The following is a 120,912-nucleotide window of genomic DNA, read 5'->3' on the forward strand; positions in this document are numbered from 1 at the left end:
CCAGCTGATCAGAAGGAGAAACAAAATATTACTTCACCAATTAAATTAATGGGGGATTTTGAGTAGGCCGAATTGTACAAATCTGCAATGAATTTTAGTTAGGATTTCAAGGTTAATACCCTTTTTCATCCAAACAGTACCGTAGGGACATATTTAGTAAACATATTTACTAGCCAAGAAGACACAACCTCGGTTTTAGGACAGCACCTCCTAAATCTGAGGTCATATCTGCTTGGCTAGTAAATATGTTTACCCTATGTTTGGAAATTCTGGTCCAGAGGGAAGACTGCCACCTACTGATCACAAACTCCACTTAAAGAACATCCAAGAACATCCTAACAACCTGGTTTACTCTGAAGGCGTCCTATCCTTGTATTGAACTGGTCAATTCTAGTGACATCATCTATATAACGATAAGTATCAGAATGGAGTAGGAGAAAATACCTTTCATTTTTTTTCTTATAAAATGTATGTGAAATTAAACCAGGATAAATCCAAACACTTTAAAAGGTTTAAGCAATGATCAACTGGTACATAAGTGGAAAGGACTATAGAGTAACAGGTCTATGGCGAAGAAACAGACTATAGAGTATATGCCCTGAAATCTAATATTAGGCTAATACTATTTAAGACAGTTATCTTGATACACACATCATCCCATAAATCTATTAATTTTCCATTTCATGATATAAACAGGTGCTTTCTTCATTTCTGTATGCTGTATGCACTGCGCCCTATGCTATCATTAACTGTGGCTGAAAAGCTGATCAACACATTTGTATTCTCTCGAATTGACTACTGTAATGCTCTACTCGCTGGGGTATCTAAATCTACTCTGAACAAAATGCAGTATGTCCAAAATTCAGCAGCCAGAATCCTGACCAGGTCTAGTGCAAGTGTTCACATTACTCCTATCCTGGAGTCCTTGCACTGGCTTCGGGTCAAATTCCGTGTGGACTTTAAAATCCTCATGCTCACCTATAAGGCTCTGCATGGCTTGGCACCTCAATACCTGTCTGAACTATTATCGCCCTACTCCCCACCTCGCAACCTCCGCTCTTCAAATTCTGCCCTCCTTACTGTCCCCCAAGCCCGTCTACATTGTATGGGTGACAGGGCCTTCTCCTGTTATGCCCCCAAGCTCTGGAACTCTTTGACCAAGGATATCAGAGAGTCACCTTCTCTAAATTCCTTGAAATCCAGACTCAAAACCCTCTTCTTCAGAAAAGCCTTTACCTAACTGGTTCCATTCTTCACCCCACTGCTCTTCTTAGTACCACCATCCACGGTCTCCTCTGTATATTGTAATTGTGTCTTATCTTGTGTATTCTTCTTATTTATTGTTGTATTCTTTTTATTTATTGTTATTGTCATCCTGTAAAGCACTTTGAGAAGCCACCTTTAAAGGCGCTATATAAAATAAAGTTTATTATATTATTTCTGTTTACATAAAACATTAAACAATCTTTATTTTATTCTCTTATTTTTGGTTCACTATTGGCTTTGCTTCACATTTCTAAGTTTGGGTATTTTTAAATCCATAAGATACAGAGGATACAGAGGTTCAAACAGAACTTGTAAAAAGGCAGCTCTACACAGGGATTAAACGCATAATCCTGCAGAAAGCAGTGTGTCATGCTTTTTGCCTCCTCTGGAATTGAATCTAAAATTGCTCATAAAGAGGCCTTGTCCTTCACAAACTGACAATGGCTTTAATATTATAAGAAGTGAGCTTATGAGCTTCAATACAATAGTAGTAACAAGGACATATTTATGCAACCTTTTCAAGTCTGACAGAAAAGTCCTTATTTAGGATTATTACAGAACCTTTTATGCATTGCTGTATGCACCTTTAATATTTTATAAAGTGTGAAAACATGTAACAGTACAAAGAAAATATCTAAAAATACCTAAACAATCTTATTATTGTTAACATTAATTGATTGAACACAAAGAGAAGGGCTCTATGATGTTGGTGTATTTTTTCATACCCAATTAAAATAGAGCGGAACTGTTTTCTTCGGGGGTTTTTTTCATTTCTGTGAGAAATGAAGAATATAAATGAAATATTATCCCATTAAAAAGAAAATAATTTCTTTACGTCATGGTTTTGTTGCTACACTACACTACCAATATGTTGAACCTTAAATTGAGGATACTGAGAACTGCAAATCAAAATGTAGACAATTACCTGTGGAATGTGCTGAAAATAGTTTATGTAAATGTGAAATCATATGGCAAATCACATATTATTTTTATTGGTACATTTTCAAATTGGCTTTGAAGCCTTAAAACAACGGTGAAATACAAGTCTTTCAAACCACATGCAATCAACGGCAAGAAGTTCAAGTTCAAGTTTATTGTTATACAGTATGTACCTGCATACTGTACAATGGAATGCTTACTTGTGTGTCTTTCTCACAAACAGATTATATAAAGATGACATAACATTGATATAGAAAATGACATCACATTTCTTGGAGACAGGAACATGGTAGCAGCTATAATTTAACCAGCATTTACTGTAGATAGCAGCTGTGCAAGATTCAGCAGTGAATTTTCTGTTCAGTGCAGATGAGAAGGGTGTAAGGTGGGGGTATTAAAGAGGTGTTAGATACAACACAGGTTTTCATGTTGTATCTAGCAATGGATGACATCTTATGATACAATATACTGGATACCATTACAAATGTTCTTAGAAAGCTTCAACATGTGAAATATTTTGCAATGTCCTGTATAGGCAGGATTATGACAGCATATTAATGTTTAATGGCCAGCAGTGACAGGGCAGCAATGTGGAGTAGTGGTTTGATGTTCTGGATTCCTTATTAGAAGGACAGGGATGTGGGTTGAAATAACAGCTGGAGACCACTCCTGCTGTACTTTACCTGCATTGCTCCAGTGAAACCAGGCTGCGTAAATTAATACAGAAATTGAGTAATTACTGTACATTGCTTTGCCTTAACAATTTAAGAATAAACACTGCATACAATGTAAGGACGACGCATATTTAATTGCTTCATTGTGTCTATACCCATTCCAAATCACATGACCATACAGTCTAATGTAATGTAGGCCAAGGCGTGGGAGGACTTAAAGCCATTAAAAGAATGCAACTATAAGGACCAAACATACCCCCCTTTATTGTCAGTAGTGTGATGCAATTGTTGCCCTTTGGGGACTGGTGACATTGTCAACATTTCTTTAACAGATTGTTAACAGCTGCCAGGGGAAGAAAAGTACAGTTAATGTGCACAAGAGACATAGGAAGAGGCTGCTTCACTGCTACGTTCTGACCAACGATATTAATTTAACCAAAGAAGTGGTTGTGTTTTGAGTGTTTTGCCAAGTGTCTGTCTGTCTGTCCCAGTTTACAGTTACCAAAACTTGCAAACACCCTGGAAATGCCTCTTGCCACCAAGGGAAAGGTTATTTGAACTAAAATTATATTTCACAATACAGAAAAAAAAGGTTAAATTTGATTTACGTCTCTTAGAAGAAGAGCCCCCATAAAAGAGGATGAGATCAGGAAGCTTAACAGTGACACTAAACTGCTGAAACAAGCTAGGATTCTTAAGATAAAAAGAGCACTGACAAACACTTAAAATATCTGTGCATGTGTTTAAAATGTCTGTATGATTAAATAACATTGGATTATGATGAAATAACTATTAAAGTAACATTTAGTGCTTAAAAATGAAAATTAGCTGTTGCTAATTCTTTAAACAGTCTAAACTTTGACTGATTTTAAGCTGTACATTTAACACATCCACATGCTTTAAATAAATAGCACCATTAAAAACACACAGTTATAATTTAAGCATAATACAAAAGAAAAAAATATAAAATATACTTATCCAACACTTTAGAGCTCCACATAGTTTTTCACTAAGAATGAAAACCATTAAGCAACCGTTACACAGCTGTGACATTAAGACCTGCAACTGCCTTCTTGTATAGCTGACTTCTAAGCAATTAAAATCAATGTAAAGGATTTAATTGGATCAATGTAAAGGCTGAAACGTGTGAAAACTTCAAAATATAAAGATACATTTCCTGATTGTATTCAAACTTACCATAGTAACCAGTTGGATTCTTAATTGAAGTAAAACATACAGTATACTTCAAACTTTAAAGCAAAGCGATTGCAAAATTGAAATATTTAGCACTTTTTATTTCAGTTTCTAATATGTAACTTCACATGTCAGGATTAATCTTCATTTCCCATTAGCCTTTGAGTACAGACCACATGCAATCTTCTGAGTAACCTGAATACAAAACTTTTGCCTGACTAATGTTTTGCTGTCCAAACAGTAGGAATGGAGCACATCAAAAGTAGGTCTGAGCAAAACCATGCTGAATAACTCCAAAGCTTTCTACTAGTGAGAATTTGAGACTTTAGGCTTTAGAAATTGTGATTTTAGAAAGCAGGTGAGGACCACACCCCTATTCATATCAATGGGGTGGCTGTAGAGATTGTTAGCAGCTTCAAGTTCCTGGATACCTTCATTACTAGTGATTTAATGTGGTCCAGCCCAGCATGTAACTGGAGCTACAAAGAAGGTGTAACAGTGCATTTTTCCTCAGACAGTTGAAAAAATGCGGTCTATTTTCAACTATTCTTCCTACATTTTACAAGTGCGATATCAAGAGTGGAATTACAGGGTGGTTTGGCAGCAACTCCTTGTCCAACTGAAAGGCATTACAGGTAAGCGTTATAGGAGAATAAAGGCACATACAGTAGCTCTACATTTAGAGACTGTTTCTTCCGTGAGCTGTCATTTTGGCTCTATCACTGACTCACACTGATGTTTTTTTCACATTGCCTGCGATGACTTGTATTTAAGTTTTACTGTATGTTACTTAATTTAGTTGTTGCTGCTGTTCTGTGTTTAAGTTTTGGTGTTTCCTTTGTATTGGAGCATACATGCAAATAAGCATTTCACTGTAATGCAATTACACTATTTTATTGTAATTGTGCATTTGACAAATAAACTGAACTGTAGTTGTTGTACATTAACTTTTGATTAGAGCATTTCTATCCCATTTACTGCATGGTGGTCAAGGAATCAAATAATGAGAAATAGTTTACCACATGACTGCAAAAAAACTTAAATGAAGATGACACGTCTAATGAAGCTCAGTGGACCTCTAGTATGTTTTTTGTGCGTTGTTCTAATTTTCTTTTTCCTTGCCACTCAATAGTAGTATGGATGTATAAAGAAGGGAGCAGTACCAAATATTTTCCAAAAGGTAAATAATAATTCTGTGCAAACCATATTTCACCCAACACGTATCTCAAGTATTTTGTATCTCAAGTAGTGCTGTAGGTCTGTTGTAGCACAAAGCTACAATTTAGGAAAAATAAAATTTCAAAAGCCCAATGACTGAGAATCTTTGAAGCCAGTGAATTTTAGGTTTTTAACATTTGGATGAAAAAATCTAAACTGATTATACTACTGTACATAAGAGAAATGATGCCAAAGGAGCGACTTCTAACAAAGGATATCTTAATATATTCAAATAATATGTGATATTCAGTTTTAACAATATTTCATATTAGGGATTTCTTACAAATCATGTTGATCAGAAAATTGTTTTTTCCTTTTTTTAAAAAAAATAACTAAATAAAATCATAAAGGCAAGGTTTAAGCCTTAATACAGTATTAATATTTCTTATTTGTCTGTGTGTGACATAATTCTAGGAAAAGTGTGTCAACAATTCTATAATACATATACCGTACTTGCCCTCCAGATGTATTCATACCCCCAGTGGAAAAGGAAGAAAAAAATCATAGTGAAGTTACAGGTTGGATAACATGTGTTGCTTAAAATAATTTTAAAAATGATATGCTGTAAACGGAATAGTGTCTCACTGAGCGAATTCATATCTAGGGTTTATAATTTCTGAATTCTAGAAAACATTAGGTACACATTTAATCACACCACATCTCTAACTATTCTTTAAATAACATCTAACAAAAACACATTGCTCTTGGGAAGTGCACTTCAGGCTTCTGGTACTGCATACAGTAGATTCCCCTGAAATTCTCCTGTGTACCTGGAGTGCTAAAGAAAGTGACACATCTAAGACATGCATCATTATGCTTAAGATCAGAGAGCTCTCCGAAGACAAATGATCATTAACCTCCCCTACTGGGGTGGCTGTGGAAGAATCCACTAACAACTGACCTGCCACTTTACAGTCTAGTCTGTTATTCAGAATAAACTGGTATATTAGAAACCCAGCAAGGAAGAGCAAGGAAGAGGACACATGTACTGTGCATCTATAATTTGAAGTATTAGCACCAATTACTGTATATGATTAGCATTTCATAAAACCTTGATAATACTCAGATTGTGAGAATTTATCTTCTAAAGCTGCTGAATTATATCGCAAAGGTAGTGCTAAGAAAAAAAAATATTTCTCTCACAGTGTTTGATCTATTATTTATGTAGCGTGTATCGCGTCTCTGATGTAATAAAACTGATATTTGTTTGCAACCCCCAACCCTCATCATTTACCTTCCCTCTGCCTCAAGACCAAAGCTCAGATCATAACCATCCGGAAAACTGAATCTAACATCTTGTTGACTTCTTTCAGAAAGCACTACTTAGAAAAAAGTTTGCATTTGGTGAAGCCCTTTCATTTTTTTTTAACTTGCGTTAGTATGTAGCAATACCAGTTGAGGTGTAGATTTCAAGGTTTAAACATTCATTGCATACTGTGACATTGTTAGCTAACGAAATCTGATCTACCTGGAATTGTGAGGTCAAAAGAATACTATTTTGTGTTTGAGGAAAGCTACAGTATGTGGATAATGTGGATATAGTCCCTTCCATTACTGCTATTGGATATTCTTACAGTAAGAAAACATAAATGACTTTCAGGCTACAAAACCCATTACTAGTAATGACTTTCTATAGATATATTATAGGAAATCTTTTTTTATTTGCTATTAAGCGTGTATAATCGCAGAAGCAATTCCAATCTGATTTCACAGTGCTACATCTTTCCATCTGCAATAATGATAACGTTTATATTTGCCTGGAGATAAGTACTGTATATCTGGCCTTGCATTTTCAAAAGCGGAAATGTTGTCAAAAATTCGCATCTCATATTGTGAGAAATTCTTTAAATGCCCCCGAGTAACCCCTTGTTAATGGGATTAGCTTTTCTGGCAAGGGACTCATAATTAGTAGATTTCTGAACTTGGTGTTTTGTCATGCTCTTCCTAACTGAATAATTAATTTTCAAAACAGCTTTATGTGTCTCTTCACTTGTTATCTAAAAATTAATTTTTCACAATTATGTTGCTTAATGTCAGAGAGTATGCCTGTGATTTTTGTATTCTCTGAAGACTGCTTTTTATCTGTGAGGATGGATAAGTAATTTTTTATCTTAAATATCCACAGCAGCATACAATAAACCAATATAAAGAACATATTTTGTTTTTACTTTTTGATATAATGAGAATTTTAAATGTAGAAAAACATGTACATTATCAACAGCTATGGTTTTAAAGTAGTAAATGAAATGAATACAAGGCTTAAATATATAATATATAATATATATTTAATTCATACTATTCTGTTCATTCACTGAAATTACAAAGTAGTCTGATAATGGGCAACCATAATAGGTTGACATTTATTAAGGGTTTTAGCACTACTGCATGATAAATGTTTTCATACTTATTCAGAATTATAATTGCAACATACTGCATTAATAAGAATTCAATCTGTACAGTTACAGTATTTCAGTGAAAGAAACTAATGGTACCTTAAAACAACATGACAGAAGCATACCAGCCATCAAAACTCCCTTCTTCAGATCAAATAAAGAAATATTTATTGTATATTTCCTTAAGACGTACAGTAACTGTAAAAAATAATTACTATCCACAGGGATGCTGCACAGCACAACTACTTTTTCTGTTCTAAAATAATGAGCTGAGAAACTAGTTTGAGTGTCATAGCACACAGGAGAGAAAAATATTGATAACAAGACAGTTGGAGACATCAAGTTTAATTTTTAAAGAGACTTGGCATTTTCCACAGGCCTCTGTGTTAATCCTTTTCAAAATTCAAACCTTACATTTAGGAATTCTGCCAGAAGATCCCCTGAGTTTGCAAGAAACTAAGCCCTCTTAGTCTTTTTCTGGATTATGTCAGTATGAATAATAAATTTTGTAAAGAAAAAAATGAACAGCTAAAAACGATAAAACGAATTCCTAGTTTGTAAATAAAAATGGATTATTTCATTATTTTGAAAAAGCAGTTTTATCACAGACACATATACAACTTAATGAATTATTATCACGGATGACACAGTGGTAGCCTCAGCGTTGGTGCCCTGAGTTCAGTTCCTAGGGTACTATCTGTAGTGAGTTTGTACTGTATGTTCTCCCAGTGCTTCTGTGGGTCTCCACTGAGTACTCCAGTTTTCACACTCATTTCAAAGACATTAGGGTAGACTAATTAGGTTCTGGGAGAACTGGTCCTGATGTGAATGTCTTTGTGTGCTTTGTGTGTCTTTGGGTGTATGCTGCCTTGTATCCGTTGCTTGCTGGGATAGGCTCCAGCTCTCCCATGACCCGTATAAGTGGTTAGAAAATGAATACATGTAAATATTTCAGGTGGGTAGCTGCGTCAGCATGCGTAGGCTGCAAAGGAACAAGTAATAGGTTTATTCCATGCTGAAAAAAAGAAGAAAGAGAACACAACGTTTCGGCCGTGGAGCCAGGCTCCACGGCCGAAACGTTGTGTTCTCTTTCTTCTTTTTTTCAGCATGGAATAAACCTATTACTTGTTCCTTTACATGTAAATATTATCACTTTAGAAAAAAAAGAGACATATCTCATCTTAAAAAATACTGAAAATTGAAGCAGAATTAAAAATGTGTCCAATTATTTTAAGCACTCTGTTCAGTTCCAGGGTTTAGAATAAATAAGATTAGGGGAATTACAATTTCTTATCATGATACTCTTGTTTAATTAAAACCAGACTATATACCAATTCAATGTTTTTTAAGACTGAATGGTATTGTAACGCTTACGGCCGACAGGTACTGTGTAAGAGCTGGCGTACCAGAGCAGGTGACGTCACCGCCCTTCCCTGTGATAGCAGGACTACAGCTACTGGGCTGCGAAGAGATCTCTCTTTAGCTCACGGGGCTAGGTCGCTGCAGAGAGACGCGGAAGTCCCGGGTTCGAGCCACCTATACTTTGGGCCGACCAGATGCGGCAAGGGCGCCCGCCTGAGCCCCCGTTGCGTTACATTGGTGTCAGAAGCGGGGTGGGATAGCCCTTCGCCGGGGACGGCGATTTAAGCGGGGGAGAGTGTAACGCTTACGGCCGACAGGTACTGTGTAAGAGCCGGCGTACCAGAGCAGGTGACGTCACCGCCCTTCCCTGTGATAGCAGGACTACAGCTACTGGGCTGCGAAGAGATCTCTCTTTAGCTCACGGGGCTAGGTCGCTGCAGAGAGACGCGGAAGTCCCGGGTTCGAGCCACCTATACTTTGGGCCGACCAGATGCGGCAAGGGCGCCCGCCTGAGCCCCCGTTGCGTTACAGTATACTGAAGTAAAAAATGGAATAACCGAGAATTAGTGAAATAATAAGTTAACCCTTAGTCCAATTAAGGGGGTAGTTAGAATCAGGTGGCTAAATATAGGGTAACAAAGTAAACACTGATTGAGTTTGGGCAGTTCTATCCTTTAAATAAAATGGCTTATAAATAAAAAGGATTTATGAATAAAATACTATAAAGTGGTCAGAAACTTTAGGAATTTGATCGTCATCAAACAGGTTAGTGATGTTGAATCAGAGACTCAAATCAGGTTTCATCAGAGAAAAAGAGTCTTTATGTATGCATATAGCAGCAACACCAGCAGAACTGCACAGTGAAACTCAAAGTAACAAACGCAGTTTCCCAGCTTATATACAGTGCAGTAAGCAAGATAGGAAATCATTAAAGTCAGTGTTGCCAAATGAAAAAGCTTAGTAAGCGGGAGTTCAAAAGACAGGAAAGTAGTAATAAAGGGGGTGGTGTTGTGTACCAAGGAGCCTGGGTGTATGTCCAGAACACAGAGCCCGCTTGGTAGTTAGTTACTTTTCTAATCTCCTAAGATTCTTGAATAAAAAATTAACCTCTGATCCCTTATTCTTGACCAAAAACTAACCCTTTGGACTAAAAATTAACCCTCTGATACTTCAGTGGAAATGGATATTTGCCATAATCAAATTTCAGAGGACCTAATAAAAAAGACGAGTCAATGCTCATCATTCTGGAGAAGATTACAAAACTATTTTACAAATACAAAAGTATTTGGGACTCCATTTAGACACTGTCAGCAAAATGGCTGAAGAAGAAATTGTGCATTTTGATTTGGCCGAGTCAAAATATGGATCTAAACCCCAGTGAAATGTTAGGATAGAGCCTGAAGAAAGCATGGCAACCACTGTGCCATAAATATCCCTACATATCATAAATAACCTGAAGCAGTTCTATAAGGAAGGCCAAAATGAGACATGAGACATGAGAAACACGAGGAAACGTCTAGCTGAAGTCATTCCTGCTCAAGGAGGTACTACCAGCTGCTGAATCGAAGATTTCATTTACTGTACATTGTAAGATCAGAGACCATGTTATAGAGGGTGTGTACTTTTTCAATAACGCCTTACGAGTCCTAGATTTCAGGCAAAAACTCTATCAAGATGGCCGACAGGATACGTAAGGAGACGCACCGTTCTCCAATTAACGAGGCACAGGAAGTGCGTAACCCTCCAGCCCCTTTAAATTCGACCCGGAAGGAAGCAATGGAGTGGAAGTTAGTAAGGTAAGTGCAGGAGAGAACTAAGGGGCTGAGTGAGAACTGTAAAAGAGAAAATGCTTAATCGTGGAGAAAGAGAAAGGAGGAAACGGAGGTACAACGACTTTCGGATTGCGTAAGGATTTGCAAACCGTGTATTATGGATTTTGAATTTTGTGCACGAACGAGCGGTTGGAAACAGTCGGGTAGCTGCGTCTTCTGAGTGGGAACGTCCGAGGGAGAACTTTGTGACCGAATCCCCCAAACAGAGAGAGAAGAGACATGCATCCAGTTCAGCACGAAGGTAATGCCGTTTTGTTGGGCTGATCAAAAAAGATCATTTTTACCGAGAAAGGGAGACTGTCGGTGTTCCATAAAAACTGTTACAACTAAAATACACGCTATTCCCCTGGGGACGTTACAACATTCACACCAGGATATTCTGTTTTAGGGAACTTGGGTTTCCCAGATAAAAGATGCCTTTCCTGATTGTGGATGCATTTTTAGAATATGGAGATGGGCTCCCATTTATTTTGTGGCATCCAGGTTTGCACAGGGGAAGACTGAACTGCAGTTGTATTACATTTTATCTCTTATTGTGGCCTATGGGAGTATTATATAAAAAGTTCAATACTTGTTAGCAGTCTGAGGTTTTCTAGGTGATTAGGACTTTAGGCCTCTGAAATGCCTTGTTTGTACTTACTGTAAAATAGTAACTTGTTTGTCTTGTCCTTGTTAATAAACATTTGTTCAACCAAGTATGCCTGGATTATTACTTTTTTCCCCACCAAAGCTATGCAGGAATAAAGAATTAATGTGCCTGTAATTATACCTACTGCATGTGTATATTCTAGAGAAATCACTTACATGTTGGTGGGGGGTTATAAGTTTTACTTCTTGGAAAAACTGCTTGGTCCTGATTTAACCTTTTTTGTAACCCCACCCCCCCATTTGTATCTAAAAGTGGCAAAACTGTTAATAGCAGTTTACACACATTTAAACCATTCCACAGATGAGTCAGATGGTGATGACTGATTTCCATGATATGGCCTGACACTCTGAGCCATCATCGTGCTTTCTGTGATGTAGTGTACCGATTTACAGAAGATGAACATTCTTGGTTCTTCTGGAACCGTGGAATATGACACGGTTTAAGTTCTGTGTGGTTCGAGTGTGGAAGTAAAACTGAGATTAACTCTCTACTTGGTAACCTCTGCGCACAGTTTGTTAATCTGTTATGCAAGATGTTTTAATAATGCTCTGTGCACAGTCAGACCATGCAAATGTCTTTCTGAATTTAGCCTAACCCCAGTGTTTAATGGACAGAAATATTAACAGTCATGACCATTGAAATATAAAAGTTAAACCAGCATGTTAATGTACAGTATTATTGATGGTGGAATATTCCCTGCTTCCAATAGTGTGATTCTGGGAAAAATTACACATACAGTATAACAAACTCTCAAATGGTTGTTCTTTTTAAACGTCCATGGCGTTGCCTGGTTCTTACCCTAGAATCAAAAGTTTTCAACAAAAGCGGGAATAAACTGCTTTATACTTAGTGGCTTCCACCACCCCTGCATAGATATTAACATTTAAACTTGACTATATTATATAATAGTGATTGAAACGCATAAGAGAACCTTATTTAACAGTTCAAGGGTGTATTTGCCTACCTCTAGTGGCGATCATGTAGTATTGACAGTGGGACTCCTGCCACAATATGTATACAAGAGGGAGAAATAAATGTGAATTATTCAAGGTAAGGAAATATTATGAGAATTTGTATTAATTGAAAGAACAATAGGGGGGAAAAACTATTGTAACAACCTCTTGATAAATAGTTGCATGCCTCATTATGTTCTAGTATGAAGTTGTTGGAGATATTTCCTCTCTGCTTATTGATTCTAGAGATGTCTCAGCTTCCTGCATTCCTTTATATTTACAGTATTATGAGGTGAATTTGAATTGAAAATTCTAATTGTTACTTCCTCATTTTAATCTTCACCACACTTAGTTTTTTTTATGCAGATTCATAATGAAATGCAATTGGTTTAGTGTACAGTACTTTTCCTATACCATGGTTTGAAAAGTTAAGATTATGACCAAGCAATTCATTTTATTGGTTAATGAACTGATCAATTAATGGAGCATTCTGGTTCTCCTGACAAGTAGTACTGCTTTAGCTGAGATTGATGCTGAAATTATTAATGAAAGGGGACATACTAATGGAAGTGAAGAGGATATTGCTAGCAAGTTCACCCCATGGAAGATGGTTGGCCCAGTCATCCTGAAAGGAGGAGACATGACACTGCAGGTACCCGGGCTTGGTTTGCACTTTCAGTTTGGCCATTTTGTCTCTGGGTGATATTCGCCAGCCACGTCATTCTGAATGCCCAGTTGACTGCAAAAAGCTCTCCAGAACCAGGAAATACTTGGGAGACCCCAAGTAGTGACAAGGGAATCGGGGAAACCCATGGAGGCTAAACTAGGGATGCACTGATATGGAATTTCTGGGCCGATAACGATAACTGATAAACAGCTTGTTGTGGCCGATATGGATATCAATAGCCAATAAGTTTAATTTTTTTAAACAAGTTCACACTATAGTCCACAGTTGTCATGAAATGAGGGTAAGAAAGTTAAAACTCGCCATACTCATCAAACTAACGTCAGAAGTTCATATGTCTGTTACGAAGCTGACGTCTCTGACTCAGTAATTCTATTGCAAAGCTGAGTCGGTCGGGGCAAAAGGGGGAACAAAACTCTGACAAATCTCAGCTTTTCTCAGTGGCTTTGATAGTTTCTCACTCGCCCGATTTGGTTTGGGGAACTTGTCAAAATCCAATAACTGGAGGGATTCGTAGATGGATTGCGAAACTGCTTAGTTAAAGCTCCAGCTAGGGTTAGGATTAGCGTTCACATGCTATTTAGACCATTTTTGAGGTCAGGGCTGGATTTTGGGGCCCCAAGTCAGGTTTAGGATGAGTGTTTTTTTTTTGCTTTTATCTGAATTTTTTTTCGGAAACTCTCTGGGGCCTGGATGGTGCGGTGCACCACGCAGTCATTGTTTCACAAAAATGTCAGTCGCATAAAAATTTGTTACCAAGCATTATTAATTCCCATTCACTTGCATGAGCTTTGATCAATGGTCTTGATTGTTTCCCACTCCTGCTTTTTGGTTTGGGGAACATGTCAAAATCCGATGCCCAGAGACATTTGGATATAGATTGCGGAAATGCTCAGTTCATACCCCAGGTAGGGTTAGGGGCCCCAATTTGGGTTTAGAACGAGTGGTTTATTGCTCCTATCTGAATCTTTTTTTGGAAATTTCTAGCTGTCTGGCTGGGACAGTGTACTGTTTGCAAATTGTATAGCAAAGCTGATTCTGTCAGATCAAAAGTGTAACAAGACATGGAATCTTCTAAATTTCTACCAGCTTTTCTCATTGGCTTCTATTGTTTCTCACTAATACAATTTGGTTTGGGGAACATGTCAAAATCCGATGACTGGAGATTGCAAAACTGCTCAGTTGAAGCCCCAACTTGGGTTAAGGTTAGCATTCACACTTTATAGACAATTGTTACGCTCAGTGCTGGATATTGGGGCCTAAGAGTCAAATGCTTGTTATAAATGCTTGTTTTAGAAATTTATTAAAAAATAAGATTCCCTTCAGAATTATAAGGGAACAGTACAAACTAGAACCAAAACAAAACCAAAAAAAACAGCTGAGCATTATCCACTGCCTTTCTAAAGACTAGGCTCTTTTTTCTGTTATGTGGTTATTAACAGCTTTATTTCTGCTTGTCAATATGAAAGTAAGATTTTAGAAATTTCATTCTTAACTTTGTGCTCCACCTGCTGTTAAAGAAATTAATAAAGATACACGGCGCATGTGGCAGGGTATCCAGGCCATTACTGCCTACAGGACTACTCCATGCGCCAGTGACAGAGATGCCTCCCTTCCGGAATCGCTGAATAATTTCTATGCGCGATTGGAAACACTAAATACAGTGCCTGCGATAAAGACCATACCTCCTCTCTTTGATCAGGTGCTTTGCCTGTCCTCAGCTGATGTGAGGAAGACACTAGCAAAAGTTAACCCACGTAAGGCTGCTGGACCTGACAATATGCCTGGTTGCGTGCTCAAGGAATGTGCAGCACAGTTAGCTGATTTTTTTTACAGACATTTTAACATCTCCCTGTGCCAGGCAGTTATTCCTGTATGTTTCAAGACCACCAAGATTATATCAGTGCCGAAGAAGACTACTGTGTCCTGTCTCAATGATTATCACCCCATGGTACTCACACCATATGTTTTTCCTGTCTAGCAGTGCACAGCACTGTGTCAATTTGCAAGGAGAAAGTGAAAAAATTAATGGAGAACGGCCATTTCTTTTTACCCGTGGGTCGCTTTATCACATTCCATCTAGTTTTGAGGATGTACAAATTGTTGTTGTACTATAAATATGACTTTACCTTGTGCAGGATTTTTTTTTCCTGAGGCAGGTTTTAGGGGACTTTTATTTTGAAAGGTGCTGCCAAGCTAGCGTCGCTTAATGTAGCTGGCTTCACGCTACTACAGGGAATTTTGTCCTCCTTTCCTTACCGTCGTTAGCAAGAGCGTTTGGTTGCCAAGATACCTAACCCTGCAACAAAAAAGTTAAAAGTAGTACGCCTGGATTTAGCAAACGAAAGTCCATAAAAAGGAGCAAAAAGGTTATATAAATAATTAAAAATATGTAATTATGGTTTAATTTATTTTTGTGATTGGAGTCTTGAAACGTTTGTTCTAAACATTCTTGGTAAGTTATTAGTGTAATACCAGGTATTAAGAGTAGTTTGTCGTTCGTACCCTCTTTCTAACTGCTTTAGACAAGGAAAATTAATGTAACAATAACGTTTTCATTTATGTAAATATGTCATGAGGCTTTACGGTTAACACCAGTTTGAGTTTTTTTTATTAGATTTTCCAAAACGTTGGCACTTGTGGAAGACCATGGATTTCAGCATTCGTCAGTTATTGGCAAAAGCCGAATCTGAAAAGGGTATGCGCTCTAGCTGTCTTAAGTGTTTATTAACTATTTTTATGTGAATGCATTTTTGATTAATTCTCTCTCCTATAGACGTCGAGGCTTTGAAGAATGCGTATCATTTGATCAAAGCAGGCACGGAAGAAAGAACAGCATCGGATACGACTGGGAGCTTCAGCCCCGAATTAAATGTTCTTTGTGCAGAACAAGCGCTCCAGGTACAAAATCCAAATCCTTATTCTGTAATACCTATCTGCAGATTCATACTAACAAAACCTGGTACTGAATTCTTCCAGTTTTCTGATTTTGTGCACTAATCGAAACAGGCCACAGGAAAAGAGCAGCATCGGGTACATTGCAAAAGAAAGTTTAACAACTTTAATGGAGACTCACTTTAAGTTTGTCGTTAAGTTTTACACTTTTCACCATGGAATTAATGTGGGGAGGCCTTTTATCCAGTCTACTCCATTTGGTAGTTAGGAGCTATTTGATCCCAGAATCTCATTCAGCTGTTTGTGCTAGGCACCAGGGTATCGGCTTCAACAGCATGGCTGAATGATTTGTTCCATTCTCCTCCTACCCTTTAAAAAGTGTAAAAAAAGTATGTCCTGTCCTTAGTTTTAAATTCACTTCCAAATAGTTTCTACTTCTGTCCTCTGGTTTGTGTTTCACTTTTTTTCCAGTGTATTCCACGTTTTATTCTGGAAAGTCAACTGGGTTGAGGCAAAGTGTCCTTAAGAATTTTGAATACTTGTATTAGGTCCCCATATTGTCTTCTCTGTTCAAGACTAAAAAACTGTAGGGCAGGGATCAGTGGTCTAAAACTCAGGTCTTGGAAGGTCTGGCTTTTGTTCCAACGTAAGTAGTCAATTAAACAATTAACCTAATTATTTTCTAAATTCACACAAGGAGAAGGCTCCACAGCCGAAACATTGTGTTTTCTTTCTTCTCTTTTCAGCATAGAATAAACCTATTACTTGTTCCTTTGCAGCCTACACATGCTGGCACAGCTACCCTCCTGAAACATTTTCTAAATTATACACATACAGTATATTTCTTATGATCTTTCCCAATTGATTACAAAAAGATGGAGTTGAGTATACATCACCTTGGAGCCTGGTTAGAAGTTTTACATTTATGCAGTTAATTAAATGACTACCAGTTACTGTATGTAACTGACTGTAGGCCCTCCAGGAATTGAGTTTGAGATCCCTGGTTTAGGACATTCCCTTCAGCCTTGGAATATTTTATGGTGTTTTCCTGTTTTCAGCATACATTCACTGTGCTTTACTGCACTGACCATAGTATTAACATGGATCATTTCCCATTTTCAGGGAAGGTATACTGAAATTACAGGATAAAGCTACATAATAGCTATAGACACCACAACAAAGCTACAGTAAAATGATCTGTAAAAGCCGTTGGTAAATTAACTAACATAACATTCAGTGGTTTTTGGATAGAATCAAAAAGTCCATTGTAGAAAGCAATCAATCAGTTGAGTTAACTTGAATATTGACATTATTTAAACCAGGAAAAAGCTTTCAAGAAATCAAATTCGAGCACTTCATTTTATACTGATGCCAGTCTCAAAATCCAGCATTAATTAATCATTACAAATTGGAAAAGAGGTTACAATGTAAGGATAATAAAAACATACCACAATTATTATGTACAGTTTCAGTATTTGAATGATTTTTTTGTTTGCTGTAAGCAGTTTTGTATATTTTAGGTTATCTTGGATCAGAGGATATGCTAAGGTAGAAAAATAATAAACACTGCAAGGTCAGGAAAAAATTTATATTACGTTAATACTACCAATTAGACATTTGGAACTGAAAAGGTGACAGTGGGTCAGTGGGTTTCTAATTAGAAGAGTAACATTTTTTAGACCTTGGTCATTTCTTTCCAAGCTGTGGCTTTCATACATAGATGATACACATGATGACATACTGCATTCTCAAAATATAACATCTAATTTTTATAATGAAACAGGTGTTAGGTTAGCAGCAGGTGGTCTAGTGTAGAAATATTACTACAAATAGTAAGCAATCCTTAATGTGATAAATGCAAATGTCCAAGAAGATATATTTTGTTAAAGTGTTAGTTTTTTAAAACCAGCTCTATATATGTTAAACATTAGCTGTCTACATTGTGTCAGGCACATATCACTGTATCTATAAATGTAAATTTTATACTGTAATTGTCTTTGGGGAGTGACCTATTGGATATTTCACCTGACCAATCAGTATCACTGGATTATTATCTGTGATTATATATAACCAGGAAGTGAGGCTTCCTGACAGTCTGTTAATATGACGCCTGAAGCGTAGAGCAGATCCTATCTGAATGCATTGTACAGTACAGAAGGGGTCAGAGGGAAATGTTCCTGACAAGTGACTTAACCATTAAATGTGCTCATCCAAGTACAGATTCAGCTCTGTTATCCTGGCTCACAGGTTAGAGCCTGGGTCATGTCACTAATACCTAAGCAGCAGCAAACATCTCTGCGTTGCTGAGTGTAGGTTATAGGGAATAGTCAGGCTCTCTCAGCTCTAGGTTAACATCGTGCCTGCAGCAGCTTCCAAAGTGCTTTCAAGTTTTCAGTGTTGCCAATGTGGGCATACAGTACCTGCTGTCTCTGATGTGCTGAAAAAAGGTGAGGAGCTTGAAGGTGGACGCATTGGAAGTGTTTGCCTACACTTTGCCGTTCTCCTCTCCGATGTTACTGGGTTTGTAACTGTGTGCAAAGATATGAAAAACACAGAACTGGTAATTCCAAAATATGGTGGACATACCAAAAATATTTGGCAATTCTAAATGTAAGAAAAAAGAAAACTGCTGAATGTGATTTTCTGCATATTGTGTTTTAACCTGATATCTGAAAACAATAAGCAAATTATCAAAGGTGACATTTAAAAATGTCAGTCCCGTAACTCCCTGATTCCAACTGAACGATATCTGGCAAGGTCTAGTGCACCTTAAGAAAATTGATTGTTGGGACAATTTGTTTTTAGTTCAGGGTGAAGTGGGAAGGGTTGAGCCATAAGTGTTATTAAACATAATCTTGAATATAATCATAAATACATATTAATGTGATTAATCATTTCTCAAATTAAATGTTTTTTTTCCCCAAGTTGGGCAATAAGGAGATCAGTAAGGACTGCCTAAAGATGTACTTTAAGGGACAACCTCCAAAAAGTCAATTTCTTGGCAGAGCTTATTTGTGCCAAGGCCAGCTGTTTGCTCCAGAAACTTTTGGAAATGTGGTAGGAGTATTTTTCTTAATTTTATTAAATATTTTTCTACCTTCAGTTGAAGTTGAAGAAATTCATTTAAAAGAACTAATATGTACATTTCAGTCTTCAATTTTTCTGCTGATTAGTGTCTCTACGACATGTGTATAATATATTGTTTATGAGACAATACAAACAGTAGCACAGGGGATGCAAGCAATTTAATAATATTTTTAACTTTAAATTTTAGTCCACAAAATAAATGTACAGTACTTACATTTGCATAGTTGAATAATTAGAAACAAATATCAAAACCCCACCCTTAAACACAATATTGTACAAAGGTGACAAGGTATAAAATCCGTCATCATTATTATTTATGGTAAGCTTTTTCTATTGAGATCATTTCTCCTGTAATTTACAGTAAATGGTTCTTAGATTTTCCTTTTTTTTTGTCTGGAGCATAAGGATTTTATTACAGGGATGCAAATGATATGCAGTTTCATATTACTTTGGAATCATTGAATACCTATTTGATGTTCTCTAGTGTTTAACATTTTTCTTGTCCAATTGGATAGTTAAAAAAGCTTTGTTTCGGTTATAAAAATGCTGCTTTCGTGTTTAATTTTATCAAATTTTCTGCTGATTTTAGGAAGAACTGGAAAAGGCAGCTGTATATTTCCTTAAAGCAATTGAGATTTCAAAAGAACAGCCAAGGTATGCTATTTAAGCAGAAATCTAAGTTCTCTTTCTCTGTTATCTTTTTCTGCTTAAAAGTGAATGATGGTCAAATTGTTTTAATTTCAGAAAAAAAAAATTGTATTTACTAGTACTATTCAATCAGAATTTATACGTATGCAGTAATCTAAACATAACTATGCCAGTACGAGATTTAAACTGTTATTATTATCCAGAAATATTTAGCAGAACTAAACAATCAAAGGCAACTGCTAAAATATTTATAAAAGTGTACTGTAGCTACAGTGGTGTGAAAAAGTGTTTGCCCCCTTCCTGATTTCTTATTTTTTTGCATGTTTGTCACACTGAAATGTTTCAGATCATCAAACAAATTGAAATATTAGACAAAGATAACACAAGTAAACACAAAATGCAGTTTTTAAATGAAGGTTTTTATTATCAAGGGAAAAAAAAATCCAAACCTACATGGCCCTGTGTGAAAAAGTGATTGCCCCCTAAACCTAATAACTGGTTGGGCCACCCTTAGCAGCAACAACTGCAATCAAGCGTTTGCGATAACTGGCAATGAGTCTTTTAAGCGCTGTGGAGGAATTTTGGCCCACTCATCTTTGCAGAATTGTTGTAATTCAGCCACATTGGAGGGTTTTCGAGCCTTAACCGCTTTTTTTAAGGTCATGCCACAACATCTCAATCGGATTCAGCTCAGGACTTTGACTAGGCCACTCCAAAGTCTTCATTTTGTTTTTCTTAAGCCATTCAGAGGTGGACTTGCTGGTGTGTTTTGGATCATTGTCCTGCTGCAGAACCCAAGTAAGCTTCAGCTTGAGGTCACGAACAGATGGCCAGACATTCTCCTTCAGGATTTTTTGGTAGACAGCAGAATTCATGGTTCCATTTACCACAGCAAGTCTTCCAGGTCCTGAAGCAGCAAAACAGCCCCAGACCATCACACTACCACCACCATATTTTACTGTTGGTATGATGTTCCTTTTCTGAAATGCTGTGTTACTTTTACGCCAAATGTAATGGGACACACACCTTCCAAAAAGTTCAACTTTTGTCTCGTCAGTCCACAGAGTATTTTCCCAAAAGTCTTAGGGATCATCAAGATGTTTTCTGGCAAAACTGAGACGAGCCTTTATGTTCTTTTTGCTCAGCAGTGGTTTTCGTCTTGGAACTCTGCCATGCAGGCCATTTTTGCCCAGTCTCTTTCTTATGGTGGAGTCATGAACACTGACCTTAACTGAGGCAAGTGAAGCCTGCAGTTCTTTGGATGTTGTTGTGGGGTTTTTTGTGACCTCTTGGATGAGTCGTCGCTGCGCTCTTGGGGTAATTTTGGTCGGCCGGCCACTCCTGGGAAGGTTCACCACTGTTCCGTGTTTTCGCCATTTGTGGATAATGGCTCTCACTGTGGTTTGCTGGAGTCCCAAAGCTTTAGAAATGGCTTTATAACCTTTTCCAGACTGATAAATCTCAATTACTCTGTTTCTCATTTGTTCCTGAATTTGTTTGGATCGCAGCATGATATCTAGCTTTTGAGGAACTTTTGGTCTACTTCACTTTGTCAGGCAGGTCCTGTTTAAGTGATTTCTTGATTGAGAACAGGTGTGGCAATAATCAGGCCTGGGTGTGGCTAGAGAAATTGAACTCCGCTTTCCAAAGATGTGATAAACCACAGTTGATTTATGTTTTAACAGGGGGGGCAATCACTTTTTCACACAGGGCCATGTAGGTTTGGATTTTTTTTCCCTTAATAATAAAAACTTTCATTTAAAAACTGCATGTTGTGTTTACTTATGTTATCTTTGTCTAATATTTCAATTTGTTTGATGATCTGAAACATTTCAGTGTGACAAACATGCAAAAAAATAAGAAATCAGGAAGGGGGCAAACACTTTTTCACACCACTGTATATTGTAGGACTTCAAAGTTATGAAGTTTGCATGTCCATGGTGGACATTATTGCACAGACCTCTGAGATGTTCATTATTAACTAATGGTCAGGAGACAACACTTGAGGCCAATAGTCTTTAATGATAATGGGGAATTATTTTAGTGTTTCTTCTAAAGGAAGACATTTCCTAGAATCTAGAATCCTTATGAATAATATTCTGTAAGTTATTTATTTAATTATTCTGAGTATACTGTTGCAATTGATGTGTATTAAATTTCTGACCCAACGAGAAAAGTGGTCATTATAGACTGTTTAACTTTCTTTAACATCTGAGTTTCTGAGATGTTTATCTGAGCATAACTGTTACAAGTATCTAATGCAGGTAGTAAATTCCAGCCCTGTCCAAGTACTTTATATACTTTAGATAATTAATGAGGACTGCATTACTTTAATGCAATTGAATTAAGAGAAGGCAGTAGAACAAAGAGTTTAATATTCAATATTTAGATACTGAAAATGGCCTCTAAACCCTTTTGCTACAATAAAATGTCATAGGTAAAATGCATGAATATGACCCCATTGACTGGCAGTTTTTTTTCTACTTAAATATTTAATTAGGAAAATTTTTACAGTTGATATAGAGTCAAATAAATTAAAATGATTAGAGTAAGACCATATTATCTTTCTTAATTGCATAATATTTTATCTGTTTGATTTTTCATTTTGAAACGGTTTCTATCATGAGTGAAATTGCTTTTTGTGATTTTTGGTTTTCAAATACTGTATTTTAATATGTATATTTTTGCCTTTTTTGTTTTTTTTTAAACCCATTATTCATTGTTAACCAAAAATTTTGTTTCACTTTAAAACAAATACAGAATGTAGATTATTAATAGTAGTGGCTAAAAAAGAACTCTGATTTACATATATTACATATATTAATTTGGTTTTTATTTTGAAGTTTTTTTGTTGTTGTTGGTCATGAAAAACAAGTTTTTGATTTGCGAAAAGATACAAAACTTAATAGAATATTTTTGTAAAAATGTTCAAAATAATTTTATTTTTGTAAATTGTTATTGTATTTATTATAAAGGTCATTTTAGGATGGAGCACAAAAGCATTTTGTAAGTTTTAATTATCTAATAATATAATCAAAACCCAGTTTTGTAAAAGAGCAAATTTACTCACTTGTGACTCCTCTTAAACCATCTTCAAAATGTTTCATTGTCCCACTAAGAATAAATGTGACGTTTTGTATATATATTTCAATTTTTCCTTCACAGGTACTACTTTGTGATTTTCAATGCATCTGTGCTTTACTGGCAAATGGTCAGACCATTCCTCAGACCTGGCTTTCGTCAGTTTTTAATACCCACTTTAACTCAGGTCTGCAAATCTCTGGAGGAAATCGGAGAGTCCGATTACAGTTGGAGGGCACAGTTAATGTTGTGAGTTTTCAGTTGGTTTCACATTAACTTACCAAGGCCTGATTATTTGTAAGTTAGTTTGGTTTTGCACTTCAAAAAGGTAAACAAGTTGCAAGCTCAATTAATTAAATGTTGATTTCTTGCATCAAATATAATATGATGTGACATTTTACAAATATGAACCTGAAAAGTTTACTTTTCCAGTCTCAGTTTGTTATTGCAGTAAATAGGCTATATTCAGAATACAATCCAAAAACACCAAGAAAATACCTCTAAAAGATATACTGTGTATGTTGACATATACAGTATGTGCAAAAACTGCATAAAGATGATCAAGTTCACTAAGAGAAGTGCACAAAAAAGTTCAATCACAGGCCAAGAATGCAAAAATAAAATAAAATGCATTATACAGAAAAATAATAAATATATAATATTAATTCAGAAAATAAATATAATAAAAAATAAATTTCAACTTTAAGTGTCAGGTTACTGGAAAATAAAATTCCTGTTTTCCCATTAACAGAGAGCTAGTGGAGTCCTTCTTAGATGCAAGAAAAATTAAAGAAGCTGCCAGTTTTGCTAAAGTTACATCAGAATTCATTGAAGCGAATGCTCCAGATCTCTATCCAAAGATCTTTTCCCTTCAGGTAACTGTTTTGTGTCTGTAAAATAGTTGAATACTTCATGAATGGTGTTTGGTAAGAAGATGAATGTAGATTTTCACAGGTGATTAAAGATTTTAAATATACATTTCATGGTTTGTTTTTAAGCTATGAGACTGCTTATTAAGTAATGACTTTTTTTGAACTTTTTTATTGGTTTTAACAATTTTACTACTGCATAGCGTATTTAAAATTCTCATCCATAATTAAGCGTGATTTCTGTTTGGTGTAATGCATAATTAAGCAATAATTTATGTAAGACATCAAATTAATCATAGAATTAACTTGTCTTCCATCACTTCGATTTGAAATGAGAGATCAATGCATTTTATTTTGTAATATAGTTAGTGTAAAATCTATTGGTAAGCGGATATTATTTGCATTTTTTTCAGGTACGCCACAAACTAATGGATCTTGCCAAAGCAGCCAAGAAAGCCAAAGCTAATCTCGGTTTAGCAGTTATTTATAAAATGCAGAAAATAAAATCGTAAGTTATTTCGAAATATTACCTGTAACATTCTAACATTTCACCAGATTTTGTAAGTAATGAGAGTAAGTCTTCATTTATAGAAGGTTCTGTCAAGAAATGTTTTTTATTTGTTATTAAGTGCTTAGATATGTACACTGGTATTTTTTACTTTTATAAGAAACACATTATTATTTATTGTCAAGATACAACTTACCTCTTGCCCTCTTTCTCCACAATGTCTTATTTATGTAAATGAAATATTAACATAAGTATATAAGTATTAACATATGTATTATGCTCCATTTAGTCAACTGGAGACCAATGAATCTGTAAAAGACAGTGCAGCACAACTGAAAAACATCTACCTTCTTCTGGTGCAGTCTGAATTAGGACGCTCACTAAGTCCATTCCAAGGTTCAGCTTCTAAGCTGACAGAGAGTGTTTCTCAGATCCTGGTGTCAGAAAGGTATGTATATATTATCTGAAATGTGAACCTTATGGGGAAAAAAGCACTATACAGAATAGTGAGGTTGCTTTAATTTCTGCCCTAACAGAAAATAGGCAATCCGTAATGAAAAAGTATTTTATTTCAGAAAAATCCATATTAGAAAAATACTCTCTGACATGAGCTCCGTGAAGTTGGCCCCCCTACAGACAGCACAAATGATGAAACCCACCTCATTCGTAAGTGCTACATTTGTGCCGGTTTGTGCCGTTGAAAGCAGCGTTTGTGCTGCTTTCGTTTCCAAGATACAGCGCCTTGTTTTTTCGGGGTCGTGACGTCACTCAACCGGGCCGGTCTCATTCGTTGGTGCTACGTTTGTGCCGTTGAAAGTAACTTCCCAGCTTCATTCTTTCCCGAGATATAGCGCCTTCTTTTCTTGGGGGGGGGGGTGATGTCACTCAGCCCCCTTACAATGTCGTAGGGGAACCGGACCGGTCTCATTTGTTAGTGCTGCATTTGTACCGGTTTTTCAAAGAACCTAGATATATGTTCACTTCTGTTCTGTGAAAATAAAAATATTTTCCAATATTGCCACGGTCTGCATGTGTGAGATGATGGTAGACTCTTGTTTCTCGGATGTGTTAACTGTGTAAACTTTGTACATAGTGCCCCTTTAAAAAAAAAAAAGTCCTGAAGTCCTGGTTCCTTTTCATGTTGGCGAATGTGCTTTGCATAAAAAAGAGCAATAATGGTTCAGAAAGTTGCAAATTCAAGTCTTTTTAAATACGTGGCTCAACAGACAGGTCGAATCTTCACACGTCCCTTGATGCCTATGTTTATTTAAGAAGGAGATAGTGCGAAACTGATTACTTCTTCAGATTTTTAAAAAAGGACACTGCTACGAGGTATTAAGATGTGTTCGTTAAAGCCTCTTTGGAAGAACATACAATTGTTTGCTAATGTTCACTTTTTAAGGCTACACGCGCAACTCTTCTGATTCGGTTATGATATTGGAGACAAATTCAATTTTCCTGTTCACACAAATGCATAGAACATAATGATATTAAATGCAAAATCCACCACCGCCCCCCACCCGGGCAAACAGAGGAACAAAGTTGCAGAACTGTTACTCTCGCGCTGGTAACAGACCGCTTGACCTAGGCAGACGGGGATACTGGAGGTCAAAGTCACTGTGCATGGTCACGTGATCACTAGAAAAACAAGGTGTTATATCTCGGGAATGAAAGCAGCACAAACGCTACTTTCAACGGCACAAACGCAGCACTAATGATTGAGACCAGTCTGGTTCCCCTACGACGTTGTATGGGGGCTGAGTGACGTCACCCCCTAAAAAAGAAGACGTTATATCTAAGGAACGAAAGCAGCTGGGAAGTTACTTTCAACGGCACAAGCGCAGCACTAACGATTGAGATTTGTCCAGTTCCCCTACGACGTTGTAGGGGGGCTGAGTGACGTCACACCCCAAAAAAAGAAGGCGCTATATCTCAGAAACGAAAGCAGAACAAACACTACTTTCAACGGCACAAATGAACACAAGCGTAGCACTAACGAATGAGGTGGGTTTCATCGTTTGTGCTGTCTGTAGGGTGGCCAACTTCACGGAGCTTCTGTTATGTGCTTTTGGCCAAGAGAGAAAAATAAAAATGGTCATTCCATTATTTGATCACAGTAGTAGTATTCATTATGTTTTTTGCTCTTTAGACTTTTATTAGTATTCAAAATATTACATTTTGGTAAAATAGTTCATATGTTGTTAAAATTGACTATTTAATCTGATAATTTAGAGAATTCAGTGTACATCCTGTAAATTTGTTTACTTAAACTGTGCCACTTTGGATTTGTACAGTACGTTATTTGTTTAGGGCAGTTGTACTTCTCTTTGATGATGATATCTGTGTTCCTGCAATGGACTAAATTACATATAATATGATAGGTTTTCTATTTTTTTATTAAAAGTGCTGTATTCCAGCCCCATTTCTAAAAAAAAATAATTTGAGTTTGATATGTGATTCATTAGTGTACTGTATTTGATCCATTTGTAATATTGAGATTATAAAAAGAACATCTCCATGTGTTCTCCACTTATGGTAACGTAAAATCTTTGATTTTTGGGGGGATTTGTAGGATTTCACTGCTTAAGGAATTAACTCGCCTTTCATTAGAATTAAGATGCCCTCAAATTGCTGCTGAATGTTTAAAAGAACTGAAGCGAGTTGGAGTTTCAGTAAGTGCTCATTTCTTTTTGTTTATCATTACCCCAGTTTATGACAGAGCTATGAGTTATTTGCTTATATATCTGCTCTTTATCAACATAGTAAGTATAGTTGAACACACCATTGCTCTGATGTTTTGGTTTGTTTTCCATTGGAAAAATATCCACAATATCCTGAAGTGGTAATGCTTGAAAGTTAAAGTACCTCCTTTAGAATTCATTTAAAATAGGAGCAGGGAATTAACAAGTAATCATATTTATTGGTGTATGTTGGTCAAAATTATACTTGTTGATAAAAGTATACATGGAACTTGTTGGTGGAAAGAAGAAGGTGAGGCAGAATTTTAAGAAGATACTGATCTCAAGCTGTTTTGAGTATTACATGATTTTCATGTCAGAAGTAAAAGAACTGTAACCAACTTTCTGTTGTAAAGGAATCATTTTGTATATGTACAGAACTCATGAATAATATTCTTGAGGAGCTGTAGTATATTTTGTGATAACTGTATTTTATTAGTTTTCTACAACATAAATAAGCGCCTGTCTTGTCTCAACTACAGACATATGAGGGTATTCAATGTGGGTAAAACAAGATCTGTGAAATCAATCATAGAAAACGTTCTGAAGAAATTGGCAGGCATACAGTAGTTATTAATAGTTTGAACTATTATTTCAGTAGTATAATTGGTTACTGATGTTGAATGTTCTGCATTTTATATAAAAATGTTTTTTTCATGGATTCCTGTCACTGAATATGGTGGATTTATTTCGTACAATATTTTATCTTTGCAATTGTTGCCTTTTTTATATTTTTTTAGGATCTTGGAGTTCTTATAGAGATAGAATGCTTGAATTGTGAACTTGAACTGCAAAAACAAGGAACAAAAATTGAAGAATATTCTAGAAGTGCCGTAGAGGTATTTCCTTAACATTGTTTTTCTTCTAACTTAAATTTGAATTTGACAAACATCCAGTGAAAAAAGCATAAGGTTTTATGTTTTGTATTTTAAATCTGTGAGAATAGTGAAATATTCAGAATGTGATTTAGCAGGTTTCCATAAAAAAACATAAAAATAAGAATTATTTTTATCTAGTCATTTCTTGGGGATTTCAGGCAGATTTACTGCCCTCTGAGTGCATTTATGTAGGATCAAGATTCAGATTACTCTAGGGACTTATCTGCAATCATCATTAATTCTGCAGTCTTCCTGTGCATTTTTTTTACAGACACATTTAAAAATGATCAAGAAATTAGATCAAACTCTACAGAATGCTGTAAGAGAGGGAGACATAAATGTAATTCAAGTTGTGTGCGCGACACAGTGGAACCTATGTCTGCCTCTTCTCCAGCCCAACTTAAGAAAGAACATTAGAAACCAGCTTACTCGTGTGGCTGAGGTCTTGGAAAAGACAAATAGGTAAACAAAATTTATTTTTTTAAATAATGTGGAACATGTAAGAGCATGGTAATAACAGTTTGAGTTATTTTGGTTACACTTAAATGAGGTTGCACAAATAGTTGTAAAATATTATCTTGCCACCATTTCTCTGTTATGCAAACAGTCTAATAATAGAAATGTTTTATTGTCCTATTTAATAGAAAGAAACTTCCTAAATGTTTTTTTTAGCCTTTTGTTTCAGTTGCGATGTCAAGTCCATACAGAGTTAAGTCTCATAGAAGAAGATGAAGATCGAATAGAGACTGCTGTAGAACATATTCAAAAAGCGTTACGTTTGGATGAAAAAGGAATATATCATGATCGTCTTCACTCAGCTCTTCATCCGCTTCAGTTGCGTAAGATGTTGTATGAGACTCCTGAAAGAAAGGAAGACCAGGCAGCACTGTTCATAGAGCAGGTTTGTTACAGACACCTAAAGGTATAGGTATAAAATATTTATCTGATGGGATTGTGAAGAGAATATTTTTTTTCTCATATATGTCCCAAACCTGCTTAAAATCTGTAATCACATTAATATGTTTCATCTCTTGCCCTGTTTGAATTCCTTGTTCTTTGTGGTTAACATTGTTATTTAATAATTGAAGGATTAAAAAATATATATTCTTTCTAATACAGATAAAATACCAATATCCTGTAGATTGTTGTTTTACCAAATATATGAATAAATCTTATTGGCCTATAATGCTGATTTATTTGTAATGAAATTCTAGCACATTTTAAATAAAACTGGAACATCTGAAGACAGTCTTTCAAAGTCCATGTGTCACAACTAAAATAAAGCAATATGGACGTAACAATAATAGTTTGTAATATACAGTAAGAATGAAAGGGCAGTCTGGGTTTCTATTTGTACGCAAACCAAGTGATCATCTGTTTCGCCATACTATAATTTTCTTGCCAATACAATGTTACCTGAATTTTGCCAAAGCCATGATTACCAGGTTGTGGACTTGCAAGTCTTCCGCACATTTGAATTTTCAGGAAATAAATGTCAGTCAGGACAAATATCTGGACATTTCTTTGACATGAACTGATGAATTGTATTGTTACTAGTATGGTACCTGCTAAATTTGTAATTTATTGATTTATTAAAAGCGGTTTTTGTTCAAGAGCATTTTGCGGTACCGTTAAGCTAGTAAAATTACTGTCTGGTCACCACTGTACTGTCTGTTTGCTCATAAATTGACCTGGACCTGCTAATCAGAAGTAACTTTGGTTGTTAAATTTGATATGTTTTGACTCAAGCAGTGGAGCATTTCCAAAGACAGAGGCCATTTTATTTGCAAGAACAAGATGGCAGTCATGCATTAACCTTACTACATGCTGGAGTGATAGAGTGTCAGATGTTATGGCATGCACAGCAGAATTAGTACCACACATGCAATTAACAAACCATGTGTTTTTAGACAGCAGGAGTTGGTGTTATGTGCTGTGTATTGGCAGTGAAGGAAAAAAGAAATGTGGTCATGTTTTATGTAGGAAGAACTTTTAATGTACTGTATGTTTATCCAGTTTATTTTAGAATTATACATAGAAAAATTGGCTTTTATGTGATAAACATTTTTTGTGCAAGAACTGGTTTATACAACTGGCCTTATTTCTCAAAATGGCTAATGCTGTCTTGCATAAATTATTGTAACAAAGTTCCAGGTACTAATTTTGAATTTATTTGGTTGTTGATGAAACCTTAAATTTAGTAGGGACAAAAGTTTATAAGAATACAATTTTAAAAAGAATTATAGCCAAATATTATCTTGGGTAGCACATCACACATTTAGTGGCTTATCTGTCCCAGGATATATGTGTAGTATGAAGATGCTTGACTGCACAGGTCTTTGAAAACAAGCAGTTTCAAAAGTAAAAAAAAAAAACAACAAAATCCTTAAAATCACTATATAGTAGGCTTCTACTACTATTATTCTTTCCAATTTCTAGGCAAAGAAGGGAAACCCAAATGATGATGTGAGGAAGAAACGCCCACTTTTGGTAAATTCGGGTATAGCTCTGGCTCCTGATGCATTTCAAGTTGTTCTTGATGGAGACAACGAAACCAAAGGTAATTCTGGTAATGGCAAAAAGTGAAAGAGCTCAGTAAATGTTATCTTTAACTATTGTTTCTACAGTATTTTGTAAAACATACTCTGTGTCCTGTCACATAGCCTTATCTTGGAAGCTGAAATGCATAATAGAAGACAGCTGTTAGTGTTAGAAGGGAAATTGTTGTGATGAAACAAGACACCCTAACACATGACAAAGCCTGTTGAAATCGGCTTCCAAATCTATAAAATCTTAGTTACAACTCTGGATCATACAATAACAAAAAGAAGAGCACTATTGAACTATTGTCATTCTTGATGAAGTGCTGCACTACTTTTGTGTTGGGTCCTCCTTTCTGCTGTGGGTGTTGACATGTGAGGCTTGGTCTGCCTTACCAATTAACTTGACTAGTTTTTCCATTCATTTGTAACTGGCTAATTGAAATTAAGGAAATTTCAGTTTGTTCAGATATGTTCCTTCACTTAAAATATCCTAGAATGCAATATACTGGTAAGTTGACATTTTTAATGCTTTTGTCATTCTTTATTTCTGCAGTTCCAAAAACTAGCAACAGAAATTGTCCAATAAGCCAACTTTGTGCTAAAGCTCAGCATCATATGTGTTGTATAAAGAAGGCAGATGGTCACTTAAAAAGACTTGGAAATAAAAATGACAAAGAAAGGTTTGTGTTTCTAGTTTAATTTCTGTATTGGATTTATGCTTTTTTTAAACAAAGGTTTAAGGTTTTTATATTTTCTCAACTATGTAAATTCCTGTTATACACTACTACAGGAACATTGTGAATAAAATTAAGGATTCTTTTACAGCATGTATCCACTGACCAATGCAAGTATACACTGATATTTATTTTCATTTTGTTAAGAAGTAATTTACAGTTGTATTGTAATAATCATAAAAACTTTCAGTATTTTTTAGTACTTATTTGTGTTAATCTATAGTTCATAATGCATTAAGTTTTTGATACCACCTAATCAGTTCTAATTCATCCTCAAGTATTAAAGAAAGGATTGCTCCATATTTATATATAGTAGTGAGTTATTGGGGGCTGATGTATCAATATTTTTTTCTTCTAATGAAATTCCACATTGTATAAACATTCCATTATTAAATAAAGTAAACTCAAAAAAACTTGCCAAAAGTAACATTTCTTAGCTATGTTTGGCCAGAAGTTTAAAATTTTAAAATTTAAAATTTTAAAATTACAAATGTAACTTCTTTAGAACCTTAAACTAAATATCTTTATTTTAGGGTGAAGATATGGGCTGCTTTAGCAAAATTAGCAAGAAAACAGGAGGTTTGGGATGTTTGTCGTGCAGCTTGCAGGTTCTGTCTAATGTATGAAGATGGACGTTGGAAAGCCTCAAAAGATAACTGTAAGTATTAATAATAGTGCAATAAATCAAATTCTTAGTATCACCTATCTGATACTGTGATAACTTTGATAACTATTGTAGAATACAGTGTGTGCTCTCATACGGCTAAGGAGATGTTTTGTCAGAAGGATCTCATATTTATCTTAAGATGAATTCAGATGATTTGCCAGAAGTCATATATAAATTATTTGGTGTTTTTTCATTACTTTCCATGTAAGAAATGTACAGTGCAGTCCGTAAGTATTTGGACAGTGACACATTTTTTGTTGTTTTGGCTCTGTACTCCAGCACATTGGATATGAAATGAAACAATGACTATGAGGTTAAAGTGCAGAATTTCAGCTTTAATTTGAGAGTATTTACATCTTGGATGAAGCATATAGGGATCACTTTTTATACATAGTCCCTCTATTTCAGGGGACCAAAGGTAATTGGACACATTAACATAATCTTAAATAAAATTGTCATGTTTAGTACTTTGCAATCGATGACTGCCTGAAGTCTGCGACCCATAGACATCACCAGACGCTGGGTATCTTCACTGGTGATGCTCTGCCAGGCCTGTAATGCAGCCATTTTCGGTTCCTGCTTGTTTCGGGGGCTTTTTGCTTTCAGTCTTGTCTTCAGTAGGTGAAATGCATGCTCAGTGGGATTCAGGTCAGGTGATTGACTTAGCCAGTCAAAAACATTCCACTTCTTTGCCCTGAAAAACTCCATAGTTGCTTTAGCAGTACGTTTGGGGTCATTGTCCTGCTGCAAGGTGAAGTGCCGTCCAATGAGTTTTGAGGCATTTGGTTGGATCTAAGCACACTTCGGAATTCATCCTGTAGCTGCGGTTGGCAGTCACATCATCAGTAAAGACACTGGCAGCCATACATGCCCAAGCTATGACACTACCTCCACAGTTCCATTGTTTCACAGATGAGGTGGTATGTTTTGGATCACGAGCAGTTCCACTGTTTCTCCATACCTTTCTCTTTCCATTACTCTGGTACAGGTTAATGTTCATCTCATCTGTCCATAAGACTTTGTCCCAGAACTCTAGAGGCTTTTTTATGTACTTTTTAGCCAACTGTAACCTGGCCTTTCTGTGGTCTTTCTTACCAGTGGTTTGCATCTTGTGGTGAACCCTCTGAGGTTATGTTGGTGTATTCTTCTCTTTATGGTAGTCTTTGACACATCTATGTCTACATCCTGGAGAGTGTTCTTGATCTGTTCAACAGTCGAAAAGGTGTTTTTCTTCACAATTGAAAGTATTCTTCAGTCATCCACTACTGCAGTCTTCCGTGGTCTAACAGGTCGTTTGCTACTGCTAAGATCACCAGTGCGTTTTTGCTTCTTAATGTACCAAACAGTTGATTTTGACACACAAAATGTTTTGGCTATGTCTCTGATTGATTTCTTCAGATTTTTCAGTCTCATGATGGCCCGCTTTACTGGCATTAACACTTCTTTGGTCCTCATGTTGAGAGACGACAGCAGCAGACTCCAGATGCAAATGCCACATCTAGAATCAACTCTAGACCTTTTGTTAGCTCTCTTGTGCACGAACTAACGATGCAACGACACACAGCTGGCCAAGAAACAAATGAGTAGCCAATTGTCCAATTACTTTTGATCCCCTAAAATGGGCGGACTATGTATAAAATGGGCTGTGATTCCTATATGGTTCACCCAATACAGACATTAGTATGTCATCTGTTCAAACAATACCTTATTGTGGTAGGGTATTGAGGTAGTAAAACCCCTAAAACCTCAACATTCATGTGCATATACAGTAACTTTTTGAACACAATGGCTGTTATTCATGTGAATTTTGTGTCCTTGGGGGGAAAAAGAACAATATTTAATAATTTAGCCATCCACGTCTTGTTATTTTATGGCTATTCCTTTTAATTCCTGTTGTTCTGTGTATTTTGTGTTACTGGTCATACTAATTAAGCATTCTAGAAAAAATGGCTTCTTGAGCGTACACAAAATGTGATGAAATTTACACGGTAGAACCATTGGGATGTAACCATACGTGCAAGAGATGTACTCTGCAAATCAATTTCTCTATCTGTGTCTTGAGGTGATCTTTTCACAAGTTATGAAGTGGTCAATAAGTATAGCGATGAAGAATAATGTTTATTTACCCAATATGCATGGAATAGAGTACCATCAGAAGTAGTAAATAAAACAGAAAATAGCAGAGTATATATTTTTGTTATTACACAGAAATTTACCTGGGGATTATTAATGTAAATTTATTTTTGTCTTAAGGTGAACTGAAAGATGATGAAGGTACAGTGGAAAGAAATCAGACTGAAGGAAGTTTACCAACTGGATCAATACCAATGCAAAAGCAATTTTATACATCTGAAAGGGATTTGATTAGATTGCTTGCAGAAATTCGATTCATAAATGCAGAGGTAACACTTTTATTCACAGGAGACAGAACTGCAAAATAAGAAGGGTAGTTTTTTTCTGAACTCATGGCAATATTGCTTAAATGTCTGCAAAGTAATTTGCATTTCAAAAATATTTTTATACTGTAAATAAGTTCTACAAGTATGTTTTGTCAGATGAGCTTGATGTGTTTTCTAAAAAAAGTAGCCATAGAAATGTACAAAAGTAAATTATAGGAAAACAATTAACTGTAAATGCTATGTTTTCATGTTAGTTTTTATTAAATAAACTTTTGATAGATCTATAACATGCTTTCCTCCTCATAGCACTAAGATTTCCTTTCCTTTGGTCTTTCAAATATGCTGCCACCTCCTTCAATAAAAGATATGCTTTTCACTTGTACTTTAAAATAAGTGTAGTGAGTTTAATTTAATTTAATAGCTAAGACTTTTGTTAAAGTCTCCTTTCACAGTTCACTTCACAAATTTCTAGGCAACAGTTCACAAATTAATGTCAGAAGGTGTACAGCTTAATGCCAAGCCTGTTCCACAAGAAGATAGAAGCAAACATCCTGCAGGATACATTAAAAAAAATCCAGAAGAAAATCCAGAATGGATAATCTACAGGTATGTATTTCTGTGAGAATATTGTGTTGAACCACAAGAAAAATTACAATGTTGCAGTTTACTTTATTGACGATTAACTACAATAGCATATTGTACTTAACATAAAACTGTTATTGTAAGACAATCACAAAACATTGTTTCATGGCCTGCAAATATTTGTTTCAGAGACTGGATTCAATACTTGTCACTTTATGCAACAGAAAACTTTTTAAGAGCTGCGGAGATGGGGGCAGAGTTAAATGAGTCTTGGATTGTTTGTAATGCTGCTGTTTACATCTGGAACTACAACAGCCACCTTATAAAGGTTGGACGACAAAAGGAGCTTGTTGATACATTTCAGAAATTGACAGAGTTGCTTAAACAGACGGGGCACTCTGGGTGAGTATAACCCCTATGATATTTGTGGGTGTTATTTAGGGATTTCAGTTTTTCAGATAATCTTTTGTATTTTAATTGATACCTTTTTTCTCAATTTAATTTTTTTTGATAATTGTGTGTGTTGCTTCATAGGGAGACCATGCTTTTAGTAATGCTCTGCAATACTGTTGCACAAGGCCTGATTCTTCCCTGGATTCCAACATCTGCTAAAACCAGTAATGAGAAACGAGATCTTGAAAAGACTTCTCCCACTGATAAGAGCAAGAAAGGTGCTGCAAAAGGAATTGAAAAGGCAGGCAGTGTGCAGAGCTTTTTATTGGATCCCAGTGGAGTAGTAGATGTAAAAAGAGCATTGGAGGTAAAAATATATTTCATGCAGTGTCTTGTAAATAGTTAACATTTCGTGGTTCATAATTTTCTATGTTAATGAGATAAACAGATTAGGTACACTGATCAGCAGAGGTGTATCGAATACTAATTGATAATACATACATATAAAAGAAATATAATGCATTGGCCTCACTATATGTGAAAAATGAAAGGTAAACAGCACTTTATTTGACCACCTACCTAATTTATTTAAAATGTTCATTATGATTTGATGGGGTTTGCTGTGGATGGTATCTTAATATGTTTACAAGAAAGGCATTTTATGACCAAACTAGAACATTTTATTAGAATGTGTATATCAGTTGCCTCACATGCACATTTTTCCATTTAAAATACACTTTTAAATTATTTCTTTTATCGTCATTACATACTGTACATAAGAGCAGTAATACTAATTAGTAATAGTAATACTAATTGAGAAACAGCAGTAATACTAATTGAGAAACATATTGTTAGAAGTTACAAATAAGAGCAGGGTGTTGTTGTATTTTGGTTTTTAACTCCATATAGGTCCAGCAACCATGCCAAGTATAGTAAATCAGATTCCTGGTTAATGATATTCTGATCACTTTTGTTATGATTCACATGTATTTTTGTTTCATTTAAAGATTCTTATTAAAGGACCTTGTAATTAATTGAGTATATTTTCCTTCTTCACTTATTTTTATGGCTTTAGGTTTGTGAATATGCACTGCATTTGACAAATGGCAATGTGCCTGCTAATATGGTGCCCATTGCTGTGCGACATCAGATTATTGTGACTTGGGTAAGAGTGAAGCAGCTTCTCCAGCAACAAATTGGCCTGAAGCTTGACTTTGATGATGAGGTACATATTTTAAGCTAAAACGTACTTTTAACTTTAAAAGCTTTTGTTCGATTACTAAGGTATAATTATTAACCTCTTTTAATTGCAATTGTAATGAATCAATTGAACCAAATAAGATCAATTTGTAGTTATGGCACTGAGAAATATTGTTTTCAAAAACTAAAACATATCAGTAAAAATCTATAACAGACTTTTAATATTTTGTGCAGGCCACTAAGAAAAAAATGCATTCTCTTTTATTCCAATAATTGTGTACTTTCAGAGTAAGAATGATCGTCAGATTGCTATGACAAAAGTGCTCGTTGGACTTGAAATGCATGCATGTAATAACTCCAAGTTAATGGAATTTTCTACTCCTACTCTTTCTGTGGTGAGTGTCCAATATCAGGCATATGTAGAGTAGCTCTCAAACTAAATCTATTACATGTTTATTGACCTTGAATATTTAACACTAGTTGAATAATATTTATGTTACATGAGTTTTATGTTTCTGGAACACAAATAAGCCATTTCATTGCACAAAATGTTGGTACCGACTTAAAATTAATTTAAAACACACATTTAAATGTAGTACACAACGCATTATTACTCTATTTTATGGATGCCTGCCCAACACTGAAGTGACAAATTTAAACTGGGAAAAAAAACTTAATAGGAGTTGATTTTTTTTTTAGTGAAGATGAAAGGTTTGTGATGTCCATGAGCATTTCTGAAAGGAAGCTTCTTATAAAGAAGTATTTTTATTGTACTGTTTTAAGGAGACTAAAACAAAACCAAATAATTTGTGAGATGAATATTTTTCTCTGTACCTTTCCAGTTAGCCAAGATGACCTCAGAATGCAAATGGACTGATCCAGTTGTTGAACTTCAGGCTTGGCTGCAGCTAACACACTTTGCTCACTTGTGCCGTGATCATGAATTAGTGATGATGTGCTCCCAGCAGGCACTAGAGCTGGAAGCTGCAGCTGTAAAAAAAGTAACTTCTGTAAAGCAAGAAATGTAAGTTTACATGATATCTGTATAGTGGGCTCTGTGTATTTGGATGCTCACAGCAGTATCTGCGTACTAAGACTTGAGTTAATGAAAAATGTAAAATGTAAACAGTGATGGTTGAACCACTTTCTTACTTTTCTCCCCTGCCATTTACTGTATGTCATACCCTGTGCCATAATTCTAATAAACCACATATTTCAATAAGAATACACTATCTCTTATAACTGTATGAAAACAAAATTGGATTAACTCCATGACCCGTAACATGCTATGCTGTCATATGGTTATAATGTCAAAATTAAAGAAATTTGAAGATTGCTATATGTGAGTTCATGTAATATGTCAGAAATAATCAATAAGAAATAATCAATTCTACGATCAGGACTGTATTACTGTCACTCATTACTGATTACTAACGATATTTTAGAAATACACCATGTTCTGCTTTAGATCACTAATATTTTAAACATTTTAAGACTCACGATTGTAAATTGTGGCGGCTACCAAAGCTAGAGTTTAGTCCATTTGTTATTGTAGTGTAATTAGGTGGCTTCATGACTAAAATTAAAAAGAATCAACTATAACAATATTTTGTGACTTCTTTGCAGAGAATGCATTTTTGTGCTGTGTGCATATGTTTTCTAAAGGTCAAAAAAGGTCATTTTTAACTCTGAGAACAGAATCTTTAAAGACATGTTTAGGCATTCTTTTCAAAATTGTTTTAATTTAACAAGTTAAATGACAAAATGTGTTGGTATTGTATTGTTTATCTGAGGTTGCTAAAAATTTGCCCTCATGTCCTTGTCTAATATTATGTGCAGGATTGTAAATCAGTGTATGAAATAAATGTGACATCTAGTGACCATTATGAGCACAGCACTTTCGGATACATTTATAATAATGATGGAAATTCTGATGCATAGATAACAGAAACTCTGAAAGAGAATTTGTTTTCATATATTTATTTTGTATATAAGTGTACAGTCACAGTCTTGGATTCATGCACCTGTCTTTACATTTTTCTTTTTTTAAAAGATACAATTACAAATTAGTCCAGGAGATGTTGAGTAATGCAGCTTGTATTAAGGGACAAAGTATAATGCAACAATCAACAGGACAGCCACATATATGTGACATGGCCTTGGCATCATTTGAATTAAGTGCCTGGTAAGCAACTCCCCAACTAACTTCTATTTTGTATTATGTGGTACTAAACTTTAAGAAGTGAATAGTTTTGGTGAATATAACATAACGTGAGTTGAGATGTTGCACAGATTAATAATAATTTCTAGATTGCTAATTGAAAGCTTGCAGTTTATTAATCTATAATAAAATAAAATTTTAAAATTCCAAATTCTTCTCACTCTGAAGTATTTTCTAGTCCTCATTGTTTTTACTTTTCAGTTATGCAGAAAAGGCTGGCAGTCAGTCACTTTGCATGATAGCTGCACGACACTTCTGGAATCATTGTTTGCCTTTTACACATTCGCCGTCAGAGAGAGAACAGTTAAGAAAACCCATAGAAAAGATTCTAAAAGCCATCTCTCGTACAAGCAAAAAAGAGAAAATGGTAAGGTTTTATCTAGAGGTACAATAAAAATGTTTTTGTAACCATTTTCCCCAATCCTATTTATACTGTCATAATTTAAAAAAGTGTACTTTGGGCATTTAACTGCTTGAATAATTTAGAGATATCTGTCATTACTTTGTCTTATCAAGTCAAGTTATATTGGTTGTATCTATGAAGGTGTGGCTTGGTGAAAGTGTGCCTTTACTATTCATATCACAGCAGTAAAGGATCATTGTATAAAAGTAGGAAAAAAAGCCCCTTGCTAAACATTAGAGATAGCAGAGTGTTGCAGTATTCCATAGTCATAAAGAAGAATTCTGGTAAGTTATAACAATTGTTGTACAAATAATGCATTTGAAATAAGCAGTAATTAAAAATTGGAAACATAATATATAGAAATTCAGTTGAACTGGCTGTTTAGTATTATGACGGCTTGCTATTGAATGAGCTTTTATTCCATCTAAAAAAATTAACATTTTTCGCACGTGTTCCTCTTTTTTCTTTCACCTCCCAAAGACATGCTAGCTAGGTTAATTCGTGTCCTTAAATTACACTTGTGTATGTGCAAGCTAAGATGCTTTCAGATGGTTGTCCCGTGTTACACTCTGTGCTTTCAAGAGGCATCTCATTGCCTCCTTCCTTACCAGGAATAAGCAGCTTTCTGATAATGGATAATTATATTACCAGTACATTGTGTATGTGTAAATGCATATTGAATTAAGAAAGTTAAGCCAAGCATTTCACAGAATCCCTAAATATTTAAATATGCATAACTTATACATTTAGGGATTTCAAGAAGTCTCTGGCATCATATTTTTAGCATAACATGTATAGGTTCAAGTATATGTATAGATGTGTTATGTATATAAATAATATCTGTTACTACAGATTATTTCTTTTGCCTTTATAGAAAATGCTGTACTTGTGCAAACCTTTCCCATTGGAACTTTATCCCCTTTTCAGAAATGAAAAATGTTGCTCTTTTTCCTTTAACCATAACGCAGCCGTGGTGAAGCATGTGTTACGAGAGTGCATTTGAACTGGAATTTTTAAGTGTGCAAGAGCAATTTCAAATTGATAAGGGATCGCACATTAAGGTGAAACCGTATGTTATTTTTGTTTTTTTAATGTTGGTTTTCAGGTTTAGGAAATCCAGAGGATGATCTTACTCTGAGAGCTGCTTTATATGGACTTTTATTCCATATTCAGGCTGACAGGAATGACTGGGAATCAGGGCTTCAAGTTCTTGATGAAGCAATTAGGGAGATGCCACGAACAAAACATAGACTGTGAGTACGTTAGTAGATGCCTCTGCAAGATGAACAATCAATATTTTGCGTGTAATACTCCACAAATATGCTCTTTCTTTAAATTTCTTACATTTTGTTTCTCCTGTACACTCATTCTCAATCTGTGATGCTTTTTAAATAAACTGTCGCATTTTAGGATGAATGTAATATAGCATGACATGAATAAGTAATTGAAGAAATTGATGGGATTACATTGTCTTCTTGTAACTTGTTGGTTTTTGTCTTGTTTTCTAGCCTCATTTTCAAACACCGTGTTATTGTTAAGGCAAGACTTGGGCAGAGTACACTAATGGATATTCAGAAATTCAAAGAAGAGAACGAAGATTATGTTTCCTACATGTGGCACCGTGTTGCTTTGTGCTCTAAAGAAACTACTGAACAACTGATATGTTTTCAGAATGCAATTTCATCATTGCAGGTTTCTGTTTTATTGTTTTAAGAAATTAGAAAAACAATTAGATATACTGTAAAATTGCACATTAACCCTGATCAGCTTTTTTATTAAATTAGTGTACACCTATTTGAAAAATCTGTCAAGTTAATGCATTAGAAGCTCTTGCCTGCTTAAATTCAAAGCATAGATTTCTTTACTGATCATTTAGATATCATTATTTTAATGTGTGCTACAATTCTAGTTTATAGATATTATACATAAAACATATTGATGCTCACATAATGTCAATAGAGAGGTATATATTTTTTAATCTTCCAGAATTTCACAATCAATAAAGGCATATATCAACAAGTACAGTTTGAGTGTTAGAGACCACATATGACTGGTTCAAATGTGGGTCATGTTACATTCAACTAATGGCATCACTCTTTAACTGAGTGCCCCAGGTTTGGGTGGGCTTTACTGAACCAGGATCTCTTTGGTTTTCTGAGCAGCACTCTCTGTGTAACCTGACAGATCCTTCACTGCTCCCATCACTAATGAGGGATTTACATTGTGAAAAACAGTATAGCTTGACAGTGCATATTTTTTGATGAAGGCCCTATCCTGGTACAAGGATTGTTGTGCTGACCCAGTTAAATTTACAGTTGGCCATTCCAAATTACAGGGTTTAAAAGGAAAAATAAATCTAGATTTTATTGATTTCAGAGTGTAAGAGTGGTTGGTGAAAAAGTGGCTTAAAAGAATAATTGATTGATAAGAGAAAGGTTGATAAATAACACATTGAATTAGTACGCTGTCATCGGAAAAAAATAGTACAAATCATCTACTGAAATAATGACTGAAAGGTTCTGCTAGTACATTAATTCAGCTCAACAGACTAGTTTCTCAACTCTTCCCTGTGAAGGAAAAGTATAACAATTAATTTCCCTATTATGTATTTTCTCAAATATAACTATTTCAAATGCTTCTTTTTAAATTTGGAGCACTCATCATCAATTAATTTTTACTGAAGGTACCCAATTTGGAATTGCCCATTTTGTCTTTACATTTCAGCTTTACCTAAGCTCAAAGTGAATGCCTTTATCATTTGAGCCAGGATGAGGCTATTATAATCATTCTTACTACAGACAGAATGAGAAGTGACCGTTCTAAACTACAATGTGCATGAGAATGTCATTTTTATATACTACAGATTCACTTTCATTCAATGAAAATTTGTATTAAATTCTCATGACTCATGGTAGTTATTCACTCCTCTGTTTTGTAGAATCATTAGTGCTGCTTGTCAGGGTGCTATCTGTCATCTAATATTGGGCCTTTCTTTTTTTCATCAATGCTTTTACTCATAATGTTCCTTCAAGTATCTTATGCTGCTCAAGACAAATTTAAATTTTCTAAAACATCTGTTTAGTAATGCTTGAACTACTTTATGTTAATCTTTTAATCCACGTAGGGAAACTAAAGCTTTATTAAAATATTGTGGAGAGAATCAGATATGATAGTGATTATTCATTATAGTGCCTGTACATTTTGGCTGTTAAATAGTTATTCCCATAATCTCCACTTGTGCCCCCTTAAAAGGTCATGTGCTGTACCGTCTCACTCATGATACATCTTGTGACATACCAATAAGCCTTTTTTATTTTAAAAGTATGGTATATGTATTAATTTATTGGGCAATCCATTACATTTTGATTTGATACTCTACCACTACATTAAAATTTTCCAATAAATGAAATCTTGAATAGTTATTTTGTAAAATTGCTATATTTGTGTGTAGGGAAAAAAATATTTGGTAGAGTTAACTGCATATTAGAATGTGAGTGAATTACACTGAAGTACATTTATAGAATGTTTAATTTTCACACCAATTTTTTATATATTTTAACCTTTTTATAGCTGTCACTTTGATTCACTTCACAAAATTGAATGATTGTTTTCACAGCAACCAGAAAATGACTGGCAAAAAGTGGAATACCTGATTGAATTTGGGGAGTGGCTCTACTGCAGTCAGTTCCCAATCTCTGATGCTCTTCTGCAGATTGAATGGGCTATTGATGTTCTCCTGCACATGGAATTTGAAGACATGAAACAATATGGTAAAAGCATTATTTATCACAGCACCATAAATACAGGAAAAAACATGGGTTAAAAATTAAGTATGGGTCCATATTTAAAAAATAACTTGCTTATTAGGCATTCCTTTTGTTTCAGTATTCCAGTTGTTAGTAGATTACATACTATATATTGTTGAAGATGTTAAGTCATTCTCCCAGTATCGTAATGCATCTTTTTAAAAGTCCTTCATATTTTCTTAGAAATTGAAGAAAAACAGATCTCTAGGTCAGTTGGCATGCACACAGCAGAGAAAGAGAAAACTGAAACTCATGAGCACCCAAAAGCTTCTAAAATGGGTACTGTCAGGTTCCTTTTTTACCTTCCTGTCCAACACATTACTGAAAACTAAAATTTGAGTGCTTCTTGCTAAATTCCAAATAATATCGTTTGCTTTTTTTAATTTAATGATTTTACATATATATATATAGTTAAATTGTAGTTTAGTAATCCCTATGTAATTTTGTTTTTTCCTTCTTTACAGAAGAAAAAGCTAACATGAACAATCAAGTATCTGTGAGATGTCAGTCAGAGATTGGTGTGAAAACTGCAAATTCCAATCTGTATGTTGCTGAACTTGAAAATGTGAAACAGCTTGAGGCTCTATTTAGAGCTCATACATTAATGGCAATCATTAGAGGTTGTGCTTCACCTCAACACCAACAACATTGTCTTATGGCTTATACTTATGTATTGCGCATCTGGCAGGTAATGATCTGTAATTCAAAATTTTATTTAATTTTAAATGAAATGTAAAAATTTCAGGGTGAATAACAATCAAATTAACTCCAAACTAGTGTCTGACAGTGACATGACTATGATGTGTTTTCTTTTTAACTTACTGTGCTATAACTTTACAACAGGTATCTTTAGCAACTGCTGGTGCACTCATTAAGGATTCACTGAAGAATCCGTCTATCCCTCCTTCTCAGCCTACACCAGTTGCAACACCAAAGAAGGACAAAGGAAAAAAATCTAAAGAGGTAATAAACATGAAGGCTTGCATTTATGGGCCTAAGTGTATAATATTGGAAACTCAAAACATCAGAATGTTTTTAGCCAAAATACAAGCATTACATTTTATTGTGAATTTGTAATAATCCAAGATTAACAAAGTTTGCAGTGGAGTGCTTATAAGTACCAGCTTCATAATTTGAATATTGTTTGCTCAGTACGGTATTGTAGTAGCTCCAGGTATTACTGTTAATTTTAGGTATTAATACTGCATACTTGACAGAAATATACAAGAAGGCTCTTCGTAGTAGAAAGCACCCTCTTAGCATTTTCTTAGTGAAGTGACAAATATGATTATTTTTATATACAGCCACCTGTTGTTCAAGAAAAAATTAAGCGAAAGGGACCCCTGGAAAATTTGCCTCCTAACCCTGAAGAATGGGCTGGCTATGACTGTCCTGAGGAAGTCAGACAGGCTTTCAAGCAGGATACAAGTTTGTGTTCCGTGAATCAACAGAGCTTTGCAAAACCTGTAGGTGAATCCAGTATAATGTTTTAATAAAACATTTTGAATAGTGTATATGTCAACTGATCTTTTTAGTCAGTTTTGTTGTTTTCATAACCTACAGTCTTCCTCTTCTTTTTTGAGTCTCTGAAGTGTGACGATTAAATAAAATGTCTTAATAACCATCATTTCCCCATTAACTGCTGTAGATATTATATGTAGCCTAACTAGATATGGTTGGTAGCAAATCAAGTGACTGAAAATGTTGTGTACTCTAGGTTTATTAATATACACAATGCTTGCTTTTTTGCTTCTTTAGACTCAAAGTTTATTCTTCCTGGATCAATTGGTGAAAGAGCTAGAGTCATTGTCCTTAACTCATTTGACATTACCTGTTCTACAACTTGCTGAAGTAATTGCTTATGTGGTAGCAGACTCCAAGAGTCTTTCTGACCTCTATCATCTGAGGTAATTACATTATTTCACTGTAATGTTTGTTTAAACTGTTTAAATTGTATTTTTGGTTAATGAAAATATGCAGATTTTGTTACTTGTTGATATTTTTTGCTAATATGTATAACCATGGACTACATGTTATTTTTCTGTGGTCAAAGAGATGTATAATTTAGCAGGGCAACCATAGCACATATTGCAGATCAGACTGTCTACACAGTAATTGGATAAAAAAGAAGGAATGTATACATATTTTCATTTTGTGCATAGCAATAAATTGTGTTAATAGGACTCAGTATGTTGTTTTGAATGTTTTCTCATTCACAAATGCTTTATAAGGGTGTATTCAGTATTCTTTGCTGTGTGGAAGTTAATACAATTAATATTTTGAATTTATAATTTTGTAGGTAAAAGATTTGTGCAGTAATAACCTCTTTTTCTTTTTTCAGAGTTGCAAAAAAGTCTTCACAGCTTGGCCTAAATGTGTCTGCAGCATACCATGAGAAAGTTGTTGGAGCAGTATTCATATATGAAGAGGAACAGATGAAGTATCTATTTTCAAATCAATCTATCAAGTGTCCTTTCCATGAGTAAAAAAAAAAGATGTGATATTTTTGTATTTTTCTAACTCTTCAGTCAAGTTTGCCTATTCTTTTGTATTTAGGTTGCAGTTATCAGTCAGATAAATCTACTCTTAGATGTCAATAATCTATTACAATTGAATCTGAATTCTGAACAGAATTCTGAGCTCTGTTTATTTGTTAAATGTTTTACATGTAATTTATCTCCAGGTGTCGACAAAGTCTTGCTTTGAAGAAGGAGACAGATGGAGCAAAAATGAATCCCCCTGAAAACAGTATGGACAAAGTAAGTCTTCTCATTCATTTTTTTCAGTTTAAATTATACTAACCGGATTAAAAAAGCCTACCACTTTGTTTTATATCTGAAGTTACACTTTTATTCCTTTTCTAAAATAAGTAGGCAAAAAACAAACCTATTCTAACTCTATTTTTCCTCAGAAAGTATTTTATGACAAAAATAATTTCCTTGGGAGAAAGAAATTAAGTGGATTATGTGTTCATGATGTGTGGCTTGACAAGGCTGAAATATTACTTGATATGGGTTTATACCAACCAGCAAGATTGCTGTTGTCTGAAGCCCATGTGGTTGCCAGGGTGAGTAAATTATTGTTGACATGTTTTGAAGTGTAGTTATGGTGCTGTTTGTGTCCTTCAAATAGTAGGCATGGTGGTTGAATTTACTGTAGCTAAATATAACTTCAATTATTCTGCTTTTGCAAATGTTTAAGTCCACTTAAATAATTGTTTAACTCTAACAGAAAAGAGTTTTAAAGGTTTCAAAGGTTATCTGTGGTGTTCTGCAGGAACTTCATGACAAATCTGCAGAAGCACAATGTTTACTTCTTTTTGCTGTTTTGGCCAATTATGAAAAGAATCACAGTCAAGCCAAAGCACTGTTAGAAGAGGCACAAAATATTGGTGGAGATGAAAATTTCTGGTTCAGAGTGACCATGTGTCTCGAGAAGGCTACGTTAGGAGGAGATGGCGAAAACAAGGAAGCATTGGTAAATTTATACACCTATAATATATATATATTGATGTGATTATATTTAATGTTTGAAAGCTTATTGCTAAAATGGGGCTGTACAATGGCATGGTAGTTAGCATAGGTGGGTAGCTGCGTCAGCATACGTAGGCTGCAAATGAAGATTAAAGATCCCTCCAAGCCCTTTTTTTCTCATTTCACCTCTGACGGACATGATCACACTAATCTCTCCTTCTGTGTTCTCAAAGACGGTTTTCCGAACTCATACATCAGAAAGACTACAGAAACTAAAATTATCCTGCAGCTAGGATCACACTGTCCCCCTTCACTTAACGACAGACTACTTTTCTTCTAAATTCTCTCTATTCATTGTAGGTTTAATTTCACACCTCTCTTCACCTATCGTGACTTCACACCTCCTGATTGGCCTCTCTTTCTGTCCCGTGCTCCCACCCCTCGCTCCTCCTCTCTCCCAGCTTTTGTTCTCCTGCTACATTACCTTTGCTTACTACCCTGTCTTTCTCACACCTGAATAATACTCCACAGGCGAAACTTTGTGTTTTCTTTCTTCTCTTTTCAGCATGGAATATACCTATTACTTGTTCCCTGGTAGTTAGCACTTCTGTCTCATGGCTTCAGTATTCAAAGTTCTTTTACATCCTTGGGCACCTATCTATGTGGAGTTTGCATGTTCTTTAAGTGTTCACATGGCTTTTGGGGTACTCTGATTTCTTTACACCTGTCAAAGACTTTCAGTGAAGGATTGATTGAACAGCCTGTATACTGTAGATGCAAGCAGTAATAAGAAATAATAAAGAGGTTCTGCAGTACTATAATTCACAGATGATTGAATAAAGAAGGAAAGGAAACCATGACGACAAATGTTTTGTTAATTTCAAATTGGTGTTTTGTATCTTTAACAGGCTTGTAAAATTTTAGAGCACTCAGTGTCAATTTTCAAATCTGCATTTGAGGAGCAACGTAACAGAATTCCTGTCCTGAGATTCATGATAGCATCTCTGGAGACCAGGTATTTTTTACTTTCATAAGATTTAGTAAATTACAAAAAAGGAAATATTACAAAATGACAATGTCAAATGCAGGGTGACTCCTTAAGTGTTTCTTTCTGGATTAAAAATAAAAGATACATGGACACCACCTGCTGGATGAATTTATGAATTTAAAGATTAATGCTTTAGGCACTGTAAGAATAAAACTTAGTTTACATGTGTGGAGTTTTATGTTCTAAATGTACTTTGCTTTTATCTTTGTAGAATAGCAACACTACAGATTCAATCATTGAATCAGAATAGCATGCACACAGACCCTGAGACAATAAAGACATTGATGGCAAGCTGTGATAAATTAAGACAAATGACAAAAGAGTTTTCCCAGCTTGGAAAAAGAGAACAAGAAGCAGATGCAATGGTCACACATGCAAAAGCATTAAGGTAAAGTTTTTTTTATACATATTGTTGTGAATAATAGTTGCTTTTTTCACATTGACTTTATTTATTTTCAAACTCTCATACCCATAACATAGTATAATACACTTACAATAACATGAAACTAAATCAGACATATAATTTATGTTATTGGCTACATAGAATACAATTGTTGTTTTTTGTTATTTTCTGAAGAATGCTTGCACGGCACACTGGTGACAAAGATGGCCAGCATCGGTATCTTTTAGACTCCTACTTACTGATGCATCAAGCTGTGGCACTGAAGGAGGAAACACTTCTCAATATACTCAGCCTGCTTCAGCTTCAGGAGGTACTATGCTTTTTTCATTAAATCAGGAAAAGTTTAAATAATACTTTAAATATATTGAGGAGATGGTCATTAACCTTTTTTAATTTTTCTGTAAAATATGCTTTTTTTTCCACTGTTGCAACCTAACAAGAATTACATTAAAATATACAGTGTTATCTGAACTAATGATTAGGTTTCTAATTACATATTAGACATATATTATATATTAAATACATGGTAGTACTGTAAGAACCAAATATTACTTTACAAATCTGACACATATCAAATAATACAAAAACATTCTTTTTTCAAAATTGGGTGTAATCTAAATGTGAGTTACGGGGATTCTAATGATAAATCTACAAGTTATATTTATTGGAGTTATCTTCTGAAAACATTATCTACTAAAGCAAAAAAAGAAATAATAAGGAATTTGAATTTGTAGATTGCTTGAAGATGCTGAACTGATTTCTGTATTAAAAAAGCTATGACTAAAAATGTAAAAAACAGCTGTAAATATTTTTTTTAAGCCAAGCCACGTGAAGGGTAAGCTGCTTGGTTTCATAAAGACTCTGTTCTGCCAAACTTTATAGGTTATTTTATTTCATCTCATGATACATAATTGACCATAAAATTAAAAATAGATTTTTGCATTCAATGGAATGTTGTCTTTTTGATTATGAAGTGTGTGGATTTAATAAAGACAATTATGTTAATACAAACATTTTACAATATTAGATTATTCAATTCAGTTCTTCATTAAACAAAACAAATGTGTAAGAGTAGTTAAGAAAAGCAATTAAATATACATTTTTTTTTCTTTATGAATGTAACATTCGTTGTAATCATGGCATGAAAGATCTAACTTTTAAAAACCAATAGATGGCGCTCATACTACAATTTTAATGTCAGCCACTCAATTGTACTTTGCAAATGTAAATTTTACTTTGCAATTGCAAATGTAAGAAACAGGCACATGACTCGGGATCAACAGAACATGTTAATGTTTTTTGCACCATGTTATTGGTGCAAATAAGTGAGGGATACATTTCCAAGTTAGAGGGAATCGGAGCAAATCATAATCCTTTGTTTTAAATCTACTATTTCACTTAAGGTCACAATGTTTCTGCTGTCATTAATGATTTGTCTAATTAGCTGCATGATTCTCTAACAAGACCATGTGGTAATACCACCTTGAGAAAAAGGGGGATGCTTAAATACTGCACAATCACCTTGAAGTAATTCAATTTAGGGTTTTACACAGAAAATTATATATGTGTCTAGGAACTCTTGATTAATGTTTATTAATAGTCATGGTGATTTTTTTCCTTTGGGTTTTTTGTGAAATATTTTTTTAGAGTGCATATTAAGTAAAGGAAATAATATATTATTCAACTGTAAGAAAATAACTATAGTGCCTTACAAAAGTATGTAGAGCCTTCTTACAAATTACAAAATGTTGAATACACTGAAAACTAATAATAAGTTACTGTAAAATATTTTGATTGTGTAATTATTCATACCCATTAAGTCAATATTTAGGCAGCAATTATAGACTCGGGTCCTTTAGTGTAAGTACTAACTTTGTACAGTACTTAGTGCAATTTCTAAGCATTCTTCTTGGCAGACATGCTCAAGCTCTTTCAGTGTGCTTGGGAATCACCGTGGACAGCAGTTTACAAGCCTTTCTACAGATTCCCAGTAGGATTCAAGTCAGTTCTTTGGCTGGGCCACTCAAGGAAAATCACTTTCTTATTCTTAAGCAACTCCATTGGAGCCCTGGTCTTGTGCTTTAGATCATTGTCCTGCTAAAAGGTGAATTTTTGCCCTAGTTAAAAATCTTAAGCAGAGTCAGAAAGGTTTGTTTCCAGTATTTGACAGTACTTTGCATTATCCTTTTATTTAAATCCTAGAAGGCTTTCCAGTAACATGATACAAAAATAAAATTTGATGTTACACTAAAAAAAAAAGCTTAAATTCTAAATTTAAGTTAAATTCTTTCAGACAAGAAGAATGACCTTACCAGCGATGAAGAATCTGGCTATTTTGAGACTTTCTCTGGTGGACATGACCTTAGATATGCTTGATTTTCTATGCAAAGAAGAGAAAAGACAATCTTTAGCTGATGAAAGAAAAGATCATGTTCAAAAAGTGGTAGATGACTTTGTGAGACCCACTCCTGACTATACATCTGTACAACAGGTAATTCCATCCAATTTGTTGATTATACATTAGTTTCTCTGCATAGCTGAGGATAACATTCATGTTAAATACTATTTTGTCTGTTAGAATGCCTATGTTCATGTTGCAGATGCAACTTGTAAATTGAAATTTAATGTTTGTGATGATTTTCTCTTCTCCATGTTCTTTCAACTTTGATAATTTATCTGTAAAATACTTTAAAGTCATTAGCTTTTGCAGACAATGCTTACAATATGCATACAATGCTGTATGAAACATAAAGTTCAGTATAAGGATATTTGCAGTACATGAAATATGCAGGAAAATTTTTGGAAATTCTCCAAAGAAAAATCTCCCCACTTTTAGGAATGGATAACTACAGGCAAGACATTGGGACAAGTAGCTCTGACTCAATTAGAAGTTATAAATAACTTTTGTGTTGGTTCCGTGGAAATGAGGACCAGGTCCTTGTGCCTGCTGGGAAAATGTCTGAGATTACTTGCTGTTCAGGTGGACCCCCTAAATTCTTCGATACAGTGGGACACTTCATTTATGGTATGGAAACTTTGTTACTTTCACCAAGTATACTGGCTTGAAAAGGGTTTAATAAGGATGAATCATGAGTCAAAGAATAAGTGAAAAAAATCATAATGAGAACAAATATAAAGCATAGAAAAGTTAAACAATATTTCTAGTTTTTAGCACAGTCTTTTTGAATATTTAGAAAAAAGCAGCTATATGTATTTTGCATATTCCTTAAGCAAAAAAAATTCAAAAGAGACGCATTTTATTGAAAGATAAAATTGAAATTAAAAAAGTAATGATTATTGTCTCAAACTGATTTAAAAACATTTCAATCGTTTATCTTAAATACTATTATAAGAGCAGAAAATTATATACAAACATGCTGTAGTTAATTCAGTATTCATAGGTGCAGAATCATTTTAGAATGCACAAGTCCAATGCTACTGTCATACATTTTACAGAGTGAAGGAAAAAGTAGTTTACAAAAAGATCCTGCTGGAACGGAGAAAAAGCTTTCATCAGGACAAAACTTGGAAATTGGTGGACGCCAGGAGGAACAGCAGTTTTCATTAAAAACTGCTAAGATTAGGGTATTTTGTTATTATCATAAAACTAAGTACAGTATGTATAAATACATTTTAGAGGTGTTTTGTTATGAACAAAATGATTTTTTACAGCAAAATTGGGGTTATTGTCATCACAATAAATTTAGGGAATTGCTGACATGCCTATTTCCGAATATAAACCAGTAGAGCTCAGTTTCATGCTGAAAAGTGGAATTAAAATACACAATGTGAGTAGAGGCAGAACAATGCAGTCAGAAATACACTGAAGAATATAACCAAAATAGAGATATTAGAGGGATGATACACAAGAATGATCATTAGGAGCAAATTAAGAGCCATTGAAAACTTTGAAAAGTTGTAACTGGTTACAGTTTAGCAAAGGATACACTAAGAATTGTGTTACCCATTGTGATAAGATTTTATTAATTGAGAAAACAAGTGGTCAAGTCTTAATCTTGTCTGTTTATGATATGATAAAATGTTATGTTTGGCACTTGATTTATAAATGACATTGAGAATAATTACACATTAATCCCCTTCAGTATTTTAAAAATTTAGGTTCACGTGGAAGTTAACCTAAAATGTCTTTAATATGTTTCATTCATACTTCATAAAAGGGACAATTCACTGTTGGTCAATTTTTATCATCATTCATTTCATTACAAAGCAATTTTAGCATAACCATGGCTGTTTTGCTAAAGATATGACACACTCAGAAACATTACAGCTTGCTATATTTATTTATGTATTCTGTTCTTCAGAGTAGAAGAATTGTGGCCCGGCAATTCCTGGCGCAAGCAAGTGAAATACTGGCACAAGCTGTCAGTTTATCACTGAACAATAAATTCACTGAAATCCTTGCAGAGGCGAGTCTTAATATGCTTGAATGTTTTGGACATTTTGATCCAGCTTCTTCTGGTCAATATTTGGCCCTGTACCAGGTATGACTTACGTACAAAGGTATTAACAACTGACTGGATTTAAGTAATCTGGGAAGAAAAATATATGCAGTTATTTGTTGTTATTCACTACAAGTAACTTTTAGCTGCAGTTTGATTACATATACTGTATATGGCCAAATTTATCTTTCAGTGTTTTTAAATAATTTTATTAAAATATATCGGTATGTAATAAATTTAATTAAGAAATCATTTTGGTTTTTTAAATTCATTTACCCCAATTTTGCATCAAAGTTTTAAAGGATGTTAGCTTTAAAAAATATAAAAATGTCAATAAACGTGAAATTTAAACAATTTTAATGTTTTTAACATTGAAGAGTTAATATAGTGACTGTAGTTCTTAATATTTTAACAATATCTGATTTTTTTCAGAGCTGTTGCTGTTCACACATGATGAGTGAGATTCTTAAGACTGTTAACAATGATACTAGTAGCTCCCAACTTTCTGCATTGCTGAATCTCCATCATAATTTACAGTCTAAAAAGAATGAAGCACCAAGCAAACTGCAGAAAACTGTTGAAGAGACGCTTAGTGTGATTTCAAAGGTAATATATAAATAAATACTATTAATATAATTAATACGATAAATAAAATAGTACAATGATATAACATAATGAAGTATTGCTATAATGGAAAATGAATTTTCAATTTAAAAGTTATTTTTCACAATTATTTATCTTGAGTAAAGTGATAATGTACAGTATGTTAATTGTAGTGCTTTAACTGTGATTTCTTAGACATTAAAATATTGTTTGGGGAAAAAAAAAACATCCATACCTTTTACCTTTTGTCTTTTACAGGCATATACAAACCTGAACATTCATCCACACCACCTCAACCTTTTGAATGAGCTTCCAGTTAACTTTAAAATTGTAATACTTCAGCATTCAGACAATGGGTATGATAACCATTTAAAATACTACAGTTTGTCTATCTCTAGATTTTAGACATATGCAGAGACATATGCTTCTGTTGTTTATATAGAAATATGCAGAGTAACTAATGTGTACCTTAATGTGATATATTGTTTATATCATCCAACTTGTAACAATTATAATAGGGGAATTAAATGTACATATAAATCAGCTCATTCTGAATGCATTGCCAGAGTTCCTAGATTTTGTCACCAGGGGGCTGCTTAACAAACAGTAGTGATGGAATAATATCTGTGTTTTCTACCTGTTCTGTGACTGCTGTTTCTTGGCACATTTTCATGTTTTATCCTGCCTTGCACCATTTGCTTGCTGGGATAGGTTCTGACTCCTCTGCTGCCCTGTATTAGATAAAGTGGGTGAAAAATTGATGGATGAACATTCATGTTTTACGATGTTTATGGAAGATGGAATTGTAGTATTTTTAATATGAGGGCTTTTCTAAAGTAATCCACAGCATTTTTTCACATTCATTTCTAGAATTGTTTTTCTCCATGTAGAATATTTTCCCTTAATCCACATAAATCCACCATATTTGTAAACTGAGTTTTGGAAACATTTTAGCTTTATATTCAAACACTAAACCATTGTACATGTCTCAGCAATATATGAAATCACTTAAATTATTCAAAAATCCGCACATAAATGTGTGTCATTACCACAGGTCTGTATTGTATGGAGCATTTTTTGAAAAAACAAAACCAAGTGACAGTCAGAAAGGAAAGGGGATTCAGCCATCTGGTAAGATTTGATGTTGGTCATCTATTTTATCAATATCTTTCTTGTTGTGGTTACGTTAATTGAACTGTCCTCAAGTGTTTTGTCAGTAAACAAATGTAGATCTAAAATACAAAGCAGGGTGTTTCTTTGTCATCTTTTTACTCTTTTACAATTTGAAAAGTAAACCTAAAACAGGCTCATCAAGGTAATGTGCACATGGAAGGCAAACCTTTTTAAGGATGTCTTAAACTGAGAAACATGTGGAGAAGAGCATGTTTAAAAAATACATTTTTGCATATTGTAGTCTGAGAAGTTGCATTGTTACCAGTTCTTCTTGCCTCACTTTTTCAGTGTTTTACCCTTTTCCCTTCTGACAGACATTACTACACAAACTAAGGTGAATATGGAAATGTGCTTGTCCTATTGTCCTTTTCCTTCTTGCTTATTTATTAGCAAGCACACTGTCAGAGGATCTCATTAATTTCTGATTCTGAAATTTAGAATCCAGAGTAACTTCACCCTGCAAGGAATACATCTCAATTTCCAAATTGAAAACTGATATTTGATCGATAGGAATCTCATAAGGATCACTTTTCAGGGTTTAAGAGCAAAAACTCACTATATTTTTCTATCAATAATGCTCTAGCTGATTCACAGACCTGGAATACAAACGTTTCTAAACAACATTCTAAGGTCACATTATGCACTGTTTTGTGCTTTAGAATATTTGATTCCAAAATAAATGTTTTAATTTAAATTATCATGTATAACATGATGTATATCATGAAATTAATATCTGTTTTATACGTGTCTAAACACATTCTGTACTGCTGGGGCTCATTATTGTTTATGGTTCTTTTATATTGGACGTTACTCACTAATGACTAATAAGATAGTTGTTGTTGAAGAACAACACTCATGTTTTTTTTTATTCCATGGTTCAAAGCTTAATAGGATATAAAACTTCAACTGTAGATTGACAGTGTGATGCATTAAAGATTACAATGTTTTGCAAGTTAATTGAATTTGCAAGAAATTGATTTCCGTGTATAAGTATTCTAATGTCTAACTGCTTGCTTTTGTCTCAGTTCTACTCACATTATATATAACCTTGGATATTATATACCCAAGGTTAACTAGGCCCTTGGTTTTAAACACAGCTGTTTTTTTAACTACCAAAACAAACTAGTAGACTACATCATAACACTCTAGATGATCCTCCCTGGGAATTACTTCCCATTTACACAACCTGGAGCAAATTGGTTTAGAATAAATCTACAATAATGAATGATAGTTTAAGGAGATTGATATTTGAAGAAACAACTCACTGGGTCTATTATGTGCATTTTTCTTTATGACAGGTACATTGGTGTGCAGTAAAGTTGCAAAAACAATTGTAAATCCAGAAATATTCTTCAGGCTTCTTACAAGCATTCAATTTTATAAGCAAGAGACAATGCATATTCTTCTTAAGGAGCAATATCAACTCAGCCATATTGCACAACATGGAAACATGGAGCAAGTGTTAGAAGACTGTGAAAAAGGAACAGATCTAGTAAGTCTGCTGTGTTTTATTGGTTTGGGGTTTAACTTTGTAAAGTTATATTGTAGAAACAAAGGTGTAGAAGATGCCAAAGGACAGAAAAAAATGTGTTTATTCTGAAACCCTGGTAGTACAGGCAAAATAGAACATGATCTGTATTTTGTTTTGTTTGTAGAGAAGCACATGCACATTGTAAAGGCTCTTAGCAAAAGAGGTGGTATTTTTGGATTGGATTCAAACAGGCTGTTTATCAATTGACTTTGTATAGATTATATGTGATAGAAGAGAGTGATGCCAGAATAAATGTTACAATGCAGTACCTCAACATATTGCAAAATCTTATCTTTTGTCTCAGCTGTATATCTTGACAAGAATAATATGTTCACATGCATTTCTGTTTAATTTCTTGATTGAGAAAATCACCAAAGAAGATGAACTTGCATCTCAGTTCAATGATATTGTTAAACAAATGGAAGATTACCTAAATCCTGTTCTTTCCCAGCTTGACATTTCTAGTTTCAGGTAAGTAAAGGTGATATTTAAGGTTAAAAACTCCTAGTAGCATGCATGCTAATGTGTATGCTGTACTTTGAGAATCTAAACCAACATTGAAATTATTGATATTAACAGCTGATTAATCAACTTTAATAATGTTTGTAAGGTCAATACAAGGTGGTGAATACAGGGATAATAAAAAGATAGTTGATTGAGAATCGGGCTATTAAACATTTAACATTTGTTACTTATTAAAATATATTACTGTGTGTGTATGTATACTGTGTATATATAGTTCAAGTAGGTAGCTACGTCAGCATGCGTAGGTGGCAAAGAAACAAGTAAAGGTTTATTCCATGCTGAAAAGAGAAGAAAATAAACACAATGTTTCAGCTGTGGAGCCTTCTTTGGGCATTAGAAAGAGTGCTAGGTCAGCAGCTGATACAGCATAGGAGAACAGGAGGCAGGAGCTGGGGGGAGGCAGAGTGGCCACTCAGGTGGAGTGAAGTCGAGAGAGGCAAAGAGGTATGAGCTCAAAACCTGTAAATGAATAGAGAGGATTAGAAGGAAATGACTGTCGTTGAAAGAAGGGGGAGGGTGTGATCCTAGTTTCAGGATAATTTTGGTTTCGGATGTCTTTCTGCAATAGGAGTTGAGCAACCTCTCTTTCTCACATTGGAAGAAGGCTCCATAGCAGAAAAGTTGTTTCTTTGCTTCTCTTTTCAGCATGGAATAAACTTTTACTTGTTCCTTTGCAGCCTACTGTACAGTATATATATTTTAAGTTTGGAAATATCACGGTTATGAAATACAGTACCACATAACTTACAAATGTATAATATAAAGTTGCATAAAATTGATGTCTTAATTATAGTCTGTGGAATTGTGCCCGTTCCATACAGAGTGTCTTTTAAAGGTAGTCTTAGCAGTTATTTTAGGGTACTTTCCCAGAGACCTATTAAGTATAAATCTTACATGCTCAAGTCAGTGCTGAAGAAATAAAATATTGTATTGTGATATTTGTTTTCTGTTTTTTTAATTAATGTACAGTATAATTTAGTGTGCCATTTTTTATCTATTTCTTACAGGGTACAGACTCCATCAGCCTCCATTTTCCAATTGCCAGAGTCTGGAAAGATGAAAGACAAAGAGGAGAAATCTGCAGCCGACAAAGGTTTACCTGGTGTGTACCTAATCAGTTCATTAACACTGTGTCCAGCATCATAAAGGACGGAAGTTTTTTCACTTTGTCCTCATGAACAATAACAAGGTGGCAGTGAAAGGTGATGCAGTTAACCTGTATTTGGGTTTCAGATTGATTTGCTTCATCTCAGGTTTACTGAGCATTATTGATAAAATCTGAAGCATTTCAAAGATGAAAAGAAATACAGAATTATCAGTGTACTTATATGAATTAACTGGTTGATATTTTGCAGAGATTGTTGAAGTAGGTATATCTCAAACGTGTTTTTTTCCCTTCATTCATTGAGTAGTTTTTATTTTGATCTTTCACTTTTTCATTGATCCTTTAGCACTTGAAACATTAGTTTAATATATCTAGTAGACAAGAATTAATTATTTTTAATAATTCATTAAATCTTTAACATCATATTTCAGGTGGGTAGCTGCGTCAGCATGCGTAGGCTGCAAAGAAACAAGAGAAAGAAAGTGAAAGAAAACACGTTTTGGCCATGGAGCCTTCTTCAGGTGTGAGCCTTCACACCTGAAGAAGGCTCTACGGCCGAAACGTTGTTTCTTTCTTCTTTTTTTCAGCATGGAATAAACCTATTACTTGTTCCTTTAACATAATATTGCCACTCGAAAACTTGTATCGAACAATGTGACTGGAGACTCCGTTTCCAGATCACCTGGCACTCATGAGGTAGCCACATGAACACATACACACACATACCTAAACATTTCACTATCTAAACAAAGGCAATAACGCTGTTTTCCAATATAAACACACTAGTCTGGAATTACAGGGATAGCTTTGCTTGCTCTGTGGGTGCACACACAGAGTAAAGTAAGCTTGTTCCCGTATTATCAAATTTAATCATTAACTTAAACCAAACACCTGTTTTCCTTTGTTTTAGAAGTGAAATGAACTGAATTGGTAATCAACTCACGTATCTCAAATAAATAAGCTGTTTAGATTCCTCAAATAAATAAGCTGTTTAGATTCCTCACCGGCAAATTTCTCCCGCAAATCTGTAGGACCCAAACTTTGGCATGGCAACAGGGGCTGGTTTAGTAGTACCCGTTTTAGGATTGCGCATGTGTGGATTGATTGGTACGAAGATACCATTAAAAGGGGGGTAGTATTTGCCAAAACAACAGTTATGTACATAATAGGAGTGTGATGTTTTATTGTTGGTAATATGTGCATTGTTTAATTGTATATTCACGGAAGAAATGTTTATATCAGAATTCTGATTATTATTTTGTCAAATTATTTTTTTGTGCTTTATAGTGGAATATTCTAGGGGGAGGAGTTTAACCTAGAAAAGGAGCTCTTCAAGATAGAAGGGGAGGAGTTAGGAGAAGGTGGATTGTGGGGGTAGAATTGGAGCTACCTACAACAATCTAGTGTTTTTTTTTGTATAGTAATTAATGTATATATTTTGTACTATAGCTTTGTGGTTTTTTTTCTGGTCAGTTTGTGGTTTTCACTTTGTTTTTTTTTGGGTGTGGACTTTGGGAACATAGTTCCTCATAATAAACACCATTGCACATCTCTGCAATTGTGGCTGTGCCATCGTTATTGTTATCTTCTATCTAAGCCTCTAAACTCTGCAAGGAGGAGACTGTGACATGTATGGTGGCAGCGGTGGGATGGCAAGCCACAGAGTGCTACGTTCCCAAAGGGGGAGGCCTGGACTGCTCTCTCAAAAAGCCAGATCAATGAAGCCAGAGATGGAGGCCTGGGATACAGTTGATTTGGATGGTTCAGAGGAGAATGCAAATAAGGAGTCAGGCACATGCCCTAAAATGTGACCAGGAATGTCGGAGCAAACGGAGGAAAAAAAACTAGTATCTTTATTTCAAGACTTTTTGACAGGACAGCAAAAGCGAGATGTGGGGTTTCTAAGGGAAATGCGTGACTTAAGGTCATCAGTGTTGTCTCTTGCACCTGCTGCAGACACAGTTAGTGATACTGGGCCAAGCCCACGACTACAGCTCCCTACTCCAGTTCCTCATCGGTCACGTGGAATAAGCGCAATTGGACACTTACCAGCAGATTCCATGGATGGGAGTCGCAGGGCAACCAGACCATCGGATCTTATATATAGAAAGGAGCCAAAAATGCCAGCATATCAAGCTGGGGAGGACATTGAAAATTATCTTTTGAGATTCGATGCATGGCTAGAACTTGACAGTGGCCAGAAGAAGAATGGGCCTGTCGCCTTGTTCCTCTGCTTACGGGAAAGGCCTTAGAAGCGTACTCAGCAATGGATGAGGATATATCCAATGTCTACAATGACCTTAAGGATGCTCTCTTGGCTAAATTTGATATTTTACCTGAGACCTATAGACAGCGATTCAGGGCTTTCACAACACCACCAGGAGAGATCCCAACTGAGACATACCACCATCTCAAAGGACTATATCGGCGCTGGATTCGTCCTGATCAACACACCAAGGAAGAAATAGGAGAAGCAATTATTCTCGAGCAGTTGCTTCGAATCCTTCCTTATGACGTCAGGACCTGGGTCAAGGAACATGAACCGGAGGATGGGTTAACAGCAGCAAAATTGGCCCTGCAATACCTTAACGCACGGCGAGGGGGCCCATCAAGACTCCAGCAGACCATACCCAGAGGATCTAAAAACACTAAGGATGGCCGGAACATTGGAAGTACCTCTGGGGGGATCGGTGTCTGGAAGGCAGCCAAAGGAGAAGAAAAGGACAATGCAGACCATATGCCAAGTAAGGACTTTGTATGTTTCTATTGTCAACAGCCAGGGCACAAAGCATCAGTCTGTCCTTTGAGGAAACCTAAAATGACTGGTTATTGCTATGTTCCAAGGAAGGAAGAAGTACAGGACCAGAATAATGAAAGATCTATGTATATACCTGTGATTGTTAATGGGCAAACAGTCCATGCACTGCTGGATAGTGGAAGTTCTCTGTCTTTGATTAAGAAATGTCATGTACCAGATAGAAGCATTATATATGATCAACAGACACTGATTCAGTGTGTACATGGTGATCAGAAGCACTACCCCATGGCAGAAGTGACAATGGTGGTAGAAGATCAAAAGTATTTGATGACAGTGGGGGTAGTGGAACATTTACCAGGTGGCATGATTTTAGGCAGAGATTTACCAGTGTTAAATGACTTGCTACAAAATAAAACAAATGTAGAGAGTTTTAAAGGTCAAGTTTCATGTCCAGTAGTCACGAGGGCTCAAGCAAAAGCTGGTTTACAACCTCTGCCAAACTTGTGTGATAGTTTGTGCGAGGGAGGAACCAAAGGACCGAGGAAGACTCGTCGACAGCGACGTCTTGAAAAAAAGCTAGGTAGCCCTATACCTAAAGTAGATGGATCTGGGTTGAGTCCAGCGCAATGGGAAATCCCAAATGACATCAGGAAATTACAGAAGGAAGATCCATCCCTTGTCTCTTTATTTAAGAAAGCTTGTGGGGATGAGGTGAAAATGTGTGAAGGGGAGAAGTATATTGTAGAAGATGATGTGTTATATATTGCCGGGAAAACTGACAAGCACTTGGTCGTACCCAGTAGTTGTAGGCCAATGATTTTACACCTTGCACATACAATTCCATGGGCAGGGCATTTAGGACATCAAAAAACATACTTGAGGATTAGCTCATGCTTTTATTGGGCAACACTATACAAAGATGTGCAAACATATTGTCGAACTTGCCCCGAGTGCCAGAAAACCAGTATCGTACATAAATCTAACCGAGCTCCTCTTCAACCTTTGCCAATAATTTCCACCCCGTTTCAAAGAATAGCCATGGATATCGTTGGACCTTTGGAGAAAAGTAGTACAGGATACCAATATATACTAGTTATCTGTGACTATGCAACTCGGTTTCCTGAAGCATTTCCACTTCGCTCATTAACAACACCAAAGGTTATCAGTGCACTTGTGCAACTATTTTCTAGGGTGGGAATTCCAACAGAAATCCTGACTGATCAAGGAACTAACTTTACTTCCCGACTGATGAAACAGCTCTATCAACAGTTAGATATTACAGCGATAAAGACCAGTCCCTATCATCCACAGACAGACGGACTTGTGGAAAGGTTTAATCAAACTCTTAAGAACATGTTAAAGTAGTTTGTGTCTGATATTGGAAAGGATTGGGATAGATGGTTACCTTTTCTTCTCTTTGCATATCGAGAGGTTCCACAAGCTTCAACCGAATTCTCTCCATTTGAGCTGCTATATGGAACAGCTGTTCAAGGGCCATTAGATTTGCTGGGAACTGCCTGGGAGGCAACCTCATCTACAACATCTGGAGAGGGGATTGTGCAGTATGTACTGGCAATGAGAGACCGCCTGGAGAAATATCGAGAAGAGGCTAGAGAAAACCTAGCTAAGGTACAGCGTGCTCAAAAACTCTGGTATAACCAGCATGTTCGCCATCGTGAGTATAAGCCAGGCCAAAAGGTTCTACTTCTTCTTTCCAGTTCAACCAACAAACTTCTTGTGAAATGGCAGGGTCCGTATACAATTTTAAGGAAGATGAGTCCTGTGACTTATGAGGTCGAACATCCTGACAAGGGTAAGAACTCACAGATTTCTCATGTGAATCTCCTGAAGGAATGGAGAGAGAGGAACACCACAGTGAGCAGTTCCTTTTTTGTGCATAAGGTGGAGGAAGATGAGGAAATGGGGGGAGATTTAGACACTTGGACACTCCCTCAAATAAGCTTAAATTATCACATTTAATTAAAAATCAGCAGAGTGATCATCAAATATTTGACAAGTACCCGGCCTTATTTCTACCACAACCAGGAAGGACTGCTCTCCTAAATCATACCATCCATCTTGAAGACTGTACGCCTATCCGGCAACGCCCCTATAGAGTCCCTGAGAGGTTAGTGGGAGCACTGAAGAAGGAGATCCTAACCATGAGACAACTGGGAGTTATCGAGCCTTCCATAAGTGAATGGAACAGCCCAATTGTAATAGTTCCGAAGAAGGATGGGTCACTCCAAGTATGCATAGACTTTCGGAAACTCAATGCAGTTTCTCATTTTGATGCGTACCCAATGCCACGGATCGAAGATTTGCTAGAGAGGATTGGCAGCGCACATTTTATCACAACCCTTGACCTCTGCAAAGGATATTGGCAGGTTCCTTTGGAAGAGAAGTCTAAAGCATACACAGCGTTTAGAACATCTTTAGGATTGTTTCAGTTTACTGTTATGCCTTTTGGACTGCATGGAGCCCCTGCCACATTTCAACGCCTGATGGACAAGGTACTTGAGGGATGTGATGATTACTGTGCTGCATATTTGGATGATGTTGTCATCTACAGCAACACGTGGAAGGACCATCTCCATCACCTTAGCAAAGTCCTAGGTCAAATAAATTATGCAAATTTGACTTTGAATTCAGAAAAGTGTGAGTGGGCCAAAGAAGAGACAAGATACTTAGGATATCAACTGGGAAAGGGGGAGGTCCGGCCACAAGTGGATAAAGTACAAGCCATTCTGAACAGTCCTCAACCGCATACTAAACGCCAAGTAAGATCCTTTTTGGGACTTGTTGGATGGTATCGACGTTTCATCCCACAGTTTTCAACCATAGCAGCACCACTTACAAACCTTACTTCAAAAGCAGCAAGCAACTCAGTGAGATGGACAAATGAGTGTGAAGAGGCATTTAATGTTCTCAAAACATATCTGTGCTCATACCCAGTTCTTAAAAGTCCCAGTTTTGAGGAACGGTTTCTTGTTCAGGTGGATGCTTCAGCAGTGGGTATTGGTGCAGTGCTATCACAAGGCAAAGAAGGAGAAGAGAGACCGGTCTTGTACCTGAGTCGCAAACTTTTACCTAGGGAAACAAGGTACTCAACTATTGGAAAAGGAGTGCCTTGCTATTAAGTGGGCATTGGATAGTCTACGGTATTATCTGCTAGGGAGAGAATTTGATCTTGAAACAGATCATCGAGCTTTAACATGGATTCAAACAATGAAAGACCAAAATTCTCGAATAACAAGATGCTATCTTGCTTTACAACCATTTAAGTTCAAGATTTGACATAGAGTGAGTAAACAAAATGTGACAGCAGATTACCTGTCCTGATTGCTGGGCATCGTCAATCTTGGAAAGGAGGGTGGTAATGTGACTGGAGACTCCATTTCCAGATCACCTGGCACTCATGAGGTAGCCACATGAACACATACACACACATACGTAAACATTTCACTATCTAAACAAAGGCAATAACGCTGGTTTCCAATATAAACACACTAGTCTGGAATTACAGGGATAGCTTTGCTTGCTCTGTGGGTGCACACACAGAGTAAAGTAAGCTTGTTCCCGTATTATCAAATTTAATCATTAACTTAAACCAAACACCTGTTTTCCTTTGTTTTAGAAGTGAAATGAACTGAATTGGTAATCAACTCACGTATCTCAAATAAATAAGCTGTTTAGATTCCTCACCGGCAAAATGGTTTCTCCCGCAAATCTGTAGGACCCAAACTTTGGCATGGCAACAGGGGCTGGCTTAGTAGTGCCTGTTTTAGGATTGCACATGTGTGGGTTGATTGGTACGAAGATACCATTAAAAGGGGGGTAGTATTTGCCAAAACAACAGTTATGTACATAATAGGAGTGTGATGTTTTATTGTTGGTAATAATATGTGCATTGTTTAATTGTATATTCACGGAAGAAATGTTTATATCAGAATTCTGATTATTATTTTGTCAAATTATTTTTTTGTGCTTTATAGTGGAATATTTTAGGGGGAGGAGTTTAACCTAGAAAAGGAGCTCTTCAAGATAGGAGGGGGGAGTTAGGAGAAGGTGGATTGTGGGGGTAGAATTGGAGCTACCTACAACAGTCTAGTGTTTTTTTTGTATAGTAATTAATGTATATATTTTGTACTATAGCTTTGTGGGTTTTTTTCTGGTCAGTTTGTGGTTTTCACTTTGTTTTTTTTGGGTGTGGACTTTGGGAACATAGTTCCTCATAATAAACACCATTGCACATCTTTGCAATTGTGGCTGTGCCATCATTATTGTTATCTTCTATCTAAGCCTCTAAACTCTGCAAGGAGGAGACTGTGACAAACAAATTAGAAGCTTTATGATCAGTAAGTATTTTTTCTTGTACCAGGTGCACCTACTGATATGGGAGAAAGTTTCATTGTACTTGCCGACAAATTGCTCATGGAGTTGCCTTTGGAAGCATTGAGTGTTCTTCAGGAGGATGGAGTTAGCTCAGTTTCAAGAGATTTCTCATTGCAGCTTCTCTACAACCGAATGCAAAGGGAAGAAGCAGGTAAAAGCATTAAAATGGCATACCATATGTAGACAATACTAAATCAGGAAAAAGTGGTGCTTCTTATGACTGTATACAGCTCTAGGAACAGCAGTTGAAAATTCTCTAGTTCTATATTTATCAAAATTGACTGCCACATTTTATTTAAACACATAATATATGAAAGAAAATAATATTTTAGATCTATCATATTACATTTGTATTATTCCAATGAATGAAAATTGAAATCGAAAGTATTGGATTATTAAGGAAAAAAATATTGCAGTTGTCTTCATTTTTATCTTTGTTTATGTAGACTGCATTCTTAATATTATCTAATTTAAATACATTTATATCTGTTTATATATTATGTATATAGTATACATTATTTTGTTTATACATGCAGTGTGAAAAGTTAAGGCCTCCATTGTAATCTCCTGTTATGTTACCTGAAATAATATTACAGAAATAAACTTAACTTTCATCTTAATGTTGAGATAATATCAACAGCTTTGCATTTACTATTTAAGAAATATATGCAATTTATATTTACCTTTGATATTATTGTGACTCTTAGTCACAAGGAAGTACATGGAATATAATAGTCCTAAATTAACATTAACAAAACATAATTTAATTGGTCAGGGACACCCTGGAAAGCGTGATATACTTATATAATGAATATACCTATTTATAATGACTCAGATTAGCTTTCTGTAATTAAAACAAAAGGATTCTTGCTTACACAAGAGTAAGTTTGTCTACAAGGAATAAAGTGTTTTTCATTGGACAGTGTGGTGTGTGTTTTGTCAGAAAAACTGCTGTATATTTTAGTAAGATTAAGATAGTCTAAAAAATGTCTGCTTTTCTTAAATGGAGCTACAGATGCAGAGCATTCAATGCATGCTAAGAATAGAGGTATTCTATTGAAGCCTAAACAAATATCAAATACAGACATAGGTCAAATTAAACAGGTTTATTTTTTTATTTATAATATTGTGCATCTTAGATTTAAATTAACTTATAGATCTCTCTCTTATATTTAAGAAAATAATCGATTTGTATTTAAAACTAAGGCAACATTTTCACATACTGTTGCTGTTATGGCATTTAGCCATGGAAATAACATTGCTTTAGGCAGGTTTAAATATATCTGGGAAGCTTCTGCCATATGCTTGGTAATCTGTTTATATCATTTCGCCAAATGTTCAAGGTGCCACAATTGAATTTGAATACTAATGATATTTTATAATGGTATCATAAGCAGAGTCCAATTCCTTTCTTGGTTTATCCCCCCTAATCTCTTTAAAATTCAGATTACAAAAGGACTTAATTTTTTTAAGATATCAGCAGTGCTGTTAGAAACTTGTTACTGCATGTAATTTGGACGTCCTTTTGAAATTCACACTCGTCTGTTTAATAGTGAAAGCTGGCCAAAGTAAATAACTTGCTCTCAGGATTTACAATGTTAAACTGGACAAAAGACTTTTCATCTTTGAAGTAGCATAATAACTTTCACAGCAAAAAAATAAGTTTAAGTCTAAATTTAGTTTAGACTAGACATCTAGTTATGTGCTTTAGCATTTTAATGATAATGTGATTTGCAGTGTTTAGAAGGCATATGCAGTAATATATGCAATTTTATTTTCAAAATAGACTATTTAAAGGTTTGGAAACATAAGCCTTACCTGTTATCCCAAAACACCACCTGTTCATCTTTTCTTATGCACTTCCCGTTACTATGCCAGCATAAAAGTATGTAAAATTAAATCTAAGAACTCCTAGTACATCTTGTACATTTTTGTCTATCAATAGGCAAGAACCATCTTTTAATGTAGTTAGGTTACAATCCTGTAATACTTAATGAACTAAGGCTTCTAAATCTGCGCATAAGTACATGTATGTGCTAATGAACTAATGAAAAAGTATTTTATTAGTAAAAGCAATAACATTAGCAATTTAGCAAAATAATTAACTATCCAGTTTATGACATTACAAATTAGAATATATCATTTCTGTTAGTCATATAAGGATTATTTTCAATAGGTTGTTCAAAAATGACCTAGAATATGGCACTAGTCTGTTAACTGCGATTTTTATCTTATAAAGCCACTGTATTATTGGTTGGCACTCATCTCGAAATATTTTTAAAGTTAAATTTAAATAGTGAACTTGACAGGTTAGTTTCTTGTGAAGATTCAGAATTCAGTTTAGTAGAAAAAGTTACCTTAACTCTCTTCACCTAAGACCTGCATTACCATAATTTTGGCAACTGCGGTTTACCATTTTGTCAAGAGGGCATAGAGCCCAGGCATTATTCGAAGAAGCCAATTTATTATCCAGCACCATACCTTGTTTTTTTAATAATTAAACATGTTTTATTTAAAACCAATTTTTTTAAATAATTAAACATAATAATTCAGTTTAATAAAATGTTTCCCACAATCAAGAATTATTGTGTGGCCACATTATTTCTTTGTTTCTGGTACAATTTAATGACTGTATAATAAAGTCTTAAAATGCAAGGTTTGTTTACAGTCATTACTAACTATACCTAAAATACTGCACACGTTATTTAGAAAGAGTACAAGTCCTTGTGTCTACGTCTTCCATAGCCCAAGGTTAACTTCACTTGTCCTCTCAAAGGTGGTGTTCTAGAAAGGCCATTAATCTTGCAATATCTAACTACTCTATATTTGGTCATGTTTTACACAAATGTCAGCCTATTTTTTGTTCTCACTCAAACATTCAGTACGATATCTCAATCTTTTTAGAATTTTCCAACTTCTCTTTTCCAAGATTCAACTAAACACTGGCTTGTAAATCAACTGTTAACACATACACATAGTTGTTTTAGGATTCTGGGTGGTGAACAGAATGCTGAACAGCTATGTGTAACCCATACTGGTATCACTAGTATGCCCATGACACATACAAATATTCATTGTGACAGAATATGCTGGAAGATGTCCCCTGTTTATACAGTAGAAATAATGATGTAAAGAAAAAAAGCAGTTTGCGGCAGAGCAGATTTTGCACCTTATTTTCCTTCTCTGAATCTCATTCAAACTTTTGAAACTAAGGCTATTTTTTTATGATTATATCATCTTCGGCTTGATCTCTATAGTTGTGTAATTTTGGGAGTCAATAGGGACAAAATTATCTAGAAAAAATAAGATTCTCTTGGAAAACTGTTTTCAGTATATGATATTGGAATATATCACACAGACATCTCTTGATATAAAGTATATAACAATGTTCAGGGTTGAGAGTTTATATTATTTTAAACTTAGCACAATTCTTTTTTTCTTATATAGTTCATTAATGAATATTGGTAGTTATGGCAAATTTCAGGTTAATATGGTTTATTAAAATGTTTACTTCACCTTCTATGGTGTCATTTATATACAGTATACTATATGACACTGTGCCATTGATATATACAAATTCAAATGTTATGAATATATATATGTTGTAGTTGAAGGTGACAACAAAAAGGAGACCAAAGGTACAAAAGGGGCAAAAGGAAAAGGAGATCAAAGCAAATCCATCAAAGTGGTAAGTTGAGCTAATAAATCTGTTAGTGTGAGATAGAAACTCAATAGTTTTCTGCAAACAAAATAACTTTTTAATACAGTTTGTTCATAAATGTCACAATGTTTATTGATCTCAAATTAGGATCAGAATTATGTATTTCCATTGATGCCTGTTCAATCTTCTTTTAAACTAGGTGCCTGTTAATCGTGTTTTGCCACCAAGCTGCATTCCAGTAAACACTCACAACTTCAAATGTATCCTTTTATTCCCCAATTTACAGAATGCACAAAAACCATTAATCTAGAAATTGAAATAATTAAGTAGCATTTTGCCAGTAAACGAAGGGATTATTACTTTATTGCAGATAACATCCCCTTCCATCTGCAATTACACTAACAGATACTTTCTCGCAATTGTAAAAGTTATGCAGGATTCACTGTTGAGTTTGTAACACTGTTCGTAAGTAATCGGAATACTTTGCCAAATAATAATCTGATTCAAATCAATATTATAGAAGAAAGATGTTATTAATTCAACTCACTAGAATGTAGAAACTAACCTGCAATTTTATAAAGTGTTTTTCTTAATTGAAATTGTATTTTTATTTTGTACTCCATAAGCACCTTGTGTCCTTATAATATTCTATCTCCTGTCAGATTGAGATATGGGTATTGAACCAGCCAATCAGGTGACACCACTGGTATCATGCATCACTAGCTGGTTTGGTTGAACTGACCATTTGTGGAACTGTATCTTATGTTGTGAAGAGGCTGTATTTTTCTTTTCAGGTTAAACCCTGTATCATAAAATGAAAATGTCTGTCATTATGTAACACTCTTAGTTTTAAACATCATAATTTATATATTACTTTATCTTGCCTTAATAATATATTTTAGATATTGTTGACCCTTATAATGATGCTAGAGAAACAGGTAAGCGATTACTGACTGAGAAAATGTGTGCCATATATATGAATCTATACTATGTGTGCATTTGTTATTATAAAGGCTTCAAGTTTATCCAAGAAATCCTGTTTATGGTTTGTGTTTTAAATGCATTTTTGTGCAAATATAACTGTTTCTACCCTTGCAGAGGTAGAAGGACCATGCATATGTAAGTAAACCACATTAAGTACCAGCTATCCTTTGGTATAACCCTGACACATTGTGTTGTTAGCATGATGGCTACAATTGAACTGGCTCTCTCATTAGTCACCAAGACAGATGTCCTTTATTGGAATGAACCCTGCTCTCCTAAGTATTCTAACTGAGTTTTAAATATTAATTGAAATAATTCACATTATTTAGTTGTAATGTTAGCTTTATAGATATACAGTAAAGATCACAGAAAGATCTACATTGATTAAAAAATCATTGTTTATTAACATCTTGACAATGTGCTCTTCTTGTTAATAATGGTGTTTGCATGTCTTGCAATATTGTTGTTAATGTGTTAAATGGATTTGAAGTATGAGGCTCTTATAATAAACTCCAATTACTAAAACTATAATATACTTGGCTTTTATATTAAGATGCGTTCAAATTGTAACAAATGTGTGTTGGAAACAATATTGTTTATTTTTTTGTTCAAAACTTGTTGTGTTTTTAAAGTGTTTTTCAGTATATTTAAAATGGACAGGATGAAGTTTATCTATAAAGCCATTAAAAGTTAAAAATAGATGCTCTATTTAAGGATAAACAGAAGAACTATCCTAGATAAAGAATTAACTACTGTCCAAGCAATGTAATCTTTGTCTTATGGATATAATCTGCAGTTTTTTTTTCCTGGGGAGTTCAAGGATATTTCATCCCAGGAAAAAGAAAACCAGTACTGGTCCTGGAAGGCTTTTTTGTCTGTAGGTTTTCAGTCCAGCTGTGCTCATAATGACCAAAATCAGGTTTTTATTGGCCTAAGCAAAATTAACATCACCCAGTTCTTTGGAGGATGGAGCTTTAAAGTGATACTGTGGGGGATGTATTATGCATGCCTATATCATTTTAGAATAATTGTTACTGTCTTTGAAAAGAGTTGGTATTGCTGTTTATGTTTGATGTTCTTTATTGTGTACTGTGTATATATGGAATATATGGACTTTATTCCTGTAACTGTTGACTAAGGTGAGCATCTATTGATGTATATAAGAAATTCTAGCAAAAATTACTTCATGATTTATGTCCCATTTGCTGAAACGTGTCATTACAATGGCGTATCCAGTTATAACTGCTAACACAAGTTTCTGAAATATCCCTAAAAACTAGTATTTGCTGGGGCATCTATGCCAAGACACTGTAATGGATGTCAGGACCTTATGCTGCCTTGGGATATTTTATTTTTCTGTGAAGTCTTGAGAATACTTTACCTAGCCTTCCTTAAAGGGATACCTTATGTATAAAACCAGATTTGTCCATGCGTTATTAATACCTAGGATCAGACAATCCAGTGGATAAGATGAGAAAAATTGTAGAAGCATACAGCCAGCAGTTCACTCCTCATTGGGAAGGAATTATGGGCAGTGGACATGCTCCAAGGTCAGTGTCAATGATTGCAGGCTATGTAACCAAAAATGTTACATACTTGCCTGTTCTTTAATTTAATCAGAATCATTTTGAAGTTCAAAATTGAAATATAATTTTAAATAATATAATTTCTCCATGTGATTTCTAGAGTTTGTGTTTAATTGATCCCATTTGGGTTTTAAGACACTTCCTTGCATTAAAATGCCCAGTTTTGAAAGTGACATGCCTCATGGTAACTTGGTTACCTTCCTCATAAATACTGCATATTGTTTTTTATGATTAATCACTCTGCAATTTTTATTGACTAATTTTACCCTTAAAATAAGCCATTATTTGAACATTCAACATCCTTTTCAAATAGTTTTTTATCTTTGCATAATAAGGACTAATGCATTATTAAATATATATAAAAATTATGGACTAAGCATCTGGTATTTTCCACTTACCACCTTACACGGTGTCAATTTGGTGTGTGTTCTTTGTTTTGTTCAATTTCAAAACTTAAAATGGGAGGGTCAAGCATGTTTACACACCTCTTTCCACAATAAAAGAAAAATACAAAAATACTACTCTTCCAATAAATTCTTGGCATTTTTAATGATTAATGTGGCTACCATAGTTTGCACAGTACTGATCAGTAATAGAATTTAAGTATCTTTCTAAAATAAGTAGCTTTCTAAAAGTAAATAATTTCTCTTGTTTCAGTCATGCTGAACTTGAAGAACTGATGAATAACTGCAGTGCATTAATTTTCTATGGGGCCGAACGATTTCTAGCGAACATCATACCTTCTAAACTTGTTGCCATGAATTTTCAAGGTATAGTTATACTCTTAATAATGTTATGCATTTTTAGGGTGTGCTGTTTTGCTTTTCAACTGTTATCCAAAGACTTCACCATAAGTAAATAAATGCACCAAAAAATATGTGCCTTAATGTTGGAGTACTATAACGGACTTTTTTTCTTAAAAGGTTAAAGGTTAAAAATAATCTCATTAGAAAATTTCAATGAGCTATTTTGAATTTGAAACAGCTGTGTTATTTTATATAACTTAGAAGCAGCCTAAACCCAAATCTATTATTTGGTTTATGTAATCCAATGTGTAGGAAATAGCATACTCTTTAAACAGTCTTAATTACAGCTTTAAAGAATAAATAACTTTCCTAATAATTTTGCAATAAATGGATTGATACTGGCCAGTAAGTATAGTCTGACCAATAAACAAAAGAAAAGTACATAATCAAGCCTAGAGGCTCATCAGGCTAGAGTCTATCCTGGTTTTGTAACATTAAGTGGACCTGAGAGTACATGGCTCCCTCCTGGAGGGGAAACTAGTCTATCGCAGGGTTAATGTCAGCAGTGCTGGTCCCCACTTATTCATCTGGTGGACAGAAGAATGCTAGATACCTTAAGGGTTATGAACTTTTTTTATATATTTGTATAAACTTTATTTTTATACTGAACTGAGGAGAACTGCATATTTGAGACCCAAATCAGATCACCCATTGTTCAATTGCAAGAAAGTGCAAAGACACATCTTAAGGCTTCAGTGTATACATAAGTGTATTTTGTGATTAAGAAACAGTTGTTCAGTCTTGTTTTGATTTCTTCTCACTGTGACAGTAACATTACAGTATATCAATTTGTTCCAAATTCAAATTCCTCACACCACACTCTTATTTTCTACCTCATAATTCCTTCATTTCTCCTTCGCTTTAAATAATTCTACGTGAAGGTGGCCTTTGAGTGAAAGGTCATCTAACCAATGTCACCATCTAGGTCAGAACTTAGACTCTAATGTACTAGTCAGTATTGTTTTTTCTAATTTTCTAGAATTTCAGAAATCTTTAAATGCAGTTCTTTACAGTGAACAAGAACAACTGTCACATGTCTGGAAGAGAAATTGTGATTGACTTTCACAGTGTTTTCTTCCAGAGTTTATTAGAGATATAAATACTATAGTGGTTATTAGTTTTAACATATAAACTAGTTATGAAGTTGTCTGTTCAATAACAATTGCAACTGCTGTTTGTTGTAAGGCAAACATTGACTTATTGTATTTTCAAAAGTGTTTGTATTTTAACATTTAAGATACAAAGATTCCTACATCAATTTGAATACATTGTCTGCAATCTTAGCAGTCAAACAGGAAATTACAATTCCAACCTTCAGTAAAATGAAGCAGGCTAGACAGTGAGCAGTGATAGGTTATAAAAATTAGGAAGAGAAACTATCAAGGCTATTAGTATATTCATAGTACAGTATATCAAAGACTAAGACAACATTTATATGCTTATTAAAACAGCACTGGAAAATAAATTGAAACCATGATAGTCATCAGTATAAAAGTAGCATTACCTGATAAATATCAATCTCATTCTACTTGTATGAACACAAAAGGACCTAGAGGTGAAGAGAAATGTAGAACATCCTGGGAAGACTAACGACAAGTCAAGTTTAACTGTTCATTCAGCCTTTTATTAGACATGTGTTAAGATGTGTTAAAACGATTTTATGAGTAGTTTTAAATTCTAATCTAATATTTTACACTTTTAAACCAGGTTTCACATGATCAGCATTAGAGATTATTGCCCTGATAAAATGTTTATTTTAACTTTTTAACTCTGTTTAGTATCTTTTGTCATTTTTTTTCCAGAATGCCAGCTTGTGATCATTTTTGATCTTGTTCAGAACAGCTTAAGTGTACTTAGACAATCAAAACTGGATATAGAAAAAAGGTAAAAATATAACTGCCTTTTTCACACCAATGTTAACTGTGATTGATTTAAAATATTGAGCATGTATAGAGAAAAGTTTCATCTTTATTACTCATATTGAACTAAGTAAAATGGTTAAGACCTTGGTTCTCCTTTGTAAATTTCCTAGTATAAGTGCAATCATCTCAGATTTCTTTCCCAAAATATTGACCAACCCACCATTATATGCTGTCATTATTCTTATATACTTTTAAAACTTCGAAGACAAATAGGAATTTGAAATAATATAAATCTGGTGTTTGTAAATTGTTCTTGTCAGCATAACTGTAGTATTTTCCCTTTAATATTCCTTCCAAACAGGGCGAGAAATGTTTTAAAAGCTAGAAACACTTTTATATTACTGTTGGAGTGTGCTTTCTTGGAAAGTTTATAAATGTATTTGTAGAAGTACCAGTAATAAAATTTTACTGTTCATTTTAATACTTTTTTTTCTCTTTCAGTGCTTTGCATTTGTCATTGGAAAGACCGCTTGAAACAGCTGTTCTTTTGAGTCTTACTGGTGTTCGCTCCATAATGGCTAACCAGTGGCATAGTACTTTAAAACAAAATACTACCAAGATGGAATTACTTATAGAAAGTAGGTGTTTTACTATAAAAAGATGGAAAGGTCAAAACTAAATGCATTATTTAGAATTGTGTATGCCTGAGTTGGGATACAAACATGACCATAGGTACATAGAAGGCAATTATATTGAATGTCAAAAGGATGCATAAGAGTTTCAAAAGCCTGTTTTTTGTTTTTAAATTTGGATCTAATGGAATGTTGTCTGAAATAGAAACAATCCAAAGCAGTGTGCAGTGTATTATGTGTATGTGTAAAATTACCTCATATACAGTAGGTTTACTGTTGTTTTTCTCTTTAGATCTCTTGAAAGTGGGAATGACTTCTGGCCAGGCAGTTCATGTAGCTCGTAAAAGTGAAAATCAAAGCTTTCCCTTTGAAGAAAGGGAATCGGTTACCCTAGCTGGTGAAAATGAAGGTACTGAATGAGCATTTCTCTATTTTCACAGGTGTTAAATTTCCCTCATCTATTTTTATTATACCGTAATGGAGAGTACATTGTATCTTTGGCAGATAATCATTAAATTACTTAAATTAGTATCTAGCATCTTTGTGGGTCTTATAAAAATCAAAATCAGCTAAAGCTCCTGGTAGAAGTATAAAATTAATCTATCTGCACTGTTGTGTACCTCTGATATAAACACTTATGAAACATACAAGTTTATATTTCTAAGAACTATATATATTATTTATATACCTAACATTATAAAGCCTTAACTGAAGTAGTACAACATTTGGAAAATTGACAGTTTTAAAAGTTTCGAGTCACGAGAAAAGGTTTTAGTTTTCAGTGATTCTGCTTGATTACTAGAAGTGTAGGTGGTTTGTTTTGACAAACCTCTCATTCACACACTTTTTGAATTAATTATTCTGATATTTTTTTAATTCTGATTGTTCAGGTGTTTTTTTAAAGCATATTTTTTCTCCTGGATAATCACATACAGTCGCTCATATTAAAGTTACTAAATGTATAATATTCTAAACTTGTATTTTTAATGTGGGCTGTATGTATCACCTTTTTTTCCTCTGTGTTCTACAGTAACTTTGCGAAATTGACTAATTTCTGGGAATAGGTCAGGATGGGTGTCTGTGGGACCCTTGACTTGCCATTTAACAGCAGCCTTTACCACTTGCTGGGTGTATACAAGATGGTACACTGTTCAGATGTAGCAGGTTCCTTTGTTCATTTTGGCATGTGTAAGTTATTAAAGGACAGTTTTAAAATGATTAGCTGCCTTGACCCCACAGGTAGTCTCAGAATAAACCTGTTTCTTACCACTCTCTGGTACAGAGGTACACCATAATAACATCTATAATAACACAATAATTCCTGTTGATGGTTTATTTCATGGGAGACCAAATTAAATAAAGGTCCGATGATCAAGAGCCATGAATAAGAGCACACTATATATACTGGAATATATGTTTTGGTATATATTTATATAAGAGTTGTCCTTGCATCCAACCTGCAGTTAATTTGCAGTACTTTTCAACCAACGGCCAGCACCAGGTAGATTTTTCATAGGATTTCAATGCAGTTTTCTTTCGCAGATCTAATTCCCCTTTCTTGTTATTTGGGTTTCTACAGTAACTGTCCAATTAGTTCAAGGAATTTTAATCTTCCCTTGAACACTATTCCTTTTATATTTCTTGAAATGTACTGGAATCAAGTGGTTACCAAATATGTTTTCCTGATAAAATAATGGTTGACTGAAAATCGTTTGTGAAGGTGTATTCTCAATCATAAATTTATCAGGATTTAAAAAAGAAAATACTTTCTTAAATGGATCATCAATTTTATAACCTTCCCATACAGTAGGTTCTGACAGTTAAACAGGTAAAAATACCATTTTAACAAACGGCTGATTTCCTTAAAGGAGTTTATTATCTATTTTAAATACAGTTTAGATTTTTGTCTTTGACCTTTCAACCATAACATGAACGGAAGAACAATAAGTGTAGATTAAAAATCAAAATAAAAAATGTATAAAAGACTTCAGAAATTAAAGTTAATAGTAATTTTTATGTATATTTAGATTACTAAATTATGAGAGTTGTAACTGTGTAAAACCTCCTATTGCTAACTATAAAAATATAAATTTCAGTATAAATTTTTCTTTTGTGATTTCTTCTGTGAAACAATAATTGAGCTGTAAAATAAAAAGGGTCTCATTGGAAATTTCAACATTTGTACATTTATAAATGATTGGCTCTTCTTCTTTCAAAGACTTAACATGTTTCCTCTAAATTTTTCATATATTTCTTTAGGTGCCATGGATCCTGAAAAAAAGAGAGACGTAATCAGTTGTGCCAAGCATCCAAAACATACCACTCTTTCGCCATCAGCTTTCAACTTCATTGTTTACGGGCTTCCTAACTTGGTTGTAACATGATGTCTTTTGACATTATATAACTGCTTACCTTAAAATGAAGAGGACAAAATGAGCAATATTGTGCACTCTGCCTTAGTCAAGATAGTTATATCTAAAAGATTAACATTATCTCAGTATATTCCAAATACAATTCAAATAGTCTTCAAAGTTCATAACTTAGTGCAGCAGTAAACTGTTTGAATTGACTACTGTTTGGAGAAAAAAAAATATATTTGCTGTAAGCCCACAATGTTTTATGTTATTCATTATAATAAGCTATTAATACCCTTGGCTCCAGCTTCAGGCATGCTGCAGGACATTTAGCAAAAATATCTCTGAGATATCAGGCCTGTGGGTGATTTGGATTATTGTACAAGTTTTATAGCATTGAGTGAACCTGAACATGTTTTAATAAAATGATATTACAGAATAACTTGTGTAATTAAAACAATCCCAAGATATTTTTACATTTAAACACTTCTGTCAAATTCCATTGATGTCGTTACGATACAAATAAAATGCATTTTACAATCTGTGTGGATTTACAATCTGTATGTTACTAAAGCAGTTCCAAAATATATTAGTGCAACATGTGCATACATGTGAAATTATGCAATCTACAAGGTAAACAGTGTTACTATTAAATGGTTAAATAATGGGTTTTGTCAGTTTTGTTCTATTTAGATATCACAAATATTACAGAAGGATGATGAATTTAGGTTGCAAAATTAAATCTGTTTTCTAATGTACTTTAGACAGTTTCCTACTTGAGCAAGCCTAATCAAATGTGAGAAATACTGCACCTTTATTTTGTGCTGACTGTTGAACAATTAATTTAACCAAGAGATATAAACTAAAACGATACATTATAGCAGAGAAGTTAAATAGCAGTACGAGTTTGCAAAGATTTTCATAATCTTAATAGTATTTGAATAGCTTTTCTTTTGCATTTTCACTAAAGGTTTTTGGGCACTTTTTTATTTAGTCATGCAATGTGTATTGTGATCGAGATTAATATAAATACATTCGATCATTTTAGACCAATAACACATTTTGTATTCAACCCAGTGATTTCTGGTTGCCATAATTAAGACATTCACTTTGTTGCATATCTATTTGAGGCAATAACTGCATGATATCTGTGACACATACATTGAGCTCAGCAAACTGATACATTTGAGATACTTTGCAAAGCCTTTATTGCAGAAGCTTTTGAGTTATTGCCTATTCTATGGGTTGTCCTGAGTTCAATATTTTCTTCAGCATGTAAAATGCAATGTAGAACTGGATTTAAATGTGGGAATAGGCTTGGCTAATCTAAGATTTTCCACTTTTTTCTCCTGAACACTTTTTCATTAGCCATAAATTTTGGGGCATGAAAACTCTGCTCAATAAGTTAAGTCTTCTACATTACTAAACAATGTTTTGATAAGCTTCAAAATTCAGTCTGCTGCTGTCGGTAATAATCACATCATGATTAAAGTGAATCAGTTCCAGTGGTGGTTATGCATGCAAAGCCCATGACATCACCTGCACCATGCTTCTCAGATGAGGTGATGTTCTTAAGAGTATATGCAGTTCCTTCCTTTCTCCATACTTTCAATCACTTTGGTAAATGTTTATCTTGGTCTCATCTGTCCATCAGACATTGTTCCAAAAACCTCATGAATCATCATTGATCTTCTGATCTGTTTTTGGTCAAAATCAGAGATTAACATTTTACAGCATAGCTATTGAGATTCTGCTTTTTTGGTCTTTCACAAACTGTTGATTTTTATATTTTTCACCCTTGTAACAATTGACAATTGAAAATTGTTTTTGAGCTGCGATTCATATTGAGTTTTTATTTCCTTTGAACTTCAAAACTGTCTGCTTTTCGTTAACAGAAAGGAGTTGCAACGCAGCGGCTGGTTAGGACCCTATGCGAGGCTGTGGTGGATTAATCCCGGAAAGGTTCCGTAAAGTTCCAAAAGTAACCAAATCTAAAAAACGTAAAGTGATGCTGTAGTCAAGGGATTGAGCAAGGGTTAGGTTAAGCAAAAGACGATTAGGTTTAAAGTGTTCTTTCCCAAAAGGTAAAGCGTGGGTTAAGCTTGAAAGAGGGAACCTCAATAGTGAGACTGAGTGGAGTGAATTACTGTATAATGACCAAATAACAGCATCATTAGATCCAGAGGGGCCATCTGAAGGATTGTTCCTGCTAAAATCAATTGTGTTACAGAAAAGTCTGTGATCAATATTGTGCATGGGGCCTGCTAGAGCAATAGAGCCTAACCCTTACTCCTGTCGACCTCTGCCAAATAATATTACTGATCTAGTAGTCGTTTACCTATTGAATAGAGTGTGATCCAAAAGCAAACTCTCCCCCTATCACTAACAGTCATTGTGTGCGTGCTTTTGTACAAACTTATTGTGAACAGACCAGGTATTGAACATGTGCACCATAATACATGTCCTACAAACTGCCATGAGAAATATGCTTCTATAAATATTGATAGCATTATTTTGTTAATTCACCTTGTCTTAAAATTTAACTTGTCATTTTATGTTCAGATCTTTTTATTTGGTTCTGGCTATTTTAGAATAACTTCTAACCTGTGTGGTACAGTAGATAACCGTTGTACTTTAATGCTGTACTATATTGATCAAACACTCTGTAGTATATTGTGTTATCTTGTAACTAAGCATTTCAGACTTAGGAGGCTTGTGTACCTTGGGAAGTTGACACTCTTTATTGCATGGAAACCAGTTTTGTTTAATTGATTTGTCATATTCTTTGCTCTCAGAGTTCTTAGCTTCTCTCCCCTCCAAACTTCCAAGTAATTCTGCAGTGTGGTAGCAAAGTTGATACTGAGCTAAAGACAGCATATTCAGGGTATCCATGTAAAAACTGAAATTAAATAATTACAGAATCTAGAAAAATGTCTAAAAAAGAAAGTGATTATTCTAAAACAAAAGCAGGTATGTATTTCTGTTGTATATGTTTTGTTGAGTCTTATATCTATGTGTTTCTGACATTAATCTGACATTGAGACATAGTTATCTGTCACCTGGATAAGGTATGTGTGAGTGTCATTGCTCATGGAGTACAATTTTTTGATATTTTGAAGACATTTCTATCCATGTTGCAGAACAGCAATGCACAGGAATGATATGAAAAAAAATATGAAAACATCAGAATTAGCTCTATTTCTGTTACAAAACCCAGTCATGCTTTATAAATTACAAATTATGCAATGAAAGTAATTTAGCAAGTAAAATGTCAGATTGCAGCATATGGATATACAGTTAAGTGATAACATTATATAAAGCATGTAACCGTCTACTTTCTGGTGTTTGGTGTTGTATTTCACTAGGTTTTTATCAATGGATCTGAAAATGGTAAATAAGTATCAAATAAGAGGCTTAGCTTAAAAATATGATTTGTTTTTACAATATTTGGTTTGTTTTAAAGTTTGAATTGTGGTGATTTCTATGGTAAAATGTTCTTATTTCTTAAAGTAAGCTTATGCTTTAAGTGACTGAGTCTCAAAATCATTTAGGATAGAGGATAGATATATTGTATATAAAAACTGAAAGCCTTTTGTTAGCTTTCAGAACATGGGAAATAGCCAAAGACAAGTCTGTAGAGTCTTTAGGAAGTCCTCAGTCAGGCCTGAATGGGTGAAAGCTGAAGATGTATATATATTACAGACGGAGCCATTCGGAAGGCATGGTAGAACACATTGACCTGTTATAGTGGCTTTGCTTTGCTATACTGCAGTGTAGTTCGGCCATGTGATTCACTGGCCATAGCAATCGATAGGTGGCACTTGTGGTGCATTAAATGTTCGTTAAAACATTAGCTTCCTACAATAAAAATGTAATTATTTTTTAAATCTAATTAATATGGAATATTAATATGGAATCATGTAACTAAAGGGAAATTTTGGTAGCTGAAAATAATACGTTTCTGAATGTCATTAAGTATATTAATGTCTTATGTTTTCATTTTTGAAGTATTCGCTGCCACATTAAAATATTTTTCTTAAATTATTTTATATTTAAAATAATATCATGGGGCCATCATTATATTCAATTTAGAATCAAATAGTGGTGTCTTAATTATCATATAGAGCATTTATAAAGTAATAATAAAGTAACATCACAGAGTGATACCACACCCTGAAAAATAAGACACTACTGTACATCTCAGGAACAAAATAGTACTTTTAATGATGCAAACAGAGCAAATAAACAGAATAAATGCAAAGGGTTTCATTGTACTGTTTGTCAGGGCGGCAAATTCACATAGCTAATTCCCAGTTGGACGCAATTTGATCCTGCCTCATGAATTGATTATCCAGACTTTTTTCAATATATTTACTAAAGTCATCCATCTCAGTAATCTCACTTTATTAAAAATGCCCTGGTTCTCATTGAATCTCTACACCCTCAGTAATCAAAACAAAACACAGTGGACAAACTGTGATCTCACATGCAGGTGTGAAATCCAGTAAGGTAAACAACTTCTGTTTTTAAAGATTTCATATTTGTTTTAAAGTCTATATCTGTTCAAACTATTAATACAATGGTGAATATAAATGTAATTCTACTGTTTCTAGCCTAATATTGTGAGTCATACTTGTGTGTTGTGCTAGTGATGTGGTTGTTGGGGGTTACACTACTACTCAAAGGTTCAGTCTTAGCGTTCTCACATTGAAAAAATATGTATGATATCTGTTAATGTTAATGCTTTTATAATCAATTACAATTTTTACTGATTTATGGCATATTTTTATGTATTGGTAAGTCATATTGTTAGATATATACTGTTAAAAAATCATTAAAAGGACTTTGTATCTCCCAGTGAAGATTTTTTTATCTCCTAATTAGAACTTCATATACTCTTACAGTATATATGACTTTTGATGCTACTGTTGTATAGGGCAGGCTTCATCAAGTGCATATTTGTGAGCAACATACAGTGAATCTTTGGTCTGGTTAGTTTCCAAAAGTATTTCATGTTCAAACACAATTGCTCATATTCCTAACAATTTTAGTATCATTTTCTATCATAAACTGTGTGTGAAGTACTTAGTTTAATATAGTGTAATCCACATGTATTTTAGCATATCAGTTATCTCCAAATGAAAAAAGTTACATATTTGTAAGAAGAAGTATGACTTGCACATTGTCTGGAATTAAACCCTGATCACTCAGTGTGGCAGAAGAGAATTCTACCACTGAACCACCAATTTGAACACGTGCACTATTAAGCATTTACTATATCACCTTGCAGTTTTACAAAGTAGTGCAGTCCTGCAACAGATTGTGATAAAAGGTGTTGGGTGTTATCATGTGATGTAACACATCATGTACTTTGCACTAATGAGCATTATGTCTATAGCATTCTGAATGGCTGCATCTGTACATTTATACATACTGTATATAGTGTGTGTTTGATATTGTGCTCATGTGCTGGAAACATACACAGTTTTTGTTTTTTTTAATATTGCAGAATCGTCTAAGAAACCTACAGCTGGCACTCGATCCACCAGTAACAATAATGACAGTGACAATGAAGGTAAAGAATACATTTTTGTATGTTAAATAATTCAGTTGATTTGAGTGTAACACAAAAATCAGCTCACTCACCTTTGCAGCGTTTTAGTAACTGCAAAGCTTTAACTTGCCTTAAGTTCTAATGTCATTCGTGTTCAAGTTGTAAATGGTAATGTAAAATTTAATTTGTACAATTGAATGTTTATTGTAAGAAAATTGTGTTGTGAGTCATAATGCTTTGCTTTTCCTTATTTACCCTGCAGCTCATGTTTGTACAAGAAATAAAGGCAAAAATGAGATCTGGCACTAGTAGTGTACTAGTATGTGCCACAGAAGTCAAATTTAATTAGAACATCACAGTGTGTGTTGTGTATGTACAGCATGATGGGTCATGTCTCTAGGAAACGGGTATCCAGGTTAAGAATTAGAGGACAAGTTTGGCAAAATTCATTCAAATGCACCGCATTGCACCACTTCATCTCTATGTACTGTAGGCCGGTTGTAGCAAACTGCTAACTGTATCTATATATACAGGCAAAAAGAGTGGTTTAATGTTAATGTATGACTTTGTATTGATAAAAATAATGATGGCATTGCATGTGCTTCATTTTCATTTATAACAAACTTCCTTAAATTAAACAAAACTTTGTACTATATATAATATATATGATAACCTCCAAGTCCTAAGTAACAAAGGTAAGATTTTTTTTTAATTTGGAATCACATTTCACAGTTTGACCATAAGTTTATTTTACTGTAAGACTAGAAACGTATGTTGCAACTGATTAAAAACACCCCCCCACCCACGGGTTTATTGTGTACTGTCTTTTTATCATTCACTAGTATAATATTGATACACATGTGTTTGTTTATTTTTGGTGAAATGTGTGCCACTCAATAGTAGAGTAAACCAAACTGCTTTTTTAATGACAGGGAATAGTAATGTTTTTAACTAAGCTATGTACACAACCTCCTGAATTATATTATTTTTACATAGCTGTTCTGTTCCTTGGGCACCAGGGATTCTCTTTTTCAAATGTAGGTCTTTCCTGTTTAGTAAATATTAAATATTTAATTAATACCCTTTACGATATATGCATAATTCACACTTCATATATCTTTGAAGTGATGCAATACATTCCCTGAGCTATAAATAACATATATAAATCATTTATCTTTCTTATCTTTATAGTTTGAAGGTTTCATTTCAGTTACAGTACCTCCCTTGGGATAGCAGACCCTTTGAAAAAAGTACCAGGATTAAATATGATTTCATTCAAATACCTGAATTTAAAAAAAAAATCTAATATTTTTATTTCATTAAGGTATTTGAATCCCCATCATAAACCCCTTATTGGTAAAAAATTGCTAATCATAATCTGTTATTCACATATATTTAATATATTTTGATATTTTTAGGTACTTCTCAGTAGGTTGTTACAGAGCTGCAGTTAAAATCAAAATATGTTGGTCAATAAGCAAACATGTCTTTAATTTGTAGTTTGATTCTGCAGTATTAAATGACTAAACAATAAGTAATACATTATTATTAAATTAAATACATTATTGTTTACTTTTAATATGAACATCTATTCATCAGCATCCTTGGAAGCAAATCCACAGAAGTGTGAGTTTTGCTTTATGATTTATTTTATGTTGTGTAATTTTTTTACTTTATCATAATCATTTCATATTGACGTATTTACTTTTATTTTAACATAAAATACTCAAATTTAAGATCAGATATTATCATCTATGCACAAAAACTATAATTTAATATTCATTCATGCACATTTCTTACAAAAAGCAGCCTTCTCTTTAATGCAGGTGAGAATGAATTAATCACTCTACAACGCCACTATCACAAACTTGAAGTCCAGAAAAAAGCAGAAGAGAAGGAATTCTGTTACACAATCCGAAAGCAGAGGTATGTAACTTATAATCCTCATTTATACCAAAATTGTGTACAGTGAAACCAAGGTAAAAAAATCTAAATTTTGAGAAGGAAGTTTGAATTGTCCAAATGCAATTTCATGGTGTCCTTTGGAAATAATGTTTAAACGTAAAAAGAAAATGTTTTCAGTTCTGAATATGTAAATGGAAAAGTACATTTTTAAATCCATAACAAAAACTAGAAGATTTTGGATATGTGACCAAACTAAAACTTTATACTGAAAGATGTTTTTCCATTTGCTCCCTTTTTTTTAAGTCAAGGCTTAACTTTACCTATTGACTTTTTAGAATTAATTTCCTTATTCCTGGACTATACAGGAAAGATGTCTACATGTTTTAAGACAGATAATGCTAAGAAAAAATACATTTGCATAACAGCAGGATCAACACCTTATAATTTTTCTTGCAAGCAGTCTTTTGTCTACAAACTCAAAACATGTACTGTACACTTCTTAAATGTTTAAACTACTGTACATACTGTAACAAAATGTGCACTCTGCTCAAGGTAAATACACATGTATAAACGGGCTGAAAATTATTTCAGTTTCAATCGATGTTCTGGTTATTACGTAGTAACTATAAGTAGTTATGTAGTTATTGTATACACTAACTAAAATGTTCTTATTTAATTTATAGAGAATTACTTCAAAAGTTAAATAAAGAAAGAGAAGAAATTTTGATCAATCTCATGGGAAGTCACGGCCAAATTAAAGTGTCCAAAGAACACAAGGTGGCAATTGCATTAAAATCATTGCTTGAGAAAAGTGAAGATGTTGATGACAAAATTAAGAATGAAAATGAAAAACTGTGGGACCTTGACATAGAGGTACTGATTTTTCACTTTAAGGGCTCTATCACTTGCCCCAAAGAGGGAAGGAGCATTAGAGCACCATGTCTCAGCTGTGGACTGACTAATCTCCAGACTTGATCCCTGTTAGGACATGTGGGCCGTCTGATTCTAGTGAAAATTTACCAGTATTTACAGGTATCATCAGTACAATTGTATTCAATCAGTGGAATAAACTGATTGCTTATCATTAACCACACATACTGTACTGTGCCAGTGCTGTGAGTGTAAGTCAATAACTAAAGGGAATTTCTAAAAGAGATTTGGTTTATTTTTTGACATGGTGCTCTTTCAGATCCACACACGACTTCAACTGTTTCACAAGGCTATGGATCCAAATATAATAAAATGCAAGATAGGTGGTAGAAGTAGTTCAAAACCATGCTGCTCAGTACACTCTATTTTTGGTCTTCCCAAGAGAACATTGCTATGCTACAGGATGGTGTCCTGTCTTCTTCCTCAGGTCTGCAACCATGCAGTGAAGGCAGCTCTCCAGGGTCAGAACTTCCATAAGTTGTGTAACAGTGACAGAAATGTTCAAGGAGACCAATTTTAAAAACGAAACCGATTTCCCCACTTGTAAATTATATTTGCAGGATAACTCAAATTTTACTTATCCTCACATGGATGAATGCTCACATGTAAAGAAAGCTTTAACAATGCAATACAAGGAAGAATTATTTCAGACAGGGCTGGTGGGAGGAGTGTTGAAGGAATGCAACTGCAGCTGGACCTTGGCTAGTTATAAACTCATTTGCTGAGTAATGATGATTACTAGACACGTCTCCCTGAGGAAAAAAAAATCAGGGGGATCCCTATAATGCAAAAGTAAAACAAGAAACCCCAGTATAATAACTTGCACCACCATCCACATAAATGCAAAGCCAGCTGTGTATTCTGTGCATTTCAGCGCATGGCCATCAGCTATATCACTCTGCAACTCACAAATGGCAGCCCACTGAAGCTCAGCATGTGAGAGCCTGGCCAGTACCTGGATGAGAGACCTCCTGGGAAAAACTAAGGTTGCTGCTGGAAGAGGTGTTAGTGGGGCCAGCAGGGGGCGTTCAACCTGCGGTTTGTGTGAGTCCTAATGCCCCAGTATAGTGTCGGGAACACTATACTGTAAACAGGCTCCGTCCTTCGGATGAGACATAAAACCGAGGTCCTGACTCTCTGTGGTTATTAAAAATCCCAGGGTATTTCTCGAAAAGAGTAGGGGTGTAGCCCCGGCGTCCTGGCCAAATTTCCCATTGGCCCTTATCAATGATGGCCTCCTAATAATCCCCATCTATGAATTGGCTTCATTACTCTGCTCTCCTCCCCGCTGATGTCTGGTGAGCGATCTGGCGCACTATGGCTGCCGTCGCATCATCCAGGTGGGGCTGCACATTGGTGGTGGTGGCTTTACCTGTAAAGCCCTTTGAGTGGAGCGTCCAGAAAAGCGCTATATAAGTGTAATTAATAATAGTAATTAATAATAATTAATAATTATTAATTATTATTATTATTATTCAGATATCATTACTTGCTTACGTCAAGTCACTGCATATACAGTATATGTATACAGCTGAGCACATTGCTCAAGGTACATTTGTACTGTAAATGAAAATTCTAATTTTGAACTACATTACTATTAGGTATATGCATAACACTCTTTTTTAAACTCAGATTTGTGTTTAATTTTAATTTTAATTTGAGTTTCCAGAGCCATAATCCCACTATTCATGCTGATAAAAATGTAATTACATACTGTAGAAGTTTTCGCATATGTAAACTGGGACGTACAAATGCCTAAGTCTATATGAAACCTCTGATATTATGTTTTCAGGGGAAAGAATGTCTTGAAAAGTGAATCTATTATACTTTTGCATTGAGAACCATCTGTGAAGTGATATAGAGTGTGAAAGCCTTCCTTTTTACCCTACTGTACTAACTTGAGAGCATATAGCTAAGGATCTAAGTCTCAATTTCTTTGCTGATTAGAACCCTAAATTTATTAAACTTTGAGCTAAAACTTTTTGGTTGTGTAATCCTTTAGAATTCAGATTTTCTTTCCCTTGAAAAAGCTATTTAATAGTTTCCTTTTGAATTTTAAATGTGGATGTTTAGTCTTTAACATTAATTTTAAAGGCTATTTAATTCCAAACCTTTCTTCAGGTGTCAGGTGTTTTTATCTTTCAAATGCACATTTTGAGCAGATTTCTGAGACTCAGAGACTTATACACAATGTACAGTATAATTTCTGCATAAGGGTGAACAGGTTTCAGGTTGTCCCTTGAAACCAAGGTCCCTTAAGTTTTACTTTTGTAAGGCCAACCTAATATAAAAAAAATGTAATGAATAAGTAAGCATATGTATAAAACATTTTTTTTTCATTTTCGTGAATTCTCAGTAAACTTAATATATAATATTATACATATAATGCTATGTTGCTGGTATCCTTGTAGTAGGGTATTTTTTAAAAAAAGTAGGTATTTTGAAAAATCAGTTGACATGGCAGTCCCCAAGGACTGATACTTCATGGAGCTGCATTTAAAACTGAGGCAGCATATCTTTATGCAAAGAGTTGCAGGAGTTTGAAACAGGCTACCTGGCCATGTTGTTAAAATCAATATCCTAGCTTCTTTAAAGAAACAGCTGGATAAGATTCATGGATTGAAATACTAACTACCAAATGGGCTAGATGGGCCCATATTTGTAACCATTCTTATGTTCTAGCCACTGCATTACACAACTTCGATTCAATATATTTTTATATAGCACCTTTCACAACAAGGTTGTCCCAGGGCACTTAAAGCTGTGTGACAACATATGGCGTAACAATACAGAAAGAGAAAAGGCCAGAAAAAGCCAGCGGAGAGGAATCAAAAACTCCTCTGAAAGGAGAAAAAAAAAACCTCTAGGGGTCCAAGGTCAACTGCCTGCCCAACCCCTCTGGGCATGCTAACATTATACAATTGTAAAAATAAGTACTAAATGTGGAGTATGATGTCTTCCATCATGTCCTTCTGTGTACCAGTACTCCATGCAGTTCTCTGTAGACCAGCAAATCATCCTAAACAATAGCTTTATTCACAGTGTCCCTCTTGGATCCATGGCAGTGATGCAGCATCCAACAGATGGTGCCCAGCACGGGCACCATGAGGACATGTGTGGGGGAGAATAGGATAGTTTGGTCAGAACACAGTATCTACTTGGCAGGCCAACACCGAGACACAAAATGTAATACGTTTTCAGTCTAGATTTAAATCCTGAGATTGACTCGGTATCTTGTACATAGGCTGGCAGACTGTTCCATAAACTAGGTGTCCTGTAGCTAAAGGCTTTACCGCCAACTGTTTTTTTATTAATATCTGGAATAAAAAAAAAAGACCTGCGTTCTGTGATCTAAGTGGGCGACTTGGATTGTATACATTAATCTGCTCCATTAAATAGAGAGGTGCCTGACCTCTGAGAGCCTTATAAGTAGGTAAAAGAATTTTGAAGTCTGCCCTGTACCTAACAGAAAACCAATGGAGAGAGCTAAGTATATAGTAGGTGTGATGTGGTCATACTTTCTACTCCTAGTAACACTTCTAGCCGTCGCATTTTGAATTCACTGTAAGGTGTTTACAGTGCGATATGTGCTCCCTGATAGTAGGGCATTACAGTAATCTAATCTGCTGTATACAAAAGCATGTATTAGTTTCTCTGTCTTGAGTGGAGATAAAATACCTTAGTTTTGCAATGCTTCTTAACTATAGGAAGCACGCCTTCGATACTGCATTAACATAAGTGTTAAATGAGAGCCTTGTGTCTAAGATGATGCCTAAGTTACGTGCTGAAGTTACCCTCAGAGTTGAGTGCTAAAGTTATAGCAGTCCTATCCGCACTGTTTCCTCCTAATAACAGAATCTCAGTTTTGTTAGAGTTGAGTCACAAAATGTTTTTACACATCCAAGACTTTACTTCATTAATGTAATTAGCTAAGGTGACAATGGACGAGTTGCCATTAGGTGTAAACGAAATGTATGTTTGAGTGTCATCAGCATAGGAATGAAAGTTAATATTATGCTGTCGTATTATCCTACCTAGCAGAAACATGTACAGGGAGAACAATACTGGTCCGAGCACTGATTCCTGTGGTACCCCAAATTTGACTGGTGACAGTGACGAAGCAGTACAATTATTAGATATTTGAACATAGTGAAACGGTTCATTTAACGGTTAGTTAACAACTTATGGACGGTTCCACATAAGCCAACCTCAGACTCAAGCCTGTCTAACAAAATACACTGGTCAACTGTGTCAAAGGCAGCACTAAGATCTAGGAGCACAAGCACTGTTGCATTCCCTGCGTCAGTTGCTAAAAGAATATCATTTACAACTTTTGTTAATAATAATTAATAATTGCTTACGCTTATATAGCGCTTTTCTGGACACTCCGCTCAAAGCGCTTTACAGGTAATGGGGACTCCCCTCCAGTACCACCAATGTGCAGCATCCACCTGGATAATGTGACAGCCATAGTGCGCCAGAACGTTCACCACACATCAGCTATCAGTAGGGAGGAGAGCAGTGTAATGAAGCCAATTTATAGATGGGGATTATTAGGAGGCCATGATTGGTAAGGGCCAATGGGAAATTTGGCCAGGACGCCGGGGTTACACCCCTACTCTTTTCGAGAAACGCCCTGGGATTTTTAATGACCACAGAGAGTCAGGATCTCGGTTTTATGTCTCATCCGAAGGATGGCGCCTGTTTACAGTATAGTGTCCCCGACACTATACTGGGGCATTAGGACCCACACAAACCGCAGGTTGAACGCCCCTTGCTGGCCCCACTAACACCTCTTCCAGCAGCAACCTTAGTTTTTCCCAGGAGGTCTCCCATCCAGGTACTGACCAGGCTCACACCTGTTTAGCTTCAGTGGGTTGCCAGTTGTGAGTTGCAGAGTGATATGGCTGCTGGTCAATGCAGTTTCAGTTCTGTGGCCTGGGCGGAAACCAGATTGGAATTTCTCAAGTATATTATTTGAATCCAGATAAGACTGAAGTTGGGCCGCAACTATTCTCTCAAGAACATGAGAAGCTGTTAAGAACCTGTGGATCCAAATTTGGTTTCTTAAGCAGCGGTCTAACAACTGCTACCTTAAATTGGTTAGGTACAATGTCTGATGTAAGGGACAAGTTCATCATACTAATTATAGGTCCTGCCAGTACTTCGAGGGAATCTTTAACTAATTGGGTGGGGATGGGACCTAGTGGACAGGTGGTTGATTTTGTCTTAATTAATTTCTTTAGTTCATGTTCATTAACTAATTTTTACTAGACTTCTTTGTGGCTTGTTTGTGTTTGAAGTCTGTTATATACTGTTGTATTGGCCTTATTTGTTAGACTAGCTATTGTCCTAAATAGGTAGCCAGGACTATTTTTTTTTTGCTTTCTATAAGTTCAGAGTAGTAGGCTGAACAAGCTCTACATAGGGCTTTCTTATATTGTTGTAGGCCAGTGGTTCTCAAATTGTGGTACACGTACCAGTTGTGGTACGTGGAGCGCCACCAGGCAGTACCCCTACTGATGTACCGTGTCGTAATAATCTTCTCCTTGGCAACTACAGAGGGTAGTCGAATCTCAAAAGTAATTAAAAAGTGGTCAGAAAAAGAGTTATCCATGGGATGGACTAGTATATGATGAATATCAGGTCTAAGAGTGCTAATTAAGTCTAGTGTATGATTGTACCCATGTGTTGGTCCTGTTATATGCTTCAACTTTAGAAGCTTTTGAACTTCTACTTTTGCCACCAACTCAACTCAAAAATATTCTGTCAAATCATTCTTCTGTACTTGTTCAGAAGTTTGTGAAAGGGAAAATATGTAGGGTGTTTTTTTCACATTTTTCTCCTAATCTTAATTGCACATGCTGCTGTGCTAACTTCTCTTTGCCAATACTTTAAGGCTTCAGATGCTCATTTGTTGTTGGTTCCAAACCCCCTTTTGTTCGGACAAACATGCCTCTAAGGAAGGTTTACCATTAAGGCTGCCCTGCCTGTCATATACAGTAGTTACTGGTCTCTGATACAAGAATATATCCAAATGTCTGTTTTACTGAATATTTAATAAAATAATAGGCACAAGCAGGAATTTTCCACTGCTAATAACTATTTTGTCTGTAATTCAGCAATATTTTTACATTTTTTTCTTCATTCATGGGTTCTTGTAAACCTCATTGTCTTGGTTTTGCTTTCTTTATGATTTATGTTGTGTTATATTATGCTCTTTACACATAAGTAAGGATCCAAAACATTTCTCAAAGATGAATTCTTGTACTGTTCAGTGATCTCTTGCCCTATCCAATCCATGGATACAACCCTGCAGCTGTTAAGGTACTTTACTAATTCTGGTAACTCTTTGCATGTCTGCTCGATCAGGTTGTTGAGATATGTACCATAGGGTACCCCAGTTATGAATTCCTATTTTTTCAGTTTTCTCACTGCACTGAGAGCTGCAGGAGTCTGCCATATTTTTTATCTAAAATTCTATATCAATTATACCATATTATAATGTAGATTAAATACATTTGTAAACTGTAAACAAAAAAATATTTCCTTTAATTGTATGTTTGATTAGTTACACATTTCCTTTTTTCTTTGTTTCAGATCAATGAAGTACAAAAAAAACTCCAGAAAGATCGAACAGGCTTTGCCCTGAAAGAAGATCCCAGCAGGAAAATACAAAGGCTAACAAACCAGTTAGCACAGGTTGGGTTATTATTATAGAAGTAGTAATATTTATGTAGGCATGCAGGTAAAGTATACAGTATGTGTGTTTATTCTGCAGTTTCATTTCTGGCAGGACAAAAGGGGAGCTCAACTGTACCACCACCCAAAACTTCCAAAAAAGGATTAAGTTGAGAAACAGAAGGAAAATTAAATTAATCTGGCACCAGTATTTAACAAATGCACAAAACCTCAGACCCTTCCAAAATACATTCACAGAACAATGTAAATAAGAAGGAAATTTACAAAGTTGTTCTCACCTCATTCCATAAAACATGACATGCATCTAATATTAAAAGATTTTATTATTCACATGAAGTCAAATGCCCTGCTCAGTACATCTACAGGGAGTTTTCATTATACACTCAACCCCTGATTTTTAACTTAGCAATTTTTTTAAAAGATGATTAATTTTCCTAAGTTTGAATTTCCCTAATACACATGGTGTGCAACTTCAAAAAAATTGCCTTGCAAAAGATTGGATACCTAAAAAGAAGATACTAGACTTTGAAGTTCATTCTATGATACATGAAGGGAGTACAGCAAACTACAATATCTTTCTAGAGTTTATTTTAGTTGGCATAGTTTGGGCTTCTGTTTGTCACCACTGGCATCTCCTTAAAACCAGCCACATAATCTCTTCTACAGGAACTTAAAATCAGAAATACTATGAATTTCTTTTTTTTTCTCCAATACAAAATTGATTTTATACAAAATAATTTATTTGCAAAGACAGAAAATAGTCTCATCTATTTAATTATGAATCATTAACTTGTCAAAGCACTTTCAGAGCACTTTGTAAAACAAAGTTGTATTGTGTTTTCTACAGTTTCTTCTAACCCGACTGCTCATAGTATTACCACTAAAATTAAGTCAGTAGAATGTTATGCAGTTCTGATATATCAAAGCTGTGACTTATGGTATTTCAGGTTTTACACTGGATTCATTTTCTGATTTTCGATGTTCTTTTCCAGGATTTTGTAAAAGCAATCTACATTGACTAAAAACATTCTTTTAGATCTTTTGTTATGTTATATGTCAGTTTAGAAAACAGAGAACTGCTTGGTGTTGCTGCCTAGCACTTGGCAGCATTTAAGAGAGCAGTTGGTTTAAGTTCAACTACTACTGCAATTCCTTTGCATTCTGTAGAGCATATTTCAGTATACTTAAAATGATTAAACGAAGTAGTGATTTTAAATTACTACTTCCTTTAAGTATATATAATAATTAAATTTATTGTTCTTAGCATAGAATTGTTGATGTGTTTCATAATAAATCTACTAAAACATTGAATGACTGATATCACTTTATTTTATTTTAGGGGATATAATTCATGCATTTTTTAGAATTTTTGAAATTCACAATTCAGAAATACATAAATACAGTGAATCAATAACACAAATCAACATCAATAAAGCTACAGTACATCAATACAGTTACAGTACAAATGGCAAGTAAAGTATATAACTTCAGTTAAAAACGTGCAATTAAGCATAGTTAAAGTAAAGGTCACATATTACTTTTATAATACTCTTGCATTCTATCATGCTCTCTTAGTATATTAAGGTATTAAGGGGTTTATTTCTAATACCTTTGAATACTTTGGATTAGAAGCTACGTGGATTGTTACTTTGGATTAGAAGCTACCTGGCTGATCACTTTATCTTACATCACATGAATTGTTCTACTTCTTACTGTCTTTTAAAAGATACCCCAAGTTAAAATGGAATTAGCAGCTATTACATCTTCATTTGATCAAAATTTAGAAAAGCAGATTCATTCCCCCACGCATATTCATTATTATTAACGTTAATTATTTAAAATAACATAGTTGTGTTTATTGAACACATACAGTACTTTACATTTATACCACTTAAAAATACTTTTAAAATAATCAGCCACACAAATACCTGTTTTATAGTTTACACTTAGATGTGCAAGTTTACAAGAGCTGAAGATATTGTTTAACAGAAGTTATGTGTCTTATGTCTCACTTTTGCTAATCTTTCAGGCAAGCAAAAGATTCTGCTCTGTATTATCCAGCAATTCGAAGTTACGTCAAGAAATACAGACCATGCAAGGAGAAAAAGAGAAGTTTCAGAAGTTGTATGATAAACTTCTTCATGTGAGTGTGCCAAGCAGTCAGCTGGGCCTTTTATTAGAAACCAACCCTAAATATGCCAACCCTATTTAAGAAATATAAATATTAGAAACATGTAAGGTTACTGAATTCTTAATGTTCTTTTATTAGATGGTATACATTATATATGATATAATGTTATAATTATATACAATTATTATATAAATTCAAATACTTTTTAGTTTTATATTAATCGACTGTTATTAATGATTGTGAGTAGTAATACATATTTTTTAAATTAGTACATGAACTCTAAAATACAGATTGTTCAGATAAGCACTAGGCATAGATACATTTTTGGGGAATTCTACAGGAACTACAGGAAACTCGAAAAAAGGCAGATGTCATCCTTCAAAAGGGAAATGAATTCCATCACACAAGGTACAGTACTGAAGTTTTTCTGTTATTACTCCCCACAATATTTCTTTTTGTGACCTTCTTGTCATACTTCTACCACATTGTTTATTAAAGTTAAAATACCCAATGGATATGTTTTCCCATGGGACTTCCTTACTTTTGTGCCTCTGACTTAAAGCACACTTTTATTTGGACATAATATTTGTTGATGGTGTATAGAGATAATTTAGAAAACAAATACTGTATTATAACTGGGTTAAATCATATTCTAAAATATAAATTATACAAATTCTAAAGTGTACTAAATGTGTTCTCCTGTAATGATTTAAAAATGTGTCATCCATGTAAAAAATAAAACAAAAAGTAATATTCTGAAAAATAGTGATCTTGATTGACAGCAATAAACCAAGTTTAATAAACAGGTTTATTTGGTATCCTGATGTTCAGAAATGTAAGAAATCTGTCCACCCAATGGAACTGCTGTTGTCTGGCCACTGTTACTTCTCATTAAAACAGCCATCTGTGACCCCTTTATTGTCTTTCACTTAAAAATAAAGTCCCCATGTGCATTCAAGGTGGTGACATCTGCTGTATTTGACAGTTCATGCAAAATGAATTTGCTGTTACTTCTTGAGAAAATGCTTATCATAACAGTGTCAACATTGATCCATGCAATGATCAGCAGGAATTCTTTCATAATCTTGCAAAGACAACATTATTAGTAGAATTTTGTTTATTCTTCCCCTGGCACTTGGGTACCTTTGTAGTATACATTAGTTGCATAAACCATTATGCTCATTCAAGTCATTTCTTAACAGTATAGGCCTAATTCAATAGAGACTAGATTGACAGTGATAGGTTGAGGTAGATGGTATATTTCTTAGTCTATACTGTATATTAGGTCCAAAGGCTCTAAACATATTTTCTGTGCATATTCCATAAGATTCAATTCAATTCAAACTTTATTGTCCCCTAGGGGAAATTAGTTTTATGGCACAAACACAACACAGTGACAAATAAACATCACCAAAAGGGAAGAGAAAACAGTAGTGTTACAGGAGATAAGAAACAAGAGACAAGGTAGTTACTTTGCATTGTTTAAGAGTGTAATTTCACGGGGAATGAAAGATTTCCTGAGTCTGCTGGTTTTACACCTGGGGGCACAGAGGCATCTCCTAGAACACACTCCATGATGCTTTTGACTTTCTTAATCACTCTCTGTTTGTAAAGGATACTTAAGTTGATTTGATTATTCCTGAATATTTTTACCACTATATTCACTAATTTAGCCAGCCTATTAAATTACCGGTACATATGTTGCCAAACCAACAAGTGAAGCAGTATGTTAAAGACACTTTCAGTGAATGATTTTAGTTCAGTGAGGTCCAAATAAACAGCATGCAATAGTGCCTTCAGCCGGTGAAGGGATTCCATCAATTTTTAAAAGTGAAGTTTTTTTTAATTGTAGCTGACATGACATTAAAAATATGTTTGTACTAAGTTTACTTAAAAGTGCAATGTTAAAGTTGCCAGGACCACCATACTATAGACTATTATCTAGACTTAAAGATACCAGGATTATAAAGCACTGATATTAAAAATGAAAATGGATGCTGAAGTCTGTATCAAACATAATTTAGCACCGATAAAGCTGTAAATTGAAGCATGGTACTAAAAATATTCTAAGAGTTATTTTTTGAAAAGCTTATTTTATTTCTACAGATCTGTGTCCTTGATGCAATTATTTCTTTAGGTAGAGTGTCTTAATGCTTTCCATTATTTTGATCCCAATCTGTCAGAGACTTGGTATATACAACTTTGGTACTAAGTTTGGTGCAGATGAATACTTTTAAAAACATAAGAAAGTTTGCAAGCAGGAGGAGGCCATTTGGCATATCCAACATATTTGGTTTTTACCGACCAATCCAGTCTTTTCGACAGCATGGCCATGGAGAGTATTTCAGACTCTGATTGCCCTTCTGTGTGGTCAGCTCACCTAGACCATTACCAAGAGGAGGCCCTGGCAATGTGGCTTTTGCTTCTGCAAATATCAGTACTGCATATTTCTCTCTGGGCTCTGTCAAACATGTTTTCTATATCTGATGTTGTTTAAGAAAAAATATAAGTAGTTTTAACCATGTAGTTTGGAGATGGTGTTCACCTTATGATAGGAATAAGTAAAAATATAAAATTTGGGGGCTTCATTCAAATATAAAATTTAAAACGTTATGCCTGTTCTTTATTAAAAAAAAGACATCAAACGTACATAATTACTGTATTTAATTCATTAGTAACTTTTGTATCATAAAAAGACTTTCAACATGTTCAATGGTGCAAAATTCCTTTGAAGGCTCAGACAGTATCGGTTTTAAGTAGTGGAAGAGGTTAATAGGCTGATGACAATAATGTTTGTTGTAACAGAGAAGAGGTCCAGGCGAAAATCTTACGGATTTATGACCAGCAGGAAAAGGATACTGAGCTGTATAATGCAGAAATGAGGGAGATCCAGAGAGAGCTGAACCATGTTCAAAAAGTTGAAGCGTTCCTGCAGGAAAAGACAAAAGAAAGAGGACATGACCAGGAGTTTCTTAAAGCCATGGAGAAAAGAGGTAAACTGCTCTTTATGAAAGAGGACTTCTTCATAAATCATTTGTTTGTATGGATCTACTTATGTATAACATATGAAATATAACGCTATATCATTCAGCTTTTATTTTCCAAATACTATAAAATAATCTTGTTCTTCATTAAGAAATAATATTCAGGCAGTGCCATAAATATATCAGAAGGACCTTACCTGTGCATTAATGGCAACTTCAAAATGTGTCTAAAGAGATTAAACATATACAATATATATACACATAAACAGTTCATTACAATCTCCAATTCATCCTTCCTTAATTTTAGGTTAGCATTTGGATAAAAACAGCATTATTCAATATTGTAGAACTCAATCCAAGCCACCACTATATGCTTTATATTCACATTAAAGAATACAAGTCCTTTTTTTATGAGGACATTACCAAAACCATGACTGGCTATAACAAGTACAGATTAAACAAATCACAAAAAATCGCATAAAGCTTACAAAAACCCTGAGAGAACTTTGTACAATTTTTTATTGGTATGTTTGCTCTTGCACATACAGTGTATTATTTAAATTGTCTTGTTTAACATAGCTGATCGAACAGACACCACTGCATTAAAACTCGGCAGTCTGTTGTTTTATAAAAAATACTGATACTGTACAAAAACAATACTGCAACTCACACAGGAGTTCCTTCCATTTTTGTCTTATTCAAGACACTTATCACATCTCCAGTAGGCCTGTATTTCCATATGTACCTTTCAGTATACCATTCTTAATTTTTTTTTAAATAAAAAAAATACTGAAATATCTGTTCAACTACCTTGGGACAAACCTGATTTGAATATTGATAAGAAATGCATTATTAACTATAGTTATGAAGAGAGTTTTTTTCAGATATATTTTTTCTGGGTTTGGATAAAGAGGTTTTAATTTGGGATGTCATTCAATAAATGTATCAGACATGCTCTATAACCTTAGGGGTACAAGCTTTTCAGTTTATTTAGTTTTGATCTATTGATCTGAAGTAGACTGGAAAAGACTACTATCACCCTGGTTTTCTATGTAATAGGTACTATGACTGAAAATGAAGTACTGTATATGCAGCTGCAGCACTTTTTCACCACTTTGCTGTATAATATTTAGAGATAGTTTACTGTTATTAATTGTCTAATCATTTCAGTGTCAAGTTTTTTGCTTGTCTTTTACACTTTATGATAGCAAATATATACAGTATATGCATGTATTCTAAAAATATAAAATTAAAATACAAGTATATTTATATTTTACACCCCAGTTTATACTTGTCGATTGCCAGTCAGGCTCTTTTACCAATACCACTTGCTAACTGGCAAAAGAGGAAAGAAGAAATCATGCTTGTGATATCAGGATCAAACATGGTCAAGCTATTTCCCTATCTAGTCCCCCACTCTTAAGGAATCACAGTCACAGCTAGCTAAAGACATAGCCGAGACCTGAACCAGCAGTGCTGGTATCATACAGCTACACATGCACATGAGCTCCATGCATGCACGACTAGGCAATTTAAATACAGGGGAGATCTTCGATGCATTCATAGATTTTTTTTAAAGATACTACTGAATATAGGTTATATGTGACAAAATAAACGTTATTCAATTTCACTCTTTCAAAAGCATATCATACATTTACTATATGGAAATAAAACCCCACAAAATTGCATGCCTGAATCAATTATGTTTTTCAAACTGTAATGTACAGTATTTTAATTGATGACATATCAGAAGCATTTAAATGCATGCATCTCATTATATGCTTTGATTCTGAGCACACACAGAGCCCCACTTCTGCATGATAAACAGTGTTGTTTGTTTTCTTATGGCTAATAGTATGCTTTTGCATTTTCCTGTTCAATTGCAGAGGCCAAGGAGAGAGAACAGACAATTGAGCTCAAGGTCACGCTGAATAAATATGAAGAAGCTATTGAGAAAATCAATGAGATAATTGAAAAGACAAAAAAGAAGAAAAATATAAATCAACAGAGTAGGAGCAAAGCAGACAAACACACCGCTGAAGGGAAAGCAGACGATGAAAGAAAGCATCTCTGGGAATTGGGTAGGACTGCAGAATATGCTCGTTATAGTCAATCCTTGAATGACTGAGTTGATATGAGGAGTCAATAGAAACCTTAGGAACATAAAAAACAAGATGTCTTACAAATGAGAGAAGGCCATTTGACCCATCTAGCTGGTTTGGTCTAGTTTGGTTGTTAGTATCTAACTGATCAGACCTTGTGGCTGGGTTGCTTGTTTGATAATCCTTTGTGTAAAGAATTGCCTCCTGTTCTGTTTAAAATGGGTTTCTCATTAGTTTCCAATTTTTTTTCTGGTTCCCTTAGTTTCAAATTCTGTCATCTGGGTCATGTTACAAAGTTCTTTCTGAAGAAGTGCATAGGGCTGACCATGTCCATTTTAAAAATGTCAAAATTGTGGACGCTGTGCTGTGGGAGATGCCATCTTTTAGATAAAATGAGGAAAATCCTTAAGATAAAATTAAAACCAATGTTATCGTTACTTGGTCATGAAATACCTCTTATCACTGTTCAGTAGAGTATAGTTGGATAGTTTAACTCTGGGTCTGCATAATCTTGCCTCTCTATATCTTTCCGTTAATTCAATTGGTGAAGTAGTACCTTTTACCTACCCCATGTCACTCATGTGAGGAATGAACTTCAGTTGTGGATTATTGTATCTCCTGTGAAAAGAAAGTTTAGAATGCCTTCATTGTATATTTATATTCAGGTCATTCATTTTAAATAAATGAATTTATTTATTTCAAGTATAAGTGTCTGCATGATAGCAATTGCTCTTTTGCCTGTATCTACAGTGCATACAGAAAGTATTCAGACAGCAAAGTAAGAACTGTTGACTTTACTGTCAATTTTTTTAATTGTGGTCAAGATTAACATGAAGGTTAATTTGAATAATAGTCATACCATATCTTTTCCATATCCATATGGAGCAATCTTGCTCATGGACAATGCTCTCTGGGTGATGGGTAGACATAAGGTCTAGGTGTTAGGAGCACGGGTGAATCACCAAGGGGCGAGGGGTTATCTCATTTAGGCAAATCACATTTTTCAAATTCTCACGGGGAAATCACTGAATTGGCTGCACCTGGAGACTCTAGCTCCCTATAAAAGCAGTTCCTGAGGCAGTAGAGGTTGTCTTTTTACAGACCCTTACGGTTTTAAAAAACTGAGCATTTAAATACGATTTGCAGGTAGAGGTTTTCATCTGGCACAACAAATCAGAGAAAGCTTATAGCGGGATAATATTGGTAGCAGCCTTGGTCATTTTCCATGTCGGGAAGCTGGTAAATAAGAAGATGGTTACTGAGCACACTTAGCCAACGAGAGAGGCTCTTGCCACGGCTATCCAGGAAAGATATGGTAAGGGTTCATGTGGAAACCCCTTGCCACGCTATCAGAAAAGGGGATCTTTCACACCGTGCTATGCCCCTCACATGTTTAACCACTGTGTCATATAAAGTACTGTACCACCCTATACCATCCCCCAAAACATGCAACCAAGAGACTGATCTTCACTAAACTAAGCGGGAGCGCATTTAGCCAGACAAGTTGAACCGTGAACCCCTTTCAACCTATTTAAAGAGACTGTTATAACCTGCAACAGCCACAGTACCAGTACCAGTGTGCACATTCCTGAACCTATTTCTTCAAATCACCCTTAAACCAAGACTTTTATCAGTCATCTAAAACCTTTTGTAGATCCTCAAACTAATGAAATCCCAGCAGCTGCACCTTCACAGTATGATTTTGTGGTGTTGAGGTTATAAGATATTGCTTAAACCTTCTACAGAAATTATTTCCTCTAAATTTTAATCGGTGTAAACAGCTTCAGCTCAGCCGCATTCTATCCAAGATGAACTTTTTGAAGCAAGTGTTGCATAATTTTAATTAAACTAATAATTACAGGCAGATTACTTAAACACTCAGGGTATTGGCTACTGCCGTTTTTTTAAACCTTTTTCCCAGCCCTATAAATGTATGTAAAAGTCTATACGTTTTTTACTCCCATTACTCATCCAGTAATATTACAAGTTAACATCCAAATATATATGTAGATATTGTAGATATCAAGGAAAAAGTAAAAGGTTTATTCCATTCTGAAAAGAGAAGAAAGGAAACACAACGTTTCGGCTGTGGAGCCTTCTTTGGGTGTTGTTTCCGTTTTTCTCTTTTCAGCATGGAATAAACCTTTTACTTGTTCCTTTGCAGCCTACGCATGCTGATTCAGCTCCCTGCTTGAACTATTGTAGGTATCATTTTGTTTTTTCAGTGAATAATTTCTCTTTCCAAAAAATTAGCCATTTATATTATTTATGACTGTTTTATTCTCAGAGACTGCCACATTTTATTAAGGAGACCATGGTTGACAAAATGTGTAGAAATAATAAGAGCACTGTCTTTGAAATCTGTCCCTTATCTTATCTGAAGGCTTTCATTGCTGAATATTAAAGTTCAAAGAATGTGAAAAACAAAACAGAATTTTGCACACCTTTCAAGAAAAATCAAATTGGCAAAAATATTTATGATGGTTACAAAATTGAAAAAAAAAGTGGTTTCAGAAGACAGAAATATGGAAGTGTTTTTATTACATTGTAAGACAATTTTACTAGTATTAAGTGGCATAATATTTCAGCAGTGTTCTGTCAATTGATATTCTTTAATAACTATTTCACAAATCACCTCATTTCTAATCAAGCATAATTAAAATATCCAATACAATAACTGAATACTGCCAGTACAAGTGCCTGAATTTTTACCACGATGCTGTCTCTGTATTTGACCATGTGGAGATGTCTTAATTGTATTTTTCTCTCCCCCATCTCCCTCCATGTTTCACCAGTGTAGATTTTGGAAGAAAGCTCACTGATATTGCACCAAAGCCATATTTCTGAACTGAACTATAGACAGAGGGCAAGTGATTTTAGCACAATAGAAATACTTTTACTATTCCAGGTGCTTCCTTGCTTTGGTTGTTGCCTTGATGTCAGGAGAGGTCACTTTCTGGGGTCATGCACAATATTTATGAAATCTCTTATGCCAAAGGCTTCAATAAGTCTTTAAAGTCTCAAATAAAAACTATTTATCTTAAGACCATGTGGAACATAAAATAGAAATGTTTAAAAGGCCACTTGGCACAATTAACGTGCCTTGTTCTTGTTGGATTCTATACAATCCTCATGGTTTATCTCTATACCCATCTGTTCATAATTTCAATAAAAAAGCAGTCTAATCATGTATTTTGCACTTGCCAAGGTTAAATTGTTTGATTGATCTTCTGATTAAAAGTTGAAACTGCCGAAAAAATTCTGTATTTTTACAGAATTTGTGTTACAGCTGGCACCATTGGCAGTCCTTAAAAGCATTACCCCCTACGTAGGGCAACAAGTGTGTTTCATTTTATTACCCTCAGTGCAGTTGTAAGGTTAAGGTAAAAAAGTGAAAGACTTTTTTTTCAATTATTCAACTGACTTTCAAAGCACAGCAGGCTTTTCATTAGAAAAAAAATAAATTTTCTTATTGCTATTTAATGAATTAAAAATAATTTTAAAAAATAATGCTAAAGGATTTTTGAAGAACTAATAAAAACTGTTTTTGTTTCCTAGTTAACAGAAGGAAATCCATTATACTGAGTCCACAGTTTAAAGAGGCACTGGGAGACAGTGACACTGAGAGAAGGAGCAGAAGGGGCACTGAATATAGGCGGAGGTCTACTTTGCTACTGGGAGTGTTGCAGGAGGAACAAATCAGACTGAAAGAGCTGATGAGCAAACCATTGGAGCAGCAAGAAAAAATAGATGAAAAAGATTTTCCAGATTTTGATGCAGAACTGTTCTTTAATATTTACATGGAAAGTGAGTTTATGCTCCCTGTAAGGTGCACCAAATTAGGGGTTTTGCATTATTTTATAATTTCTGGTTTTGATAAACGTTCACTTTCTCTGTAAACACTGTTGTTCATATAAAAGGACAAAATTTAACGTTAATGCTCTAAGATGCATTTTTTATCATTAATATGCAGAGTAGATTTTAATAATATTATCATAGATTGTCCATAGATAAAAATTAAACTGTCACTGTTTTTCAATTTTTTTAATTTCCATCCCTCAATAAGTCACACCTTATGTTCTAGGTCTGTAAATTATAAGATTGTTATCTTTTGTTTACATATACTGTATATAGATTAGCATTGAATAAACCGGGTGTAATGTGTTTGTTAAAAAAAAACAAACGCTGCATTTCAGGTGTCTTAGAAACACCACGCTTTAAATCCAGTTTATTTGATGTATAAGGGTATGTTTTCAAACCTTGCTTTTAAGGTTAATATTCTTGCTTTGAACTGCAATGAAGAGAAACTGATAGCATAAAAAGTCTATCATTTGTGCAAAGTAAGCATTAGCAGTCTTTAAAGGACTTCGGAACATCTTAGAATCAAACTATATTAACTCTGTTTTAAAAAAACTACGTTATTTTCAGGGGAAGACCTGAACTTTGCACTATTTAACTATGTCACTGAACAGACAAGTGAAATAGAGGACATTCGGGAGCAAATCGAACAGGTATTGTAACAATTTTTATTATGATATTTGAATTTATTTTATTTAAATTTGGGTTTTATTTTTAATATTTTCAGCAGAATATGTACTCTATACATACTGTATAGCCTTTGGCTTTTGAGGCTTACTTATACTACCCAAAAGTGCCCTTCCGATTTATATATCCAATTTTACAATTTCAAACATTGTTAAATCAAATTTAAAAATGGTAGAGAAACTGGCATCTGGCATGTTATTAATTTTTTGACCGTAAGCATTTTGTGCTTCCTTACTTAGTTCCTTTTATTTGTCCCAGGTGGGAAATTTGCTTTACAGGCAGGTAAAAGAAAATACACAATATGTATGACATGACATGAGCCCATGTACAAATAAGAAACATACATGTACGATGAGAAATCCAAAAATCTATAACGTAATATATAAAATCAGTTGTCTAAATTAGGCAGGTTAATAGCCGAGGATAACTTAATTATATTGAACTTCAAATAATAAATTTTTCTCAATGCAGAAAAATGTAGATTAGTTTCAGTTACTTTATATAAATTATTTTCTTATGTACTGCAATAAAAAGGTAAGGGCAAATTCTTCCACAGTAGAAAACCCAAATATGGTAAATAATAATTTTAAAATAAAAGTTGAAAAATTTCAATCCATGTATTTTTTCTCTGCATTCATCATTACAAGTTAATTAACCACTTTCCTCTTTCTTGCCTTTGGCCCCTCAGTCACATTATGCTTTTCTGTAATAATAATAAGTTCAGATGGAAAGAAAAGTGTTTCTCACTATAAAGTTTGAAAACAATGTCTGAAGACATGTATTTTTAATGGCCTTTGAAGACAGAGACTCATACAATCTCAGTGTGTTAGTTCAGAAATATGTAATCTGTAGAATTGCCCAGTGTATTCCATCTTTTTGCTTGTGAGACATTTGAATTAGGCCAGACAGTGCTTACTTATTGTTATTACACATAAAAGACTGCTAGATAACATGTTGTGATGTTCAATCCCTACACCATTTCCAGAGTCCTGTCCAGCCTTTAGCCACGTTCCCTTCAGTTTCCCTATTAGTCTTCCACCAGCAGGATGCACTGTGCTTTGGGAAAGCTGGCCCGGGATGGATAGTTCTCAACACACCCAGGGGCATATGAACCTTCAAAGACACAGCATGTAGTATTAGCCCAAGCAACCTTGATTCAAACATCAAGTTGAGATACAACTGGTGTAAGAGGAATAAGAAAGCAGGAGAAGCAAAATCTAACCTTCAAAAGCACCACAGGCAGCATCAGGCAGAGCAGCTTGACACCAACCAAACACAGCTGGCTTTCAAAACTACCAGAAATAGTTTTTCCATCCCAGTCATATGACTTCCCAAATCATTCTAATGCAACAAAGACAGAAAATAATAAAACTCGTGGTACAATTTAAATCAAGATGCAATAAACATAAAATAAAAAACATAAAAGAAACCATTGAGGTAAACTGAACTACTTTGCTTTAAAATGTGTGCCTATCAGTTTGCAAATCAAGTTTAACCCCACCTATTTCTTGTAACTTGGCATTTGTTTCTGATCTCTCCACCAAGGACTTCTTTTCTGTAAACTGTCAGGTTTTTGTTTCTCGTTCACAATTTTTTGTTATATCCAGTGCCACCCCATAGAAGTGCAAAATCTAGGATATCTAGGATCAAAAATGCACTATGATCAACATTTTATTTATTAGTGCATAAACCAAAAGCTTATGTGCATAACCTACAAAGCCAAATTCACATACAACGATGAAAAGTAAAATAGCTTGGAAAATACCTGTACATGGGAGACTCTTATGATTTGTAATATCACATAAATAATATCCTTCAACCATTGTATATTCTATAAATTCATTAAATTAATTCTGAAGAGAGTAACTAGACCTGGCTGCATGTATGCTGGGCTAAACATTGGACTAAAACAAGAATATAAATATGTTTTACAGTTAAACAGTTCCAGGACCATTAAACATGCACACAGAGACATACACACACATACTGTACAAGCATCTTTGTGCTACTTCTTCTTTAAGACTGACTAACCTAGTGTTAATAAAAAATAATATAATAAAACATGAAGCTTTCCATTAAACATATCAATTATGTAACTACTTTTGACTAATCAGAAACAGTACTGGTATTTTCGGCAAATTTCCTTTGCAGCAGTTCAAAGCAGCCACTCAACTGGCAAAAGATAATTAAAACATTTAAATTATTAAATAGACAGAATTAAGATAACCTACTGCAAAGTCAGCAAAAGCTCCTCACTCAGCTAGTTCCAGTATCTCCTGGGTTTAATCTGAAATTGGATACTCTCCCTTATTAGAACTGACATTGTGTGTAGGTATATTTACCTATCATTGAGAAAACCTGAGAAATCCACCCACAAAGATAGTAACTCCTGGCAAACAGAAAATGTGGGGACATCTCCCTAATTTGACTATTTTCCTAAAACGAAATTGTATATTCTTTTAAATTCAAAAGTGCCCAACACATTTAATTTTGGTCTACCTGCATTCTGTCAAATTTAATCTAAGTGGAGTATTGAATAGAAAATAAATATGCAGGTTTGAAGGTCTCTAAGCTAGTCTCTTATTCACTTAATATACTTTAACAGTGTGAGTGAACTGGAAGTAAACTATTGAGAAACTAGAAAATTGCTTACCGTATTTTAAAATAAATTATTTGGCCAAATTAAAAAGGAAAGCAGATACTGTACAGTAGAATCATGGGGTGTGATTTGTGAAACAGCTCTGTGTACTTACTGTATATTATGTATCCTTGCTACCTGTGAGGTGCAATTTAGAAGGAGATCTGGATGAGATGTCTCAAGTCAATTGGTGTAGCAAATCACAAAAGGAAGTTTCTAAAAGGAATTTTTAAAAATGCATCCTTCTTGGATGCTGGACCCCAGTTTTTGTCACAAATATAACTTATCTATCCCATTATACCTGACTAGCCAAGAGGCTAGGCTGCACAGTTGTTGAATACACTGTACAGAGTTTCAAAAGTGACTGTAAACAAACAAAAATCCTTACATCTCTCAAAGCTTCAACTATGTAAAAATCTAAAAACAACAGGATTCCTTTTAAATACGCAGGTGTATGAATAGGGTTTCTGAGATGAGATGATTCAGCTAATTCCAGTATCTCCTGGGTTTAATCTGAAATTGGATACACTCTCCAATTTCTCCAATACTCTCCAATACTGTAAGGCATGTGAAAGCAATAAGTACAGTATTTCCCTTTCAAAAAAAATAGTTTTTTTAGAAAAAGTGGCTCAGTTTAGCCAAACTAAATTAGTTTTTTTAACCATAAAGGACAATTATTATGTTTCTTCATATTTTTATGTTGCAGCTCAAACTGAATATTGAGTTACAGAGAGACAGAGATTGTGCTGTAAGCCAAGAGCGTATGAACATTATGAAAGTACTTGAAATGACCCTGAAAGATGCTGTGGAGGCTTCAAGCAAATTTAAAACAGATGTGGGGAAATATGAGAAGATTTTAGGTCATATCAGAAAAGGTATGCAATATTGTTTATTCTAGAATTTCATACTATGGCCATACAAGGTAAATTCATGTATTGTATTGAGAAATAATATTCTTAACATTTCATTTCATACCTATATACTGTGTTATTAAAACTTAATATCACCTCACTGATGATTATCTGTGGTATAACTTATTTAGTTTGTCCTCATAATTAATATAGCATGGATATGGTATCTATTTTATAATAAATGACTAATTTTACTTGGTGTCATAAATAAAAATCCTTTAAGTAAACAAAAAAAATCCATGTTACTCTGTTCTCTCTAGAGGACTTATTTACAGTAGTGATTTCAATTCCAGTCCTGGGGGCAAGTGTGTCTGCAGGTTTTCAGGTCTCTTTAAAACAGCAGCTGCTGAAGAGCTGTGGAAGGCTGATAAATTAGGTCACTAAAAGCTGAATTGGAAAGAAAACCTCCAGACACACTGGCTGTCCAGGTCTGAAAGTGAGTTCCACTGGTCCATAATAAAGAAATATGATTATCAGCTCTATCTGTGGCGGAACAGCTGTACTTATTGAACCCCTGTGTACTGGCCCAAATACCCCTTGAAGCTCCACTCTTATTCCAGACTGGTAACAGCCTAATTAGATATGACCTATCATAGTCCACAAGTAAAAAGATTAAACTGTTTCCACATTAGTAAGGGAAGATAGATCTTGCCCAGGCGAGCTACAAAAAATCAACTAAAGGTCATGTAGTTTCTAGGACAGTGCCATTTAAAAGCCTTCATAAGATAAGATCTCTTTATAAGCCATATACAATTACTTGCATTAGGAATTTGTCTTCTCACATAGCCCAGCTTGCTCTCCATGAGACACACAGGTGGGGAGAGAGAAGCTTGGGGTCAGAGGGCAGGGTCAGCCATTTATACAGCACCCCTGGAGCAGCTGGGGTTAAGGGCCTTGCTCAGGGACCCAATGGAGTAGGATTCCTCTGCCAGCTGTGGGATTTGAACCAGCAGCATTCCAGCTACAGGCACAGATCCTTAGCCACAGTGCCACCACTCCACCCAGCACTCTAGAGAGAAAATTAGATTCAAACTGTCATGAAAACTGTCCGTCATTTGATATTTTCATCAATTGTTTGTATTTTTAAATATCCTTGGACATTAGAAATGTTAGAAATGACCACAATTTTGATCCTCTTTCGAATTGGTTTCCACAAAAGGAAGCACTGCCAAAAAGTGATCTAAAGATGATTTATTTCCACAGTTGCAAGAACCGCTTGAGAACATTAAACTCCAAGTACTGTACCTGTTCCTAAGTCAGTGTGGTTCTTCATGTTTCACACAACAGGTGCACTAGAACTGGCAACAAAGATTGGGGTTAATACAGCAACCTTTGCCAATTCTCTGGGACGGAGGGATGACAGATGCTGTCACTAGTCAAGTGATTGTGAGCCCAACTGAAAAAGCATGATATACTGTACAGCAATTTTCATTTCTTTATTCAAAACAATCAACATGTGACAGAATTGATATAACACAGGTTTCATTGTAACAGGTTAAATTGGTACAGTACATATATTGTAAAATTAAATCTATTTCTAACTTCCATGTCAGTCTTTCTTTTGTATATACTGTAGCATTTTCGAGTTCACGCAGGACAACAGACAAGTGGAGACGAGATAGCGAAACAAGTGACTGCTTTTTTTTTCTCCCATCAAAACCACAAGCCGACACAGGATTTACACACACATAAGGGGAGAGACGGAAGACATACACAGGTTTAGGGTGGTAACTTGTTAACAGAAGACTACATACTTACAAAGCTACACAGGACACTTAAACTAATATAATACTATTTACATAAGCAGGGTCAGCTGCTGGTCATCGTGCTGACCCTCAGACTCCCCCTGCTACAATCCCAGCCTGCTTCGCGGTACCCTGAGTGCCTAAGTACACTTCCTCCTCACCACCGGGCGAGGGCACTACAAAACATTGCTGTGCAAGTCTTAAAAATGTTGCAATTACCAGTTACCACAAAAGTATTTACAATACGGATGACAAAAATCAATGTCATCTGTGCATTCTGTGTATTTTCTGTCATTAGAATGACTTTGACTTAATACAGCTTAGTGTGTGTGGATAAATCAAGGTTGTCATTTAGCTATTTTTAATTCATATTGATCTGGAACTTTAATCATGATAACTTGAGAGGAACTATGTATTAGTTGCCAATGTGAACTTTTGTATTAGATAATCAATCACATTTGCAATTTGCAGTCAAATTTAATTGAGTCATTGTCAAATGTTCCTAGTGATTAACATCAAATGTTCTATTCTAATCATTCATGAAACTGTTAATGTAAAGAAAATCACTAACATTACAGTGGACCACTGTGGATTTATACTATAAATGAAAAATGAGTAGGTTTCTCACTCTTAACCACTCACTAAATGCAGGTAAAAAAATCCATCTTTTAGTAGAATTTGTGGTAGTATCTATTTTTTTTTACTGAGTTATAAATTTAAGAAACATCACTATTAAAATGATACATATGCAGTGTTCCTCATCTTTATGAAATCATTCACAGAAATTTACAGGCCCAGCTACTTGTATGAAAATTGTCCTCTATGTATATCCTGTCTTTGCTGAGTGTGTTCAATACCCAAACAAGCAGAGGAGGGTTCCTTTAAAAGTAATGTAGTTCAGTGGAAAACTGATATTGAAAAGAATATGGAGGGAGTAGAGAACTTGAAACTCAAACCTTTCAGGATAGCTACCGTAGTTGTTTACTGGTATTTTCTGCAGTGCAGGAAAGTTGTTTATTTTATTGAATGTGCTTTGATTCATTTTTATTACACCAATAATTTTATATTTTTAATGAATCAATATTATCTTTTATATTGATGAGCTTCTTCATAATGCTTAATCCTAAATGTACTTAAATATATTGTGTATTTTCAAAATTATGTATTTTCTTAGCTATTGCCTAAGAGACTATTGATTATTATTGTTCTTGTTTCTATTAACAACATGTGAAAACTGAATTGTTTGTATTGTAAAATTGTTAGGTAATCCAAGTAGATCATTTTACGTCAACAGTGAAAATTTCGCAAAATGCATTTATTTGAGAATTTTACTAAATGAATTAAGTATGAAAACTGTCTGTCATTTGATATTTTCACGAATTGTTTGTATTTTTAAATATCCGTGGACAAATTATTGCTGGTTAGAAATGACCACAATTTTGATCCTTATTCGAATTGGTTTCAACAAAAGGCAGCACTGCCAAAAAGTGATCTAGAGATGATTTATTTCCACAGTTACAAGAGCCACTCAAGAACATTAAACTCCAAATGCCTCTTCCTAAGTCATTGTTGTACTTCAAATGTTTCACAAAACAGGTGTACTGGAACTGGCAACAAAAATTGGGGTTAATACAGCAACCTTTGCCAATTCTCTGGGATGGAGAGATGACACTGGCACCCAGAACATTCTCACTTGTCTTGGGGAAATTGAACAGAGAGTCAGTGAACTGCTGGCTGTGTGGTCATATCAAAAGTATCAGGTGACAAAAGGCTTACATTTTTAAAAATTAATTTCCAGAAATCTAAGACTATTCAACTTATAGTCCAACAATGTCATTAGATAACTCTTTCTCTTAAAACAAACTGCTATCTGTATGAAATGAGTACTTTTTAGCTTAATGTACTTCTCACTGGGATAAAAATTGCTTTTGTGCTCTTTTAATAAGTAAAATCTGAACTCCTCTTCTTGACTACTTCATTCCAAAATTGCAGTTTTTTGGGGTTTTTTAAAAGTGACATTTAAAATTGTCATTCACTTTCACATACAAGCAATTCAATTCATTTATTTTATTATGTGTTGCAATACTGTGGATAATATGCACATACTGTATACGTTGTGCTATTCATATTATACTTATCTATAAGATTCATGTAGATACTATTTTTTAAAAGATTAAAAAGGCTTCATAAATACCTTTACAATTACAAATTGCAGAATAATTAAATATACTTTGTATGATCTCTCCTATAGGACGCTGAGAGGACTGATGAAAGAACAGAATCTGTTCTCACATTCTTAGGAATCATAGCACCTCCAATTCTTCCAGATTATGAACTTCAGATTCCATCTACAAGGTAATCCAGTGATATTACGTGCACAGAGAAAAAGACAGAAAGGGAATGTTCCTTGCCTAGCTGCAGAGGGAATCTACTAGTCCATCAATTTTTAAGTGGATTCAATCCCTTCTGAAAAAATGTAAAAAAAAATATTTTTATTTCAGTTTCTACATATCACTTTACATGTATTGTCTTAAATGATGTATGTCCTGAAGTGACTTTAATTGAAAAAGTTTTTTTTTTAATTTGAATCAAACCTTTTCGAACTTTGGACTTTTAGTCCGCAATTAACACCTGCAGTTTAGTTTTCTAAAGCACAGTGACATAAAACATGGTGCAGAAATGCATGATATATTTTTGGTGTTTTAATTTTTGCTTTATGTCAGGAACATCCTTTGGTTGTGCCACAATTAAGCATTCTCATCCTGCAAATGTTTCCTGTTTCTGTTTGGTAGGAAGTTATTGAAAGAATTGTAGTCTACACTGAAATACTATGTATGTTTACAAAGCACATTAGTCCTTTGTGAATTGAGGCCACTGTAATGAATAGCATACCAATAGGCCAATAGTTCAGAATGCTGAGTAGTAAGAGAACAAGTCATTTATTTAAAACCAGCTGGACATCTGCACTTTCAAAACAATGCTTTGGTGAATCATAGGTCTCTTTTTACCTGATGCAAAGTTAGAGTCAGGTTTTACATCACAGGTAAAGGGTGCAATGAGGAACCTCTATAGTAAAGTGAAACTTCTAAAATGCTTACTAAGACAAATTGTGAATGATGTGTGCTATATGTCAGCGAACCCATTCAAGATTTCCATGAAGAGTAACTTTAATGTATCATGCTCAAAGCTTAAGGAGGCATTAGATCTTTGAAGCTGACACTGGTTGCAAACTAATAATAACATCTAAAATAACCAAGAGACAAAATACTTCTTTACACGTCATTAGGTCACTATCTAAAATAAGGCATTTGCCAGACTTTTTTTTTAGTACAGTCAGTACTTGTTTGAATTTTGCTCATTTATGAAATCTTTACTTCTGTTTAGGGGTATAAATCAAAATTCACAAAACTTTAGACACTTCAGATTTATTAAGATAAATGGATTAGCAAATATATATATTTTAATAGATAATAGATAATAGTACTTGTTCACCAGAAACTAAATTAACTAGTCATGTCTTGTTGTTCTTTCACTATTTTATTTGTAAAACATTTCTGGAAAGTTGAATATTTGGGGAATATTTTAAAACAAAAACTCTAATATATGCTCATGCCGTATTATTCCTTACATTTTCATTTGGTATAATAGTAAATACCTGTACTTGCTCAGGTTTACATTTGTGGCACGATGGCACAGTGGCTAGGAGTGCTGGGGCACTGGTTCAGTTCTGGACCTGGGCTGATATCTGTGTGGAGTTTGTATGATCTTCTCCTGTTCACTTTGGTTTCCTCTGGGTGCACTGGTTTCCTCACACAGTTAGTTGGCTTCTGGGAAAATTGCCCCTGGTGTTTGTCTGTGTGTTTCTGTCTGTCTGCCCTGCGAAGGACTGGTGTTCCGTAGGGTCTATCCTGCCTTGTGCCCGTTGCTTGCTGAGATACTGTAAGCTCTGGCTTCCACCTGACCCTGAATTGGCAGAAGCAGGTAAAAAAGGATGGATAAATAAGGTTCACAAATTATTTAGAATAATTTAAGTGTTATGCAAAAATTTGCATTCTGTAAGATAATTTAAAATGTTTTACAGATGTAAATACACATACTGTAAAATGTGGAAGTGCATTTAAAACTGTACTAAACGGGCAAAATGGGCTACATGGCCTCTTGGCCTTTTCTTGTTTGAAACCTTTTTTATGTTGATGTATGCCTGCTATTTTGGAGATTGAGAGGTTCTTCCTGAAAGAAAACAATATGTCAGAGAGCATGACCTTGATGTGATTATTCATTCAGCATTGTAGCAAACAATAAATAAAGACAAAAATCCATATTACCATCCATCTAGTTACTATACATGTACAGGATCCACACTCTGTGGATCCTGCCTATTTCCGAATAATTAAATTGGGTGTGTCTGCGATAGGGGTCAAAAGTTCACAGCCTCTGAAATGGTATTTATATTTCTAAATCATTTAAATGGGCCCTCCAGGATGCAACTTTTTTAGATGATGGAGACACATTAAGTCCCACCCATGCAAGTAAAGGTATTTGATATTATATTATAAAGCTTATATGAACTCTTTAAAATCAGAGAGTGGAAGTTTATCATGCTTAACAAGACATTTCAAAGCACAAGTGAATGTATGCTCTGTGCTATTGATGAAGAAAGGTAGGGGCAAAATCTTCATTTTCTTTTTTTCCAAGAATGGTTTCAGCAAAAGAAATCAATCTGGGAAGGACTTCATGCTGACCTTTCCAAGTCACCCTGACCACCCTCACAATCATTTCTGCTATGACGACAGCCACCTGCTAATATCCATCTGTTATGGAATATTTTTTGGCATGTGCAGATGGCCTTTTATTAATTCTTAAACACATCTTGAGTGCATTTTTTAATTGAAGAAATTTGTTTAAGGAATTCTATAGGAAACAAAAATATTTTCAACTCTGTATATAAAACTTTCATAATTATATATGTTTTATTATATATTAATATCATGTTAAAATAAATGATAGTCTAGCCTTCATACGGTATATACATAAAATATTAATATAGCTTTGTAAAAAGTGATTTTGGTACTTATAATTTGAAACTGTTATTAACTAAATTATTTAATAACATATTTTATTAAAATCTAGCCGTAACTTTTTTAGGCAAATTAATTAATTGCAGACAAGGCTTAGCAATAATTATATTTGCTATTCCACATCACCTGGCAGTTCTACTGCTTTTTTCTAGGATGAATTAATGATCAATACAGTTATAATAGACGTTCTGGAGGAGTACCCAGGACTTCCTTTTGCATTCATTAGCATCTAACCAAACTTCTGAATTACATTTTAGTTGGAAATCATGATGCAAAAGTGGTTGAAACGTACCCAAACTAGTTTCAAACTGTAAGTCTAACAGGCGAAGCTTAACATTTTTAAATCGGAAAAGAAAAGATGATGAGAATGACTGGGGCATTGTGAAACCTGCAAGCAACTGACAAATGTAACTGAAACTCCCATCTCAAACTAAAAAAAGAGAATGAGGACCAGAGTCAATGAAAGTGAATTGTGAAAACAGGAGATGGGTTCTTCAATACATGTGAAGCGTCAGTGGCAAATGATTTACTTGACCCCTTCTGAAAAAGCTAAATCCAAGTCCAAGCAATTACACGAGAAGTCTTTTTGCAGGAGTATTCTCAATATTCTCTCATAAATGAAATTGTTGCCAGTTTTACAAAGCTACACCAAATCCTGACACTGCAAATAAATACATTAAATTCTTTGTTCTGTTCGCTGTTATTAACACAACACAGACCCTTTATACAGTATACCAAACAAAGCCTTATTAACCCCATATGAGAATGTGCAATAAAATAATTACATAATTGATTGTACATACAGGTAATTATTCAATAAAGGAACAGGTAAAAGTTAATTCAATACTGAATGGTAAAGAAAAGAAACACTTGGCCGTGGGTCCTTCTTCGGATGATGAAAGTGAAGCCTAACCATATTCTGGACCTTAAAGCAATAAAAATAACAGCAGCCATATCACTCTGCAACTCACAACTGGCAACCCACTGAAGCTAAGCAGGTGTGAGCCTGGTCAGTACCTGGATGAGAGACCTCCTGGGGAAAAACTAAGGTTGCTGCTGGAAGATGTGTTAGTGGGGCCAGCAGAGGGCGCTCACCCTGCGATCTGTGTGGGTCCTAATGCCCCAGTATAGTGACGGGACACTATACTGTAAACGGGTGCCGTCCTTTGGATGAGACGTACTGTAAAACCGAGGTCCTGACTCTCTGTGGTCATTAAAAATCCCAGGGCGTTTCTTGAAAAGAGTAGGGGTTTAACCCCGGCGTCTTTGACAAATTTCCCATTGGCTCTTACCAATCCTGGCCTCCTAATAATCCCCATCTATGAATTGGCTTCATTACTCTGCTCTCCTCCCCACTAATAGCTGATGTGTAGTGAGTGTTCTGGCGCACCATGGGTGAATGCTGCACAGTGGTGGTGGAGGGGAGTCCCCATTACCTGTAATGCACTTTGGGTGGAGTGTCCAGAAAAGCGCCATAAAAGTGTGAGCAATTATTATTATTAAATAGAAGGTTTGTATACAGTAACATTTGCTGTTGTTCCCTTGTAATAATAGTATCAGCTTGAAGCTTTGCTTTTCTTCTTTGAATTTGCATTCTTCTCCTGTTTGTGTCAAGTGCTCATTGTCATGTAATGCAATAGGAAATGTTTTGTATTAGTTGTTGCAAGAAAGCATCTTCTTAAATTAAATGTCTTTTTCAGGTTGCTTCTTGATAGTGATGAAGAGATTAATGGAGAAGAGCTGAAACCACTTTCAAAGGAAGAACTGCAACAAAAGGCAATAAAATCTCTATTACTTTCCTATGAAGTATCTAACATTCAGTAACTCTAGCAGAATACAATGGGCTACAATGCCTCTTACCCCCACAGTGTTCAGTCCCGTGGCTTAGCTAGCTAAAGTTGCTGTAGGGAAATTAATTGCAGAATTTCCCTGCTTCTTTATACCTTCTAATAGATGTAAGAATCAGATTTCCTTCCAGTTTACTGTCTCCTTTCAGTTCTTCAGGAACATGCAAATCTGTTAAGTACCATTTTCAATTTGTGCAATTACTTAAAAATTACATGAAGTAACTGAAATGAAATCTGCCAAATAATATTGAACTGAGAAATATTTCAACTACAAGAAACATCATGAGAGTATCTGTTTTGGATGTTTAATATTAACTTCAGAAAAGATGTTTGAATTATCAACCAGCAGAAATGTACAAAACTCAAGGGATCATCTTATTTTAATATGACTGACCCAGTTCTAAGATTATTTAAAATTTCATTAGTCCTTATAGGTTCACTAAAAAAAGTTTTCTCACATTTGCATTTATAATTTAAAGGCTCATAAAGGTCACAATTCCTGTCGTAAATCTATTTTAATGACATTTCAATTGGAAAAATAGAGAATATTTTTACAACTAAAAGCTTTGAAGTATGCCTTGGTGCAGATTCAAAAACTTGTGTATGAATGTGAAAAACACTTGTTAAAATTTCTAAGGACTCCATTCATACACTTGCAAAAGTGAGAAATTGAAATTGAAGCATAAAAAATGATTTGTTATGAATACATACTTAATTTCAAAATGTAATGAAAATAAAAGGGTAAATGTATTCTGCATCATTGTATAAAAATGTTTCAAGATAGTTGCCTTCAACTATAGATTGTGGTTGCATATATCAATGTGATCAGCTTCAGCTCAAACAAGTTTTGCCTTTCATGGGATTGTATTTATGTCAGAACCTATCTGTAAGTGAATGACAGAAGTGTCCCTAGCTGGTTTCCCCTTTCATGCTTTCACTGTTTAATTAATTTTCACCTCACACCATCCCTTACCCTGGCACTGTGGAGTTTCAGTAGGTCTCTGGACCTGTAAGTAGAAGGTTGTGTATTTAAACTGCAGGTGGGGCACTGATGTTGTACCCTTGAGTAAGGTACGTTACTCCTACTGCGCCAGTAAAATGCCCTAATCTGTAATCTTTTTATTATAAATAAGAATTTCTCAGTTAACTTATCTGATTAAATAATATGTAGTTACTATAAATTACTATAAGTAGTTACCACTTCATATGATACTAATGTACTTACGTACTGTATATAAAATATAAATTGTATATTTGTTGGATTTAAATTTGGAATCAAGCATACAATTTATAATCCCACACATTTATACTATTATCTGTAAAACACGAATGAAAAAAAATCTCTCCTTCTTCGAACATAAGCCAAGCAGATTATATCCCTCTGTAAAGCTCATAGCCTAGGGATTTAAATGGTTAAATTGGAAAACAAATTTAAAGAAACCTGAAATTGAGAGCTCTTCATAGTTTCAGCTGTGTAGTTTTATGATGTGGATGAGGTGCTCTCAATCATTACATCTAAAAAAAAATCATTAAACTTGACAAAACAGTGTAAAGCAAATAGACTACACTGACAACATATGAAATCAATACACAGTATACTGTTCATGCTAGCATCCCTTGGGAATGAAGGTACGAAACTGTATAGAACTGTAATTTCACAGCAGACTAGCTCACTTTTAAAGAAACCCACATTTTTTCTCAATGATTATATGATAAACTGTTACTTGTGCAGCTGAGAGATACAGTATATGGGCTTAAAATATTCAGCAGATTGAAAGTGAAGGCTGTTGATTTGCAGAAATGCTAATGAATTCTAGCTATTACAATATATATTCAGTAGTACATAAGAACTTTACACATTTACAAACAAGAGAGGGTCATTTGGAACATCTAACTTATTAGGTTTTTCAGTAGCTAATAAAATTTATCTTTAAAAATAGAAAGAAAATATTGTTTTTCATTATACACTGAAAGGTAAAGTAGTAGTGTCTTTAACTTATTTTCCATCCAAAATATTAATAACCATACAACTAATCTTTAGTAAAGATCACATACAACCAGGTTGTTGACTCTGTAATAATGTGAATTCATGAAATTTTGCTATTTCTCTTTCACACGCCTACTTTTTCAACTTCTGTTCTAGTTTGTTAGCATTATGAAATTACAGCAAGTGATAATAGTGACTCTTGAATTGTTGTGCAGCTTCAGAGATGAATACATTTGCATGAAAATTGAGGTCTTGTTCTAATTGCTTCTGTCTTCTTGATTTAATAGATCCAGATTAAGGAAGATGGATTAAAAAACAAGCAAGGAAAAACACTGCCTTAGAATTCTATCCACGCAATCAACAGGGCAAAGGAAAATTGAGATCAATGTTTCCTATATGATTAAAAGCTCTTTCTTTTTTTCCATAGTCTAGATATTTGGCATTTTTATGAGATATACATTGGCTTTTGCTTTATAATAATTTAATGCAGAACATAAAATCATCTTGAATATCTTACAATTACAGTATGTGCCCAAAATAATAATTTTTGCAACAAACAGAATGTATGCTTTGGACTATGATAGAAACATTTTTGTTTGATATATAAAATGGCATTGATGCCATAGGAAGGCTATGTTTGGCAAAATCTTGTCATGCTATTAAAATGGTCTGTGTCATTTCTGGAAGCATTAGTCCAATTATAATGATATCTTTACTTGTTTCAGATAGTAAAATAAAAGCCTAGCTGAATGCTAGTGAAGTAGCAATTGGTTTCCTGGACAAAGATTAATTACATAGAGAAGCAAAAAATAGGTCAGTGATCTCAAGCTGCTGAAGCTACAGTAGCACTTAATAAACTAAGCAAACAGTCAATTAGGTGCTGTTCAACAGCCCTACAGCAGTAAGATCCACGTTTTCTTGCACTAAAAGGAAATCTGTTTGATACTTCCACATGTTCCAAGATGAAGAATTGTATTTCTATCTTAGAAAAAATATTATGTTCCTTTTTACAGTTTTTTAATCCCTGCAATTAATTTTCTACAAATTTAATTTAATTCTTTATGAGTTTACAAATTAGAATATAAAAGTGTACTATGAAGTTATTGGCTGGTTGGGGGTTTACCAGATATTTAAAATGCTATATTGATTCTTAAATAATCTGATACATATAATGAAACAATAAATTTGAAATTATGAGATGGCATGTATGTGCTTAATGTCTTTAATTTTCTATCTCTATTTGTTTAACTCTAAATAAACTGATTAGCATTCAGATTAAGTTGCTAATATCCATGGATTATTTATCCTGAGCTATTTGTTAATGAGCAAAACCTGCCATTCAGACCAAAATATTTGAACTAAAAATCATATTTTGCAGGTATTATATATACAGTATATCCATTTTGTTTACTATGGATTATTGTATAACATTATTTTGTGGAGACACAATAACCACACATTGTTTTGTAGGGATGCAAGGGCTCACAGCACAGTCCAGTAAAGGTTTGAGATTAGTTTAATTGTAATGAAAATGGCCACTTTCTGAGATCACTGAAGGAGACGCACACAAAGAGTATTTCCCACATTCTATGTATGTTCCCATGACCAGTTCTTAATTATGTTATTTCGCCTTTTTTATTATTTCTATTTCTGAGGTGTCATGTACAACAGCAGGCGTCTGTTCAACATTCTCTCAAGCCTGGTCAGGAGCAATGACTCCAGGCCAGAGCCAGATTTCTACAGTTTCATAGTACTTGACATTAAATATGTCAATTTTCCATACAAATAACTATTGTATAGGGAACAATGGTTGTCCTCCAAACTGTTTCAAAGGCAGAGAGCAGACGAACAAATGTCCCTGTTCTCAAATGCTGGTCAAAATCTACACAACAAGGCCACACAAGGGTGCTACCTGGTCAAAGCATCTCTGGTCCCTGCCTGTTATTTAGAAGGACATCCTCATTAAACGCTGAACATTACAATATTCTTTTCATCACTGGAAATGTAGTGCTGAGTAAAGAGATGGTACAATAGTTAGTAAAATTCTCAATCCACTGGTGTCCTGGGCATGAATAAAAGCAGTGACTTATTTTACATGTGAAAACATTTTTGGTCATGTAACTTCTAGTGCCTACACTAATCCATTTTTAATTCCGAAATGTAGACTTATATTTTTTAAAGGTTTAATGAAAAGACACTTGTTAAACATGATTAAAATATAAATGAAAGTCATTCACTAGTTTAACAAAATGCACATGTTAATTTCTAGGACAGCCATACAGTATTAATATAGGTATATAATTTCTACTTTTCAAATAAGGCTTGTTTTTTATGTTTTAATTTTGTTTTCAATAATTATATTTGTCCATACAGTACCTTTACTGGTCCAAAACTGACCAGAAACAAAAATAGCCTATTCACAAAGGCTGTTGGCTGTAGTGTAAATATGATACAATTTTTTCTTTAGTAAAAAAAAATATTAAGAAATCTAATTTAAAAGTAAAGTAACATTTTATTTAACTTTTGATTTTGAAACATTAACTTTTAATACCACTTTAATGAAAACTGAAAAAAATCAATGACATGAAACAATCATAAAAAGTTTGTTTAACTGAAGTACTAGTGCTTCCTCTTCTAGAAAACCTTCTTATAACATTTATTGTTAGTGTATAGCTTCCACATTTTAAACTTAATTTATTTAAAATCTATGCAGATCATTTCCATATGAAAACATAGAATTCTGTAAATGTGTTCATTTTTGTTTTATGACAGGATTTCCTAAAACCTGGTCCTAGGGAACCTGTGTACCTAGAGCTTTTCTGAAGGCACCAGCACCTAAGGAGCTGGGAGAAGCTATTAAAGTGGTCCAATTAAACTAACTAAATTAAGATGAGCTAACTGAGGTTTTTAGAGGCCCCATTGAACTTAAAACCCATAGACACCAGCCCTCGAGAACCAGGTTACCTTTAAATTATCAGTTTGTAAAAAACTGGTTCAATTAAGTCAGTAATTGCATCTGTGCACATTGAGAGCTGCAGTATATAATATTTTCATTTAAATCATTGTTAAACTCCATAACAGACTAAATCACATGGACAAAATGGATTACTGTATTTCAGAAATTTCAAAACTGATGATATTAGGGGGACTCATTAAACTTTGGTTGTGTTTCAGGAACAGGAGTGGCTACCCCTGCAAAAGTCTATTTTTTGTATAGGATTTTAGAGAATAAGCAAAACCTGGAAGTGAAACATTCACCTCTTCGTTGACTTTCAGATTTAAGTAGATTTAATCAAATACCTTAAATGCCTTCAGGAGTCTCCTAGTGTTCATTGCTTCAGAAGGAATTTGTTCAGTTCTAAGTGGATACTGTTCTGAAGCAATAAATTGCACACATGATGGAGCACTGCTGTCATTTAGTAAGTTAATGAAACTTACATGTCTTAAAAGACTTATGTGAAGGTCAGTTAAGATAAATCAATGAATTATTAAAACAGCACGAAACCAGAGGTGGTGTTTTGTTTTGCTGGGTCATTGACAGCAATATTATCCTATAAAACAAGTATCAGTTGATTTATTTATAACTATTAATATTAATGTTAATAATAGTAGACAAGTAGTAACTGCTTCATAACTATTTTCATCAGCACCAACACCCTTATAATCTGGTGTCTGAA

The 120,912-nt window shown here is 34.6% G+C and overlaps 3 protein-coding genes across 3 annotated transcripts; all 3 read left to right on the forward strand.

Moving 5' to 3' along the window:
* The first annotated feature begins 10,720 nt into the window (after positions 1-10,720).
* cfap46 (cilia and flagella associated protein 46) lies at positions 10,721-76,716 on the forward strand. The gene is made up of 63 exons (XM_088915773.1): positions 10,721-10,842; positions 11,018-11,119; positions 13,033-13,145; positions 14,686-14,922; positions 15,942-16,066; positions 18,986-19,117; positions 19,737-19,801; positions 22,961-23,125; positions 23,628-23,751; positions 24,159-24,253; positions 24,543-24,701; positions 26,826-26,925; positions 27,732-27,830; positions 28,117-28,331; positions 28,542-28,770; positions 30,309-30,429; positions 30,966-31,092; positions 31,680-31,804; positions 34,067-34,215; positions 34,685-34,818; positions 34,984-35,196; positions 35,329-35,554; positions 36,263-36,412; positions 36,675-36,782; positions 37,230-37,411; positions 38,441-38,572; positions 38,810-38,975; positions 39,550-39,661; positions 40,117-40,264; positions 40,520-40,703; positions 42,628-42,781; positions 43,001-43,096; positions 43,282-43,505; positions 43,661-43,780; positions 44,122-44,283; positions 44,576-44,724; positions 45,159-45,257; positions 45,501-45,576; positions 45,729-45,884; positions 46,094-46,294; positions 47,199-47,305; positions 47,550-47,726; positions 47,916-48,051; positions 50,035-50,232; positions 50,578-50,766; positions 51,198-51,326; positions 52,064-52,243; positions 52,634-52,807; positions 53,063-53,160; positions 53,859-53,935; positions 55,276-55,469; positions 55,873-55,979; positions 57,041-57,135; positions 64,278-64,442; positions 67,900-67,979; positions 68,152-68,212; positions 68,855-68,890; positions 70,384-70,486; positions 71,180-71,292; positions 73,131-73,212; positions 73,692-73,828; positions 74,115-74,231; positions 76,082-76,716. The coding sequence occupies exons 1-63, from the start codon at positions 10,721-10,723 to the stop codon at positions 76,204-76,206; spliced, it is 8,676 nt and encodes a 2,891-aa protein (XP_088771899.1). The 3' UTR covers positions 76,207-76,716.
* Positions 76,717-87,623: 10,907 nt separating this feature from the next.
* LOC148834757 (coiled-coil domain-containing protein 63-like) lies at positions 87,624-96,694 on the forward strand. Its single transcript, XM_088915774.1, has 7 exons — positions 87,624-87,679; positions 90,015-90,147; positions 91,166-91,267; positions 93,297-93,410; positions 93,739-93,806; positions 96,204-96,391; positions 96,690-96,694. The coding sequence occupies exons 1-7, from the start codon at positions 87,624-87,626 to the stop codon at positions 96,692-96,694; spliced, it is 666 nt and encodes a 221-aa protein (XP_088771900.1).
* Positions 96,695-102,719: 6,025 nt separating this feature from the next.
* On the forward strand, positions 102,720-115,225 carry LOC148834758 (uncharacterized). The gene is made up of 6 exons (XM_088915776.1): positions 102,720-102,729; positions 102,913-102,995; positions 106,374-106,542; positions 109,920-110,083; positions 110,575-110,678; positions 115,102-115,225. The coding sequence occupies exons 1-6, from the start codon at positions 102,720-102,722 to the stop codon at positions 115,223-115,225; spliced, it is 654 nt and encodes a 217-aa protein (XP_088771902.1).
* The last annotated feature ends 5,687 nt before the right edge of the window (positions 115,226-120,912 follow it).

This window comes from Atractosteus spatula, chromosome 5, assembly GCF_055471065.1.
Source record: "Atractosteus spatula isolate fAtrSpa1 chromosome 5, fAtrSpa1.hap1, whole genome shotgun sequence".
NCBI lineage: Eukaryota > Metazoa > Chordata > Actinopteri > Semionotiformes > Lepisosteidae > Atractosteus > Atractosteus spatula.

What these genes read in the sequence shown, in the direction of transcription:
- LOC148834757 (XM_088915774.1), top strand. Translation starts at nt 87,624, where the DNA reads ATGGCAGTGATGCAGCATCCAACAGATGGTGCCCAGCACGGGCACCAT. An exon ending in AGGGTAGTCGAATCTCAAAA is followed by an intron (nt 90,148 to 91,165) that starts GTAATTAAAAAG and finishes TCTTTGTTTCAG; the next exon opens with ATCAATGAAGTACAAAAAAA. An exon ending in AATGAATTCCATCACACAAG is followed by an intron (nt 93,807 to 96,203) that starts GTACAGTACTGA and finishes TTGTTGTAACAG; the next exon opens with AGAAGAGGTCCAGGCGAAAA.
- LOC148834758 (XM_088915776.1), top strand. An exon ending in TTCGGGAGCAAATCGAACAG is followed by an intron (nt 102,996 to 106,373) that starts GTATTGTAACAA and finishes TTTATGTTGCAG; the next exon opens with CTCAAACTGAATATTGAGTT. An exon ending in CTTCAGATTCCATCTACAAG is followed by an intron (nt 110,679 to 115,101) that starts GTAATCCAGTGA and finishes TGTCTTTTTCAG; the next exon opens with GTTGCTTCTTGATAGTGATG.
- cfap46 (XM_088915773.1), top strand. Translation starts at nt 10,721, where the DNA reads ATGGCCGACAGGATACGTAAGGAGACGCACCGTTCTCCAATTAACGAG. An exon ending in GTGCAGAACAAGCGCTCCAG is followed by an intron (nt 16,067 to 18,985) that starts GTACAAAATCCA and finishes TTTTTCCCCAAG; the next exon opens with TTGGGCAATAAGGAGATCAG. An exon ending in CCCAAAAGCTTCTAAAATGG is followed by an intron (nt 43,097 to 43,281) that starts GTACTGTCAGGT and finishes CCTTCTTTACAG; the next exon opens with AAGAAAAAGCTAACATGAAC.